At 51.8% G+C, this 114389-nt stretch overlaps 30 protein-coding genes across 30 annotated transcripts; 16 read left to right on the top strand and 14 right to left on the bottom strand.

Annotated features, from left to right (window-relative positions):
• Positions 1-705: 705 nt before the first annotated feature.
• On the bottom strand, positions 706-8421 carry tcsA-0 (Two-component system protein A; the record flags this gene model as incomplete). Its single annotated transcript, XM_066152107.1, has 6 exons — positions 706-1152; positions 1206-5794; positions 5852-5968; positions 6294-6326; positions 7043-8190; positions 8288-8421. The coding sequence occupies 6 exons, from the start codon at positions 8419-8421 to the stop codon at positions 706-708; spliced, it is 6468 nt and encodes a 2155-aa protein (XP_066008549.1).
• A 1706-nt stretch (positions 8422-10127) lies between these two features.
• On the top strand, positions 10128-10838 carry CGGC5_v008991 (uncharacterized protein; the record flags this gene model as incomplete). The annotated part of the gene is made up of 5 exons (XM_066152106.1): positions 10128-10198; positions 10357-10407; positions 10490-10603; positions 10664-10745; positions 10833-10838. The coding sequence occupies 5 exons, from the start codon at positions 10128-10130 to the stop codon at positions 10836-10838; spliced, it is 324 nt and encodes a 107-aa protein (XP_066008547.1).
• Positions 10839-10892: 54 nt separating this feature from the next.
• Positions 10893-12770, bottom strand: CGGC5_v008990 (uncharacterized protein; the record flags this gene model as incomplete). Its single annotated transcript, XM_032020389.1, has 5 exons — positions 10893-11927; positions 11990-12340; positions 12410-12490; positions 12562-12631; positions 12760-12770. The coding sequence occupies 5 exons, from the start codon at positions 12768-12770 to the stop codon at positions 10893-10895; spliced, it is 1548 nt and encodes a 515-aa protein (XP_031882642.1).
• Positions 12771-20991: 8221 nt separating this feature from the next.
• CGGC5_v008989 (putative sugar phosphate/phosphate translocator) lies at positions 20992-22435 on the top strand (the record flags this gene model as incomplete). Its single annotated transcript, XM_032020388.1, has 5 exons — positions 20992-21128; positions 21203-21270; positions 21326-21549; positions 21600-22007; positions 22061-22435. 5 exons carry the CDS (start codon positions 20992-20994, stop codon positions 22433-22435), a joined length of 1212 nt encoding a protein of 403 aa, XP_031882648.1.
• Positions 22436-23550: 1115 nt separating this feature from the next.
• Positions 23551-24326, bottom strand: CGGC5_v008988 (60S ribosomal protein eL27; the record flags this gene model as incomplete). The annotated part of the gene is made up of 3 exons (XM_032020387.1): positions 23551-23558; positions 23657-23993; positions 24264-24326. The coding sequence occupies 3 exons, from the start codon at positions 24324-24326 to the stop codon at positions 23551-23553; spliced, it is 408 nt and encodes a 135-aa protein (XP_031882539.1).
• Positions 24327-25081: 755 nt separating this feature from the next.
• Positions 25082-25876, bottom strand: Ttc36 (Tetratricopeptide repeat protein 36; the record flags this gene model as incomplete). The annotated part of the gene is made up of 1 exon (XM_032020385.1): positions 25082-25876. The coding sequence occupies one exon, from the start codon at positions 25874-25876 to the stop codon at positions 25082-25084; it is 795 nt and encodes a 264-aa protein (XP_031882649.1).
• A 1054-nt stretch (positions 25877-26930) lies between these two features.
• Positions 26931-28187, top strand: CGGC5_v008986 (4-hydroxyphenylpyruvate dioxygenase; the record flags this gene model as incomplete). Its single annotated transcript, XM_032020384.1, has 1 exon — positions 26931-28187. The coding sequence occupies one exon, from the start codon at positions 26931-26933 to the stop codon at positions 28185-28187; it is 1257 nt and encodes a 418-aa protein (XP_031882645.1).
• Positions 28188-28417: 230 nt separating this feature from the next.
• ssl1 (General transcription and DNA repair factor IIH subunit ssl1) lies at positions 28418-29945 on the bottom strand (the record flags this gene model as incomplete). Its single annotated transcript, XM_032020383.1, has 2 exons — positions 28418-29309; positions 29371-29945. The coding sequence occupies 2 exons, from the start codon at positions 29943-29945 to the stop codon at positions 28418-28420; spliced, it is 1467 nt and encodes a 488-aa protein (XP_031882644.1).
• Positions 29946-31325: 1380 nt separating this feature from the next.
• CHS7 (Chitin synthase export chaperone) lies at positions 31326-32510 on the bottom strand (the record flags this gene model as incomplete). Its single annotated transcript, XM_032020382.1, has 5 exons — positions 31326-31874; positions 31931-32024; positions 32100-32281; positions 32354-32389; positions 32481-32510. The coding sequence occupies 5 exons, from the start codon at positions 32508-32510 to the stop codon at positions 31326-31328; spliced, it is 891 nt and encodes a 296-aa protein (XP_031882647.1).
• A 5049-nt stretch (positions 32511-37559) lies between these two features.
• Positions 37560-44395, top strand: CGGC5_v008983 (uncharacterized protein; the record flags this gene model as incomplete). The annotated part of the gene is made up of 2 exons (XM_032020381.1): positions 37560-37657; positions 37771-44395. The coding sequence occupies 2 exons, from the start codon at positions 37560-37562 to the stop codon at positions 44393-44395; spliced, it is 6723 nt and encodes a 2240-aa protein (XP_031882646.1).
• Positions 44396-44815: 420 nt separating this feature from the next.
• Positions 44816-46357, bottom strand: CGGC5_v008982 (Serine--tRNA ligase; the record flags this gene model as incomplete). Its single annotated transcript, XM_032020379.1, has 1 exon — positions 44816-46357. The coding sequence occupies one exon, from the start codon at positions 46355-46357 to the stop codon at positions 44816-44818; it is 1542 nt and encodes a 513-aa protein (XP_031882546.1).
• Positions 46358-46760: 403 nt separating this feature from the next.
• Actr10 (Actin-related protein 10) lies at positions 46761-48574 on the bottom strand (the record flags this gene model as incomplete). Its single annotated transcript, XM_032020378.1, has 2 exons — positions 46761-48078; positions 48138-48574. The coding sequence occupies 2 exons, from the start codon at positions 48572-48574 to the stop codon at positions 46761-46763; spliced, it is 1755 nt and encodes a 584-aa protein (XP_031882547.1).
• A 695-nt stretch (positions 48575-49269) lies between these two features.
• CGGC5_v008980 (Flap endonuclease GEN-like protein 1) lies at positions 49270-51248 on the top strand (the record flags this gene model as incomplete). Its single annotated transcript, XM_066152105.1, has 5 exons — positions 49270-49283; positions 49340-49476; positions 49529-50896; positions 51084-51109; positions 51204-51248. The coding sequence occupies 5 exons, from the start codon at positions 49270-49272 to the stop codon at positions 51246-51248; spliced, it is 1590 nt and encodes a 529-aa protein (XP_066008417.1).
• A 931-nt stretch (positions 51249-52179) lies between these two features.
• CGGC5_v008979 (uncharacterized protein) lies at positions 52180-53742 on the bottom strand (the record flags this gene model as incomplete). The annotated part of the gene is made up of 1 exon (XM_032020376.1): positions 52180-53742. The coding sequence occupies one exon, from the start codon at positions 53740-53742 to the stop codon at positions 52180-52182; it is 1563 nt and encodes a 520-aa protein (XP_031882555.1).
• An 8183-nt stretch (positions 53743-61925) lies between these two features.
• Positions 61926-62819, bottom strand: CGGC5_v008978 (uncharacterized protein; the record flags this gene model as incomplete). The annotated part of the gene is made up of 2 exons (XM_066152104.1): positions 61926-62014; positions 62090-62819. 2 exons carry the CDS (start codon positions 62817-62819, stop codon positions 61926-61928), a joined length of 819 nt encoding a protein of 272 aa, XP_066008533.1.
• A 2195-nt stretch (positions 62820-65014) lies between these two features.
• CGGC5_v008977 (uncharacterized protein) lies at positions 65015-65608 on the bottom strand (the record flags this gene model as incomplete). Its single annotated transcript, XM_066152103.1, has 2 exons — positions 65015-65443; positions 65498-65608. The coding sequence occupies 2 exons, from the start codon at positions 65606-65608 to the stop codon at positions 65015-65017; spliced, it is 540 nt and encodes a 179-aa protein (XP_066008534.1).
• A 1349-nt stretch (positions 65609-66957) lies between these two features.
• On the top strand, positions 66958-69591 carry ksg1 (Serine/threonine-protein kinase ksg1; the record flags this gene model as incomplete). Its single annotated transcript, XM_032020374.2, has 2 exons — positions 66958-69186; positions 69235-69591. The coding sequence occupies 2 exons, from the start codon at positions 66958-66960 to the stop codon at positions 69589-69591; spliced, it is 2586 nt and encodes an 861-aa protein (XP_031882553.2).
• Positions 69592-70337: 746 nt separating this feature from the next.
• Positions 70338-72127, top strand: ssr3 (SWI/SNF and RSC complexes subunit ssr3; the record flags this gene model as incomplete). The annotated part of the gene is made up of 4 exons (XM_032020373.1): positions 70338-70437; positions 70567-70844; positions 70931-71545; positions 71600-72127. 4 exons carry the CDS (start codon positions 70338-70340, stop codon positions 72125-72127), a joined length of 1521 nt encoding a protein of 506 aa, XP_031882550.1.
• A 654-nt stretch (positions 72128-72781) lies between these two features.
• Positions 72782-73514, top strand: CGGC5_v008974 (putative oxidoreductase; the record flags this gene model as incomplete). The annotated part of the gene is made up of 2 exons (XM_032020372.1): positions 72782-72845; positions 72931-73514. The coding sequence occupies 2 exons, from the start codon at positions 72782-72784 to the stop codon at positions 73512-73514; spliced, it is 648 nt and encodes a 215-aa protein (XP_031882551.1).
• Positions 73515-73803: 289 nt separating this feature from the next.
• On the bottom strand, positions 73804-75133 carry hymA (Conidiophore development protein hymA; the record flags this gene model as incomplete). The annotated part of the gene is made up of 4 exons (XM_032020371.1): positions 73804-74289; positions 74367-74848; positions 74902-74959; positions 75029-75133. 4 exons carry the CDS (start codon positions 75131-75133, stop codon positions 73804-73806), a joined length of 1131 nt encoding a protein of 376 aa, XP_031882548.1.
• A 1032-nt stretch (positions 75134-76165) lies between these two features.
• On the top strand, positions 76166-79570 carry CGGC5_v008972 (Isoleucine--tRNA ligase; the record flags this gene model as incomplete). The annotated part of the gene is made up of 3 exons (XM_032020370.1): positions 76166-76240; positions 76345-78400; positions 78462-79570. 3 exons carry the CDS (start codon positions 76166-76168, stop codon positions 79568-79570), a joined length of 3240 nt encoding a protein of 1079 aa, XP_031882549.1.
• Positions 79571-81146: 1576 nt separating this feature from the next.
• On the top strand, positions 81147-83271 carry CGGC5_v008971 (uncharacterized protein; the record flags this gene model as incomplete). Its single annotated transcript, XM_066152102.1, has 3 exons — positions 81147-81243; positions 81334-82985; positions 83191-83271. The coding sequence occupies 3 exons, from the start codon at positions 81147-81149 to the stop codon at positions 83269-83271; spliced, it is 1830 nt and encodes a 609-aa protein (XP_066008535.1).
• Positions 83272-85405: 2134 nt separating this feature from the next.
• Positions 85406-86454, top strand: RAV1-0 (Regulator of V-ATPase in vacuolar membrane protein 1; the record flags this gene model as incomplete). Its single annotated transcript, XM_032020366.1, has 4 exons — positions 85406-85486; positions 85541-85729; positions 85830-86327; positions 86398-86454. The coding sequence occupies 4 exons, from the start codon at positions 85406-85408 to the stop codon at positions 86452-86454; spliced, it is 825 nt and encodes a 274-aa protein (XP_031882661.1).
• A 1556-nt stretch (positions 86455-88010) lies between these two features.
• On the top strand, positions 88011-89812 carry RAV1-1 (Regulator of V-ATPase in vacuolar membrane protein 1; the record flags this gene model as incomplete). The annotated part of the gene is made up of 6 exons (XM_032020365.1): positions 88011-88103; positions 88164-88607; positions 88663-88909; positions 88971-89221; positions 89300-89528; positions 89583-89812. The coding sequence occupies 6 exons, from the start codon at positions 88011-88013 to the stop codon at positions 89810-89812; spliced, it is 1494 nt and encodes a 497-aa protein (XP_031882660.1).
• Positions 89813-90608: 796 nt separating this feature from the next.
• On the top strand, positions 90609-93321 carry CGGC5_v008968 (putative oligopeptide transporter; the record flags this gene model as incomplete). The annotated part of the gene is made up of 8 exons (XM_032020364.1): positions 90609-90971; positions 91083-91204; positions 91271-92435; positions 92490-92498; positions 92564-92709; positions 92788-93002; positions 93069-93181; positions 93247-93321. The coding sequence occupies 8 exons, from the start codon at positions 90609-90611 to the stop codon at positions 93319-93321; spliced, it is 2208 nt and encodes a 735-aa protein (XP_031882659.1).
• Positions 93322-94024: 703 nt separating this feature from the next.
• Positions 94025-95869, top strand: rmt3-1 (Ribosomal protein arginine N-methyltransferase rmt3; the record flags this gene model as incomplete). The annotated part of the gene is made up of 4 exons (XM_032020363.1): positions 94025-94274; positions 94357-94731; positions 94813-94929; positions 94989-95869. 4 exons carry the CDS (start codon positions 94025-94027, stop codon positions 95867-95869), a joined length of 1623 nt encoding a protein of 540 aa, XP_031882658.1.
• Positions 95870-96255: 386 nt separating this feature from the next.
• Positions 96256-97375, bottom strand: CGGC5_v008966 (uncharacterized protein; the record flags this gene model as incomplete). The annotated part of the gene is made up of 5 exons (XM_032020362.2): positions 96256-96387; positions 96450-96560; positions 96619-96768; positions 96821-97271; positions 97326-97375. 5 exons carry the CDS (start codon positions 97373-97375, stop codon positions 96256-96258), a joined length of 894 nt encoding a protein of 297 aa, XP_031882665.2.
• A 283-nt stretch (positions 97376-97658) lies between these two features.
• Positions 97659-99603, bottom strand: USO1 (Intracellular protein transport protein USO1; the record flags this gene model as incomplete). The annotated part of the gene is made up of 3 exons (XM_066152101.1): positions 97659-97677; positions 97725-98560; positions 98623-99603. 3 exons carry the CDS (start codon positions 99601-99603, stop codon positions 97659-97661), a joined length of 1836 nt encoding a protein of 611 aa, XP_066008406.1.
• A 966-nt stretch (positions 99604-100569) lies between these two features.
• On the top strand, positions 100570-103703 carry RAT1 (5'-3' exoribonuclease 2; the record flags this gene model as incomplete). Its single annotated transcript, XM_032020361.1, has 3 exons — positions 100570-100879; positions 100957-103066; positions 103139-103703. The coding sequence occupies 3 exons, from the start codon at positions 100570-100572 to the stop codon at positions 103701-103703; spliced, it is 2985 nt and encodes a 994-aa protein (XP_031882664.1).
• A 1387-nt stretch (positions 103704-105090) lies between these two features.
• Positions 105091-113813, top strand: Nf1 (Neurofibromin; the record flags this gene model as incomplete). Its single annotated transcript, XM_066152100.1, has 18 exons — positions 105091-105144; positions 105258-106751; positions 106830-107179; positions 107242-107356; positions 107415-108863; positions 108933-108950; positions 109042-109201; positions 109266-109555; positions 109616-109903; positions 109964-110335; positions 110398-110484; positions 110618-110790; positions 110838-110923; positions 110991-111049; positions 111115-111514; positions 111601-113440; positions 113495-113747; positions 113799-113813. 18 exons carry the CDS (start codon positions 105091-105093, stop codon positions 113811-113813), a joined length of 7503 nt encoding a protein of 2500 aa, XP_066008405.1.
• Positions 113814-114389: the final 576 nt, after the last annotated feature.

Below are 114389 nucleotides of genomic sequence, written 5' to 3'. Positions count from 1 at the left end.
TGGTGTTTCAGTGGTTGTCTTAGACATTTAATGACAAAAAAAGGTTCCTAGCAGCACAGTGAGTTACATGTCTTGTGTCAGCCTGGTTAGCAAAAGTGCATGGGCTGATTTCAATGGTGGTTGTTGATACACAGGGGAAGGCAACTCTGCACGAGAGGGAATAGACAAGACTAGGCACGACAAGCATGTCATTGTCGCCTGCAATATCCTGTATGAAACAGAACGGTGGAAGCACAGCTGACCACATAGACGGGGCGTGTAGGCGCAGCCTGTCTGCAAAGCATTTGACACAGTATTCCATCAGCAGCATCCTTCTTTGACCAAGTCATAATATGTTCACGGACACGAATAATTTCCGTGTCATTGTGAAAAGGCTGGGTATGGTTTTGAAGAATTCAGTCGTGTTAAGCAATGTGTTGTGCCCCTTGGGGTAGCTGCTAACCATCCCCGAAATGCCCAGCCCCAGACATGAGAAAAAAGAAAACTTCAAAACCGATTGTCTTCCCACCTTATCAGACAGTAATTCCTTGATCTAGAGAACCCAGACATATGACACATTCGGCGCAAGTCGCTACTTGCGCGACCACGACCCACCTTCCCCCTTTCCAAATCTGACGTCTTCACTGTCACAGGGGCGGACTTTCAATGTTCGACTGCTTCTAGCCTGTGGGCAAGAGCAAGCGAGGGTATGGCATCTTCGCATCTCTAGCTAGGAAACGTCTTGTCCCTACTGCCGGACCCCTGTGAGCTGATACTACTGCGGTTGTTGGGGTAGAAAGGTTGATTCTCCGATTTGCCATCTGCATCCATCGAAGACCCAGTACCCTGACGTTGTGGAGGTTTTTTGGTGAGAACAGCTCGTGGTTTCTCGGCCGATGCTGGGTCGATGCTGTTTCGCGTTTTGGTCAGCTTTCGGGACGACCGCTTCTGTGAAGCTGCTTGCGACTGAGTCTCAGATAGTGAGCCTATGTCAATAGTAGATCTGGTGTCTGTCGACGCTTGGCTGGGTGCCGTGCTGCTGCCAGTTGGCCGACTGTATGCCGGATTGTCCCTGATCGGCAGAGAGAAGTTGGTAGCAGCACCGATGAGATCCGCCGTGAAATAAGATGGCGAGGTGGTGTGGTTACGGACTCCGTCCGGAGAAGAGGCATTCTGGGCGATGGTCAACTCGGAAATTCCCCAATATTTGCGGTATTATCGCTTACGGATGCCTGGGGGCTAACGTAGGTATCCAACTTCTTTTTTAGCACTTCAGACCGAACAGGCTTTGCCAGGTAATCGTTCATACCAGCCGCTAGACATTTCTCTCGATCTCCTTGAATAGCTGACGCTGTCATGGCGATAACCAACACTTTGCGCACCACGTCGATGGAATCCTTACGAATCATTTTTGTCGCTTCGTAACCGTCCAGCACCGGCATCTGTACATCCATGAGGACCACGTGGTACGGCCGGCCTTCTCTTGCCTTTTGCCGTAAGCCTTCGACAGCCTTCAGACCGTTCTCAAAGGCGTCTACTGTGGTGTATCCCAGTCTCTGAGCATACTGGATGGCAATCTTCTGATTGATCGGATTGTCCTCAGCAATGCATATCCTGATCTGTTCTTTGGGAATGGCAGTGAGATCCAGGAAAGGGTTGGGAGAGGTCATTCTTCTCTCTGAGACGGGTAAAGCGGAACGCTCCACTGGTGGCGGAGATTTGATCTGTTGTGCGTCTCCGGCAGAGACGTCTGACTTTGCTTTGTCGAACGTAACCGTGAACCAGGCAGTGGTCCCTACATTCTCTTGGCTTTCCAGCTGGATTTTGCCCTTCATCATGGTTTCGATCAAAGATTTGCAGATGCTGAGGCCGAGACCGCTACCGCCGTACTTTCGCGCCGTGCTATTGTCAGCCTGGCTAAATGGCTGGAAGAGTTTGGCAAGTTGCTGCTGGGGAATGCCGATACCGGTGTCTTGCACCCTGAAGGTCAACGTCGCTTTATCCTTAGTCTCAGAATCGACGCGTGCACCAATGGTGATTGAACCATCTTCGGTGAACTTCAGACTGTTCCCTATGAGGTTGCCGAGGACTTGATGCAGTCTGATGGGGTCTCCGTAAATGAGCATCGAAGGTAGGTTGATGTCCTGGATGATCTTGACATTTCTTCGCTGCGTCTTCTGCCTGTTGCTGTAAGAGACGGCGCGAACAACCTCCCGGACCATTTCCTCTGGATTAAAGGCAATGACGTATAGCTTCATCTTGTCGGCCTCCATTCTAGAGAAGTCGAGAATGTCGTTGATGACCGTCAACAGCAAGTCGGCCGATACTCTTATTGAATCAGCCATCTCCTGTTGGTCCTTGTCCAGGTTGCTGTCTCTGAGTAGTTCTGAGTTGCCAATGACGCCGTTGAGTGGTGTCCGTAGCTCGTGAGAAACGTTGGCCAGGAATATTGACTTGGCCTTGGCAGCCTCTTCGGCCAGCTTGACATTTCGCTTGGCTTCAGCCTCGGCATGTTTGGCTTTGGTCTCTGCCTCCAACGCCTTGGCGAGAGCACGCTTCTGAAGTGAAACCATTGAAACGTTTTCTGCTGATACCTTCTCGACCGCCTTCATTGCCAGGGCATTGGAGTAACTAATGCCAATCTGATTGACTAGCAACTGTAGGACGGATACGTTGCGGTCAGTGAAAGAGCCCGGCTCGCCCTCCAAATACAAGACGCCGAGGAGCGGCTTGGAGCCATGACAAATGGGAATAGCAATGATAGCTTTGCTCAATACGTTTCTCTGAAGCCAAGCCTCACTCACGTTGCCAAACCGCTCATCACTAATGATGTCCGGGATGAATACGGCTTCGCGGAAGCGAGTGCAGTACAATATGACGTTCTCCGCAACGAGAGATGTGCCCGCCAGGGGAAGCCCTGGTATGTGCGCCGATGCACCTCTCTCGGGATCGCCACTTGCCGCGAGACACCAGCCTGATTCATCGGAGTCCTGGACCACAATGGCTGCAAGCGTAGCTGAACCGCCGCAAGTTTGCAGGATAACGTCGCACATGGTCTTCAGCAGCTCGTCGACCCGAAGAACTCCTGAAATGACCTGTGACGAGAGCAGAATCGCGTGCAAATCGATCATATCAAGGGCAGGCAGACCTGCCCCAGGCTCGTTGTGTTCATGCATCGAGCCGCGCCATGCCCCTATGCGCTCGCCTTTGATATCGGCGATGGCAGTTTGATTCGCATGCTGCAAAGCATCTTGATTTTCCTCGCCATCGACAGCACGATAGTCGACGCCACTGCTGTCTCCAGCGAAATCAGTCTGGACAGCGGCGTCCGTCGTCCGCGGGTTTCTCGTCGGACTGTGTAATAGAATCGCGTGCTCTTCTTCCAGGCGCTCAGCCACAGCCACAGCACCAAATTGTCGGTAGAAGGCGATGGCATCCCTGAAAGCCGACCGCGCCAGTCTGCGAGCTTTACGCCTGACGAGTGTGCCTGCCATCAGCGTGTTACCCAAAGCCGCCTCAAACAAGTAATTGTGCTCCTCAGCGTTGTCCAAGGATTCCTCGTACAGTTTGACGGCTCCACCATAGTCGCAGGTTAACTCGTCAATCTGCGCTTCCAATATTCTGGACCAAGAGAGGTAGTTGACGTCAGTGTACACTTCCCATTCCTTGATCCTCTTCGTTAGTTCCCGGAGCTTGTATACAGTGTCCTCTGTCTCCTCGATCAAGTCGTTCGGGTCTAACCGAGGGTCATTGAGTCTGCGGAGCATGCGACCGGCGAGGGCAAGACCGTAAAAGAAGATCACCAGCCTACTGTTCCGGGCAGACCATAGGTTTTGAACGCTTTCGTAGCACGCCTGTCCGACCTCAATGGCTCGGTCGTAATGGCCATAGATAAACAGAGGCACGATCTCAATGCTCTCGTACCAGAGGATGGAGCGATTGCCATTTTGGGTGTTGGTTCTTAGCCAAGCCTTGTAGGTTGCGGAATTGTGCTGGTCGTCTGTCATAACATCTAGCGGCTCAGTTGTGCGGGTTTTCCCCTGCAAAGCGCGACAAGCCTGTCGGATTGAGATAAGCAGAGTGCCGCCTCTTGTATCCTGATGCCAGTTTGGAATCTCTTCGCAACCATACTGGCAGAACGCTTCCAGATCAGAGCAGTTCTCGCTCGAAAAGAACTTGAGTTGCGCTGCCAGGCCGAAACTGAGGATGGAAGAGATTCTGTCGCCGGCTGCTGCGGCATACTCTACAGACCCCTCCAAGTGATTTAACGCAACGGCCACCGGTATCTGTACGTGGCCGATGAAGTTTGCGTAGAGCATGTAACCTCTGGCCATTGAAAATGGGTCTCGGTATCGACCAAGCAGTTCGATGCAGACATTGCCCACCTCGACTGCGAAACTGACCATGTTGAACCTAGCGAGAGCAATGATTCCGAGATGCAGAAACGCCATTCCAGACTGCGGGAAGGCGCCATGAGTGAGATGGAGCTCCAGCATAACCAAGGAAAGCTGATAAAACCGAAGATAGTCGCTCCACCATGCCGCGCTGACAGTTTCTGCCAGTACTGCTCCGATAGACGGCAAGCCGGGATCCAGCGATGGTGTTGGGTTCATAAGCTCGGTTTTGTCCATCGTCTGAATCCTGACGGACATTTTCTCGAACTGGTCGTCGCACTTTTCAAACGTCGGATCGTCATCAAATTCGACGTCCAGTGCGCGAAGGCACTCTCTCAATGATGCCAATGCCCCCTTTGCATTTCCGATCTGAGCCAATGTTCTCGATTGCAGGACATAGGCTGGTGCTTTGTCTAAGGGACTTCGAGCACATCTGAAAACTGTCTCGAGCAGGGCATTAGCTGCTCCGTGATTTCCCATGTAAAGATAACACTCGGCGGCGCGAAGATGTAGCTGCATGGTCTCATCGTAAGATACATCCTCGAGCTCGTCGTTCCACGGATCCGGTTGCAACAGCGCTACTGCTGTGCTGTAAAACTTTGATGCTGTTGGCCTGGCGCAATTCTCGACGGCGGCTTGTGCACAGTCAAACAGCAGCTTCCGGTATGGCTCGCGTCGAGGTACTCGCTTTTTAATAATGTCAACAGATTCACAAATATGCGAGGCTGTATTGTCCTTTGCCCTAGGATCTGCGGAGTAGTATTTCAAAAGAGTCTGCGCGATGACGAAGTGCATCTTTCGAGCATTGCACTCCTTGAGCGCTGCTGACGCTTGAATGAATCGATCATGGGCAAACCGGAACCTGTCGTCTGTCTCGCTAGGGACGATAATGTAGGCCTGAACGGCAGCTTGAAGACCGTTGACTGCTTCTTGTTGAGAGTACGATGCGTGATATCGCTCGTTTCCGGGGCCCCGGCATGTGGTTTCATCTTCGTACTGGAATTCCCCGCTCAGAAGTCTGGTGATGAGCTCGAATGAGAAGGATGAGCCAAGCAGTGCAGCCCAGGCAAGTATCGCTCGAGAAGATGGGGGTAACTCATTTAGCCTCCTGGTAATGAAACCTGTGTCAAGTATGTCGTAATCGCTTTCGCCCTGGAAGTGCTCAAAAAGCCTGTCAAGGTCGAAGTGCCAGTTGCTGTCCCTGTAGTCGTACCAAATGCACCTTTTCCGGTAACAAGCGCTTAGCATCTCCCGCATATAAAACGGATTTCCTGCGGTTTTCGACTGTATGACTATGGCCAGCGGCATGACCTCCTCTTTTGGCCTGCAGAGCGTGGTCGAAACGTATTGAATTATCTCCTCCTCGCCTAATGGATTTAGTCGGATGCGAGTAACGACCGGCCCGCCCGACCGAGGAAATTCTGGACGATATTAGAATACTGTGTGCGATGCACGGAAAAGGCGATGTTGAGGCTTACCTTCAGATTCAGGAGGCTGAATGATGGACTGTACTCGCTCGGGGGACAGCTCCTCAGGGCGGTATGTTATGATGACGACCATCTTCATTCGTGCTCCAATGATCTGAGTAATCAACTCTAAGGACTCGTCATCAGCAAAGTGAAGGTCATCCAATACAAAACAAATAAATTTGTGAGACGTGAACATGCGGAGGACATCTAGGAAGGTGTTCATTAAGCGCATAGTCTTTGTTGCTCCACCGGCCCGTAAAAAGTCTTGAGAGGCTTGTGAAGAGATGACGGTAGGCTTCGCCAAGCGGCTGGGTGAGCTTCCCGGGGATGAGCCGCGTCTTTTGAGCCCCGTCCGTATGTTGCGAGTCTGGTTGGAACCTTGAGTGATTGATACAGATAGTGGCAAAGAGTTGTCAAGTGCGCCGATAAGGAAATCGGGCAACCCAAGTACCTTGTGGAGGGTCGGCCACACGGGTCGTACGTACTGCTTCAGAGCTTGATGGAATGGCGTATCTGTGTTTCGTTCTCCGAAGACTTGTTTGAACAATGACGACAACAACTTGAGCAGCGGTCCGAAAGCAGTTCGGCGAGCTGTGTCAAATTTCGCCGTGGCGCAATAACCTCTCCGTCTGGCTTCCGCAAGTACAGATTGATACAGACAGCTCTTGCCAAGCCCGCCGGCACCCTCCACAAGGACAATTTCGCAATGACCGCGTCTCCTGAACTTGGCTGAACCTAGTTGGCGGGACAGACTCGACGATGATGACTCGACAGCACTGTGTCGGTTGCTGTCAGTTGGTGTTCCTATTCCATCAGCAAGGCTCCGGGTCTCGATGGACACGGACTGGTGCCTCTCCCATGGTCTGGTCATGCGCCCAAGAGGGCCAGAATTGGACGATGCGATGGTGTCTCCGGATATTGTCTGAGTATCGGACAAGATTGACGGTACGAAGCTTGCTTTCGACTGTCTTGGGTCTGAGGATGTAGTGTGTGTGAATGATCCGCTTCGTCGCGTGGTGCCTTCTGCCGAGCTTGCACCTTCGCTCGACAGATCTGCGCAGTCTGGAAGCTCGGCGGAGAGTTGAGATCCGTCAGAGAAACGATTATTTGCCGATTTTTGGTTCATAGAATGGCTCTTAGCAACGCGCTCAATCACTTTAATGACCTCTGCTCTTTCCTTTTGACGCCCAATCATCATACTAGGTAGGATGAAGAACGATGATATATCCTTCTCTCCAATCTTCCACTCCTTGAGTGCCAGCCAGTCACCGTCGGTCAAGAACTGCTGCACTTTTAACAAGTCATGTTTCAGGCCGCTTGCCGAGTGATAGCGGTCGGCCACATTCTTCGCTGTACATTTCTGTATGATGCGCCCAATGACGTCTGGTATATCGAGCCGAACCTGGGAAACGTTGGGGATCCGTCGGCCCAGAACGCCTTGTACGATGTCCAAAGGCGTATCCCCCTCAAAAACAGGCTGTTGAGTGAGCAAAGTCCAGAAAACGACACCGAGAGAGTATATATCAGTCCGGCTGTCAGGTTCCGCCGGCATACGTCCGGTCTGCTCGGGGCTGATATAGAGGAGCTTGTTCTTGGCGCCTAGCTCTTTCGATAAGCTTGACCAGGACGTACTCGACAAGCCGCCCTCGAATGACCTCGTGCCCGTACCAAAATTAATCAGTTTGACAGAATTCGTGTCGATATTGAAGTGAAAGGAATCAGGGCGAATCTCTCCGTGGGTGATGACCTGCCCGTAGTGGAGGATTTCAAGACACTGACTTGCGCCAATCGCGAAATCGAGGAATTCTTGTAAGTTGATGGGCTCTTTCAGATGAAGTTTGTCTCTACGATAAGCTTCATATCTGTCATCCACCTTCCTTGCCTTGTAAAAGGCTGGTCCCAGGTCTATCAAATCAAACAAGTAGTTCTGGCCGGGGTGTTGGTAGATTGCAACCACAATGGAACCGCGGTCGCCCGGGTGAGGCGCGAGACGGATGAGATCGAGTGGCTTGACAATGTGGTGGCCATTGGGATCAGCTGTAGCGAATAGGTTTTTGGCGATATGGAACGCCCTCTCTTCACGAAGGACGTGGTATGAGACGCGAGCCACCACGGGCTCTTCTATGTATGATATTTCGGCACCAGTAGCCTGGCTGGCTGGGGGAGAGGTGGCAGAGAAGTCGCTGCTAGCATCGCTGGGTAGACCGGAGTGCAGGCTCGTGGAGCTCGCATGCTCTGAGGGTGAGGGTCGGCCGGACTGGAGTCTCGCGGTTGATCCAGGACTGGAGGCGGGGTGGGATGATGAGGAGGGTTGATAGGGTGACACGAATCTGGTGCCACATACGTGCCTGTGAAGCGCACGTTAGATTAAACGGAGATCGACAGTAGCAGAGAAGCAAGGCTCCGCGCATATTTGGGGTGGGTTGCACAAGCAGGAGGACGCACCAAATGTCATAGGATGTGTGGAAGGGAAGTCTGGACTCATCCCAGGTATAACCAGCAATCTGGCGGAGACGCTCGAACAGACGCGAAGGGGGGTCGAAGTGGTCATCCGACACGATGGCAGTGCCGTCCATCATTGAGGTCAGTCATAGGCGTAAGCCTAGAGCTCGGAGACCTTTTGTGGTGATTCGTGTTGGTGATGGTGATGGCGGGGTGGGAGATCGATTTTTGGAGGAGGCAGTGGGACGGGCAGGCGGGCGGGCGTTGGCGACGAACTCGTGGTCTCGGTGACGGCGGTTGGCGCAAAAGGGCTTGTACGATTTCGGTCGGAGGCGTCAAAAGCGTCAACTAGGCGCGGCAGACCATTTCATGGTTTTACAAAATGCCCAAGGGAGTGTTGTGAGACGGCGGACGTGGTGCAATTATGCAGTGAGTGGTGTTGGCTGTGCGGCGGCGGCGGTGGTGGTGTTGGTCGTTGTCGTCGTCGTGGATTCGTGAGCGACGTTATGGCAAAGGCCCCGCTACAGCCCTACGCCTCTAGGATAGAGATGCGCGCGTGAAACAGACTGGGCGCCGCTTAATTGAAGTATCGCAATCAAGGCGGCGTGGACAACGACGGGCTCCCTAGGAAGAGGCGTGAGGTTGACGCTGCGTCTAGTGATGCGTCGGCGGCGTCGTCGGCGACTAACGGATCGGGAGATGCAGCTGTCGTCGGTGGTTAGGCAGGGGCTGGAAGTGATGGATGGATACCTACCTAAGGTAGGCACCGTGGGTAGGTACGGCAGCTCACCTGGGCTCCCCTTGACCGGACCTAAAGTATCTTACCTACCTTAGGTACCTAGGTAGGTGGAGGTAAGGTACCTGAGGTAAGGTACCCAGGTAAGGTAGGTAGGTAAGCACCTGAGGAATCTTTAGGCATGCATGGAAGTGGTGGTACTCCAGCGGTAGCGGTGCCAGGCTGAATGTCCCGCGGAGAAATGGGCATTACCTTACCGTCCGGGCACCTACGTACCTACCTACCAAAGCTGCTAAGATACCGTTCCTCGGGCAGGTACCTGAGGTTAATAGGCAAGGTAAGTACCTAGGTAGGTGCCCAGGTAGGTAATGGAGGTGCTCAACCCCCTCCCCAAAGACCCCATACCATCTAAGGCCAGGCACATCAGAATCAGGTTTGTAGGTGGGACACAACCGGTGTTTGGCACCTATCAACCAGCTTACAGATACACACTGAGGCATCACTGTGACAGCTTGTTGCCTTGGAAGACGCCCCAAACCCAGGGATACATAGGTGACTTTATTGAGTCAAGGCTGAGGTGACCTTAGGTAGGTAGCTGGAGGTCCAACAGTCAGAACAGTCAAATATGTCAGCATCTTTGCAGACGGGAGACAACACTGGAGTACACACTCAGTCAAGCCGAACAGAGTGACGGCCAGACGAAAGGGCAATGATTGGCAGGCGCGGAGCGACCTGCTCGGGTTGGTTGGCCTGTCTTTTATAGCCCTCCACGGTATGGTCTCTGCCTACAATGGGACAGCTCACCGCGGCTAGCATTGAATCGCTTTGTGTCTTTGTTCCCTCTTTGCTCCCTCTTTGCTCCGGCCAAACCGCCGTCTTCTCGGCCTCCTTCCTTTGACCGCCTGTTTCTGCCAATCCAGCCACGCCCCTAGGGCTCTCAACAGAGTCGTCACGACTCGTCCACAGGTACATCCAAATCGAAATAGCCCTTCGGGAAATATCCGTCCCGCTCAACTCCAGGCCTGAATCGCGACACTGTTGCATTCTCCCCCTTCGGAGAGCAAAACCTCGAGATGGGCATGTCTTTGCCAGAAGTTCGGACCCCAAATGATGTCACTCGCGACCACCTTCATCCTGCCGCCAAAGCCGCACTTCGAAAACCCTGTCCCTCCCGCAAAGTGAAATCGGTCCTGGCTGAAGTGTTGCACTCGCTGCAACAAACCACGCAGACCTTGGACCAAGAAACTCTCCAAAACACCGCCGCCTTCCAACCGTCCCATCCTTAAACTTGGTTTCTCCACGCCCATGGTTGCAACAAAAGACGTGACCGACCAAGGCGCTTCGCCAACGGCGTTAAACTGGTAAATCCAATTTCACTCATTACAAGGTTGGTGAATTATCAGGGAACTAGCACTAGTTAAATCCAGTGTACCTGATAGCTAGCAACTGATGGCTAAAATGCTGTGCAGAGCAGAGCTCCACCGGGACTACAGGACCCGTCATCCAACACCCCTTACCTTATTTCATCCTCTCAGTCGCGAGCACGTGTCAAGTGACATTCGCGAAAATAGATGGTATCAAAAGTACATGTCAAAGATATCTATATTCTATATAGCTTTCCCTTTTGACAGGGCTCGCTGAAGCCCTACGCATACATATGCGCACGATTCATCTACATCGTGGGTATGGCGCAAAACAACCCCCCTCATTCAACAAAACTCCCAGGTATTCTTATATGCTTAGCCAAAGCTCCATCTCCCCTGAGCTTGCCGCCTTTCATTGGTCATGTCCATGCTTTCTAATGCTTCACAGCGATAAGACGAAAATATCAGCCCATTCCTATCTTACGGCTTCTGCCCATACGCCACAGCATTACTTGCTGTGCGAGGGGAGTGCTGTGCCGTTGGCGTTGGAGGCAAAGTTGTACGACTGAGCCAGACGACGCTCCTCGTTGCGGCGAGTGTTGACGAAGTCGGGGTAGTTGAGCGTGAGCTCGACGGCACCGTTCACAATGTTGTCGGCAGCCTCAACACCGAGCATGAACGAATGGTCCTGATTGCCGACCTCGTACCTCCAGCTGCCGAAGCGGCCACGGGAGTAAATGTCCAAGTCCTGAAGCTTAGGAAGGAGGTCCTTGAGGACGCCCTCTCTCTCGAGCGAGGGAGTGGGGTAGCCGTGGTCGAAGCGGCGGTGGTATGTGGAAACGATCTCGTCCTCAGGCTTGATCATATCGGTGTTGAGGAGACCCTGGATGCATTGCTCGAGGATCTTCTCCTGGTCGACAGGTTTCATGGAAGACTCGGAAACCTCCAACATGATGGACCAGTAGGGGCCTTCCTTGGCCTCGGTAGACTCAGCCTTGCTGCCGTTGGCCAAGTAGAGGGTGGGCAGCTTCTTGCTGTCCTCGGGCTGGTTGTACGGAGAGTAGTTGGAGAAGATGGTGGCGCGGTAGAAGGGGCAGTTGTCCTCAGGGAAGTACAGCCAGCACTTGTCGCCAATGCGCTCAGGGCGGGCGCCACGGAGACCGACACCAATGACGTGGGTAGTAGAGTAGAATAGACCCTTGGACAGGCTGACAAGCTCCTGGTTGCCCATCCTCTCAACGAGCTGGTCTACGTTCATGGTAGAGACGAGCTTGTTGTACTTGACAGTGGTGCCATCCTTGAGAGTGACAACCTTGCCCTGAGCGTCAACCTTCTCGACGGAGCCCTTCTCGCCCAGGCGGATCTTGTCCTGAGGCAAAGTGTTTGCAACAGCGATCCAGATACCACCGGTACCGTCGCGAGCGGGGAAGCGGAAGGTGGCGTTAGGACCCCAGTTACCGGCGACCTTGTTGAGGACGACATTCTCGGTGACGAGCTTCAGGTTGGGGGCAGCGACACGCTCTCCGAGCCATTGGCATTGCATCTGGGGCACAGTTTAGTGATCTGACGTGCTTGATACATCCTAGTTTGCTTGAAGCTTCTTACCTTGGTGGTAGGAACAGCCCAAACCTTGTAGTTGTAAGGGCGCATGAAAATATCGGCAACGCCCTCACCGCAGTTGCGGAGAATCCACTCGTCGAAGTCCTTGGGCTTGGTGTTGGCGACGCGGCACTCGAGGGCAGCGTCAATAAGGCCGTTCATGCATTTGACCTGGTCCTCCTTTGGCAACATGGAGATGTTGTTCTGGAAGGGGTAGGGTACCCAAAGGCCCTTGTAACGGACATAGGAGATACGCTGGTGGGTGAACCAGTCATCGTCCTTGGGTAAGGCCTCGTCGATGCAGTCGTCGAAGTACTTGTAGTGGGAGAAAATAACGTGACCACCGACATCGTAGAGCTGGAAAGATTCTGGTCAAAAGGCGTCGGCGCAAGGCTGAGCAAAGCTCGCTGTGTAGGAAGCACTTACGAAGCCCTCGGGGGTCACATCGGTCGAGGCAAGACCGCCAGCCCTATCGGCAGAGTCAACGAGCAGCCATGAGGGGCCGTTCTGCAGGAATCGGTCAATATGCGCATTCGAAGTGACAGGGGTAGGTGTGCAATCTGGCGGTGAGAACTCACGATCTGGTTGAGACGCTTCGCAGCACCAAGACCGGTCGGGCCGGCGCCGATAACCAAGACATCAACGTTACTGCAGAGGGGACGGTCAGCAGGAGTTCTTTCAATTGGAAGTCCCATGCATGCCGCAAGAGAGGCCGTGAGGTTCTGGAACGAGAACCAGCGATTCGGGGGTGCCAGAAAGGCAGAGAAGATACTCACATGTCAGCCATGGTGGGGGTTGTGGAAGTAATGATGATGCTACAACTTGGTTCTAGAAGACGAGAAATGGCGCAGCAAGGCAATGCTCTCGTAGGTCTGGCGATGGCACAGCTCGCGAGATAGCAGCGGAGGGATATTCAAGAGGAATTGAGACTCGGGAGGAGGTGAGGGAGTTGGCAGCAAAGAGAGGAGGAGGAGGGAGGTCGCGCGTGGCATCAGTCGTGGCCGTTGCTGTAGATATGGGTTTCGACTGGTTCGAAAGAAAAGGGGACCGACTGCTGTGATGGAGGGGCCAAAATTATTACTTGGGACAGGGGTAATGGCGGGGCCCCCTGGTCATTGCTTTCGAGGTAGGTGAGGTGTGCTGGAGGTGCGGCAGACCCTTCCACCCTTCCTGTACCGCCGTAGGACGGTCGGGTCGGGAGCCGCAGGAACGGTGAGATGAGGCGTCGTGCTTATGGTGGTGGTGGTGGTGGTGGTCGCCCGCTGACGGATGATAAGATGCCACCATGGCGAACCACCAGGCTGGGCATGGATGTTTGCTACGTTCACTAGTAGACACCTAAGGCAGGCATTCAAGCATCACCACGACACCAGCAACCATCTGTCCATAGAACTGGTGCACCGGCCGCATAGTAACTAAGCATGTTCCATTATAAGGTAACTAAAGATAAGGTGAGGTGTCTAGGCAGACATCGATATGTGGACGGGATGCTTTTATCAGGTGTTCTATCTGGGCAAGGCGAGGTGGTAAGTGATTGTGCGTGTGTCGTGCTAATTAGAGGCATCTTGAAATGTCTTGGCGGTGTCTAATATACCTACTACCTATCTGTCTAGCTGTCTACCTGCCTACCTTACCTACACTTTGGGTAAGGTACTTACCTGAGTACCCAATTGTTTCCAGGGCAGCTTCTCGACTGATTTCGCACGAGCAGCTAGCCAAGTTCCGAAGCGCACAAAGACTAGAAGGTAATAGGGACCAGGGCACATTGCGACTGCCGACTTACCTACCTTACCTACCTTACCTGCCTTGCCTGCATTGCACTGCAATTTGGACTACGACGGGGAATGCAATGGCGAGGCCCGGCAGCAAGCTGTGTACCCACGCCGGCCCCCTTGCGCTGCTTCCGCTTCCGCTTCCGCATCCGCATCCGCCTCCCTTACTTATTATTATCCTCCTCTCTTTCAACCCTGCTCTGCCCTGTCGACAGCCACATGTGCCATGCAGCGGCGGACGAGGGCTGCAATGCGGTTGCAGAAGAAACAACCCAGAGACAGCGGCAATGCAGGTGTGCAAAAACAGCCACAGGTAATGTGTGTGTTTTGCAGTAACGGGGTGCCGACAGATGCCAACCTTAGTAAGGTGAGTGACCTGTGTACACCCACAACAGTGGAGGCCGGAAGCTTGTCCAGCCAGCAACCACAATGACACCACGGTTCCAGCCTCCCAATAGCGGCACTTACACTGTACCTTACCTAGGTAGGCAATGGAACTTGTAGGCCCACCTGTGGTTACAGACTTGCAACTGCGTGTCCGGTTGGTTTGAGGCGGCAAAGTATCCATCCGTGCCTTACCTTAGGTACATAGGTACCTGTGAGATGTCATGTAGGGTGGCTTGAGCAAACGACCTAGATGATACGTGACGTGAGGTGGGAAAAAAGAGAGAGAGGGAGAGAGAGGGGAGGGGAAGGGGGAAAAAAAAAGAAAAAAAAAAAAAAGGGGGGGGGCTACTTAGAAAGACAGGAGAGGGGAAGGGAGAAGGAAAGAAAGAAGGAGAACAAGACAAAAAGAAGTAAAAGGACGAGGGAGAGGAGAAGCACGGGTTGTCAGTAGACCAGACAGACGCTTGGAAACAGAAACACCAGAATCTCTCAGTTGCATATGTGAAAGTCCATGGCGACCGTTCTCACCACGCTCACTCAGTCAACCAAATGTCAATTGTTCAATCCATCATCATACTAGGTCGGCTTTTCGGGTGGGATGAGAACGGGTCCCTCCACTCGAGTGAGCTGCGGTCTGGTCTGGTCTGGTCTGGTCTTTTCCCTCTGGGCCGTCAGGAAACTGGGAACTGGAGATGCCTGTGGAGGCTGCTTGCCCTCGCTTCCCCAAAGACTCGAGGACACGTTCCCAGAATTCCCGGGTTTCCTTGCCCCATGGTCCATAAACCACGTACGCACACACACCCGTCAACCCGTTCCCATTGCACTAGTAGGGGGGCGTGGAACCGAAGATTTCCTGCCTGTCCCCGTCCTCATCCCCGCCTCAGGTCCCGGTCCCAGTCCCAGTCCCGGCCTTCTCCTCCTGCTCCTCATCAATTACCCTCACGGTCCATTGAATCAATGAGATGGCTGGTGGATTCATCATCTACACTCTACTAATATAGAGTAAACAACCTACCTACGCATCCCACGCATCGGGGGAAACAAAACACTCGCCCATACCGCACTGGGTGCCCGGATCACCATTCAATTTCGTTCGTCCATACCTCACTAAATAAGTTGGTGTACATCCAGCCTTCCGGTTTCCGGCGTTGACATGAAGACAAACAGCCCCATGGCCAGTCATCATTATAATTGATGAAGCTCCAATCTGCCCTGATGCGGCATGCCCCGTCGCGTTGCACGCCTGCCCCTTCGTCCCGAACCTGACGTGACCTACCCAGGCAATCATTTTCTGTGACAGACCGCCAAGCCGATGGCATAGGCAGCTGTTGACCGCCTCCTGGACAGCAGAGCCGTTGGCAAGAATTCCTGCACCAACCTCGAGGGAAAGGAAGGTATCAACGCAACCTGTGCAAGGTTCCTTGTCTTGCCGCTGTAAAAGCAAGGGACCCGAGTGGTCCATCCCGTCGACACCCTTGACCCGTCCGCCCTCCATACCCAGCTTGTCATCCAACCATATTCTTTCAATCAACGACTCTGGCTATCGGTGCTCGTTACGGGGCAATGATTTGCTGTTGTAGATCTTGACTGCTCCTGAAGCCATCACCTACTAACTTGACCGCTGTCTCTGCAACTTGGTGCCGACACCGCTTCCCCGTTGACAGCAAGCGGCGTAATTCTCGTCTAAAACATCAAGACATATCATGCCTGTAGCTGTGCAGGAGTGGGTTTGTTGATGTGGCTTGCACCAATATTTTCTCATGTCCCGAGCCGAACCCACTGCCAATTTACACTCACACGTTCTCTCGCCTCCATTTCCTAGTCTGGCAGCTGTTTTCCGGCATATCGCTCAGACTTGGTGGGAGCTACATCGCTGTCATGGTGTTTGCGTGTTTGCGCGTTTGCGTGTGCGTCGGTGCCTGCCTCTGCGTTCAGTGTTCGCCGCTAACGCTGCCGCTGCCGCCAGCGCTCAATACCCTACCTATCTTACCTAAGGTAGGCACCTCACTTAAAGGTAAGGTGCCTTACCTAGGTTAGATACCCGAGACCTTACTGAACCAAGGACTGTTTGGCGCGACCGGTCGAAGGAGGTTTCTCTCGTTTCGGCTGTTGTCCGGGACTTTAGGCAGTCCACGTCAACTTGTCTGTTTGTCTTTTGCGTGCTAGAGAACCATCATGGTGACATGGAGCAACCCGCCGACCTTTCCTCTCTTCAGAGTTTTTTTTCCTTTTTTCTTTCTTGGGCGCACGAGCAAGAGTGGGAGAAAGAGTCATCCATCCACAAAACAAGTTGTAACGACGCTGGAGGACGGGACCCTGCCCAGCGCAATCTCTTAAGATTGAACGCAATCCCACCTTCACTGGCACTCTGCAGCTGACCATCGATCCATGATGCAAACCAAGCTTGATTTGTTCGGTTGTTCAGACCACCAACCCCAGAGTCCAAGATCATCAGTCATGCGTAGCATTGGACGAGTGAACGCCGGCTTTGGTACCGTTTCGGTTTGGCGAGAAGTCGGCCATTCCTCCAGAGTACTGACTGAGTCGAGTACGCGGCCTTTGTTGACTTGAGTCGTCGACGAATTGACAGGACCGAAAGAAGTTACGAATACATATTGACGTTGGCGTCGGGACATCATCGGCCGCCAGTCAGACTGCCGGAGCCAAATGGAACGGCGGGTGCGCCGTTTGTGCTTTCTGTGTGCTTCAGTCTCCCCGTCGCCTCTACCCGCACATTACCCAAGGAAGCCAAGTTCAGAGATCAGAGGTCCGGTATCTTAGATGAGGATGGTAGTTGGAAACTTGGAGCTCCAATCGCCTGCTCGGGACCGGGGGGAGAAGAAAAAAAGAGCCCATGTTCCATCTGCTCATTTTCATCAACCTCGTGCGTCGCCAATCAAGATATGGACAGGGATATCGTTGTCTCCCGCGTTGGTGCAATGTGGTCTGCATCTCGCCTCTCGGCAAGAGATCGTCGCTCGAGAAATTGATTTCGGCCTTTCTTATTTTCTGCTTGCTCGTTGTGCCATGCCTGGGCTTGTCTTGCCGTTCCGTGCCATGCCCATCCCCCCACGAGGGCAAAGGAGAGGGCGAGGGCGAGGGCGAGGTCGAGGACCAGGACGGGCGGTTGAGCTTGTTGGTGAAATGAGCAAGGGTAATTCATTGACAACAGGGGTAGTGCCACTCGGGCCAGATGCCATGGTTTGAGTGTCTGGCAATCTACAAGAAGACAAACTTCCCGCCTTTGTCCTCCGTCAGTCAGATCCTGACCGTTGTCGTCACCGCTGGGTCTCAGTTGGAATGTTGATGGAGTACGCGGTATCCGTAGACCGAGTCAATTTCGACCCATCGGTAGTTGTTACAAACAGACGCCGTCCTGGAGCCCCTGCTGCCTCTTTGCGTTGGTGATTGACATTTGCATCCCAATGCGGGATTGCCCCTGCCGCTAACCTGCGGAGCAGAGTAGCAAATGAGGCTGTGAGGGCCGATCACCAAGATACTAACGAGCCCATCGGCCCGTCAGTGGTGGTGCTGGTGGCAGGTGTTGAGTACTAATGAGAGAAATCAGAGTTGAGTTGAGTAGCCTGCAGTTGGCGAACCTTGGTACGGACATGCAGTACGCAGCGGCAGTCAGTACTCATTACAGAGTACGGATAGGCATGTTTGTGAGCGTGCGTGTCTTCCCCACTGCGGCGAGGAAGTTCTGTCGAATGACGGCCGATTCCCGGAACGAGACAATTGTTCGAGAGGCCAGCCCGGCATCCTTGCAAGGATTAGGGCTCCATCTCATCAAGACTCTGAAACAGACAAACTGGATCTCTCTTGTAGATCGGTCGGGTCGGTTTGACGCGCCGCATGAACCTCGACTTGGTCAGCCACTGATTCAGGACGCATTCCAAACAGCCATTTCTATTAACAGTAGCATCAGCTGAAGAATATGGTGGAGACGTATGCTGACAGAATGCTTGGTGTCGAAGTCGTAACTTGTAAGCCCTTCTGTGGTTGCAAAGGAGGATTGATTGGGTATTATGCAGACTTTCGTCCGATGACCGAGATACAGGTTGACGCTTAAACCTGTCCTTCAGAGGGATACTTAGTCCTTGTACCTGCTACGGTCAATAGAACGCTGGAAGTGCAACCTATTAGTACTATACTCGACAATCGATGTCGATTCAGCAAGATCCGATGATGTTGACGACCGCTGACTTGCATATCTCTCCAAGTCGTGCTCTACAATTTAGAGACGCAGCCAGCGACAGTTGCAAGGCAGGCAATGGATGCAGGCAGCTCCCACTGCAGTGACCCGAATTGCATGCCACGCGCCACGGGTGGGTTTTGGCCCAGTGGTATCCGCACAACGGCATGGCTTGATGCGGCGAGTGTGGCAGCCACGCAAGGCCCGTTCGGAGTAAGGCTGAAGTGAGACCTGGCCGAAGACGGGAGATGGAATGAACCTTTCACGGGCCCGAGAGTCTCGGGCGATGACACTTGGAAAGGGAAGATGGACCCCTACGAATGAAGGCGGCAGCCTCAAAGTACCACTCCCGGGGGCCGTGATCCAAGCGGCCGGTGCGCACGATCTGGTGTCTGCGAGAACCAAGAGGGGTCGTTGAGGCAGTCGAAGGAGCCAGGCGGGTGCGGCGTGCGAGGTCGTTGACGGCATCCCATCTTCGTATTCTTACTTTAAGTAAGGCGGCAGCTGTGCCGGGGGAGGGCCTGAAGCATCGTACACCAACCCTCGTCCCGGCAGCCGTTTCCCGGAACGTCATTGCCAGTATCGACGCGTTCAGCCAGATGCCTCACGGAATCGGTCCGCAAAGGAAGGGTCTCGTCGAAGGAGCTTCAGCATCATAATCAGCACCTCGCATTTGGCGTCGATATCAGGCAGGCAGGACGTCAAGGGTCCCACCCAGTCACGACTCGTGGGAGTCGCTGGCGATCATGAATGCCACTGGGACGGCCTGCCATTGTCTGTCATGAAATTGAAGAATTGCCAGTCACAGGTAAGGTACGGCGAGCCTCAACCTCGGCCGCGAGCATCAGATTAACTCTCCTTGCCGCCACAGCGACTCCCTGTAACCAGTAGGCAAAGCAAGCGCAGGTCTGGAGTTGATTGAGTCCGCACCTTGCGTTAGTCTTGCCACAGCTGCAGCAGCTCGAATGTAGCCAAAATAGGTTCGGAGCAATTACGGGCGAGGGTTTCTTTTCTTCGCTGGCCCTTCTAGCTTATTTTTGTTCGGCCGTTTGCTGGTGATACGGATAGGTAGGTATTTGACGGCCATGGATCTCGATAAGACCTGGCTCGGCCGGGAACGAAACGGGATCTCTGTCAGGCTAGAGAGATTGGGAGAATAGAAAACATTACCAGCCGCACGAGGTGGAAGGCAATTTCTTGGGCCGGGCTCTGTTTGTTTGCCGATGCAGGCATTGTTCAACTATGCCACGTTCACGTCCACAGCCGCGGCGACATGAGGCGAGGCGACGCCGGGGAGAGGCTCCTTTGAGAGGCGAAACCACATGTGCGGGCCGCTGCTACCATCCAGTCATCAAAGACATCTATGCGAAAGGCGCAGAGGGGTCGATGAGCGTCCACGTTGTTCCGACCTTCCAAGTTCCTGTGTTTTATCATGTAAAGTAATATCACGGGGGGTTGACTTAGTGGGACTGTAGATGAAGAGGTGGTGAAATGCCAAGGACCAGAACGTGGGTGGGCGGGCAGAGCTTGATTTGCGGCCCCTATCCAAGATTGGCAGCACTAATATTAGGCCCATTGCAGCCCCTGAGAGGGTGGCGTACCACGGTGGTCCCCTCAGAGTGGCTCACGTACCAGATACATTCGGCCAGCGCTCCGGCTGGCATTACTTGCGACCTGTCGGGGGCTCTCAGGGCCCACTCCGTCAAGTATCGGTGACTGTACATCGATGCAGGTCGGCAGGTGCCTCTACTGGGTCCATTGTCTGTCGCATCCTGGATTGGGCGGGCTTCATCGCGTCAACGTGAACCTCAATTTCCAGAACCAGACCGTGTTCTCTGCCAGAGCAACAGGAGAAGGTCGCCTCTTCCCAGCTATCCCAGAACCTGGTCAATCAGTTCGAGTGCAGGTACCTCACAAGCAGGCAGGAAGGGTAAAGGAAAGATTGTCCCTCTCGTCCCCCTTCCCTTCCCCTCCTCTTCCTGGGTGGTACTTTTTATTTTTATTTTATTTTAATAATTGCCGACACATAGGTAGGTATCTATCTTGCTGCACCTGCACCAACCCCGACTAAGCCTCCCACACACCCCTCCCACTCTCCTCCTTTTCCCCCCTCTCCCCTTCCCGGAGGACAAGGACCAAACACGTAGAGGCGAACCAAGGCGAAGGAAAAAAAAAAAAAAAAAAAAAAAACCTCTTCACCCTCAAGCAGCCTCCTTTTTAAACTCGATCCCTCAGAGTCCCGCACTGCCAAAGCCTTCTCTTCTGGTTCCCTTTTTCGTTTCTTCTCTAGCTACCACCAGTTGCAACCCAAAGCCGTGCTTAGCCAAGGTTTAGTCGCGGCTCAGGCCAGAAACCGGTGTCTGTTACCATTTACCCCTGGGACCCCCGAATTGCATATTGTTAAAGTACCTGTCGCTACCCCACGACACCTTTAACGAGTGCTTGGCCGTCCCGTCCGCTCGCTCGCTCTCGTTTTGCGCGTCCTGTCCTTTTTTTTTGGGGGGGGAGCATCTGAGCTGTATCAAATTGCTCCGCCAACACCAACATCACCGCCCTCACCACCTTCACCACCCTCGACCCTCCATCTTAACCTCAGACGTCCTCCTCATCACCGTGTCCTCTCTCCCACCACACCGCATCACCGTACCGACACAATGGGCGCCGACGAGAAGACGCGCGTCTCGGGCGAGGTCCCTCGTGGAGAAAACGGCTCTATCTTGCCCACGACGAACCCAGACCTCGAGAAGTCCCAGCCTCCCAAGGCTGCCATTCACCCTGCGCTATACGTCATGTAAGAAGAAACCAAATAATTGCTTAGTTCAAAGTAGTGGCCCTTCGCAAAGTTTTGCTGACTTGGAATCCCAGCGTCTGGATCTCTCTGTCCTCCTCCGTTATTCTCTTCAACAAATGGATTCTCGACACCCTCAATTTCCGTAAGCCAGATTCCTCTGACAAGCGATCACCGCCGACAAGGCTAATCGAGCACAGGTTACCCGGTTATCCTGACGACCTACCACTTGACCTTCGCGACCATTATGACCCAGATTCTCGCGCGCTGGACTACTGTTCTCGACGGACGCAAGTCGGTCAAGATGACTGGTCGTGTCTACATGCGGGCCATCGTGCCTATTGGCGTGTTCTTCAGCTTGAGCTTGATCTGTGGCAATCTGACCTACCTGTATCTCTCCGTTGCCTTCATCCAAATGCTCAAAGTAGGAACTCCATGACCCGACATTCAACACCCAACCGCTAACAATCATAGGCCACCACACCCGTCGCCGTTCTGTTGTCTGGATGGGCCCTCGGTGTCTCCCAGCCCAACCTCAAGGTTTTCCTTAACGTCTCCATCATCGTTGTCGGTGTCATTATTGCCTCGATGGGAGAGATTAAGTTCGTTTGGATCGGTGTCATTTACCAGATTGGTGGTGTCATCTTCGAGGCCCTGCGGCTCACCATGGTCCAGCGCCTGCTCAGCTCTGCCGACTTCAAGATGGACCCCCTCGTGTCTGTCTACTACTTCGCTCCCGTCTGTGCTGTCATGAACTTGGCTGTTGCCCTCGTATGGGAAATTCCCAAGGTCAGCATGGAACAGGTCTACAACGTCGGACTCTTCACCTTCTTCCTGAACGGACTCTGTGCCTTCTTGTTGAACGTTTCCGTCGTTTTCTTGGTAAGTGTTTGTGCACAGCAAGGAAACATTCACGTGCTTACCATAGTCAACAGATCGGCAAGACCTCTTCTTTGGTCCTGACCCTCTGCGGTGTTCTCAAGGACGTAATGCTCGTCGTTGCGTCAATGATGATTTGGGGCACGCAGGTTACTGGTTTGCAGTTCTTCGGCTACAGCATCGCCCTTGGAGGCATGGTCTACTACAAGCTCGGCTACGAGCAAATCAAGGGCTACATGGGCGAGGCCGGCCGCCAGTGGGCCGACTTCGGCCAGCGCAAGCCCATCTTGCGCAAGCTTAGCATCATCGTGCTCTCTGCTTTCGTCCTCTTCACGCTGCTTGGGGGCCTGGCACCCACATACGCTCCCGAGTACGACCCCCACAACCTGATCAACGAAGTCAACAGCCATTTCGGCAGCAGCAGGGCATAGGCTACAGGATAGACGCAATCTCCTTGGCCTACCATTTCCTACTTGTAAGCGTAGAGATGTGACGATACCAGATTCTCTTCCGCGACGAAATTACCCTGTTCAGAGTACATATTACGAGCTTCTCTTCATCCTGCGCCCATTGACCCCATTTCTTTTTAATCCGGAGGAGATCGGAACGTTTGTTTGGGAAACTACCCCGTGTACAGCTATAGAGCAAAGGCGCAGAGCGCAGAGGGTCTAGGTTGCATGGGTCGCCTCATGAAGTTCTAATCTGATGTACTCTAGACGGCGAAGGATATAGACATGTACGTACGCAATGATACAAAAACTTGAACCAAAATGTCTAGGGCATCTACATGATGCAGTGTGCATGCCGAGGCGCAATATGCTGGTATGCATTAAGAAGTCCAAGTTGGAGTATTGTAAACCGACTGCTGATTTTCCCCCACTTTTGGTTTGCACTCAAAAGCTCATAGAGTCAATAAAAGTACAAGGTAGAAATAGCCACGACGTTGAAGATGATGATAAGAGATGGTGACGACGACTGCAGAGACGGTAGAGCCACACGAAGTATGTGTGGTTGCTTCAGCACAGTCATGCTGAGGTGGCCTCTTTGAAGGGGTTCGATATTCTACGGCGAATGCTGCTCCGTTAAATATGGCATGGAGCTGTACCCAAAATCCCGTCTTGCACCAAGACTATGCAAGCTTTCGGCGTGCGCATGCCGTGGCTTGCTGCAAACCATTGGAACACACGAGAGGTCGACCTTGAGCTACCGAGACAGTGGGATCGGTTGCCAAGTGTGTGATGAACCCCATTCACGAACGATGAGAGACTGAATTTGGCTTGCTTGAGGTGTTCATTTTCATTGATCGTGGCCGTCTCCCACGGCCGAGGGCTGAATTGTGCCCATCAGTCATCAAAGACCTTTCTATCACTCTCTTCGGTCACAGTAACTCAATCCACACCTTTTGAGGTATCACAGGCAAATGTCTTGATTTCAATGGTTTCTCATTGGGAGCCCTTAAACCGAGGACCTCAGATGCCAATTGATGCTCTTTACAAGCCAGCCCAACTCCCCGACCTGTTGACGATTGCAGAAACGGATTCCCTTTTCAAAATCCTATTGCGAGTTAGCTAGGTGCTCATGCGCATTTGTCACCCTTGAACCGAGGCGATGCCATGCACAATGCCCTTGACGGACGGTAAGGTATCACATACTCAGAGGCGTGAAGAACCATCTGTTCTTGCCGCTCGTGTAACGCTCCTCCAGAACCTTCTTCACCGTCTTCTTGGCGTCCTCACGCTGGGTGACCTCCTTGAAGGTATCGTTGGAGACGACGCCCTTGAGGCCCTCAAGCTCAAGAGTGTAGCGAGTGGGCATCAAGTGGTTGTAGTTGACAAGCTTGACGAAGGGCTTGATCTTGTTGCGCTTCTCCTGGCGGGTCTTGGACATGCGGCGGGTGATCTTGGAAGGGTAGCGCTCGATTCCGGCGACGAGAGCGTGGCCGAAGGGGTGAGCCTTGTTGCCGGAGTCGACAGGCTGGATGATGACGACCTAAAAATAAATCGGACGTCAGTACTGTCTGGTCTCGTATCCACGTTGAACAGCAATTTCTCCCAGTCGAGCGGTATTGGAAATTTCAGCGTCGTCGTCGGGGTCGTCGAATGAGCTTTGATCGATCGCAGTCCTCCTCTTTCGTTTCGTCTTCGCGATGCACATCCCCCACCCAATACCTCCTATCTTCGTCCGGCGACGTGAAATTTCCATCCCCCTCGACAGGAGGGATTGCGTGCGCTGCTCGCAGATATTCGACTGAGTTCGTACCTTCTTGCCGGCGTAGCGGCCGTGGGTGATGATGGCGACTCTGCCGACCTTAAGGAACTTCATGGTGACCTGCGTTGTCGGGGCTTTGGGCGTGCTGAGGTGAGATTGTCGACGGACCGCTTGCCTACGAAATGTTCGTTGTAGCGCGAAATTGAAATTTCGACTGCGACGTGTGGGTGATTTTCGACCTAAAGGCACGTGCTTAATCACGTGACTATCAAGCCTCTTCTTTCAGGCTGTCCCGTTCCACCCCACCCGCCGCGGTCGTGTCCGAGCGTCTGTGCTGTCTCTGTAAGGCAATACCCAGGTAGGTAGGTAGGTACCTGGGCAGGGCGCCTTGGGTCGGCGTTGTTCGCACCAGTTCCCGAGGCTCGATAACGACGACATACTACATTTCTACTCGCACTCTGTCCACCCTAAAGCTCAAGGCGATCCCTTCTTGCACACAATGGCCGCCCCTCCAGCCTACATTATCTCAAAGGTCGCAGACCCCGTCTTCGCACTGGTCATTGGTCTTGGTGCTGCTGCCACGCGAATCAATCGTGAGGAAAAAGAGAAAGGCAGGACGACTCAGGAGACTATCGCCGCTGCCCAGAGGCATGTTATTCCCTATTGCTGAATAAAATAGCTTCGGCCTCTCTTCGTGGACTGGACTGACCCGAGCATGTGTCACACAGGCGACTAAGAACCTCAAAGTTTTCCTCTTGAATCTGGATTTCTGCATATCACGACGAGAGCTCAAGGGAGAAAACGCGATGCACAGCAGTACAACATGGTTCATGGAGACGCGGTCTCTCGCGGTCTATATCTGTGTATCTTTAATCACCGAATGAAGGGCCGTACTCCTTCTTCATCGCCTCTCGGACCATCTGGCCACACAGCTTCGCCGTTGGGTTTGTGCTGACTGCCAAACCTTTGGCTATGTCATTCCCATACCTGCCGCCCAAAGCAAAGTCGCGCGACGCCGCCTCTTCGAATTCAAGTTTGCTCCAGTTACTCTCACGTCTTTCCTCGTCCACTCGCACCTTGAAGCGGGGCACCAGCTTTGCGGTCATGTGGTATATGGCTGCTCGCTGTGTATAGGCAAGAGACAAGGTCTTAGCCGCTTGGGGCGACATGGCGCCGTAAATTGTACGGGGTGTCAGAAGCACGATGGATCTCTCAATGTCTTCCAGGGCGACCTTGGCTTGGAGGCTCATTTCAGCGACGTCAGGATGCTCAACAAGCCGCTGACTGGTTGCAGGCGCCTCTGCCAGTAGCAATGTGTCCCCATAAAGGCGTCGAAGTGCCTGCACACGGTTGTTTCTGGCGCTGGCATAGTTGGGGTACTCGGAGATGAAACCCTCCAGCTTCGATAAGAGGGCCCTGTACTCCTGGACTGGCTCAATCGCCGTCTTTGGTCTCAAGCCAGCCAATTGGAGCTCCAGCTGCTGCATAGACAGGACAATCTCCCTCTCTTTCTGGATGACACGCTCGTAGACGGATGTGTCGGTGATTTGAGGGTCGCGAGGAAGCGACGGATCGAGCAGGATGTTGGCTGAGGGGTGGGATTCAGGATCTTTGATCTTGTCGAGCACATTGACATCGTGCTGGCTCAATCCCACGACCGCCATGGTTTCGGTATTTGTTGAAAGGTAGCTATCAATCCCGAAGTATGCCGTTCGTCTTTCTCTTGGAGGGCTGGCTCAGAATAAGTTGATAACCTGTTATTGGGAGAGGGTTCTCCGAATGGCCGACTGTTTTTGAACCGCGCACTGGAAACACTTGACAATTTGCGCGGCGACTCTAGGAGACTTATCAGACAATGTTGCTGGAGCGGATGCAGCGGGTAACCGAAGCGCGTCTGAACATTCCGCACACCAACGGCTATGGAAGGGTTTCAAAGGAGAAGCGATAAGCAATGCCGTCATTTGTAGTGGGTAACGCGCGCCCGCACGCACACACACATTGTACCATCCCTCGGTTTACCAGAGAGTGACGGAAACACCGGCTGCGATTGCTACAGCTCTGACATCCTTTGTTCTTGGGCAAGGAGGCAAGTACCAGTTGGGATAGCGGGCATAGCCTGGAGCATCCGAAGCATGGTGGGGATCGTCAAGCCGCGCCGCGCCCATGGTCCGGCCAGGGACGGCTTATCTCGGCTCACCACGGCCATCTGCTCGGCCGGCGAGTTTCCGCACGCGATTACATCTCAACACACGGTTCTGTTCAACCCGCCGCCAACCTCTCCTTCCACTTTCGGCACCATCTGCTAAGGATCGAGGCGAGACCAGGATGACGCCCAGCACGAATGTGTGCCGGGTCAGACATTGTATCAGAGGAGACCCGACCCCGAAACTAGCCACTAACAGGCGTCGGATTTGCTGCATTTGGAACCGCCCAGTATGCGCCGTGGAATGCAAGGCAACACAATATCCCGGTGCTTGTGAGCGGAAGTCCGTCCTTGGGATACTGTTTAAGGTTCATCAAATATACCCTGTTTCCAAGTACTTATATGGAAGACGGTGTGCCAGGCACAACCAAATCCATTCCCTTTCGCTCCCTCACGCCGACATCCGTTGCCAACATAGGATCGATTCAGGAGATCTCATCACACGAATCAGCATCCATTCATATTTACACTCGTGACATTAGGTCTCCCCCCCCCCCGAAAACTGCTGAGTGTCAATGTCCCCTTCTGCAATCACAGACTCCCCGCCACAGACCGCCGCCTATCCGGCATCGACTGACCTCGGCGATGGCCTTGCAGTGCAGCATCCGCCGCCCAACTTCCGGGGCTACGACCACGTAACCTGGTGGGTGGGCAATGCGAAGCAGGCTGCTTCTTACTACAATAACCTCTTTGGGTTCAAAACCGTCGCGTATAAGGGACTCGAGACTGGCAGCAGGTACATCTCATCATACGCCATCGCCAACAACGACGTCCGCTTCGTCTTCACATCCCCCGTGAGGTCTTCCGCCCACCTGCCCGAGGATGAGCCCATCTCTGACGCGGAGCGCAAGCTCCTGCGTGAGATTCATGCCCACCTCGAAAAGCATGGCGACGCCGTGAAGGACGTCGCTTTTGAGGTCGACAACGTCGAGGGCGTGTACAACAAAGCTGTCCAGGAAGGCGCTCAGTCGATCCAGCCCCCTATCGTCCTTGCCGACCCTGACCATGGCGATGTGTTGACGGCCGTCATCTGCACCTACGGCGATACCACCCACACCCTTATTTCTAGGGGTAACTACAAGGGACCATTCCTTCCTGGCTTCCGCGCCGCAAAGCCATCGACTTCCTCCATTACCCTACCTGTGGCCCCCTTGGCCCGCATCGACCACTGTGTTGGCAACCAGTCCTGGAATGAAATGGTCACAGCGTGTGCCTTTTATGAGCAATGCCTTTCCTTCCACCGCTTCTGGTCTGTGGACGACTCTCAGATTTGCACAGAATTCTCCGCTTTGAACTCCATCGTAATGTCGTCAGCCAACAACCTCGTCAAAATGCCCATCAACGAGCCGGCTCCCGGCAAGAAGAAATCGCAAATTGAGGAATACGTCGTGTTCAATTCGGGGCCAGGTGTGCAACACATTGCCCTACTTACTCCGAACATCATCGAAACCGTGTCAGCAATGCGTGCCCGCGGTGTAGAGTTCATCGCCGTTCCTTCCACATATTACGATACCATGCGCCATCGACTCAAGACGGAGAAACGTAACTGGGAGCTTAAAGAGGACCTGGCCACCATCGAGGCCCTCAACATTCTCATCGACTACGACGAGCAGGGCTATCTATTGCAATTATTCACCAAGCCGCTGATGGATCGGCCTACTGTCTTCATTGAGATCATTCAGCGCAACCACTTTGAGGGCTTCGGCGCCGGGAACTTCAAAAGTCTGTTCGAAGCAATTGAGCGCGAGCAGGCCGAGCGTGGCAACTTGTAAAGCATGCTGCGTTGGCGCGGAACACCCTGCCTGTCGCAGCACAACAGGGCAGGGGATTATTTCGAGCCGCTAGGACTGAAATCCACAAATAAGGAGGTGGCGGCATTTCTTCATCAGCTAAGCATAGTAGCATAGGCTTATTATTAAATGTTTGCCGGATCGTATCCGTTGCACCTTCATCCGTTCTCTCGTATCCTGTGCCAATCCTCAAGTACTATCGTGATACCTCCTCATGCGTCGACAGCCATTGCCGTCCCGTTTATCTGATGCTCATGTACTCCATTGGTCGCAAGAACATCATCCATCCTCGCTCCACGGGTTCCACTTTGACAGCCGGGGCAATTATGGATAACCTCATGAGCGTATACATCGCAGTCGATGCAGAAGTGGCTGTTGCACACAGTGCAGGCATATCGACCGCTTTCGCTGACCCCTTTTAGCTCAGATGGTGCCACTGGGGTCGGAGCCACTGGCGTTGTTGTAGTCACCCCGTCATTGTCGTTCGCTTTTTCCTTGTCCCTCTTCTTGGAGGCCCTAGGCGGTTCTGGGAAGGCCGTGAGACAGGAGTAGCAGGCCTTGGAACTTCCGGCCTTGGCCCAGGGTACCTCGACCCAGTTTCGAAGTGGGAATAGATGATGGTACGAGCGAGCGAGGTGGGTGGATAAGATGAGTGTCAGGCCGCACGCTGGGCATTCGATGGGTAGACGACACACACGGGTGCTGCAACGAGTGCAGAGGTAGCCTTCACGAGCGGGCTTGTTGTGGCAGGCGCAAATGGCGGTGGCTTCACCCCGAACGAGTGTTCTTGATGGAAAACCCATCATGAGCAAGGATGCAGTGCTCTGCGCAGCGGTGCGGGTGACGGGCGGGGTGGTGGCAGCGAGGAGTAGATCTCTGAAGTGGGCATCGTTCATACAAACACTATACTGAGTGTCATCACCGGAGTTTGTCCGGCTGCAAAGCTCGGCACAGATGGCAACCTGCGCGGCAAGACCGACGACAGAGACGCGGATGCGATCGGTTATAAGAGAAGATATCGTTTCGTGAATGTCAGCAGGATCGGAGGAGAGCAGAGCGCCAAAAACCACGAGCACCTCGCGGGTGCCATGCGAAGGGGCGTGACTATGATTCAGCCAGTCAGTGGATGTTCCAAAACAGAAGAGCGGGAGGAGTTTGCACGTACAAAAGTGCACCGCGACACATCTCAAGGGCGTTCTGTAAGCTGGGGTTGCCTGATGGGTCTTGCCCCTCGAAGGACTTCAGCTTCTCAAGGTGGTCGGTGGGGTTGCCACTCATGTCGCTGATTCTAAGAGCAACACCATCTCGCATCCCAATGATTCCAAGTTGAGAGATAGGGTTCTGCTCGAAGTACTCTTTGACGAAATCTGCCGCGTATGCCCAAGTGACGCGGTAGCGATTGGGTAGCATATCCTTCTCTGTCATGGCGAATGACATGTCCAATACAAGTACCAAATGCCGAATAATTCCTCGCTGGAGCGGCGTCGTATCTTTGAGCAACCTCCTTCTCTTTTCAGCCTCAAGACTTGCACCAACCGCCAGGCTGCCGTCGGCGCCCTCTGTAACTTCCTCCCAGCTGCGCTTGACGTCCTCCCACCGCGCCTTGGAGTGCCCACTCTTGCCTTTCTTGCCACGCGCTTTCCCGGGTTTTCCGCCTGCGCCGTTGCCGTTGGTTACTCGATGATCGTGGAGATCGTCATCGGACATGTCCTCGACGTACTCGCCGTCGGAGTCGGCCATGATAAGTGGCGTCGGTCGGGATCGCTAGACGGAGAGATGCTTGGGTAGTTTCGGGGTGCGTGTGAGCTAGTGGATTTGTATTGGTTATTCTCATAGAGATTTCGGGGTCGATCCTAGCGTTTGTTTGAAAGGCGAGCACGAATGCTGCACTTTTTCGCGAGTTGTCGTTGTTGGATGAAATGAGCAAACAGGGTCGCAAGGCTGTAGCGGAGAAGATCGCAGCCTCGTAGTCTAGTCCCTGCGCTGACCCCAACAGCCAATAAAAGCTGGCCTGGTGCACGACCCTTGCCAGGTTGCTTCACATACCCGAATTCCATTCCATGTTGGCGACCCTCAGCAGAGACGTGATTTAAACCACTAGTGAATTCAGTGTTTTCCTTCGCATCCGTAATCATTCTTCTACTGCTTTGCATCTGCGCCTATTATAGGTCTCTTGTGTTGTCTGCCCACTGCTGCCGGAATTAGGCACGTAATGATTCCTAGGTGCCAATCTTCGTCGACGGGGCTTCCATCTACAAAGTAGATAGTGCAAACGACATCGTCACAAGTCACTCCCGGTCTAACATGGAAAGTGTTCCGACATGCTTCAATATGTCAATTCAATCATTCGACCTCTTATACATTAGTCGCTTCGTCAGGGTATAACTGCGTAAAATATCAAAGGCCATGCGCTGTACAGTAATCGACAGGCGGGGGGGCGTCCGTCATTATGCATCCAAGCAAGACTAGGGGAAACCACTTTTACAACCACCCTACTGCCATCTTCGCACGCAGCTCGAGAAGACGCCGTTCACTACTCTCATGGCAGCGCATCAGGCAGCCGATCTGCCTAGCACCGTGTCCAAACTCCGTCGATGGTTGGGGAATCGAATTAAAAAAAAAAAATATAAAAAACCGCCATGCGTGTCTCATGCCTTCAAATCAAATGATCGTGCGAATAGTCTGCCCTCAATGGTCATTCGTGAAAGAGTGTCTGGAAAAGTGTGCCCAAGAACCCGATGGGTTGTCTCTCCATGATCATGACCGTATCGCGGTCTGATCTTCTGCTGTCGTTTCCCAATAGTTCCTTCGGTGCGTTGTCTCCCGAACTTTGGGAACCACCAACGTGCCTGGTCCCTGCCTCGACGCCAGAGAGCTATGGGTATCTTAGTTGGTAGGCTGAGATGCGGCGGGATTCTGAGGCAATCTTCGAGTCGCAATATCCGTGGTGGGCATTGTCATTGGGGTGAGTGACCGTCGGGTTGCTATGACATCGTTAAGGCCCATCTATGCCGGGCCCCTCTCTCGACACAGTTCGTATTTCCCATTATGAAGATGGCGATGAAGCTCGAGGCCCTCGGCTCCTTCTTGACCTGTCAATGAGTGTCCCTTATCTCTGCTCTAAGGGTATGCGTTTCCGACAGGCATTGGCCAGTCGTCTTCGGTGATGCTGGACCAGAAGATCCACACCGTCGCGACGGCCAAAAGGGTGAAGAGCGTTTCGAAGAGGGCGCCGTCAATCTTGCCCGAAGTGCCGTTGCAGATATGGGAGCTGACAACGTAGTTGAAAATTTGGCCGATGGCGAATAGCAACAAGGCAGCCGTCAGGTAGATCATAGGTCGCATCTCGCCGAGGATGCGAACGACGAGTATGGCCTCAAGAACGAAGAAGGCGACGAGAAAGACGAGAGGTGCCAATTGATACAGAATGTAGAGAGCAATGTGGCGGTTGGGGGGCGACTGATAAGACGAGTCCCAGTATCCGGTCCAGTGGAAACCAGTGTCGAGTGTGATGTATAACGTGCCGCCGAAGAGTATGAAGGCGGAACCAAGGATGAGACCCATAGACAACGGCGTTCCATCGTCGACGATTTGGTAGCCAACAACAGCATTGAGCATTAAGATCCAAGTGGCCGCAATTATCATGCCAATGTGAATGCCAGTGAATGCCTTGGCATGTGTTAGCTTACGCACCTCACCGTAGAAGATTTGGCCGTAACACTTACGATTCGAACATTATCAGCCAGAGGAAAGTCTCCAACGGTGAAAATCTCGCATAGTTGTAGGATACCAAATGCGACCAGGAACAGTTGCATTTCCCTAAGTGGTAAATCAGTACTTTTGGTTGCCAAAACGGAGCACAAGCGCGATGCGCAAACGCTGCTGGAAGCTTACCTCCGGCCGACAGCAGCCTTTTTCCGCTCTGATCGGAAATACAAATAACCAGCCGTGAGGATGGCGATGAAGCAAAGCAAAATAGAGCCTAGGTTGCCCAGCTTGTGACCGCCACTAAGAGGAATTCCTGTCAATTGGCAGCCGCCCCATGGTCCGTCCTGGCTGTGATTGTCGGAAAGCACCTAAACATGTCGTGTCAGACTGTCAACGCACGCCGTGTCAGGGATGGAGGCACAAGCTGTGGTACTACACACATTGCAGACGGGCAGCGTTGAATCCCGGCAAAAGTTCTGTAGAAATGGTCAGCATGAGCGGGAAGTCAGACTGTTCAAAATGCCACCATGCCCGGCAGAAAGCTATCATTCAATGGACGGAACCTACATAGAAGTTGCCGAATTGTGTCGAGCCCATTGTGATGGACGTTTGCGGCTGGGTTCAAAGGCTGAATTGCCAGTGATTTGAACTTTGTTTTCCTTTCGACACAACGGTTCGCCGACCGAGTCGCGTTGCGGTCAAACAGTGGCTTCGATGTTTCGATGAGGCGGCTTTTGGAGCTAGTACTAGGGCTGTGTTGCAAACTTGGTCATGAAGCGTCGGACGAGGTCGAGAACGGCAAATGGTAACGTCGGTCGCGGTGCAGCCCGATCCTCCAGGATTGTATAACAAGATATCTGAGGAATGTTGATTCAGTCTTTGTACTGTTGGGTGGTCGGTGGTGGTAGTGGTGGTTGTGGATTCTTCCTGGTTTCGCAGTCCCGTATTAAATTCTTCACTTCAAGGCGATGCGACGACTTTCCCCCTCTTAACACGACACTCGCGGCGCGCGCTCTCTCTCTCTCTTTCTCCCTCGTTCTGCCTTTTACCAAGCCGTCGATGAAAGTAGAGGGTAAGCAAGAGTCCTGGACGAACCCGATACAACGCAAGGCGGATGGGCGGGGGTGTTGGGTCGATGTTGCGAAGGCGACGGTAAACGCGAAGTAGTGGCGAGTGCACTTCAGTGGTGGTCCAAGACGGACAGGCAGAGGTATGCAAACCGGGTGCAGCAGGCGCAAAGGACGGGACGGAAAAGGCGCAGGAAAGAACAGTAAAAGCGGCCGCAGTGGGCAGCGGGACAATATAAGCCAACCTTGGAACTTGGTAGGGAGTGGAGGCCTTTGGGACACCTGGTCGTGGTACGGGTTCTCTTCCAGTAACAGCGCCGGGATGCTAAGGCAGGAACAGGGACAGGAGCGACTGGCCCAGGGGCCTGCCCTTGCAACCTTCGACGCCCTGCCATGCGACGAGCAATTGACCTCAGCCGTAGAAGATTCACGAGGATGAGAGGGTGAGAGAGACATGGAAAGACGCGGAGGAGGGTGGGCAGGCACGTTGCGACATGGTACGTGTCCCAAGATACAGGGCATGGCGCATCAAACTGGAAAGAGACGAGGGTAATAAAACGGATCCCCCGCCTGATGACGCTAGACCTACTGGCGCTCCCGACGAGCGGCTGCACGCGTCATGATTGGACGATGCATCTTTGGGACGACGGCCTTCCAAGCATGCGAACACGATTGGTGGGGTCTTTCCCAAAAGTGTAATTTGGCGACCCCGGCGACCCTGTAAACCCTGTGTGAAGCTTCTTCTTCTTGCTCTTTTCTTCTTCCCTTTTTTTTTTTTTTTTTTTTTTTTTTCTCCCTCTCTTTTTGGTGCTGTTCTCCTCTTCCTCTTGAACTCATCTCTCTGCTGTCGTCGCGCCCCGTGTCTGTCTCCCGGCAAAACTCAAGGAAATCGTTGATGCGCCGCTAGCCCTGGAAAGTAGTGTGTACTGGATCAGGATACGGATACCGCTCTTCCCTTCTTCCCGTGCTCTTTTTATATCGGTACTGTGTTCTGCCGTCTATCGCTCATCATGGATCTGTGACTGGCGCTGGTAGGGACAACGGTGCAATTAAGGTGCTGCAAAAGACGATGCTCGTCCGATGTTGCTGGATGAATGAGGAGCATACAGCAAGTGGTGGACAACTTCTATGTATCTGAGGTGCAGCTTGAGCGTCATGACGAGACTCTCCCCCCACCACCTCGGAACCAACCTCAGCATTTTAAGAAGTCGCAATGCAATGCGGGTACCGTGTGGTAAGGCAACGCCGAAAACCCCGGGAGCTTGAGTCGACTAGCCTCTCCACTGCCAATTCAACCTCTCGCAAGACCAAATAAGAGCAGGATCAACGGCAATGGCTCAGCAAGGAAAAAGCAATGTGAAGTCGAGGTAACTTGTCCATTATTTCATAGCTTTGTTATGCGCCATGGTCCGTGATTGACAAGCTGGACCTGGTGTTGGACCGTCGGTCACTACGGTGCACTAACACGACAAGTGTAACGCACCATGCAATACCATGCCATCCATACCTTAGCTTCGTTTTGTTACCTTCATTTCCCACTCGTCCACTGATTGTGGCGAGAGACCGACCTTCTGGCCCTGGTTCTCCCTCTGCGCTCCCTCTACATATCTCGACTTGCCGCGACCACGAGCTCGTCCTGGTCTAGCACCTAGTCCCCCCCGGCCTGTACCGGCCCCCAAGACCTCGGCGCCTGTGTCACCACCTAGGTTCATTATGTCCCTGCAATTGTATCACGTCTTCCTCGCTAATTTCGGGCGAGACGAAAACATTGAAGCACCTGGTATCAACCCAATCCGAGTTCTCGAACCTGTCATACTACCTAAGTATATACTGGTAGTCGTGAAGCATAATTGGATCACGTTTTCCGCAAGACAGATGTCCTATGCATCTGGCACCCTGGAGCCTGTGCCTTTGCAATTCGCGACTGCTATGCGGCGTCATTGAATGACACTGACCCTACGACAATGCCAGCTGTTTCCCCCCTTCTTCCAGGAAATCACGCTGCGCAAAGATCCGAGACGATTCGCCCACCTCAGTCAACCGCTCGGCGCGTGTGGCTGCCAACGCCAAGCCGGCGGGCCGACCTATGAACATGCGAGCCTAGCAGCCTAGGTACCTACGCCGTACAGATTGGCACTGGCAGTGGCACAGACTACGGCCCTGCCTGGCAGGCCCTAGGCCCCCTGACAACCGCCGCCAGGTCTGATTCTGGGCGGTAGCCGTCTGGTCCATCTGGTCCATCCCTACCTAGGTATCCGTACCTTACCTAACACACGTACCTGTGTGGTGTTCACCGAACCTTCAGCTCTAGCTTGGATTGCGGCATGGCCAAGCACACTGGGCCGGGCACAACTTGTGGGAATGCGGCCAACGAGCGGCCCTATAATAGCAATGTGAGTTGCAGGTTCAAAGGGATTGAAACAACCAGGGCGACGGGACGAGCGGCTTGATGAAGGTGCCTGCCTTACTGCGAGTTTCGAGACATCACCATAATCAGCCAATTGATCTATTGCAAGTTGTGAACTTGCTATCTGTATTTACACCCATGTGCAAAACCCGTTGCTCCATCCACACAAGAAAGTTCGTACGGGCACCTCACAACCACGGAACCAAGCCGGGACAGCAAGGCCGCTAGCCTTGTTCTTACCCAGCCTCCCGTTTTCGCGGTGTGATGGTTGGCCCTGCAGTTAAGATTTTTCTCGCCTTTATCCAACATGGGCCGGGCTAGGTTGCTCGTCCACCTCAATAAGATCCCACACCGACGGCTGACGGCTGACGGCTGTCATCGTCGTCGTGGCTCGCCTGTCCACCGCCTGCCCACCGCCTGCCCACCGCCTGACAGCCTGCTCCGATCCGAGGACGGACCGCCAAGCTACAACCCACGATAGAGCTAGCGGTGTTCGTAGTCTCAGGTCAGTTCGCTGTCCGATGACCAATGATTCGATTCAAGGGACAGGGGTTCCCCCGTAGTCTCGGCAACAGTCTGGAGCCCTCGTCGTACGCAACTACCATAGTAACCCAATGGCCGAGTCCCCTGTCGTTGCCCTCCCCCTGCCATAGTACGGACCTTGTTTGCCACCAACCAGACAGACTATTGTCTGTTACTCGGGTTAAAGCAACCACCCATTGGCCGCATCGCGTCCCGTTTGTCAATCATATGGTACCTGAGAATGGCATTAACGAGACGATACGGATATGGCGATAAATTGATCCAATTCTACAAGGAGAGTAGGGATACCTTCTCAGTGTAGCATATCAGCCTAGGTACCTAAGTGCATCCAATTTCTAGTCTTACCTTGCGGCTAAGGCACCTCTCGATGGCGAGAATACCTTGCCCATTTGGAGTTGATCTTTCGCCGCGCGTAGCAGTAAGTTATTGATAATTTGAATCTGGAGCGATGGAGGAGGGCGTCATCTTTCGAGGCGACTGCAAGCTCACCCTGCAGTTTTGCAGTTATACGGAAGGTTAAGGCGGCAGCACAACTACTGACCGAACGCTCGCCCAACCACACCGCCACACTCGGCGCCACTCGACGAAGGCTGCCTGCTATGTAATCATCAACAGGCAAGACAGAACGTGGTCATGCGTCTTTCACGATCAAGTTTCTCTTTTTTTCATGGCCTTTGCACCAAATATTGGCCCCGCAATCGTGGGGTCTTAGATACGAAAATAGAGTCTCCAGATCCCTCGCGGCGATCATGAGCATCGCCTAGTATTTAACAGAAACCTGCGCCTCCGTCGAAATGCAGTTGCCAACTGTGCGGGTGGCGCGGACGCTAGGAGCATGAAAGGCTCAAAAAATCAAAGTCACTTTCTTGCTATCAGACTTTGCAATGGGAGAATCTTTCGGCAACACGGCTGCGTCCGTAATACGGTGACAGAGCAATTTGCACCTGTCCCGTCGCACTTTTACCTTATCTTATCAAGTTGGAGTGGCACCTTGCCGAATTGACAGTACATGCACCTAACTAGCGGGCCCGCCTTGCAACAGGCACCGGCCGGGTGTGGTGGGTGCCCAACCAACGAAGCCAAACAGCTCATCCAGCGCTACCTAAGGTAGGTGGGAGTAATGCAGTCCGTTGCCCCGCAACCCGGGTGGGCAAAATAAACGCCTCGATTGCTGGTTGGGGGGCATCGCCACTAACACAACTCACCGCAACAGCCCAACCCACGTCACAATCACTGACAAACATCAAGCCCGGCTCTTGAGACGTGCCCCATATCACAGTCACCACCGACGCGACCTCAGTCCAGATCTCTGGCTGCTTTTGAATTATTTGACTCTGCTTCGCGCCTTGCTTCGCTAATTGCCTTTTTTTCCCTCTCGCGGATGTCACAGGCACCCTTATACTCTGCGAGTAAGACCTATTTGTGTGATTCAGCACGGCAGCAGCACCAGCTGCGCCATTCATCACCATCAGACACACCTAGTCAAACTCGTCATTAGATCCACATCGCACCGGCTTCCTCTCCATCCTCCACACTCATATTCCACGACTTTACGACCTAACGATATTTCCCAATCGCCACACGTCTCTGGATTGAGTTCCAACGACCCAGACCCTGACTTCCAGAATAATGGCTCCCGTCGAGCGTGAAGCTTCGAGGGACTCGGATCGCCACCTGAGACACCAACATTCAATGTCCTCCGATCAGGGCAGAGCTCTGGTTCCCATGTAAGCAACCAAAATACTGGCCTCCGTCACACCACTAAATCGATAACTTCCTCTGCTCTCTCCTGTCATGTGCTGGCCATGTCTGTCATTTGGCGTCGACTGATGAAAACCAGGTGGGATAGCTCAGATCCTGATAGGGCACCGCCGCCCCTGCCTCTCAACCCTCAATCGCCCAGCGTCGGCACTTCTAGGAAAGGAACTTCCAGCGCCATTCAGTCCGCCCATGCTGCTCTCACCGAGAGAGCGCGAGAGAGCGCAATGCTCCCTGCACCGCTGACCAAGCGGAACACCGACGGCTCGCCAGAGCGCTCCCTCATCAGAGGCTCTCAACACAAACGGATGCAGTCCCTTCAACCAGGAAGTGTCCGGGATCTAAGTCTGCTCTTGGAGAGTGGCCAGCAGTCGAATCCTCCATCCCCGACTAAGTCGCCCGAAAGAACCCCGCGGCCCTCGACGCCGGCGGCCAAGCGACGAGATAGCTTCTCTGACACAAGATCGGTGGAGAAAGAAGCCACAACCCCATCCTCGGCCCCAAGCTTGACACCAATCATACGGCCGGCTGTTAAGCGGTCACAGCAGAGCATCTTGGGGGAGAACACGCCGCCTCAGTCTGCAACAATGCTTGCCATCCAGAACATGCCGCTTCACGGCCCCAAGGAGCCCGAGGCTTCCTCCAACGGCTCCACAGCTCTTGTGAAGGCACCACAGTCAGTGGATGCTCTTTCTGGGCAGATCCTTAGCCTCACCAATATTGCTACTGCTCTTCAGAAAGACATGGCCCAGCTAAGCCGGCGAAGTCGTGACAATGCTACGGATCTGTTGAGTCTCAAAGAAGCGACAAAGGCAAGAGATGAAGACATCCGCAAGAGCTTGCGCGAACTCATAAACAATGCCCACGACTCGACGACTAGACCGTCTTCTCGGGACCCCTTCGCCAGCAGCCTCTTCCTCGACACCAAGTCCCATCACACTTCTCCTCCTGCGTCCAAGGCCGGCCGGCCGTTTTCACTTCCGAGGATACCATCACCAAACAGCTTCGCAGCATCAATCGACAGAGACAACTTGAGCACTCCATCGCTGTGCAACTCGGAGTCTCCAGCTTCAATGGCAATATTGGACAAGATCATCAGAGACATGGGCACAAAAGAGGGACACGACCTTCTGCTGGCTCGTCTCACTGACGTAGCAGAAAAGCTTGCCGGCGTTGCTCCAGCTTCCAAGGTGGATGAACTTATTCATCTCGTAAAGGCCAAGTCTGAAGATGTCGTCGTATCCCGAAGCAATGGCGGAAACGGAAATGGAAATGGGAACCGGCCTCGCCCAGCCGGCTTTGATGATGACGGCAACAGCACTGATTTTGACTTTGACCCCGGTTACGCAAGTCAGCTCACTCATAGATCGGAGCGGATATTACACAATGAGCCAACCTCGATGTCCGGTTCAACGCCCAACGGGGCGTCTGACTTGGTGAACGACGAGGTCCTCAGGATCATCCGTACCGTCAAGGATAGTGTTGCTCAAGGAGGTGGCCTCACCGCCGAAGTCAAGGCACTCGTCAGAGAGCTTCGCGGTGAAGTTCTTGGCATGGGACGAGAAATTGGTAGAAGACTGGACGAGGCCAATACACAAGCTGTGTCCACGGAGCCACCAGCAACCAATGAAGAGATGTCAAGGATTGTCCACGACGGCCTTGAACGGATGAGGGAGCATATGGACGAGGTACTCCGGGAGCACCGAAGACAGTCCGCCAATTCAGTCTCCTCCAGAGAAAGCGCAGTCGATTACCAAGAGATTTACAACGCCATGAGAGCGGCTCTGCGCGATTCACAGGCATCACAGCCCAAGGCTCCCGACTTGAGCCGCGAAGACGTCATCGACGCTGTCAGGAATGCCTGGGAGAATTACAAGCCTGAGGTTGAACATCAAGACCTTGGCCTCGGACGGGAAGAGATCCTGGAGTATCTCAAGGAGGGCCTTCAGGACTACGTCAAACTAGATCGGCACCCTGTGGGTGCTTCCAGGGAAGAGGTCTTCCAAGCAGTGGTCGAGGGCCTCAAACACTTTGTTCCACCCCGTGTTGACACCCCGGCTAGTCTTTCACGAGACGAGATTCTCGACGCTGTGCGTGAGTGTCTGGAGGAATTCGAGTTTCCTGTAGCCCCGTCGGCTTTCAACCAGGAACTCACACGTGAAGACATGATCCATGCTGTCAAGGAAGGCCTCAGCGGATACGATCTGCCTACAGCTGGCTCCCTTGTGCCTCATCAAACCAGTAACGATGAGATTGTGTCCAGACTGCAGGATATTCTTGACTATATGCGAGGACAATTCCAAGCTGCATCAGAGGAGGCAAAGGATACCATGGCGGCTGGCAGCCGTGATACTGAGCATCTTCTAGGGGCTACAAAGGACGGCCTGGACAAGCTAAGGACGGACATGCAAGAGTATATGACCCATCTCAGTACCACTACCGCCAATCAAGATGAGATCACGGACACCTTGCTAGGCACCCTGGATTCCTTCAGAGATGAAATGGCTGCCTTGGTTGATCGGGTTTCGAGCGACTCAAGGTCAACCATCGAGAACCACATGGAATCCCTTCGAGACACAGTCAACTCTTCTATGGTGCCTGTCACTCCCCAGATCAACCAGAAGGAGATCATCGAAGCAGTAAGAGACGGCGTGGACAGCGTGCGTGCCGAGCTACGCCGCCCATTCGCTGGTGTGACAGAGATCCTGGACGCTCTACATGACGGCCTAGCGGATTTGCGCATCAGCATCGAAAAGGTCGGAAACCGACCGGCAGATTTGACTGCCAACGACGAAATACTGGACGCTTTGAAATCTGGCCTCGACAGTGTTCGATCGGATATCGACAATCTTCGGGAGCATCAGGGCCAAAATGACAAAGCCTTGATGACGATGAACGATGGCGCGATTGTCCCAGCGATCGCAGATGCACTCAAGCAGGACGACATCAAAAATCTTGAGGTTCTGATTACCCAGCTGGGTGTCAAAGTTGAGGCCATAGAGCCAAACAATACTGAGCCAGTCTCCAAAGAGGATCTCTCGCATATGGAGGACCTTCTGCACTCTTTGCAGGAGTCCGCGTCCAAAGATGACATACTTCGTCTCGAGGACATGCTTCGGCTTGTTCAGGAATCTGTGTCCAAGGATGACTCAACCCGAATCGAGGAAGCCCTGCTTAATGCCCCGGGCTCTGTGCCCAAAGAAGATCTGGCACGTCTCGAGGAGGCCATTCTTGGCATCCAAGAATCAATCAACCAGGAATCGGTCAAGACGAAGAGCAGCGATGCACCTAACCCAGCTAGCGCCGAAGCCGCTTCCAAAGAGGACGTGCAAGCTATCGAAACCATCTTGCGCAATACCAAGGGCCGCCTAGACGACCTCATCGACGGCGAACAAGCAGTACGGAAGGAACATCTCGACAGTCTGGAAAACATCATCCTGGAGACCAGGGAGACAATCAACCTAATAACCACTCAAATGGACGCCCTTTCTCAGAAGGACGACGTTACGAGTGTCGAGTCACTGGTCACGCAAGTCGCTGCGGGCTTCGAAGAGATGAAAGAGAGTGCATCGAAACAGCTGGAAGACCCCGAACGTGTTACCAAGACTGATGTTGACGCTGTTGAGGCGGTTTGTCTTGACATAAAAAATGTTTTTGACCAGATGCTCAAGACGGACCTGGCAGCGCTCGCAACCAAGGAGGACCTGGAAAAGACAGCAACGGCACTGGAGGAGCTTAAAGCACCCGTCGAGAGCCTGAAGGCTCCCCTCAATGAGCTCAAGACACCTTTGCAGGAACTTAAAGTCCCCTTGGAAGAGCTGAAGACACGACTGGACGGGTTGACCGAGTCTCATGCTAAGGGAAGTGAAGAGCGCCAGGCCGAGATCGTCGGTGTTGGTGAGAGAGTCTCAGAGGTCAAAACATTCCTTGAGGAGTTCCAGACTTTGATGAAAAGCAGGCTTGAGGATGGAGTCACCGGAGTTGAGACTCTTGCCAAGCTCATCGAGGGTGTTTCAACCACAGTTAGCCAGAACGCTTCTATCGGACAAGAGCTGAAGGATCTTTCCGACACAATGAAGATGGAATTCGAGGAGTCCAAGGCAGGCGTAGTTGGTGCCAAGTTAGAATCGGATGAGAAGTTCCAGCAGACGACGGAAGCCCTGAGTACCAAGATCGACGAAAGGGTCGCGGAACTGATGACCAAATACGACGAATTCCAGGCAACTCTCGAAGACCGAACGAAGGCGGGAGAAGCTCACGATGCCGACATGGAGGCGGCTGTTCTGGGAACCAAGGCCGTTGCGGAAGACCTCAAATCGCTTGTTGACACGTTGGGTGCGGCCGTGACCGATTCAATGGAGAAGATGGAAGAGGCATCCAAGACTGTATTTGACAGGGTGGAGAATCTCATGGCCAAATCTGACGAGAACCATATGGACGACAAGGCCGAGCATCAACAAACCCGTGATCACCTGAAGCAGGCCATCGACGCTGTTCAAGGTCTCCAGGGACAAGTTGGCGAAGCACAGCCGCAAATCCTTGAGGCTGTCAAGCACGTCCTCGCCATCGTCGGCCAACACTACGATTATGCCAAAGCTTCGGCCACCGATATTCAGCAACGGATTGAGGAAGCGAAACCACCCGAGCACGCGCTTCTGCCACCACCAGAGAAGTACTACGACGATACCGTAGTGCTCGAAAAGCTCGAAAAGTTGGTCGAGCACACTTTGGTCCCGTCCGAAAAGTACGACGATACGCCACTCCAGGAAAAGCTCGACAAGATCGTTGAACATACTCTTATGCCCATCGACAAGTACGATGACACAGTTGCACAAGAGAAGCTCGACAAGCTTGTGAAACATATCTTGACGCCTGTCGAGAAATATGACGACGCGATTGTCCAGGAGAAGCTCGACAAGCTTGTGGAACACGTCTTGACGCCTGTCGAGAAGTATGACGATGCGATTGTTCAGGAGAAGCTTGACAAGCTCGTGGAGCATTCGCTTGTGCCGGTTGAGAAGTATGACGACACAGCCGCCCAGGAGAAACTGGATAAGCTTGTAGAGCATTCCCTCCTACCGGTCGAAAAGTATGATGACGCAGGCGTACATGAGAGACTCGAAAAGCTTGACATTGGCCAGACTGAGAAGATCGACATGCTTCACATGGGCGTCAGTGAAAAGCTTGACAAGCTTGACGTAAGTGTCGGGGAAAGGCTTGACAGTTTCGACGTAGGTGTGGGCGAGAAATTTGACAAGCTCGATACCGGCATGAACGACAAGCTCGACGAGCTTAACACCGGCATAAGTGAACAACTCGGTAAGCTCGATTCAAGCATCAATGAAAACATCGACAAGCTGGACCTAGGTATCAGCGAGAAACTCGGGAAGTTTGACATGAGCATGATTGAGAAGCTCGACAAATGTGATGCTAGTATGGGCGAGAGATTCAACAAGCTCGACGCGGGTGTGAACGACAAACTCGACAGGCTTGTCGAGCACTCTCTCGTCCCTATTGAGAAGTATGACGACAGCCCCGTACACGAAAAGCTCGATAAGCTAGTTGAGCATGTATCAATTCCGGTTGAGAAATACGATGACGCAGCTGTTCATGGAAAGCTTGACGAACTCGTCGACCATAGTCATGCAGCGGAGAAGGCTTTTGCTCAGCTTGACACACTCGAGAAGGTCCACCAACAAGTCCTTCAGACTGCTGCGGACATCTCACTCTTTCTGGCAAACCAGACTAAGAAAATTGCAGAGGAGGACGAGGACAGAAAAAAGACACTGAACGAGGTCAATTTTGCATTGGAGCGCCAGCTAGCCCTCAAGGAGCAGATCCAAGAAAACCTGCTTGACCTCAAGCAGGAAGAGGAGCGGCTCAAAGCATCAGTGCTTAGACTCAGGACTGAGCAAGATGGCTTGATACGGCAAAAGACAAGGCTCACCGCCGACGTGTCGTCTCTCGAGACAGCTCTACATTTGCGCCGGGAAGAGCTCCACGACATGGAGACTCGCGCCGAAGGGTTGGAACGCCGGATTTTGGAGGGAGTCATGGATCATTCCCGCATTCTCCTCATGTCAAAGGCAACCAAGGGACGTGACGCTATGAGCCGGAAACGTGTCCAGACCCAGAAGTCGGGCCAAGACTGTGGCGTCAACGAGAAGATTTCATCACCCACAGTCAATTTGGCTCTCTCTGCCAAGCGGAGTCTGAAGCCGCCAACCCAGACGGGGACCGCGCGTCGCATCCTGTCGCTCAGCCAGATCACAAACAATGTGCCAACAGGAGGTGTTAAGCGCAGTCAGAGTGTCAGGACTGCTGGCGCTGGTGGTAAGGGTCTTCGGAAATCTAGCTGGGCAGGCGGCTTTGCAAAGGGCTATGGAGAGTTGGACAAGGAAAATATGCTGAAGGAGACAGAGGAGGAGAACCTGCCGAGCCCGGCGCCACGTGAAGATGCCATCGTCGTAACAGAAACCATGTTGGGCAGCGACGATACGAGCGATACTGAAACTTTGCGACGAAGCAGCCGTGGTACGACGGTTGTTACGGAAGGCACCGAAAACTCCAGCGGCGATGGCGATTATTCGCATTTCTACGACAATGTCCGAAGCGACCCACAGAGCGATTGGGTGGAGAGCGGCGTGAGCTCAACGCTGGGCGACGAGACGCCAGCAAATGAGGCCACAGGACTCGCGGAACAATGAGAGCACAACCTGATTTCGCTACGGTGTTGCTACGGTCTAATTATGGCGACTATGGAACCTGTGGTCAATTCAATTATCGCATCCTGCGAGGCTTCTGGCACACTGCGTAAGAGATGATAGTCGGCTGCTTGCTTGTCTTGTATTTGTCTTCTGCATCGTGGGGCAAGGATGATCCACCCTGCAGGTAAAGTTTGTTATCGTATTACTAGTGAGATGCGGAAATAGCCATCATCTTTTCTCCTTCCCAGTTTGTGACCATCACTTCTTTTTTTCGGTATGTCAGTGTTTGACCTGAATATGACCCCGCCTGTTGAGCCCGACTATGGCTAGTGATTGAATGAATCTCTGGTGCGATGGTTTTTTTCCCCGATGGAGGGGCAATGTAATGCGAGCTAGCCTAGCCAGCCAACATACGTACGTTCACGACGAGGAGACATTCTCTCGCACAATCTTCTCCTTCCCATCCATCCATGGACGTAGGCAAGCCGGAATAACAACAGACATATCCTTCTCATCCCATCCCACCTCCAAGAGTGCCGCCAACACTCTTGGAATAGCGAGGGCGGTCCCGTTGACGGTCCACGGGAACGTGAGTTTACCGTTGATCTTGGCCCTGGTAGCAAGTCGCCGGGTCTGATAGTCGGTGCATATGCTAGCAGAAGTGACCTCGCCCCAACCGCCATTCAACTCTTGGCGAGATGGGAAAAATGCCTCCATGTCGCATTTCCGAACGGCCGAAGCACCGAGGTCGGCAGTGGGCATTTCGAGGACGCGGCAGTGCAAGCCAAGGGAACCGAGGATCTCCGTCTGAATATCGAGCATTTCCTCAAAAACATCACCCGTTTCGTCGGCGTCCGGGCTTGTCCAGGCAAACATCTCAACCTTTGTGAACTCATGAACACGGTAAAGTCCCTTGGTGTTGGCACCGCGAGCACCGGCCTCGGCTCGGTAGCATCGGGAGACGGCAACCCTCTTCATTGGCAACTCCGAAGCGTCCAGCGTTGTGTCTGATTTCATAGCGGCAAGAGGAATTTCCGAAGTGCCGGCAAGACTGAGCTCCGGCTTGCCCCTTTCTACGTCGTCCTGAGATTGTGCGAGGGCATAGATTTGCTGCTCGCCATTCTGGTCTCGCGGTTGGAACCCGCATGCCGAGGCCATGTGACTGTAGACGATACTCGGCGGTGAGACTTGGCGCCAGCCGTGCTTGGTAGCTACAGCCAAAGCGTACTGAACGAGAGCTTGCTCTAGTTGTGCCGCTTCGTCCAGGAGATAATACCACCCCCATCCTGAGGTGGTGCCGGCGGCGGCAAAGTCAAGTAAGCCGAGTTCCGATCCGATGTGAATGTGAGACCTCCAGACTGTGTCAGACGCACTAGAGGGCTCATTAGGATGGTCATTTATGTAGCTTAGCAACAGCGGTTCATCGCCAACAGGAGTAACCTCGCTGGTGAGGTTTGGAATACCCAGAGCGAGGCTTTCCATTTCTTCGACCAGCTTCGCCTCATTCTGCTCGACTACCGACAAACTTTGCTTCAGCAACCGAGCTTCTTCAAGAAGTTGTCCACGAGACATATCCTTCAAGGTGACGAAGTCGGCATCGTCGCGGACGGAGGCGGGATTGGCGATCTGACGACGGAGGAGATTGGACTTTTCTCGCACGGCCCGGCTGTCTTTCTGAAGAGCCTGCCATTGTGTGAATATTTCGTTGATGCGTGCCGGGCTCTTGCTCTGGACAGCGTAGTTCCGGTCGAGACAATTTTGTTCAAAAAGACTTGGATTTTCCCGGATACGCCTAATGTCGATAATCGGCTTGGGCGCAGTAGGTGGCCGTTTTGTATCGGCGAATGCGCGAGCAAATGTGCGACTAGTGACGATGCCGTTCCTTTGCGCCGGAGACGATGGTCGAGGTGACAGCTTCACGGCCCTGGGCGAGCGATGCGTCAAACTTGGAAAGTTTCTCATGTCGACTGATTGAATTTGGCGTGACTAACAGAGAGTTCTCTACTTCAAGTTGAATTATTTGATGCATCATCCGAGGAAGTGTAAGGTGATGTTTCTCAAATCGGTTATAATGGTATCGATATTATGCATTCCCGCTCCTCGCTTAATGCAATATACGAAAGGTTCTTTCTACGCTGACGGAAACCAGATACTTTTTGTTCTCCCGTCTCTCTTCTCTCGAATGTCCATACTTATTCAAACTCCCATGCTTTGGGGGTATCATTCCTGGGCTACAGCACATGCCTGCATACTTAGAGTCTACATATCGTTAGGTCTGGTATGAAAGGTTTGTTCCGCTGAGACGATTTCGTTCTCCCTTGACAATACATTTCATCAATGTTCTGCTCAACTCTGGAGCTCCGTGTCAGACAGCGCCCCACGCACCCAGCGTCCAGTTTGCTATGCTCCCGCCAGTAGCTCCCCGCATCAAGCCCCCTGGTCCCATGCTTTGCCGCTGTTGAGCCTTGACATCGATTTCGTTAGGCCGCGAAGCACCGTTGACTCCATGTTGTATCCAAAGCTCGCGATCAATGTTTGCCATCGCTGCGACCTTCAGCTGGCATGTCAAACTGGCGCCTCCCCATGGTCCAAGCGACTCTAAAGGTCGAAGTTGGCCTTGTTTGTTTGGATATGTGTTGTCGCGCTTTCTAAGTGAGTCCTCGATGATGTCTGCGGCATCTCGAGGAGCGTTATGTGCCGAGTCTGATTTAGTTTCTGTCAGTCCCTCTTCTAGCACGACCTCTGTTGGGCCACTGGTAGTCTGCCGGTACGTGGCTCTCCGTAGCCGCGAGTTATTCTTGTAGTTTGCCGGTGCCTGGCCTTGGATAGGATCCCATCCGCGCTCTTCAACGAGGTGCAGCAGCTCGTCAAATATTCTGCGTCGTAACCCAATCACTCTGGAACAGCCACCAATGAAAATAATGCGAGACATGCAAACGGCCCGAGCGTCGATAGGCAGCCGCAAGAGATGCTGGTGAATGAGCTGGTGAACCGGTATTTCGTCGTCGTCGAAGCTGCTACGACAGAATTGCGGCGCAAAAAAGGTAGTCTCACACGGATCGGATAGTTGCTGGAATGGCACAGTCAAGGTCACAGATGGACTAATAGACAGAACCGGAATCTCAACGTTTCCCTTCGATTGCTGAGGAACCGTAGGCGATGGTGGTGCCGACTCATCCTGCTCCTCGACAGTGGGCAAACCCTCTCCGTGGTGTTGATGTCGCCTTTGCTCTGCCGCCAACACACGGTCGCTATCTGATTGACGACACCAGACCATACGACGTGCCACTTCTTCACACTCCTCAAAGCTCACTGAGTGTTGGCCATGTTCTTTTTCTTGGCGTATTCTTTGTGATTGGGCAGGATTTTCTGACAAGGCAGCCTGGAGGAGGTTGTGCACTTCATCAACCAGCATCTTGCCTCCGCGGACGGTCCGCGTTGTACGGATCTCGCGATATTCGTACACACTCGTCACTACCGTTTCTGCCCAACCGAGGTCCACAACCAGCGCAGATCGAGCGCCAGCTCCAATGGCAGACGTCACCGCGGTAGACATGAGCGAAACTGTTGGTGCTTGGAAACGGTGGAAGAGAACATCGAGGGCAGCTCCGAGGAGCGGCAGAGGTACAGATGAGGAAAGGACGAGGGCAGTCCTACGAGGTCGCGAATCGATAAGGAGGAACCTGGGTAACACAAGTAAGCAACGAGCCAGAGAAAGCAGCGGGTGGCAGCGGCTTGATACTTGGTCAGGGCTTCTCGAATAGCGCGATCAATCTTGTCTTCGACAAGACCCAGGTCTGTTAATCGCAAATCGTACTGCCAGAGCTGATGATCATTGCCCCAGGCCTTGCCTCTCGGGCGTCGTCTCCAGTCATCTTGGTGGTCCGGGTCCCAGGCACGGTAATCCCCAACCCGGCGTTGCTCTTCTGGTCCGAGTGAGATGATCGCCTTGGGTGTTGGCTCACCCGCAAACCCAAGTCGGATGAATCGAGATCCTAGTTCAATTACGACGATATCTTCCTCGGCTCGTAAGCTAGACGGCGAGCCAAATGTAGACGATACCGTGCGGGACGGCGTATGCGGGCTGAGAGGGCCACCAAGACTGGAGCCGCCACCAGTCTCGGTCCGAATGTTCGAAACGGATCGATGGGCAAGACTTGGGCCTGCACTGGACGACATGTTGTCAGTTCCGACAACGTACTCTTAATGTTGTCGAACGTCAAAAGATATGCGCAACAGAGCGCTTCCTGCCTTGCAGGTACGACTCCAGGCAGTGCGGCGGGCTTAGGTAAGTTGGCGGAGCTGGCACTTCAGCAACACTATGCACCCTGGCACCTCAACGCGCGGGGCCACTGACTGCAAGCCCGGTGGCCCGATGCTTGCACAGTGCACTAGCGCATCCCCGGCCTCGCCAAGTCCCCTCCACCATCGGGTGCAGCCAATGTTAACCCAGCGGAGTGGCACTGTAGCCTGAGTAACCAACCTAGTTGCTGTCTATTTTGCAACAACCCACCTACTAGGTGGAAGACGTCAACGACTACAGTATATCCAGCTTTTCAGAGCGCTCTTGGTATAGCCATTTTCAGTTTCGCAACACATAGGAGGCATTGGATTATCATGCTGTGAAACAGCCCGGAACGAACGCTTCTTCTCCCAACCTCTGTTGATCTGCAGGCAGCGAACTTCTTGAGACGTACCTTGAGTATCACGATACGGACATGTATTGAGTCCTCAACGGCATCGGATTGGTCATTCGCACTCCAATCTTTTTGGGGGCATGATCAGCAGCATTAAACAGTATCCTAGTTCAGGAGCTTGCTGCTTTCATTCAAGGCTCACAATCACCGATCAAAACATTCGACCAGCACATTACCATGGGTATCAAGGGGTGAGAGAACTCATTTGTCATGTTTCTTCTCGACGTGGCTGACATCACTTCCTCAGCATCTACCGTGAGCTTGGCTCAGGTCAGAGAGTCTCCCTGGCCAAGCTGGCAACTGAGCACCTTGAGAGTTCTGGCCGGCCACTGCGCGTCGCCATTGATATTGCTATCTGGCAGTTTCAGACCCAGGCAGCACGAGGTACAGCTGTGTCACAGTGTTTTTTCTAGGTATCATGCTGACTGCCTACCAGGCGGCACCAACCCTGCAATAAGAACTCTGTTTTATCGCCTAGTACGACTCTTGGGTCTTGCGATACATCCCATCTTCGTGTTCGATGGCCCTCACAAGCCTGCCTTCAAACGCAACAAGCGCTCGGGAAAAGGTGGTGGAGTGGCAACGGCGATGGCCAAGAGACTTATCCGACTCTTCGGGTTTCCTGTACACGATGCACCCGGCGAGGCTGAGGCAGAGTGCGCCCTGTTACAACAACAAGGCATTGTCGACGCCGTGCTGAGCGAGGACGTCGACACCATCATGTTTGGATGTACAAGAACACTTCGAAACTGGTCTTCAGAGGGAATCCGCGGTTCCAAGACGCCAACCCACGTCAACTTATACGATGTCGACGTGCTCCTATCTGCTGGCACCGGCCTGGATCGAGAGGGCATGGTTTTGGTCGCTCTGATGAGTGGTGGTGATTACATCCCAGAAGGTGTTCCGGGCTGTGGTGTCAAGCTGGCTTGTGAGGCTGCCAAGGCAGGGTTTGGCAAGTCTTTGTGTCGACTAAAGATTGATGAGCCTGTGCAATTTGAAGAGTGGAGGACCTTCTTGAAGCACCAGCTTCGGACAAATGAGTGTGGCTTCTTCCGGACGAAACACAAGGCGCTGGCCATTCCCGACGAATTCCCAAGCCGACAAGTGCTGCGCCACTACACTCATCCAGTGGTATCGAATGCCGAGACTATCGCTCAGCTGAGGGCGAGAACCCACTGGAACCGCCAAATAGACGTTCAAGGTCTTCGATATTTCGTTGACGAGACGTTCGAATGGGCCAACAAAGCCGGCGCAGTGAAACTGACCAGAGTTCTCTCCCAGAGCCTGCTAGTGCACAAGCTATTGGATCTGCATCTCACTGAGCGCTGCGAGGAGACAACAGACCAGATGGAACGGAACGAGGCGGCCCTCGTCAAACGCATTTCTGGGCGCCGAAATCACCATAGCACCGACGGGATACTTGAACTGAGGGTCTCGCATGTCCCAGCAGACATTGTCGGGCTGGATATGTCAAAGGAGATGGAAGACGAACCTGTTTCGTTTGATCGACACGGGCTAGCACTGAATAGCGACGATGACTTTCACGGTGGTGCGGATGTCGAAATCGACATCACCAGTGAAAAGTCCAAAGCCAGGGCCAATTATGACCCTACTATCGCCGAATCCATCTGGCTGCCGGAATCCCTACTCAAACTCAGCGTTCCCATCACCGTGGAGGATTGGGAAGAGACGCAACGGGCCAAAGAAAAATCTCGTGCCGCAACAAAAGTCAACAAAAATAGGACGGGTAAAGTTGCTGCAAAAGAAGCAGGTGGTCTCGACAAATGGATTCTAGTGACGAAAAGTGCGTCAACAATTACGGCTATGGGGGACGCAGGTAGAATGCTAGAGCCAATACCCAAAGACAGCAACAGCAACACAAACAACAACAGCAACAACAACAGCAGCAACATCCATCCGGGACCACCCACTGCGTTACCTCGAGCTTCTGCCCAAGCTCAAGTGGTGACAGCAGCATCGCTACGCTCAAGCTCTGCGAGAAGTTCGACCAGTCGAAGTAAGCAATCCAGTTCCACCGGGAAAGCGACTGCCGCAGAACCGACCGGGCACAAGAACCCCTGGGCATACGGTGGCTCACAACATATGCCTAGGATTACCAAGTTTCAGCCCTCGGAGCCAGTTCTTCTGTCATCTAGCCCCTTGCACTCGTCGCTTGCGCCTACTTGTGCGCCGCTGACCGGCTCATCGGCTCCAGATATAGTCGATCTGTGCGGTCCCGACGATACTCTGACGTCTAAGCAGCCCAAAATGTCTGCTCGACCCGCAGTCCCCAAAACACAAGTGCCTTGCCAGGTTGAACGGATACGGGCAACGACTTCAGGCCTTCCCCCCCCTCTGCCCCAAAGCAAGAGATCCATAAAGCAGACCAGTATGGATTCCTTCATCACCAGCTCTCCCATGCGACAGCAGGCGTCGAGGGACACGTTTGCATCGCTCATTGATGATGAGAGAACTAGCCCAGAACTTGGTATGGGTGACAGGGAGACCAATGAGCCTTCGTTGGTTATTTGCAAAACTGCCAGCCCAGATGCATTGTCACAAACCACCCTAGATTCGAAAGTATGGCCTGTCGACGAAAGGCCAAACACGTCTCAATCTAAACCGATGCGTCGATACAAGACGGTGCCTCGTAAAAGTGCGGTCGGGTTCTTCAAAGAGGTTGACATAAGTGACGAGGAAAAAGAGGACAGGGCATGTGGACTGGCGAAGCGCTCGGTAACGAAGTCATCGAGGCAACGTAGTGTATCTATCATAGATCTCACTGGAGACGACTAACAATACCTCACACTGAGGCATGCTGATCATTTTGCGATACATATACATATATTATGGAGAAGTCTAGTGACTTGTCTAGAAGGCTCCAAATTTATCTCGTCGCACACAAGGTCGTCGTTGGGTATCCAAGGTTACATCCGTCCATACTAACAAATCATTTCAGTAGTGTCGTATATCATCAGTCAGAGAACCGACTAAGGCCTCTTCGTCTTGTCTGCGAATTGCAGATGGGTATCTTATGTCGACGCTTCGAGCCGCTCTTCCTTTCCCCGTCCTCCTCCTTCCTCTACCTCAGTACTCAACGTGCCATGGAAGATCATGATCCCCGACGGTGGTGCAGGTGAGGTAACCAATCCCATCAGCTGTTCTCCCACTGCTAATGTCCAACTCGAGGCCACTTCCCATCAAGGGTCGTACAATATCATGAGCCATCATCTTGAGTTCATCAATCCGCTTCTCAAAACGTCGAAGATTGTCGCGGCTGTACAGCTCAGGCGTCAACTTAAGGAACCGTTTGCACTCGTCATGACCAAGATAGGACGACGATGACGACCCAAGTATTCGATACGTGCGACCAACATTTGCCAGTGGAGGCACCGAATTTGGAAGGGCAAGTTGCTGGGGCTCGACCCCACGGCCATCCCGGGAGTCTTTGAATATCGATGGACTGGTATTGTCGGCCAGCCACTGCCGAAACAAACTGACGGCGAGCCAATCTAAGTACGACGTGCTAGGTGTAACACGCTCACCCCTGGCTGTCAAGAGACTGATTCTGAATAAGCGGCCCTCGATACGGCTGACGATTTCCGCGAGCTCATCCACCTTATCTTCGATGATGTCGAGGACAATATCTGGAAGCGCAGCCCGCAAACTGCGTTCTCCTGCTGGCCATTGCCCAACTACGTGTATCATAGCCTCTTGAAAGATTACCTTGCTACGTGCGAGATAGCCCAAGCGGAGATAGGATATGGGATACTTGGCGATTTGCTTCCAAAGCCTCGACTGGAACTGCAGCAAGTGATGATCAACTCTGGGGCCGACTACGGCCAGCGCGTCATACTGATCCGCCAAAGTGAGGAGCGACTTGCATTGCACGTAGGCGTCGGCGATATTGATCCCGTCCAAAGCCGGAGGATAATTGTAAAAGATGCGAAAGAGGTTGTCGTAGTCTCTGAGCAGGTCTTCATCAGCTTGAGACAGCGATTGGGCTGAATTCGAACCGGGGATCAAGCTCAGATTGGCCACGGAGCGAAAAAAGGGTTGACCTTGACCGGAGGAGGATTGCGAATGGTCCGAGGTCCTGCTGCGTGTGGCGGGTAAAGGCAGGTGGCGATTCTGAGCGACACCACAGCCGAAGAGAGATTCAGGCCCAGACCCAGCAACGTCGGACCGATCTTCGTCCTTTTGCACCAACATTGGTATATCCCCATCGCCGGTCCCCGGATCCAGCTCGTAGCGCCATCGTTTCCGAACACCGGCTGGCGTAGTCAGGGCTCGATAGGTGGTGGTAGCAGAAGCAGAGTCGGAGCCGTCACTTATGCGACCGAGTTCAAGTGAAGCGGCATCCGAAACGGGCTTGGACCACTCAAGACTTGTACTCGCCTCGAAGAAGCCGGAACATCGGGTGAGAGTATGGCGATGCAGTAGATAGCGATTCTGGTGGCCGCAAACTTTGACTATGATCTCGACGTCGCCCGAGTTGCTAAATGTAGGAAATTCATTTTGAGGAATGCTGGTAGAGACGCCGACATGTGACCTGTTGTATCGCTTCGCGCGCGAAAGGGAGGGACGCGAAACGACCGAGGAAGGCCCTCGCAAGGTCAAGGACGTCGAAGAGTCGGGCTGCGAGACCATGAAGACGTCGCGAAACCGGAGCTGGATGTTCGAGCGACGGAAGAGGACCTACGGCGGCCTGAACATGGGGGGTGAGTCGATTGCGAATTTGACCGCCGCTGTCGATGGACAGTCACGGAGGATTGAAGACGGCGTGACGAAGGGTTGCGCAGGGGGGGGGGGGGGGGTCCTGTGACAGGCTGTCGTCGTCGTTCTTGTTGTTGTTGTTGTTGTTGTTGTTTTGTATGGGACCCAGGAGCTGGGGTGTCTGTCGGTCGCACGACCCTGAACACTTTGGACCACTTTGGGATGTGGTGCAAAGGCGGCACTGATCAGCCACGCGGTGGCACGCGGGGGGAGCAGTCAAAGAAGTAATCGATCAGAGGGCTAATGACGAAGACAGACGAAAAAGTAGAAATATGACAGGTAAGTCGAAGAAGGAGTAGGGGACGGGGCGGGGCGGATGGGACTTGTTGGTGTCGGGCGCGGACGAAAATTGGGAGCAGCGATCATCAGCAGTAGTGACGCGAAAACCTGCCAGACTGACAATGACGGTCGGTGTTTTGAAAGATGAGAAGAAGAGACGATGCGATAGTACGCTTAAGCAGATGTGAGGTTGGTTCGGATGGCAGTTGGAGGTTGAGGTAACAAGCAGAGATGAACCCAGAAGAAGAGTCCAATTCTCCCAGCCTCGACAACCCAACATAAGACACAGGCGAGTTCTATATGGGATGACTGGGCAGGGCACACCTGTTCGGAACGAATGGCAAAGACCCCGCGATGAGGAGAGAGGGCCGAGGCTTGGAGGCAAAAGAGAGCGTAGAGTCGACTCACCCACAGGCCAAGCAAAAACACCATGCATATGGGCAATTAGAGCGCCCGGAACACGGAGCAGCGGGACTGGACGTATGTCAACAGCAAACGTGACGTGACCCTAGGTAGCTCAATGTAGCAAGATGGGCACAACGAACACGCATGGATCAGCCATAACTTGTAAGACACTCCCTGGCCACCCTTCCAACGTCACGAAACCCTTTGCCTTGCTTGGATCAAAGAATGCCTTGGTGAACGGACGTGCAAGAGCACGAAGCGTCAGCAAGAGATTGAATGGCCATCACGCTGCTACTGGTTGGTGATGTATGCATCTCTAGCTTGTCACCTCTGGCTTCAAGGCAACATGCAGGGGCCGTTGACATTCCTAGGTAGGCACATTGGCAAGGCGTACTCCGCCAAAGGCACCTCACCTCCAGTACATAGTGTCCCCTCACGCTCTGCTATCCGTTCCATGTTTCGTTGCAACTTTCCGGCGGCTGAGATGAGGCGGCCCTGATTGACTACTTACATAATACACTTTAGGTCACGAAATCCGCGCTTCCTAGTGTGCCTATAGATCCCACCCTGCCCGAGAACAGTGAGGCGGATGACCTGGATAGTGCCGCTCCAACTACCTACGCAGGACCACCCCCCTGACAACATCGGCCCTTCAGCGTGTTCTGCTAACGACCTGCTAGGTGCCTATGGCCCCTAAGGCTACTATGCGGGCTCTTCACATTGTGTGTATTAAATTAGGAAGCTATACTCTTTATTCCTCTCTTAGTTTTTTTATTTATTGCTACTTTATAATAAATATAATAAATACTATAAATGCTTAGATATTAAAGATTAAGGCTAAGTGACTACTTAAGAATAAGTAATAAAAGATGAGAAAAAAGAAATTATTTATAATGTATTTTAATTATTATAATATAATATTAATAGTAGAGTAGCTTATTAAGTTATTATAATATATTAGTTAATAACGTTTAGCTAATATTTTAAAGTAGTATTCTTTTATATAGGTAACTTTAAGATAAGCTTACTCTTAGAGATTAGAAAAAATATAATATAAATTAAGTATGTTAACACAGGTATAAGCGTATTCAGGGGCGTGGTATATACGCCTATATAGTATAGGGTTATAGGTGGGCTTATGTTATGATGAAATGTAATAATCCTAAGCATTTATAGGCATTTAATCGCATCGAGAATAATTAAGGAATTGATGCATTGTGATTACTCTTATTGTTGTTGGCAGGTTGCATCCTCTAGTAGGGAAAAGTGAGGCAAAAGATAATCTGAAACGTAACCTACTAAACTGCTAATTACATAAGGTGCTTACGTAACTATACGTATTACATAATCAATATTATAGTTATAAGTTGTAATAAATAGAGTATTTTTATATAAGGTTTTATACCTTAAATGTTATTAGTTTATTTTATATAGAATATTAAAGTAAGTTAAGCGTTGTTATTATTCTTATATTATTATTATTATTATAAAAGAATGTTATATGTTAACAAAAAGTATTAGAGAACGTTTTATAAATTAAAAACTTATTTATAAAACTTATAAGTTTATATAAAGTTTTTAAATATTTTTAAGTTATATAAATATCTTTAATATTTTTTATAACTTTTAGAAACTTATTATTATAGAATAACCAAGTTATATATAGTTTAAAGTTTTATAGGTTTTATTTTTATTAATAAAAACAATAAGCTTAATAAAGTTTATAGTAATATCTTTACTATATAATAAAACTTTTATATATATAAGTTATATTTTATAGTTCTTAAAACTTATAAACTTAAGAAATTAGACTTTAAGATTAATTATTAATACTTTAATAAGATATAATATATAGTTATAAACTTTATAAAAGATAAATAATAATAAAGTTATGTATTAAAAAGCTATTATATATAATATAATAGTTCTTAAAGTAATATTATAATAGTTATGGACTTAAAAAGTTAAAATTTGCAAAGGGTTGGTAGGAGCAATGTTGCAACTCGTACTTCCTTTCTCAAATGAGAATCCTCAGATGAGGAAGGAAGGTTTCTTGTTCATCTCAGCTACATCTACATGCCGTTTTATCTTCGACCCTGATATCCTATCCCTTGATATCCTATCCCTTGATGTCTTACTCAGTGCCGAACATAGCCGAGAGCATCCCATGTGACAGACCTAGCCTGTTACAAAATTTAATTAATAAAAAGAGTAGTTTTTATTCTTTCTCTTTAATTAATATCTTTTTTAGTTAAACTTCTATTTAACTAAAGAGATATATATCCTATATAGTAAATTAGTTAAGAAGAAGTTTATTATACTATAAGTAGTTATAACTTATCAATATAAATATAAATATATTTAGAAATATAATATATATAACTTACCTATACAGTATAAAGTTATAAATAAGCTTATATTATAATAAAAAATAATAATTTTAAGTATTTATAAGTATTTAATTATATAGATAATAATAAGGGAAGTAATATATTATAATAATTCCTATTATTATAGTTAGTAAGTTATATCCTCTAATAAAGAAAAATAAAAGGAAAGATAACTTAAAACATAACTTATTAAACTACTAATTATATAAGGTATTTATATAACTATATTAGCAGTCTAGTTAACCTATATAAATAGGTATTATAGTTCACTTTATACTTTTTTTTATAATATTAAAACTTAATAGCAGCACTTTAACTTATACCTAATCTTAATAAAGTAAATAAATAAATCTTAGTATAACTAGTTATTAACGCTTAGCTTAACTTATCCTTAGTAGAAGAGGATAGGTAGGTAAGTAAGTAGGTAGTAGAGTAGTAAAACATACTAATAAGAGCGTTATTTATAATATCATAAGAATATTGTTTATAATATAGCTAGAGCTTAGTAATAGCTTAAACTTATACTTAAAGGTGTAAACTTAATAGTATAACTCTTTACTATTATAGCTAAAAGGGTTCTTATAGCTAGCTATAGTATAAAAACTTAACTATTTAATTAAGACCTTAAGCTTATTCCTTATATCCTCTTATATATATAATAACTATAATATCCTTCTCCTCTATTATACTTACGTATAAGTTAAATAAAACTACGCTAAATAACTTAATATATAAGACTAAAGTTAATAAAATTAAGGGCTTTTAAATATAGTAACTTTCTCTATATTAATAAGAAAACTCTATTTAAATTTATCCTAAATTACCTATTTAAGATAGCTAATAAAGATAATATACTAAAGTTATATAGCCTTAAGGTTAATATAGAGATAGTTAAAGCTATCAATAGTAATTTTAATATATATAACTACCTTATAGACTTCCTTAAAATAGCTAAAGTAGCTTAAAAGCTTAGTAAGTTAAAAAAGGTAAATCTAATATTAAAAGTATAGCTAATAGCAGTAAAGCTATTAAAACTATATAGTAAGGTAGAAGATATTATCTACTATAGCATAGATATCTAAATAGTAGAGGAAACTTAAATAGAAAGTAGGTGTAAATTAAATATAATATAAAAGGTAGGTATAGCTTAGAGGAATAAAGATAGAAGCAGCTAGAGGAAGATAGTTAACTTAGCTTATTATAATAATTGAAGTTAGAGGAGTGTAGAGGTAAAAAGGATATCTAAGTCTGAAAGTTATATAACCTAAAGGTTGTTAGTAGAAAGTGAGGGGACTAGTTTAGCTTTTGCAGTTAATATTAGTTAAATTTCATAATATAAAGCTAGCAGCCCTACTTATATAGCTATATATATTATATCACTAATATTATAGTTAACGTGGTTCACCACTCCGCGGGCCACCCCACTCCGCGGGCCACTTTTCACCACCCTTCATCCTGTCGGCTTAGTATCTCTATGAAAACGCATTTAAATTTACTCGGTCAACTCGGATTCTGAAGAAGTAGACATGTCCTCTGCTTCCGGACAGGTTCTCGCATTATGTCCACTTTTGCGACAGATACTACATAACCGCAAAGTCCTTCTGCGACGTTTTGATGACCCCTCCTCCGGACCTTTATCACAGGCTTCCTCCTCAACAACACCCTTTTCCACCAAAAGCTGAGAAGCCTCTTGTCCAGTAAGAGGTCTTGAATCCTGTAATCGGGTTCTTTTGGCTCTCCGACGTTTCGAAAGTATCTCATTGGCCTCCCGAAGTGCTTTAACCTCTCCAGTCAAAAGTATCAACTGGTGATTAATAGCCACTGTTGCTTTTGCAAGTTGATCAACAGAGGTTAAAATCGGTGTCGGTGAGCTTCCATGATGTCTAACAATTCGATTCTTAATAAGAGTGGACTGTTCTATGGCTTCAGTGGCGGTCCTTGGTGTTTGAGATGTCCAAAGGCGAGGTAGCTGATTGGGGGTCTCTGGGGGTGATGGTGTCCGTAACCTGATATCCAGCTTGGAAATCACTGCTTCTGGATCAAGAGGAACTAGACCAGACCCTCGGAAACCACGCTTGACATTTTGTTCCGTGAAAACAGCTTGGTATGCCAATTTAAAAGCAGGAAAGAAATCATCCTTCGTGATGTGTGTAATGTTGGCTCGCGCAAGAAACGAAATCTCGGCACCATATGCCTTTTTCAACGGACTAAAAACTCCGACATCGAGTGGCTGGGTAAGATGTGAAGAATGAGCAGGTAGACAGAGTGGAATAATGTTGTTTGCCTTGCAGTATTCGTCAAATTCGGCGTTGATGTGACTTTCGTGACCATCAAGCACCAACATCCGAAATAGGCCCTTTTGACGCGTTTTTGTACAGCGATTGAAATGCTGAAGCCATTCGAGACCAGTATCATGGTCGGTCCAGCCATTTGGAGTTGTCTTGACCACCCAGTTGGACGGGACGTGGCCACCAGAGTACCAAGCAGCAAGGTGAAATCGTCCTGCAACACACAGAAAAGGCGGCACCACGTAACCATCTGCTGCGATGCTGCAAATCGCTGTCGCCCATTCTCGATTGCCAGGCTGAATAGCCTTTGCTTTTCCAACACGTTCTGATCGTGTAACTACCATTTGGGCGCGAATCATACCCATCATAAAGCCAGTTTCGTCAAAGTTATAAAAGTCGCCGTCTTGGATACTGTATTTGGCACGCATGTTGATAATAAGTTGGAACCACGCGTTCAACACGTTTGGATCTTCTTGTAAGGCCCTTTGATAATCATAGACGCGAGTAAAACGCGTCTGGAGCTCTGATCGTCGTTTAATAAACCGATCTGTCCAATTCTTCCCGACGCGTCGCGAGTTGCGCTTCGCGGTTAGAAGATTGGCCATATCTTCCACATCGCATCTCCGGGGCGAGAATCCTCTGGAATCCAGATCAAGTATGTACTGGACAATGGCTTCCTCTTCGTCTAATGTCAAAGTTGGTGATCCGTTGGTCTTGTCGCTTCTAGTAGTCCGACCGGTCATTCTGTACTGCAGTGTCGATCGAGGCACGTCAAACTGCGAGGCAAGGCGTCTGATACTCAATTGAGGGTTCGTTCGCTTCGCCTCCATCGCAAGAATGATTCGGGACTCGAGAACGTGCACCGGCATGATCGTTGCGTGGAAAATGCAGTCGCAAAGTCGATGTCATGGTTTTGGTGAAAAGTGGCCCGCGGAGTGGGGTGGCCCGCGGAGTGGTGAACCACGTTATAGCTTATAATAAATAGAGTATTTTTATATAAGGTTTTATACCTTAAATTTTATTAGTTTATTTTATATAAATTATTAAAATAATTTAAGTGTTATTATTATTCTTATATTATTATTATTATTATAAAAGAATATTATATATTAATAATAAATACTTTATAATATATTTAGGTTTTTAAACTAATTAAAAATAAAAAAAGAGTTCTTATAATTAGAGTTTAAATATATAAAGTTTCTATACTATTTTTTTAATTAGTAGAGAGTATACTTGTTAGTATTTCTAAGATAATAAGATTATATTTATATATAAAGTAAATTCTACTATAGTCTTTTTTATAATAAGCTATATTATAACTATAAACTTAACTTAATAGTTAAAATTAAACTAATATATAAGCTGATTACGTATATATTACTATATTATATTGTATTAGCTTATTAATATATTGTTTAATAAAATATTAGCTAAAGTAAAGTTCTTATAATGTTTATGTAATATAGCAATATATATTTAATAAGCTTATATATTAAATAAATATTTAAGTATTAATCTAATTCCAATTATAAAAACCTCCTTTTCTTTTTTTAATTAATTTAAAATATACTATATACATAAGGTCTTTAGAATATAAATATATATATATAATATTAAAGTACTAATAAATAGTAACTAGTTGTAGTATAATAATATATATTATACTACTTATTTCATTATATATTATATAATATAGCTTAAGCTTTCTTTTTATTAAAGGTTTCTTAATAGCATATTACTTAGTATTAAGTATTAATAAAGCATACAAAGGCTTTAAACTCTTTAGTATAAAGTTAATAAAAAGAGAATACCTTTATACCACTTCTTAAAATTTATATAACCTAATAATTAAAACTATTATAATAAAAAAGAGTTTACTTTTTTTTAAAACCTCTATATTCCCTAATACTAAGTATAGTATCTCTATATTTACACCTTAAGCTATATCTATTAGGGTTGCTAAGTCCTTTTCTATTTCTATACCTTGTTATATATTATACCTCAGCTTCAGACGAGCCCAGCTTCATTCATGCACTGCCCATACTCACTATCTTCCTTGGCAATGGTGCTTAATTCGAGTCACGGTGTGTTACCCGGGGTGTTAGTCCACATTACTCGCTCCGAGACAATCTTGGGCAAATGCCCGTTCAGTACTCCATATTGCCCATGCCTCCTTATGGTACGACTAACAAGTCTGAACTCAAACTCCACGCCACGAGCGTCGAGGGCAGTCCAGCGTTGGTGTCGTGTGTCTCGCGCAAGTCAAGCACCTCTCAGCTGGACGGGCATCATCATCATCGCCATCAGGTCAAAACGCTGCACACGTCAATCGGATTTGTAGTCGAGTGTAGTAAGATAATAATCAATTGCGACCGGGGTTGGCCACGGATTCATAGCCCGCCGATGAGCAAGGTCAAGTGCAACAAAGAAACTAATTTGACTGATACGCCAGAACCAGTCTTTCTACATTGTCAGAATGAAACGCCTGGACTCAGTTCCTCCTCTACTGTATGGAGCAACAGAGTCTTGACGGGTGCGTGCAAGCGCCCTACCATCGAACCCAATCCCATCAAGCAAGCCCATACGCAAGAATAATGATGATGCGCCCCCCCTCCCCAAAGCCTGCCATTATCATGTTGTGATCCCAGGTAACAAACAAATGAACCGCGCTGTACTGCACAATGATTGCGCTTTAGCACATCTCCATTTGGATGTCTGCCTCTGCTGCAAGCGTGGTGGAGGGTGATTCGCTAGCTGGGGACTCAGTCGCCGCGAGAGTCTCTGGGCCGTCGAATGCGGGAGGTGAGCACTTCAAGTTTCTTAGTGCACCCTCGGCGTCTGCACTGACAAACCGACCTTGTCGAAGATCCTCGGAAAAGAGAAAAAAGCCCTCGACGGCTTCCACTAGATATGATTGTAGCCCTTTGCTTTCGAGTCGAATGACAGCCGACGAGACTGGGTAATGGTTCTCAATGTAACGGGCCCATCCACGAGCAGCAGCCTGGATGTGCTGATCTTCGCTAATGCGTCTCCAGCCAACGCCGAGATGCAAGGTAAAGTGGTCGACTATGGGCTGAGAAGCTTGTTGCAAGGGAAGAGATCCTGCTGTTGATGCAGGAACTGGTTGGCTGGCCGCGCCGAAACCATGCACGTTGTTCTGCGTGAGTCGTTGAGATTTATTGCTGCGCAGAGAAGGGCGCTGTTGTTGTTCGTGCAGACGCGTGATGGCTTCCCTGGCCTTACGAGCCTCGTCTTCCGCCGCCCTCTCTTCGACCCAGGTGCCTGACTGACTGCTTGCGTCGGCGACGTAGCTTCCCTTCTTGATGAGCACCATGCCTGGGCCGTACTCCCACTCATCCTCAGCCTCTTTGTGTTCGGCGTGAGGCTCGGGCTCGTCTGTAATAAGGTTGGGGGCGGCCTCATCGCGAGAGCGTTTGCGACCTGCGACCTTGAGGTTTCCGGAGGGTACCGCCGCCGGGTGAGCGCAGCGTTGTAAGGCGACAGATTGATCGAAAGAGGCTGCCGGGGAAGCGTAAGACTCCATGCTGAAGCTGGCTCGATGGGCGGGCTGCGGTGGTAGGGCCATGACTGGCGAGGCAGTTGAGAAGGATCGGCCGAAAGATGACATTGCTACGTTGTTAGACCTGTGGAAGGTAAGTTCAATTGTCTGTTTTAGATAGCTCTTCTACGCATCAAGACAGGTTAGTAGTTGCAAGATGACACCCCAGAAATGGGTTGCAGCTGGCGGCGATAGCGGATGGGCGTGAATGATATGGTGCTGTGGTGCAGGGCCACAAGGTACTTGGCGGATGGTCGAAGGAGTCCGAGGCGAAAGAAGGCCGAGATGAGACAGGACCGTTCGAGATCGGAGCGATAAGTAGCAGCTCGCAATGGTAGGTTGGTGGTAAGAGGTGGTTTGAAAAGACGGCAGCAACCTGACGGTGATAGTGTAAGGCAGAATAGAATGGCCGTTTGGTGATGGGCTCAATGACGGTAGCAGATAAAGCAGGGTTGACCAAGCTAGCGTATGGGGTACATCAGTGAGTAGAGAGGGAAGAACTTAGGTTGCAAGAGCGACGCTGTCAGAAAGAGACGATGGGAGACGAGACGAGACTCAACACCAGATGGGTGGATGAATTTGTAGTGGCTGGGAAAGGGGTGAAAGGTAGAGGTTGAGGTAGAGGTTGAGGTAAAGCCGAGGGTGTAGGGAGGTAGGTGTAGACAGAGCTATCCTTTTGTATTTTGCAGTATGGCCAGGCCAATTGACAGACGGAAAGAAAACGCGAGGACAGGACAAGACGAACAGAGACTGAACAGGGCCGGCAAAAAAAAAGGTTGGAGTGCGGTAGACAAGGGAACGTCGCCTTGACAGTCTTTACACCCCAGCTCCCCGTCGCGAGTCGCATTGTCGCAGCTCTCGCGCTGGCGCTGGCGCAGCCGCTGCGGAGAGACATGGAGGAGAGAGTCCTCGCTCTTGTGAGAAGGCGAGCCACAGCGGAGTAGGGTGGGTACGTATCGTTTGCCACGACTTGAGACGCAAGGATCTTGGTTGCGGATCGCTGCCACTCGCAGCAGAAACCATCTCCGGGACCCCGTGTGAACTTGTCCCTGCTGAATGACTACCTTGTGTGTCACCAGGACTACTGGCATACTGCGGTAGCGAGACCATCATCCGATGTTCTCTCTCTTTCTATATGCTAGCGCCTGTCAGCGTTGTAACGTGCGATATCTGAGCTGTCCCGAATGTAGGTACATATCCGCCGCGAATGAGCTTCCACCTTGCAGTCCACTGGACGTGTACGTACCGCGTATGTACCACAGTACGGCCTCTTGCTGTGGCTCCTTGCGCTCGGGTCCATGTTGATTTCTACCTTTGGGCCTTTGCCAAATCGGGCAGGCTGGTGACCGCAGTTGCTACAGCTGCAGCCGTCGTGTCGTGCCTTGTCCAGTACGGATACTGGCCGGCCATTTGCTGGCCGGCGACCTGGATAACTGGGGAATTAACTGCATTACGCCCAAACACTTGCATGCAAAACCCACACCCGCAGAGCAAACAACCCGGTCGCGAATAGCTAGTCAGATCATACGAGCAAATCGGCATACTGGTATCTGTTGCGGTACGGACGATGGAGAAGCGGGCTTGCTGACTTTAGGGCGGATGACGTCTGGATAACAGTTATGCAACCCCCTACCGCGTTATCCGTACATGAATGCACATCTTATGTATACATAGGTCCTCGGTACTGTCTAGGCACACAACCTGCACGCGATCACCTCCCAAAGCCTACGCAGTGTACTGACTCTTCTCCTCGCACCTTGTTGCCTCAGGCACCAGTTGCCAGAAGCACTCTCACAATGCTTACAGCTGTCACGTGATCCTGATCACTGGACGGGCGTCCGGAAAGCGGGAGACTCCCCCGTGCCGTCAGAGTCACCTGGTTGTCGCTCAGGCTACCAACAATCCGATTCCGTTGCCGCACACCCACTCTACTACCGGCTCTTGAGCCACACCTGTTGGAAAATCAAAGTATCGGAATCACCCTTCCAGAAATGTACACTCTCTTCTAGCAAATCGACGTATTCACTCTTGTCAACTACTCTTGTATTAATGAGCCTGATAGACTGAGTCGGCAGTCTTCTTCTATCAGGGTCACCGCGTGGGACTCCCCATTCGTCACCTTCCCGCCACCGACAATATAATGCTTCCAAACCGTAGTCGAGCACGATATGGGCATGTGTAATCACCCGCCAAGCCAGAGACAGGTCAGTACGTCTGTTGATTCACCCTCTGCGTTGTCCTGCCCAGTGCCAGCGCGTTGCGGCATCATACGGTGCCAGTTCCCCAGGGTTCTCCATACCGCCGTAAAGCCTAACAAGTCCTGGAATGCCCGTGTCGGATGGACTGGCCGCCCTCGCACGACGTCGATGGCGACCCAGCGCGGTAGTAGCTGGCCCCTGGAACAAATATCTTCCGCTTGGTGCCGTACATGATTCATGCAGCCGACTCTGGTGCCGAGCTTCCGGAAGGTGACGAGCCTGGGACTGGATCATCGCAGTGACCGAATCGTTATATACAATGAGCCTAGGGCTTCCATGAACGTCTCTATGCCCCCCAAAGCCCATGCGCATTGTGACTGGAGATGAATGTGAAGCGTAGACACGACTTGGCTCCCTAGGGCCGACCCCGCGTAAGGCCGCAGGTTGCGGTTGCTGCTGATAGTGTCAGCCTCACTTAGAAGTCGAGCATTACAATGGTGATCAGACACTCATGGATTGTACAAGAGATGACGAAGCTTGACCCATTGAAGGAAATGGCACAGACGGTCGAGGCATCGTGTTCAACGAGTTCGATGGCCCGTCGCAAGCGCTTGCCATGTTGGAATGCCAACCACTGCGAGGGCTGCTCTCGACGCCCTCAGTCCTTGACAGAGGATCAAAGCCTTGGCCGTTTGCGCCGTCTATGTCGTCGCTAGTGTCTTCTACCAGAACTTCTGGCGAAGCTGTTCCAGTCGGAATCGATGAATATAACAATCTAGGCAAGTCCATGCAGTTAGAGTACAGGGTTGAATATTGAGGTTGCCGTAGTGGCACAGAAAGGGCTCCTAGATCATGTCTAGCTAGAGGATGAAGCTGCTGCTGGGCTTTCGATCGCCGGTGCAGATCGTTCACCTCGCATAGCGTCAGGCGGATGACAGTTGGTTCGAGGCGCAACATTTCGGCGTAGGTGATGACGAAATGGTGTGCTTGTTTTGTACACATTTGAGCGGTCAACCTTGGAAAGCAAGTGTTGCACATGAGTGCGGTGTCCTGGGCGAGAAGGCTCATGCTGCTCGTGAAGAAAGCACGAGGCTCTCTATTGCGGGGAGATCGCACGTATTCACTGCGCCTTCCCTTACGCACTGCTGTTCGATTTCTTCCAGGTTAGCTTCGCCCACGTTGGATGACGCAAGGAACCAAATCCCCTTCTCTTATTCGTTGCTGGTTGTCATCTTACAAACTAGAAATTTGTCATGTTGGTGGCATCTTGACCTGGCCCTCAATGGTTGGGATTGAAACGAAGTACTGTATCCGTATGCTGGGTGAAGTGCTCATAGGTTCTTCCACATTGCCCTGCCTGCTTTGCCTTGCTTGTCCTGGGCTTGCGCCAGTGCACACATTTGGGGGGCTTCTTCTCCCAGCAACCCAGGTCACTTCCGACGGGACAGGTTAGGTGCCTGTTTTCCGACAGGCACCACGCGCGGGTCGTCTAAGGTGAGGTGCCTGTAGGTACCTTACCTTCCTTACCCAACCTACCTAGGTAGTAAGGCAATGGAAGGTCAGGTGCTCTTGGGAGGTGCCTACCTTACCTTACCTTGCGAACCACTTAAACATACCTCAGGCATAGTACCTATCTACCTACCTTCCTGGCGGCGTTCTAATTGTCTGACACGACCGACCGACCGACCGACCGACCGCAGAACAGACCCGAATCAGATGTGGTCGATTGCCCTCCCGACCAACCACCAACGACCACTTCTCTCCTATCCCGTTTAATCGTGCCGCGCCGCGTACCTTCCAAACCTGACTTCATCTCGGCCATTGCACGAGGCAATCGGCGGAGCCATTCGTTACTCCTGCTTTCTCCTTCATCGTTTCTCTACCTGTACTGCCTCCGCCCATCCTCTCCTTTCCCATTCCTGACACCCTCCCTTCCCGCCGTCTGCCCACACACACACACACGAACCATGAATGGGGACCTCAGTCTGTCGAGGGCCCTCGGAGGATTACGAATAGCCAATCCAGACGATTCGTCTCCGAACAACCTGTCAGATGGAGGCGCCCTGTCTCCAACCGTTGACCAACCCGATGCTCATTCAGCACCCTCCACTGCCTGGCATGGCACGAAACAACAACCCATCGCCTCGCATGCTTCGATCCCGATCTCAGATAGCCTTCTGTCCCCCGTATCCCACATTCAGTCTCCCGAACAACTCGGCGCTGCCCCGGATGCTATGCCCGCACACGCCGAATCGCACCGAACGAGCCCTAGCGCTGCCATGCGAGCTGGAGTCTACCGTCAACCTGTATCGTCATACCCAGACCCCGAGAGAGCCCCAGGCAGCTCGGCATCCCCAACTGGCCGCCCAATGTCCGGCGTGTACGCGCATCCTCCCACCGCGTCTGAGGATGGACGCTTGTTGCAGCACCAAACTGCGTCACAGAACGAACGATCACGATCTTCCGTGTATGGCCTTCTAGCAAGACAGGATTCTGGTAACGGCCCTGGCTACCCATCATCAATACCTACAAGAGAGCCAAGCCACAGGTCTACAAACCCTCGCCAATCTCAACTGCCTCCTGGTTCTGGACCACTGCCGCCGAGGAGGAGCTCCAAAGGCATGGGGGGTGGATACGTCTCAGCGACTACAGCTTCTCAGCCTTCACGAGATCCGTACGGCCCCGACATGCCACTCCCTACCAGCAGCGAGGAATGGAAAGACCGCGGTGCTGCCATTGGCGTCAGGAGAGAGACGGACGCGAATGGGAAGACAGTCATTCGACACGTCAAAAAAGGAGTTAGGGACTTCAGTTTTGGTCGAGTGCTCGGCGAAGGCTCGTACAGTACGGTCTATTTAGCCACTGATCGACAGACGCTCAAAGAGTATGCCATCAAAGTTCTGGAAAAGAAGCATATCATCAAGGAAAAGAAGATCAAGTATGTCAACATCGAGAAGAACACCCTGAACCGCCTCACGGAACACCCAGGCATTGTGCGCCTTTACTACACATTTCAAGACGAAGCATCACTGTACTATGTCCTCGATCTCTGCAACGGTGGCGAGCTCCTCGGTGTTCTCAAAAAGACGGGCACATTCGATGTGGAGTGCACACGTTTTTACGGTGCGCAGATATTGGATGCAATTGACTACATGCACTCAAGAGGGGTTATTCACCGAGACTTGAAGCCCGAAAACGTTCTCTTGGATGACCACATGCATGTCAAGATCACCGATTTTGGGACAGCCAAACTGCTAAAGGATCCCAGAGAGTCACAGATCGCAGGTGAGGGAGCAAGGGGTCTTCCTGAAAGCAGCCGTGGCGACATCGAGGATGATGGCCGGGCAGCATCGTTCGTAGGAACCGCCGAGTATGTGAGCCCTGAACTTTTGACGAGCAAAAATGCTTGCAAGGCGAGCGATCTCTGGGCTTTCGGATGCATAGTATACCAGCTGCTGGCCGGCAGGCCACCGTTCAAGGCGGGCACGGAATACCTCACATTCCAGAAGATTGTTAATCTCGAGTACGATTTCCCCAGTGGATTTCCCCCGGCAGCACGGGACTTGGTGGAAAGGTGCTTGGTGCTTGACCCAGCCCGGCGTCTTACAGTGGAGCATATCAAGAACCACGAATTCTTTGACGGTCAACAGTTCGGCAAGGGACTGTGGAGAACCAAAGCTCCGCGACTGCGACCTTATAACCCCGCGCCACAGGAACCGAATTTGATTCAGCTTAATGGTGCGGCCGGCAGTCCGAATCCTGTTGCCCCTCCTAGAACATCACAGCCGCCGGCTCAGAGCTCTACTGCGAATAGTGGTTGTCGTCCAGCCAGGATTATAACCGAGCTACCTCCTCCAACTCAGCTGGATATCGAATGGTCCCCTATCTTGACACGGAACAATGAGAGAATTCTCAAGTTGGGCGACTTGATGGTCGTGTCAAGCCCACTGCCCAATGGGGGTCATGGCAAAGGAGGTGAGCATGATGGACACAAGAAGCTGTCGAGGTTTTTCGGCGGCAGCACAACGAAGAAGAGACAAAGATTAGTCATGGTCACATCAAGTGGTCGAATACTGCTGGCTCCGGCTGGCGGGGACGAGAAGCGTGCAAAGCAGGAGATATCGCTCTTGTCGCCCGAAAGCTCATGGAGAACCCAACTTGACGTCAAAGGGCAAACAGTTTGGTGCGTCGATGCGGTAAGTATTCTAGGCAAAAAGTATCGCCGCTCATCTAAATTTCGACAGGGCGGCGTCCATTACACGTTTGAGGAGCCGAAGGGCAGCACCAGCTCCCCCGACAATGGTTCTACAGCCGAGGACTGGATCGAGTCATTGGAAAGAGCCAGGGAGTTGGCGGTTTCTCAAAACCTTGTTGGTAGCTATGCTGGTGACAATGGTTTTGCGGACATGTCGTCAGCAGTATCGAGTCCGGCAAGTACGCTGGGTGGACGAGGAGCATACCCCGATAGCTTCAGCGTCAGCGACCGATCCGGCCGAAACCATCTGAGCAAAAGTCAAGCGAGCTTGGAAGACTCTTCTTCGACCAAACGAAACCGATTCAGCAAGCGGCAATCTAAAAATGGGCTAGGGGCACAATTTTGATGCCTGAGGGTATGATAAGGGCCTTCACAGGAGGGAGATGTGGTGCCCTTAACGAGGTGCATGCAGAGGAGGCCCAAGACTTCTTAATGATGAGAGTGGGATTGGAAGTAAGCATTCTGTAGCGTGGCGTCCCGTCGGCTATGCACTCTTGGACGACTTGGCCTATTATATAAGGGTTTTTGCGATTTCCTTCGCGGGCGGAAGCATTCATGAACAAGGGAGGTTGTCTTCTTATAGGGAGTTTAGGAGGTTTTCATAGGAATCATTGAGCAAGGCCAAATCAAGCCCTAAGGGACGGCGAGTCCAAATGATGTATGCTTTCGATCCTGATCACGTTTTCATGGCATTATAATGAATCTAGAAGATCAATGTGTCTCTGAAACGCCTTTGGATCTTTGACATGCATTGTGGAAGAGAGTGGGATATCATCTCGCATGTCCTGTGATGCTATCGGTAGTCTGCTCCCATTTCTGCGAATCAAATGCGCCGAACCCTTCAGGTGGATCTGCCCCATGGCCCATTTTAATGGACCAATCAACATAGGCAGCACTTTCATCCTGCGCTTGTGCCGCTCAGCCATTTGCCTTTGCACACGCGCCCTGAAGCAACAAACGACGCGACCTCTTGCCCAGCTTGGTACATCGTCACGGTCATCATTTCTGAATCCAATAACTCGGGTTTCTTGTTGGGGGTTTCCCACCGTGTTTTTGAACTCCCAGCGCGCGTCGAAAATCTTCACTGTCGAAATGCAGCCTCAATACCGGCAGTATGCTGCCCATGCTGGTGCACCGCAAGTTCCCCAGCGGGCTCCACATACCGCCCCAAATCAACGGAGAGGCGGCATCGGTACGCCCGTCCCTTCCTTTAGTTCCTTCTGTTGAGAAGGACTTCCACCTGCCTTACGTCCCGAATCGTGCCCTTCCCCTCCCCCCCCGTGTTGCAACAAGCTCCAGTTGGCTGACACGCATTCTCAAGGGCCGATCATGCCTCCAGGACATCACCAACAAGCAGCCATCAACCAGGCGACTATAGCGCAACACCATGGCCCGGGTCAGGCCCTTACGAGCGAGCTAGCAAAACGTCGCAGTCGAAAGCCTACCGATAAAACGTTGCCAGACGGCGTCGAGGACTGCATCACAGATTCTGAGGTCGCCCAGAGATACAAGGAATTGCGCGACTTCGAGCGCCGCCTCGATGCGACTATGACACGCAAACGCCTTGACATCGTCGAGGCTGTTGGTCGCAATGCAAAGGTCAGTCGTCTAGCATAATGATTTCTTCGATGTCTATACCCGCGATTTTATTGCCCACTTCCGTTGCTAAATTTGGCGATCCCTAGCGGCATAAAACCCTGCGAGTCTGGATTAGCAACACCGTCGAAGACCAGGCATGGCAAGGCAGCGGACTTAGCGTCGACAGCTTCGATTTCACACCAAGTGCTGAGCCTTCCTATCGCGTCAAGATTGAAGCTCGTTTGCTTGACGATGACCAGGACGAATCTGTTGAGGATGTTGCCCAGAACGAAGATCGAATGGACGAGGATGACGCTCCCAGCTCAAGACGTCAAAGCTCAGCCCCGGTGCCGCAGAAGTGTCGATTCTCGCGCTTCTTTAAGGCTCTCAACGTTGAGTTTGATCGAAGCCGCTCACGAGCGGCATCCGATCAGACTGTTGAATGGAAGAGGCAGTCTGCACAGAATGCTACGAACATCTCAGACTTCGACGAGTTTACCTTCAAAAGGAGTGGGGACGAGAACATGAACATCACTGTCAATTTGCATCGCTTGGAGGACCCAGAACGATACCTTCTAAGCCCCGAGCTGGCTGAAGTTGTGGATATGACCGAGGCGTCCAGACAAGAGGTTGTTCTAGCTGTGTGGGAGTATATCAAGATGATGGGCTTGCAAGAAGACGAGGAGAAACGTAACTTTCGCTGCGATGACCTCCTAAGAAAAGTAACGCAGCTGATTCCTCTATTGTCTTCTCTCTCCGCTGACTTATTCGCCCAGATTATCAATGGCAATGACGTGGGCATGATTCCAAACCTGAACGACTACATCCAGCCTCACCTACGACCTCTTCCCCCAATTAGTCTACCGTACACGGTTCGAGTGGATGAGACGTTCCATCAGGATCCTCAGCCCACGGTTTATGACGTACGGGTTGCTATTGAGGAACCCCTTCGATCCAAGCTGGTGCCTTTTGTGGCTAATCCAGCCTATGCCAGTGCTCTGAAGAATGTGGCTACTTTGGATGAGCAGTTGGCGACACTGGTCTCGGCGATTGCCAGCTCGAAGGCGAAACACTCGTTTTTCACATCCATGAGCCAAGATCCAGCAAACTTTGTGAGAAACTGGATCAGCTCCCAGAAACGAGATTTGGAGGTAATCATGGGGGAGGCGACAAGAGGAGGCGGAGAAGATGCAACCGGCGACGACTGGCGGCGGGGCGGAAAGGAAAGTGTATGGACCTCCTCGAACGCGCGAGAGAGTGTTAGTGTGATGCTGGCGAAGCAGCCGACTCAGGCCTCTCGCTGATGCTGCCGAACATTGCGCCGCGTGGGTACCCATCAGTTAAAGGTGATGAGTGGTTTTCTGTTTTGCTTTTTCTTTTCTAGTAGGCATGGATCGGGGGAAAGACGCGTATTAAGGGTCAGGCTCTCATTAATGTGCTATCAGCTGGATCTTGAAGCTCCTCAATCCCGATACATCGTTGTTGGGGGCCGATTATTGACGCTGACGCCCACAGAGGGTTTTCGGTTCGTGAAGTAAAGCTGATTGGCTCTGTTTATGTGCCTCGGCAGTCTGTGATGGCTGATGGCGGCGATAATGATGCTAAACTCCGTAGCCTTCCCCGCAAACGGGATGGGGACGGTGGCGGTGAGGGCGTGCGATTCCATCTACCTGTTCTGCGTTTCCAGAAACCTACCTACTCCGTGTGTATGCCGACGTCTTGATTTGTGAGCGTACCCAAGACACAGAGCAGAAAGCTGACCGAAAGATTGTTTTATGATGGCGTCCGTCTTTGCCTCCTCGAATACTGCAGTTATTACGGGTGGCGCCTCAGGCATTGGCCTGGCAATTGCCCAAAGATGTCTCGACCGACATATGACAGTGATCATAGTTGACCGTGATATAAGGCTTCTCGATGAGGCTAAATCCACACTGAGGGGCTCAGTGAAACTATTCGAGATGGACGTCAGCATCTTGCAGGACTGGGAGAGGTTGAAGATTGAAGTCAACAGCATCCTTGGTGGTCAGTTCTTTTCTTCTCACTCACCGCTCACCCTTTCGAGACACGCCACTGCGCGACAATGCCACTGGAGCTGACCTCTTTAAAGGCCGAATCGACTTGTTAGTTCTCAACGCTGGCATTGGCGGCAAATCAAGCTGGCAGGATCTAGACAGCTTCCATCGCATCATCGACACAAACCTGTACGGTATTGTTAACGGCATCAACACCCTTTTGCCTTTGGTGGGCAATGGACAATCTTCCCAGTCGGCCGTGGTCATTACAGGCTCAAAGCAAGGCATCACGAATCCACCAGGAAACCCGGCATATAATGCCAGCAAGGCGGCTGTCAAGTCCGTCGCCGAACATTTGTCATTTGATCTTAGAAACACCGCTACGACAGCGCACCTCCTCGTGCCAGGTTGGACTTTCACTGGCCTCGCCGGTGCTGGCTCCGGCAGAGAAAAGCCAGCCGCCGCCTGGAGTCCTGAGCAAGTAGCTGAGTATTTGGAACAGAAAATGGAGTTGGGCTTATTTTATATTATTTGCCCGGACAATGAGGTGACGGAAGACCTGGATCGTAAGAGGATGCTTTGGGGCGTTGGGGACATCGTCCATGGCCGGCCTCCGTTGAGCAGGTGGCGTGAGGAATATAAGGAAAAGGCACAACAGTGGATCATCAAGGATACGTAGATCGAGGTTGCCGTGGAAAAGACGATCGGCATGGAGACTTTCCAATCCATCCGGGGTCACAATATCGGCATGCCGAAATTGAGGATCAGCTTGCTGGACAACGCGATCCTTGAGGAACTGTCCTACCATGAACGCCAGACGCGAATGCACATTCAATCGATGTCGCTATGAAAGCTTGAGCTTCTGAGACCTCCGGTTCAATTATATCCGAAACCCCTTTCAGCGACATGTTCAAATTGGGATTGTCACTTCCCGCATAGTTTTTTCCTTTTCCTCTGATTCGAACCAGTCAAGTGCCGCCAGACATGCCATGCCTCTGAGGCGGCACTGGGCTTGGCGGCATATTCCTGATCTGCTTGATGAGGAACTCCCTTTCATCAATGAACTGTTCATCGTCGGTCCGGTCTTCCAGAAAGTGGGACAAGAATGTGAGTAGCTTTTCCCTATTCATAAGCAGTATCTTCTGGACCGCAATTGACTTATGAGGGTTGGCAACAAAGACCTTGAAGACGTGGAAGCCCTCATACTGGACCATCTTGCGGTCGTCTCTCAATAGGTTCATGCAAATCTTCAGATGCTCTCCGCGATCAACGTAGGCGGTCATAACGCTATAGTTTGAGCGGTCCAGCAAGATCTCGCCGAGTAATTTGATGGACTGTCGCTTGGTGACATAACTGTTGGATTGTACAAGTATGTTATTGTACTTGTCGAAGAAGAGGTCGAAGTTGACCGACAAGTACCTCGGGACAAGCTCCTTGTGTTTCGTGAGAAGTTCCTAAAGATAGAGCAGAAGGTCAGAAATCGTACCCGCAGCTCAAGGTTTGCTGTAGCAAGAGGGTCGGGTCGCCTTACTCTAAACGTGGTGAAGGCATCCGCAGCGACTTCGAAAGAGCTCTTGTCGATCCAGTCAAAAAACCTCCAAAAGACGCCGTCGCCGCTTTGACGGCGATCTCGGTCAATCAAATTGATACCTTTATTGCTAGATCCAGATTCTTCATTGTCATCGTACAAGATTATGGCGGCTGCAGCTTCTGATTTGAGGACTTCTCGGAGAACGGAACCGGCAGGCGTTGCGCTCTCCTTGTGCTCGTACCCTCGACAAAGTTCCAGCAAAACTTGCGGGCGATTGTTGACAACGTAGGACAGAGCGAGGGGGTCGCTCTTAGGCGAGGCGGTGGGTGGGCGGAAACGGAAGACGTAGGAGAAGATAACCTGGGTATCTTTGCGGGATTCGAACGGTAAGCGCCAGAGATTTACGGCAAGTAAGTAGAGGAGATCCTCCTCAATCAAGCCAGTAACGAGTTGATATATCTGTTCGGGGCTGCTATCAGCCTCTGATTCGACATTAGTTGCCATGGTCCAAGGTAGACGAGGTATGGAGACCAACCTTGAGTACCTTGCAAAATGAACTTCATCTGGTTCAGGACTCTGGCAAGCTCTTCGGCCTGACGAGAGGATAGGTCAGTACTTTGATGGTCCAGAGGGGATGCGCGGCAACTATAATGAGGGCTGACCTTTACAGAGCCATTTGGTCCTTCCAGCTTCGTCACATGGTCCCTGGCTTGTTTGGGCAGGTCCACGGCCGGCCTCGTTCTGGCCCTGCCAAATAGGAAGGACATGGCGGACGAGAATGGAGAGAACCGGGTATATTTTGCGGGACTCGCAGTTTTTATGGGTGGTTTTGAGGTATTTTATCGGGTCTGAATCGAGTGTGCGGAATGGGCTGGACTTTTAGGTACGCTTCAGTGTCGTTGACGAAGATTGCAGGAGAGATGAGCTGAATACCAGTCGGAAGAGGGCTGTTGATGTTGATTGTAGGAAATTCCCTGGCAACGGGATAAACGACACGGTTGCACGGGGGCGAGGGAATCGCGAACCGTCGAGGATAGTATCGCGGGGAGGGGATTGGCGAAAATGAGCGTGGCGGCAGGTCGACGTTGGGTTGTTTATGTTGATGATCAGGCCTTGCCAGCCGGAGAAGGCGTTGCTTGGTGACCTGGTATCGAAGGCGCCTATCCGTTTATCTGGGCACCTACCGTGCTCGTGCTACCTTGCCAGCAGTGTGCGGCATCATCTGCACTAGGTAGGCTGCTAGCTGGGGCACATGGCACCTAAGTATACTAGGTACCTCCCTACTACGTAAGGCACCTTGCGCAGGCTTAGGTAAGACACCCCTTCGACTCGGGAGACAGAAAATTACGGGCCCAGGCAGGCCCAAAGTACCAACCATCAGCGACGGTATCTACCTAGGCACCTAGGTACCTTAATTAGGCCGGGAAGGAGGGGAAGGTCCTATTTGGAAAACTGGCTGCCCCGCGCTCGACTGAAATCATTCGGAAAAAATTACCCCACTGACTCACATCGCCCACCAAAAAAGACCCCTCCAAATCAGCGTGCATTGAGAGCCACAACCTCTCCTCGACAAGCCGTCGGTCTTGACTCACCCGCAAAGACTCCTCTGCCGCTGCCTTGCCTGCTTACAACCACAACGGTTTCTACAAGATACGGGCTTGGGCTTCATTTCTCTTTCTTGTGACAAGCCATCGAATCGGACCCTCGCTGGCCATCCTTGGCGCGCAACTCTCGTGTTTGCATCCCTCACAACCACGCTGCGCACTAGTTGCGTTCCGCACCGCTTCGATTCCGCCAACATGTCTATCGACTTTCCCAAGGAAGAGGTCGAGATCATCAAGAAATGGCGCGAGATCAAGGCATTTGAGCGTCAGGTAAGCCTTGATTTGTTCATCTCTGAGAGTTGTCTCGCTTTCCAGAAAACTATAAGCGCCGCACTATTCCCTTCACCTACTAACATCTCAATTCTGCTTCATAGCTCGAATTGACCCAGGGAAAACCTCTCTACACATTCTACGATGGCCCTCCCTTTGCCACTGGTCTGCCTCACTACGGTCATCTGTTGGCCTCCACCATCAAAGACATCATCCCGAGATACTGGTCAATGAAGGGCTTCCATGTCGAAAGACGCTTCGGCTGGGATACCCACGGCCTGCCCATTGAGCACGAAATTGACAAGAAGCTGGGAATTTCCGGAAAGGCCGCTGTCATGAAGCTTGGTCTGAAAAACTACAATGCTGAATGCAGATCTATCGTCATGCGTTACAGTCAGGAATGGCGGCACACCATCGAGAGACTCGGACGCTGGATTGATTTCGACAACGACTATAAGACCATGGACCCCACCTTCATGGAGTCGGAGTGGTGGGTGTTCAAGCAATTATTCGATAAGGGAGCTGTCTACCAAGGTCATCGTGTCATGCCCTACTCTACCGCTCTCACCACAGCTCTGAGCAACTTCGAGGCCAACCAGAACTATCAAGATGTCACTGATCCTGCCGTTGTCGTCTCCTTTCCTCTCCGCGATGACCCTGAGACTCATCTCCTGGCATGGACAACCACACCTTGGACACTGCCGTCACATCTTGGTCTTGCTACCCACCCTGAATTTGAGTACATCAAAATCCAGGACGAGAAATCCGGCAAGAAATACATCATTCTCGAGAAGCTCTTAAATACTTTGTATAAGGACCCCAAGAAAGCCAAGTACAAGGTTCTCGAGAAGATCAGAGGCAAGGAAATGCTTGGCTGGCAGTATGAGCCCCCTTTCAACTACTTCTACGAAGAGTACAAGGACGTCGCCTTCAGGGTCTTGAACGCCGAATACGTTACTGACGACAGCGGTACTGGTATCGTTCACCAGGCCCCGGCTTTTGGTGAGGACGATTACAACGTTGCCCTCGCTGCTGGTATCATCACTGAAAACAGACCGCCGCCAGACCCTATTGACGACAAGGGTCACTTCGGCCCGCGAATTTCTGATTTTGCAGGAATGCATGTCAAGGAGGCCGATAAACACATCATCAAGTACTTAAAGGGTACTGGAAGACTTGTCGTCGATTCTTCTCTCAAGCACTCGTATCCCATGTGCTACCGTTCCGACACCCCTCTCATCTACCGAGCTGTACCTTCATGGTTCGTTCGCATTCCAGAAATTATTCCACAGATGCTTGAAAACATCAAAGGATCCCACTGGGTCCCCTCTTTTGTGAAGGAACGCCGGTTCGCCAGCTGGATTGAAAACGCCCGCGACTGGAACGTGTCGAGAAACCGGTACTGGGGCACTCCCATTCCCTTGTGGGTAAGCGACGACATGGAGGAGCGCGTCTGTATTGGCAGCGTGCAAGAATTGAAGGAGCTGAGTGGCTACGATGGGGACCTGTCGGATCTCCATCGTGACAACATTGACCACATCACCATCCCCAGTAAAATGGGCAAGGGACAGTTGAGGCGCGTGGAGGAAGTCTTCGATTGTTGGTTCGAATCTGGCAGCATGCCTTACGCCAGCCAACATTATCCCTTCGAGAATGTCGACAAGTTCAACGCATCTTTCCCTGGTGATTTCATTGCGGAGGGCCTGGATCAGACAAGAGGCTGGTTCTACACTCTCCTGGTTCTCGGCACACATCTTTTTGGAAAGATCCCCTTCCAAAACTGCGTTGTCAACGGCATCGTTCTCGCTGAGGATGGCAAGAAGATGTCGAAGCGTCTCAAGAACTATCCAGCACCAGACCTGGTCATGGACAAGTACGGATCGGATGCTCTTCGCCTTTATCTGATCAACTCGCCAGTCGTCCGCGCCGAGCCCTTGCGCTTCAAGGAGTCCGGGGTCAAGGAGATTGTGCAGAAAGTGTTGTTGCCGCTCTGGAACAGCTACAAATTTTTTGAGGGGCAAGTGTCCTTGCTCAAGAAGGTCGAGGGCGTTGACTATGTCTGGAGTCCAGAGACGCAGTCAAGCAATGACAATGTGATGGACCGGTGGATCTTGGCCAGTTGTCAGAGTCTGCTCCAATTTGTTAACGACGAGATGAAGGGTATGTTCAATCCATACATCCGAAGCTGTTAAACTTCACTGACACTTTGACTTACATGTAGCGTACCGCTTGTATACCGTTGTCCCTCGACTTCTTGGCCTCATTGACAACACGACCAACTGGTACATCAAGCTCAACAGAAGACGTCTCAAGGGTGAGAATGGAGTGGAAGACACCAAGCATGCCCTCAACACCCTATTTGAAGTACTTTTCACGCTTTGCCGAGGTCTTGCCCCTTTCACACCCTTTATCACCGATACCATCTACCAAAAGCTGAGGCCGTACATTCCCGGAGAGGCGGACGCAGAGGACCCGCGTAGCATTCACTTTCTGCCATTCCCGGATGTGCGTCAGGAACTTTTCGACGAGGAGGTCGAGCGCAGAGTGGGCAGAATGCAGAGAGTCATTGATTTGGTCCGTGTCTCTCGTGAGAGGAGAGCCATTGGTCTGAAAACGCCCCTGAAGACACTTGTTGTTATTCACCGCGATCCCCAATACCTTAAGGACTTGGAGTCTCTCTCATCCTACATTAAGGAAGAGATGAACGTGAGAGATCTGGTTCTTTCTTCTGACGAGGCCAAATACAACGTTCAATACAGCGTGACGGCGGACTGGCCTGTTCTAGGTAAGAAGCTCAAGAAGGATATGGCGCGGGTGAAGAAGGCGCTGCCGACTCTCAGCAGCGATGCTGTCAAAGAGTACTCGGAGAAGAAGGAGATCCTGGTCGACGGAATTCGTCTGGAGGACGGCGATCTTGTAGTGAGGCGTGGTCTGAGGGAGGGTGAGGCTTCCAAGAACCTGGAGACGAACTCAGACAACGATGTACTCACGATCCTGGATGCCGAGCTCTACGTGGAACTCGCGCACGAGGGAATCGCTCGAGAGATCATCAATCGCGTTCAGCGCCTCCGGAAGAAGGCACAACTGCAGCCAACCGATGATATCAAGATGGAGTACAAGATTATCAGCGACCCCGATAAGATTGGACTCGAGGAGGTATTCCAGACGCAAGGCAAGACTATTGAGAAGGCGCTGCGCAGACCCATGGACAAGCATGAAGTCACGCAGGTGGAGGGTGAGACCTCTGGCGTGGGGCGAAAAGGAGTTATTGCGGAGGAGGAGCAGGAGGTGCAGCATGCGACCTTCCTGCTCCGCTTGCTTGAGTTGTGAAGTTGCGATGGCTGAAGGCGTGGAGATAGCCATGGGGTAAAAAGCGCTGGGCGGAAGACACATGCGCAGGCAAACAAGCGCCTTGGCCTTATAAGACCAGAATAGAAAGGTGCAACATCAAATTGAGACTTTTACAGAATATTACATTCGTAAGGGTAGTGTCGATGACTATCTAGCTGTACGAGCCGCAGCCTGCAACTCGGCATGTGTTAGTGATGTGATTTGAGCCACCGTAACTAGCTGTGGGTTGGTAGCGATGTACAATATAACAGTCTTTCAATCTGAGGAATTCCTTGACACACTTGTCCTTATGCACGGAATTGTAGTCGGCGACAATGCATTTGCCGTACAGCGTGGTCTGCTCACGTCAGCATCAAGGCTTTATTTAGGGATGAGGTAAGTAGAGATGTGGGCTGTCTACGATGGAGCGGGGAACCGACCTCGGCAGAGCATTGCGATACGGCAGAAGCAAACTTCTGGATGGGCCGCGGACGAGTCATAGTGATAGTGCCTTGGCGCGACGTGGATTCGCAGAAGGAATGTTCAATTTCCAGGTGCAGGTGCAGGTGCAGGTGCAGGTGTGCAAGATGGAGGAAAGAAAAGGCTGCGAAAAGCTTTGAAAGACTCAACAACTGATTACGAACAGGTACCTTAGGCAGTTATTGATTAGCTAAGGCAGCGAGGGAAGCCAACAAAATGGCCAATTAGGTACGAAGCCGTCGCGACCTCATTGGTTTGCAGCCCGGTCGATGCTACACCACCTACCTTACCTTGTGCCTACGATACCTTACGGTCTACATGTACCTCACCTACTTGAGGTAGGTAGAGTGCCTAGGTTCCCAGGTACCTACACTCCGAGAGGGCCCCATAGCACGGACCCAGACCTAAGGTAGGTACCTAACGTAGGTTGAGTGGTATTGTACCATGCAACCGTTGCTGTCTAAGGCACACCACAAGACCGCGGTTGCTGGGCGTGGTCCTCGAAATCAACACACAAGAAGCGGAGGAAAGACGGGAGGTTGGGCAGTTCAACCTCTTCCCTGATCTTCTTTTCCCTCTGTCCTCCCAGAGTCCCTCCCAGACGTTGTTCACTTTAGGACAGCGCGTCGCTTATAGTGTCCAGGGATACCTTGCGTTTTGTCCGAGCTTCGCTAGTGCCGCCTTTACCGCCGACGCGCGCGATAGACAAAGCTGTCAGGCTTTACCATTGTACCTGGCCATTGTATTTGCAACTTTTCGCGACGCGCTGCGTTCGCTGCCGTACATTATCCTCCTTCGCCCACGGAAGTCGGTCGAGCTCTTTCGATACTCCTCGTTTCTTCCTCCGTGGATATCGCTGCGGCCAAATGTATTCGGTGTTCATTGCACGCGGTCCTTCGCCTTTTGCCCATGAAATTTGACGATACCCCCGGTTTTCGACAGCCCGCGACGATTGCGATCGCGACCGGAATCGTACCCATCAACACCAAGCACGCCCGCACGATCACAAGCAACAACTCCTCCTGCTCTCCCACCGCTGCCGCTACTGTCGCCACTCCTGCCATCTTATTATGCTACCGGAACGGCATCGATTCACATGCCGTCACTGCCGCATCGCCCAGCGCTGGCTCCCCGTGACGGCATATCCAGCTTTGCGTCAATTCAAAGCTCCGACTCTTACTACAGTAACGAAGGTGAGGAAAACCGGGACTTCCTTCCACATTCACAGCCTCTATAGACGAAATGAGAGCCATCGAATGGCTTTGCGACTGACGCAAAATCAGAAATTGCCATCCTCCACGATGTCGTCACGGCTGCCCAGGATAATCTCGATCTCCTCCCCGAGGGTGAGAGGTTGGCGACGAACGCTCTGTTTCAGGCATACGACGCCGTTCTCCCAAAATACGGTATCGACCCCGAGGAGGACCATCACATCTCGCGCTTGGTCTTCCGAGTCGGCGGCGAGCGCGGCGACGGTTCACTTTTGGATAAACTTCGCAATGTTTTGGCGAGGATGGGTATTGAGCTGGAGTTCGACAGTCGCAGCGAAGGTTCGAGACCGCTTTCAGACCCAGGCGATGAACGAGACCATGAATTCCCGTTGCAACCGTCACCTCCTCACTCCAATAGCGAACATAACTTTGCTACCACGGACGATAGCTCTTCGGAGCATATACAGCCACCACAGCAGGGGCGCTTCAGGCCGATCACTGCCCCAGACGAGGCAATCCGCAATGGCGACTGCGCAAACCTCCAAAGGCTGATGCCCATACTTCCAAGGCCAAATCACCTGGCCCCTGATCTCTCCGAACGCTTAAAGCACTCATCCCAAAGTCACTCGCCATCCACAGCTGCGGGTACGGAGCCGAGTCACCAGAGCCCACGGTCAGTGACTGGCTCCAATGAGCACCGTGGAGCTAGCGACACCACTATTCAACCCGTTGAGACTGTTGCCCACGATGCGGGAAAGAACGTCAGCATCGCTGCTTCCCGTCCTGTCCGACCCAAGTCTGTTAGGACAGTCAATTGGCTTCTGCCAGAGGACGTTAGAGCCAGGCCTATTGTTGATGGGCACGAAATTTTACGGGCGGAGCAAAACATCCATTACGAACCGTTTCCAGCGCAAGGCGAACAGCGTCCACTAAGAAAAGACCAGCCACAATTCTCTCCTGGCCAAATCATGTCTCATGGCCAGTACCCTCAACACGAGCAGCCCCAGCAATACTTGCCCCAGCAGGGCAATCTACACCAGCAACAATCTGTAGCCCAGAACGACATACATAACCTCCAACATCAACAGTCCCAACATTACGCTCTACCCCAGCAATCCAATGCGCCTCAAAGCCCGCAGCAGCAACAACAGCAACAGCAACAGCAGCAACAACAACAACAACAACAACAAAAACAACAGCAGCAGCAACCGCAACGGCGACAGCTGGTGTACATTGACGAAACCCCCAGAAATGAGGTCAGCGGTCGTCAGCCAAATATTTCGACAGTCGTCCAGCACGAGACCAGCAAGCGGCCCAGCATCGACACAAAGGTTCTTGGGCAGGAGTCGTCTAAGATCGAACGACATCAAGTACTGCAACAGCAGCAGCAGGAAGTAGCGCCAGTTCCACAAAAGGAACCTTCTGGTGACAACGTCCTACTTACTAGGCAAGCCACACCTCCCGATGAGGGATTGGAAGATGACCTAGCGATGGAAGCACGATACGCCTGGCTGGAAAAACGAGCGGCTCGAGCGGCTTGTTACCTGCAGATTCTCAGAGGAATATCACATTGGGAGACCTACGCAACCGAGAAGCGTGAAAGAACCGCCGTAGCCAGACGGCATATTTTGCGCATGCGCCACTTTGACCCCTGGGAGTTGGTGACAGCAGACGCCAAGCTCAAGGGGCGTCGTATCTTTACTTCCCGCTTGCTGACTCTTTGGGTGAGGTGGGCTGACGACGGTGTTGTCATGGAGCAGCGGGCTGTAACACTATCTGCACGCCGCATAGCTGGAAGAATTCTGGCCGCCTGGTCTGGTTCATGTTCAACGGTCACGAGGTTGTTGGTTCGGCCCCAAATACAGGCTCTCTGTCTCCAACAATGGGGATTGTCTTGCTCAGCCTTGCGCGTGATTTCTGCACACACAGAAGAACACAGGACCAGAATTCGGTGGTCTCTTGCCTTCAATTCCTGGCACCAACAGATGCGATGTCACCAAGACGGCGTAGCAACTCATCGGCGCCTCAGTGTCGTCCGGAACTCCTTAGACCATTGGCAACTAGAGACAAGGGTCGAGATCTTTCGTGCAAAGATGGGGTTCAATCTGGTACGCGATACCATATGCAGATGGCACAACGCATGTCGACTACCGCCACACCGAGTTGCACCTGGGTGTAGCGGCCACAGAAGGCATAACAAGGACCAAGCCGATCCTAAGCTGCCACAGACACCCCATGGCATGCATTCCCCTCTGGCCAATTCTCATAGATTGCTCAAGACAAAGGTTTTAGACATCTGGCATCGGCAAGCATTGGACATGGTTCGGTTTAGTAAGAGATCGCGAACCTCTGCTAAACGTCAAGCGGCACGACACGTGGTCGGTACCTGGCAAGCTGGCATTCTGCATGGCTCAAATCTCTATACATGGACCCAGCGTGGTTATTTTTTCGCCAGCGTCAACGCAGTGGTGAAAACCTGGCGCTCAAAGGGGGCCTGGAGATCTCAAACGCGAAGGTCTTACGCACGATGCAGGCAACATGTTAAGGCCACCTCAACGAAGGAAAATCTGAGTCGCTGGAAGTCATTGGCTCGAGTGCATCGCAACCTTGGCTGGGAAGCGATTAAGCACCACAGCATGGAGCAGCGGGATCGTGCTGTTGGTTTCTTGGACGTTTGGTATAAGGACAGCAGCCGCGATCGGGGTGCTTCCAGGCTCCTTACAGCCGCATGGCTCGGCGAGTGGCATATCATTTCGCAAGACCATGCAAGCGTGCACGGTCGCTCGAAGGAAGTCTGGCAGGAGACCTTAAAAATGCGATACTGGGGTCAGTGGCAGTCTACGGTACTTCAACTAAAGAGCAGGGAATATGTTGCCACAGATGTCAGAGAAAGGAACAAGAAGCAGCTCGTTCGTCGTCTTCTTCACCATTGGAAAGGAGATGAAGACATAACCAGGTCACAACATTTGAGCGCGATGAGAGCAAGCCTTGGGAGCTCACGGAAGGGCACTGGACTCGGCATGAGTCGCCAGTCTTTCCAGCTATCAAGGACAGTACACGAGCGGCCGGGGACAGGGCTGTTCAGAGCCTCGAAACGCCAAGAAATGGGCCCTACGGTTGAAGAGGAGGAGGATCAAGATGGGGGAGGTTCAGCCGACGCGGACGGAGTCGTTGTGAGCACACCAACACGTTGGACAGGGATGGCATCCTCGGTGCAGTTACCATCCATGACACCATTTGCTCCTTTGCCAACGCCGTTCGAACGTGAGCTTCGAGAGCGGTACAACAGGAGTGTGCCACCAGCCCAGGCTAGTCAGTTGAGCAGGCTCTCTTTCGCACAGGCCCAGAGGCTTTCCACAGCCGACATGAGTATGCGACGGGCAAATGGCGGTCGGCCTGGGGCGCTGGGTCAAGTAGATTAAAGAGGGTTGGAACTCAGGCTACGTAATATGGCTTCTGGTGGATATTGACGTCGTGTGTTGTCTTGGAAAAATGTTAACTAGTAGACCCGACTGATTTGAGTAAAGACGTATGATCTGGGCTAACGTGCATTGTACCACCTGGGACGCGCAAATATCGACATTGCATGTCACGGCAGGCCGTCAAAAAAGAATAATAATAGAAGGGGGAATAGGAGGCAAGTTAAAACGCATACTTTCCGACTCTGGAAAATCCGCGACAAAAGCACTCGCCCTCGTTGACAGGCATTGGCCAACCGTGGCTCAGATGGTCATTCTCCAACCTGGCGTCATTATCCAACGTTATCTTATCGCTGCAAGCTTCCCCGAGACCCGTCACCACATATAGCTACGTACCTTGCCTCTCCCTGCCTTGCCTTCCCTTACTTTGCCTTACCTTGGTGCCGACCTATTCGAGGTCGTACCCCTCCGTGCCCTCTAAAGATCGCTATCTCATTTGTTCCCGACAGAGCTCCTAAAAGACTGTCCTGTCCTTCTTTGCATGAACCTTACGCGTCTCAGAACCCATTCAAAACGCGCCGTATCCAGTGTCTTTCATCTACGACCTCTGCCATCGCCCGCCCCAACATTTCTCTGCGCCTTGCCGATCAAGTTTCCGTCGGCGACGGGCAACGACCGCGATCTGCTTACCCGAGCAATGCTGCTGCGAGTCTCGGGCTAGTAGGATGAGAGCAGTCCTCCCAGGCAGGCCCAAATCTGGGGTCTACGCTCTTGCGACGGGCTTCTGGGACTCGAGGCACTTCAACGTGAGCCATTGGCGCCCTCGCTTACTCCTATTTCGCTGATATGCGTCCCTGTAGGTCTACATCACGGGCAGCGCGTTCACCATCCTGTGCGATCCAGGCACCATTGTCCAAACCGTCTACGACGAAGACCCAGCTCATCTGCAAGCCGTTGCATTCGACGAGTGGTCTGGAAAGATCGCAACTTGCACCGATTCCGTCATCAGAGTTTACAAGCCATTTGGACAGTCAGAGGACGCTTTAAAGGTAGTTCTCCGATCCAGCCCTGGACTAGCTTGCTCTGGCTCTGCAGACTGTGCTCTGTAGTTTGAAGCGGCCCATCGCTAATCCTATGTGTCTGCGATAGTGGGGACTCCAGTCTTCGTTCCTTATACCCGACCTTCGAGATGCTATCGACAATACCATTTTGAGCTGGGGCACATCCGAAGAGCTCCTCGTAGCTCATTCTGTCCTTTGCATGTATTCGACGGCCGACGAGCCAAACAGCATATGGACGAAAACCCTTCCGAGCCCCTCCAAGCTTGCAGAAATATCCTACGATTCGGCGTACATCGCCTCGGTTGGCTTTCACGACCGCCTCGTCAAGGTGTGGCGCCGTCTCACGTACGGCGCTGAAGACGTGCGCTTCGACTTGGCCTACCTGCGACACCCAGATATTGTGACAAGTATCCGATGGCGAAAACCTTATCATATCGAACAAACTGTCCAAAATGTGCTTTATACTGCATGTGTCGACAACAAGATTCGCATTTGGACGGGGTCCGACCCCCATGCCCCCCAGCAACTGAATCTGTGGGGGACCATTGATCTGGCTTCGGCATTCCGGGAGCAGAGTCTCAGGACCGTGAGCCCCCCTACAACATTTCTGGCCTTCATCATCGACGGCAGGGACGTATCCGCTGCTACGGAGCTAGCTGTACAACGCCACCCGATTCAGCACGGAGAACAAGATAACGCTCTTGAGCACCTGATTTCCCTTGCAAATAAGAGCCCTGAGCTATGTGTCGCCTTCAACGGTGCTGGGGAAACGGCTGTCTTTGTATTAGAAGACGTAGGGTCTAAATCCAGCAAGTCCACGGCCGCGAACTTATCTCGATTCAAGCCGCAAGACCTCGAATTTATGTGCAGCCAGCACGTTGTGGTACAAAGTTATTGTGACCGGCGGACTGGGCGACTACGTATCTTGTTTCACGACTTTGAGGGCCAAATACATGTTTACGAATCTGACTTGGTGGACTTCCTCAGCCCGGCCGCCGACCAGAATTGCCTTTCTCGGCAATGTATGTGGTCTGGGCACTCGGCTCCTATCAAGAAGATGGTCCGAAATTTTAGCGGGCGAGCAGTGGTTTCCAGGACAGCGGAAGGGGAAAGCATCGTCTGGACTCATAACGGCAACACCAAATCAGGATTATCGCGACAGAGTGTCATTCCAGGTAGTGGACATATTCACCGCATATGTGTTCTCCGAAAAGGCCGCTTTGTCATTTTTCTGGAGCATAACACCATAAATCTCTGGGATTGCCGGTTGCCAAAGGCCATGTTGTTGGCACGTCAGTCCTATGAGATTGCTGGCAAGCCTCTGTGTTTGGTGATACTGCCTAGGCAGCCACACGAGGAGTACGCAGTAGCCCATATTGCAACTGTCACCTCGGAACAGCAGGGTCTCGTTTGGAAGGTCAATCTCCCGCAGTATTCACGCCGAGGGTCCGAAACTTGTGTCAACGGGCGCGATGAAGGTTCGATACAGGAGTACTGCAGGTTTCAACTTGACAATATCGAAGGTCTTGCCTACGTCTTGCCTGTTGACCCGGCAGGCTCTGCACCTGTTACATCCGGCTTTCTTGACGTCTTTGCTAAGGATATTGCTATTTCGTACACGCATTCTGGGCGGGTTGATTTCTGGACAGCCCGTGTCGATTATACAGAGGACAGGGTTGGATGGCTTTCAACGTGTTCAGCCGAAACGGGACTTTCGGAGCCAGCATTGGTGAGCGGCAGTACACTCAAGAAAGCGGCACTTGTCGATTCAACCAGGTCCCAGCTATCCATTTGGGACATCGGAGCTGCTCGACTCGAATTCACACAAAACTACGGAACTAACAACATAATTCAGGACCTTGACTGGACATCCACTCCAGACTCACAGTCAATACTGGCGGTGGGCTTCCAGTCCAAGGTTGTTCTATTATGTCAGATGCGTTTTGACTATCTCAATAAAGGACCGGCGTGGGCTGCTGTGCGAGAGATCAGCATTCGAGAGCTCACTCCCCATCCCATAGGCGATTCGACCTGGCTTGGTGATGGGCATCTTGTTATCGGTTCTGGCAACCAGATGTTTGTTCACGGAAGAGAATATGATCTTTCTGGCTCGTTGGTAAAGAGCTTACAGCTTCCCCATAGAAAGAATGGCGTATGGGATTTATTTGAAGCTGTTCAACGATTTAATGGTCCACTGCCAATCTTCCACCCACAGTTTCTGAGTCAGAGCATTCTTGCAGGAAAGAGTATAGCGGTGCGAAAAGTGCTTATGTCTTTGTACAAGACACTCAAGTTTCACGTCGCAGATGAACCCATCGACGACTACCTTGGACTCGATCCATCTGAGTTTTACCAGGACGAGGTACCAACCTTCCTTTAGCCAAAAGGCATCTCATTGAGCGCTGACTGAAGAAAATGGCAGGCATCAGCAATGCATGCGTCCGGATCGCAAATTAGTTCTCACTTTGATTACCAGGCAGCTGCGGATGAAGAGGACGAAAACTTCACTGAAGACGTTGCTTATGCAATCAACGAGCGGTTGACCAAGGTCGATATTGAACAGCTCTCTGGGCATGAGCAGATCCAATTGGCAGACATTGTCGAGTGTGCCGGGCTCGTTGAGAAACAACGTAGATCTTTGGATGAAAATGGCGCTCGCTTTATGCTCTTCTTCCGCCAACATGCCCTACGGAAAGGGCGGACGAGCGAAATCCAGATGTCCTGGAGAGAGATCAACTGGGCCTATCATTCCACGAGCCAGGACATTCTCGTTGACTTTGTCACGAAACAGTGTCACAGCGGCATTCGCTGGGAAGACGCGAAAGAAAGCGGCATGTTCATGTGGCTGGGTGACCGCAATGCGTTGGTAAGAACACTAATCAGGTGATGCGTGACCACCCCCGAAGCTGATTGAGTTACAGCGAGCGCAGTTTGAAAATGTTGCTCGAAACGAATACACCAAAAGTGACGCGAAAAACCCGGTCGATTGCAGTCTGTATTACTTGGCTTTAAAGAAGAAAACGGTGCTCCAGGGTCTGTGGCGCATGGCATACGGAAATCGTGAACAGGCTACGACTCAGCGCTTCCTCGCGAACAATTTTGATGATCCAGTGTGGCGAACAAAAGCCCTCAAGAACGCATATGCTCTGCTCAGCAAGCGTCGGTTCGGTGAGTACTTGCGTGTGCACATTTGCAGCCGCTCACGACTTGCTGACGTTTGGCCCAACAGAGTACGCGGCCGCATTTTTCCTCCTGGCGGATCATCTTCAGGACGCCGTCAATGTTTGTCTTAATCAGTTGCGGGATCTCCAGCGTGCAGTTGCCATTGCAAGGGTTTACGAAGGAGATCAGGGACCGGTTCTAAGAAAGCTATTGGAAGAAGAGGTGCTTGCTCTGGCGGCCAGGGAAGGCAATCGTTGGCTCGCCTCTTGGACTTTCTGGATGTTAAATCGCAAAGACATGGCTGTAAGGGCCTTGATTGTGAGTTATTGCTTCCTCCCAACAGCTAGCCCCGGCGTGTCTGATCGATTACTAACCACGTCTGGATCCTTGGCACAGTCACCCGTTTATACCTTGATCGAAACACCATGTACCCCTGACATGCAATCGAAGTTGTTCCTCACAGACGACCCGGCTCTAGTGGTTTTGTATGCCCAGCTGCGACAAAAGACGCTGCAGACGCTTCGCGGGGCCTCCAAGGTCACTCCTCGCGTAGAATGGGAGTTTGTGCTACATAGTGCGAAGCTTTACGACCGAATGGGCTGCGACCTACTCGGCCTAGATCTCGGTATGATTGAATGCAACATTGACATGCGGATACGAGAAACTAACAAAATGGCAGTCCGTAATTGGGAGTTCTTGAAATCCGCCATAAGCAAAACGAACGGGTTGGGCGGCGAAATCAATCCGCTGAAGCTATTGCGTCGCCGTAGTTCATTGGTCGTTGCAGATCTCCCAATGTCGACCCTTCATGTGGAGATGAGATCTGGCGTGAACAGGAGCAAGGATTCAGCGCCGACAGTCTTCCAAGAGCCGGACTCAAGCTCACTGCTTGATAGCTTCGGTTTCTAATTGTCGGCGTGCGAACACGGGCCACGTGGTATAAAGGGGGGATCCGCCGGGCTCCATGAACCAGGAGGGCGAGGCATTCACATAGCGAAAATCGAGTTGTAGATTCATCGTTCTAGCATCTACAACGCGTGCAATATTAGAAACGAACGCATGCCGCGTCAGGCTGTCGTTAAAGCAGCCTTGACCAACTCCGATCACTTGCTTGGTAGACGAGGGACCAATCATGAAGATTACTAAGCCACACAGCAAGAGCCCGCACGTCACTTTACCGAGTTCCGGGCCGGACTAGCGTGGTGGGCGGGCATAATCTTAATGTAAGGATGGGCCTTCAACACGTCGCGACGTGCTTCAATTCTGACCAAGCACGGACAAACTTGGGAGTTTGGATCAAAAGATAAGCGATCCATTGCGGATACGAATCCGGATTACCCATGCCGTTTCGAGGATCTCTCCTGCACGGGCAAGGGTTGCGACCGTACTTTATCTTACTTGATTGACTTCACCACAGAACAGTACGGAGTCATATCTGCCCGCTTTGGACTTCATTACCCCTTCCTCTGGCTCTTCCGTAGTCGCCGTTTGCAAGCAACCTGCCACCACCTCATGCATGATTTCGCCGCTGAGGGAGCGCTTCAGACGCCGGGTTGGTTAGCAAATTGACATCGCCATCATCATACCCTTCAGCCACGTCGACGATACCCTCGTACCGAGGCACTTACGTGGTTTTCATCGGCTCCCATCAGTTCTCCGCACCATAGGCTGTCTTTCTATCCACCAAGGAAAAGTGACGGCTACCATGGCTCCAAATCGGGGTTATCACGATGGCCAACTTGTTGTTGACGCGACACCCGCTGGCGGCAACAGCGGCGGAGACTCTTTCAAGCAAAGTCCGACCATACAGGGCCGCAGTTTTACGATCCGTGGCGTTGTGGTCGGTCTGCTCGTCGGCCTGGTCATCTGCTTCTCAAATATGTACTTTGGATTGCAGACGGGCTGGGTGAGCACCATGACCATGCCCGCCAGCCTGATGGGGTTTGGCATTTTCAAGGCGCTCGCGCGTCACTTGAAGTTTCCATTTAGCCCTGTCGAGAACGTCCTTGTTCAGACTGTTGCGGGGAGTATGGCCATTATGCCTCTCGGATGTGGCTTCGTCGGTGTTGTATGTCTTCCCGTCATCATAAGCAAAGGAAAGCTTTCGCCATCTTGCAATAGGTCAAGTCATCTATTGCAATGGTTTAGCACAAGTAGACACGGCTGAACATGAATGCAGATCCCCGCCATGAACTACCTTCTCACGACCGATGAGCAAGGGCCACTCGATATCAGCTTATGGAAGTTGATCCTATGGTCCCTAGGTCTATGTTACTTCGGTGTCGTTTTCGCCGTTCCTCTGTGAGACAGCCCCAATGATTCCTTCCACCTTCGGGTTGTACTCGCTTTCTTTTTAACACTCGTTAGACGTCGGCAGGTCATCATACGCGAAAGGCTGCGCTTTCCGAGTGGCTTCAGCACAGCCGTACTCATTGGCGTGCTACACGGACAGACACGTATCTCAAATTCAGGCGGGTCGGAAGACACTGTAGCTGGTGGGTTCGCGAGTCTAGTGCCGGGCCCTGACGAGGCGACTGTCATGGACAACAGTCGCACCGCTACAGGCGCAGATGCCGAACATGGCCGCATCGCAGGGTCGGAACCTGATGTTCATCAGGACTGGGCCGGGAACATGAGGTTGCTGCTGATTTGCTTCGGAGTCTCGGGTCTCTATACGCTTTGCTCTTACTTCCTACCCAGCCTGCGCAACATTCCCGTCTTTGGGACCGAAGCCGCCAGCATCTGGCTGTGGACACTGAATCCGAGCCCTGCTTACATAGGGCAAGGAATCATTATGGGACCCGAGACCACCCTGCATATGCTTCTGGGTGCAGCAGTGGGGTGGGGTATTCTTTCACCTCTGGCCAAATACAATGGATGGGCACCTGGCTCGATTGATGACTGGGAGACTGGAAGTAAAGGCTGGATCGTATGGGTCTCGTTGGCTATTATGCTTGCTGATGCCATCGTGAGCCTTGGTCATACTGCCTTTCGGCCACTCTGCCATCGGTTGAGTATTTTGACTGGCAATACGTTTTCGCAACGAGTATTGCGCATCTGGCGGAAGCTTGTCCGGTCCCAGGACCAATCTAGGCAAGGTTACTCGGCTTTGAGAACCGAAGAGGAGACAGAAGCAACCAGCACGTCGCGTCTTCTGCCTGACCAAGGACCAAACACGATGGTGCGTCGCAGAGCTTCGGTTTTGCCTGACAACTATACGGAGGAAGACGATGCAGACGCACCACCTGAGCAACAGATTAGCAATCGTCTGGTCTCGGTGGGGCTTGTTCTATCTGTTCTTCTTTGCATCATGACGATCCATATTGTCTTTGGCGATCTTGTCCCGCTTTATGCGACCATTGTTGCTGTTCTCATGGCCCTTCTGCTCAGCATTATGGGCGTGAGAGCACTGGGTGAGACGGACTTAAATCCTGTGTCGGGAATCAGTAAATTGGCGCAGTTGTTCTTTGCCCTTATAATACCACAGTCGCATAAGTCTAGTGTATTGATCAACCTTGTGGCGGGTGCAGTGGTAAGTATGCCATCGAGATGAAGTAAAGCAACGCTAACCATGATGCTCACGCAGTCCGAAGCAGTACGTCGAGTGTGGTTGAAACGCAACCCTAACATCTCTAAGTGTACATCTAACTCGATTTCCAGGGTGCTCTACAAGCCGGGGACCTCATGCAGGACTTGAAGACAGGCCATCTTCTCGGTGCCGCACCTAATGCTCAGTTTTGGGGGCAGGTTATTGGCGCAACGGCTGGTGCTGTCGTGAGCGCTCTTGTCTACCAATTATACGCGGCGTGAGTGTGTCTATATTCCTTGGCCCCCTTTCTACACCGTCTGGGCAGACATGGAAGGCTAATAATTGACTGATACAGGGTCTATGCAATTCCTGGTGATCTGTTCCAGGTCCCGACGGGCTACGTCTGGATCTTCACCGCCAGACTCGTTACCGGGAAAGGTCTGCCACCGAATGCCAGGGAATGGGCATTTGCCTTTGCCATTATTTTTGCTATCACGACTATGATAAGGACAACGGCGACTGGCAAAGTATGGCGGTCTTTTATACCGGGCGGAATCGCAGTGGCTGTGGGTAAGTTTAACCAGGGGTTGATTGAAAAGAACGTAGAGGCGAAAATGGATTCTGACAGATGCACAGGAATGTACAACGTTCCATCCTTCACACTGGCACGGACGGTCGGCGGCTTGCTCAGCTGGTATTGGATCTCGCGGCGAGGGCAGTCCAGCACACCATTGATTGTGCTTGCGTCAGTGCGTAGTAGTCGTGCGCAGTGTGGTGGTTTTGATTCTCGGCTGACGTTGTGTGCTTACTGCAGGGCTTCATTCTAGGAGAGGGCTTCCTGAGCATTGTCAATCTTGTGCTGCAGAGCCTTAGTGTACCGCATTACTAGGTAGGTAGGTCTTCGGTGTGGTTCGGGTCAAGTGGAGGAGGAGACGACAGTAGAGGCGGACAAGAGGCGAGTGGTTTGAAGAAGAGGCAAGGGCAGGTGCGTTAGGTTTGAATGGCACCCCCGTTCCAGGCTGAAACAAAAGGAAGCCTACATAAAGTTGGGAAGGCAATTTATTGGGATATGTTGTTTATCGTGTACCTAACTAATAATTACTTGGGCAGGGTACCTAGTTGAAATTGTTAGGGTCACCCTGTCACGACTCACCTATTTTCGTATTTCATGTGCCTGGCTGGCATGGAATTTTGCAAACTTGCGCCCGAAGAACAACCGGCGTTAAACTGGACTGAACGGGATGGGACCGGAACGGGACAACCAAACGGCAGCCGGTGGCTGGATAGGTAGGTCCAGTTTGACGGAACCAGCGCACAAAAAGTGACTCCAACTCCTACGCATGGTAGGCACGGTGGCACGTTGGCTGCAGCTTCCCTGTTACTGCATTGGCATCCGTAGGCAGGCCCATCCAAGCCTGCCCCAATGAGGCCCACACATTCGGCGTGGACGACGGAAAATATTCACCAGTCACTTTCAACTCAGTCAGTGTTCACTTTGCAACGATCATCGACCGAAGACAAAATTCGACAACCAGGACTGAGGACGTATATTTAAAACACACCCAAGCAAACTACCCTGCTTGGCTTTCACCATGGCGAATGACAAGCTCGACAAGAAGGATCTTCCCGAGTCGGACATTTCATCGGATGAGTCTGACTGGGAAGATGCCGAGCCTGAGGAGGAAGAGACCGTGGACTTCATCTCTTTGCTGGACGACTCCGTTTTTCCCAGTCTCGATTCCATGTTGCAGCATTGCCGCGAAAAGCACAACTTCGATTTCCTTGAAGTCCGTCATCGGCTCGGCCTCGACTTCCTCGGCACCGTAAGGCTCGTCAACTTCGGTGAGTTTCTAGACAACTACGTTCACAGCGCTCACCTCGTGGACATCGGTGGCGTCTTCCTAAACTGACATCGCCGCCGCAGTCCGCCAAAGCACTCACGATGGTGCTCGTCTGCCCGAAATTATTTCTGCCGAGCACATCTCTGATGATCGCTTCTTCAAGCCCGTCATCGAGGATGACGCTCTGATCATGGCACTAACTGAGCTAGACCTTGGCTCTGATTCTCAAAGTGTTCTTCAAGAGGAATTGCAGTCGAAGTCAAGCCGAGAAGCTCAACTTGAGGACGATCTGGAGAAAGTCAAGGCACAGTTCGCCAGCTACCGCTTGGCCGTCGAACAAACGTTGGATCAGCGTTGGGGAGAAGATGTTCCAAACAGGAGCCATCGGGACCGTTCGGTCGACAAGGAGGCCCGCAAGGACGAGTCCCAGTACTACTGGGAATCATATGCTAGCAATGGTAAGTTCGTAGACATCGAAAGCCTCGCAGAATTTTGTCCTGCGAGGTATGCTTTCAACCAGTTCATTAACACCAATATAGATATTCATGAAACCATGCTCAAGGATACCATTCGGACAGATGCATATCGCGATTTTGTCTACGACAACAAGCATCTGTTTGCGGGAAAGACTGTGCTCGATATTGGTTGCGGAACCGGTAAGCTGTGGACCTAGGTCGCTCTTTGCTCTCAAAATCTAATGCCCAACCAACAATAGGTATTTTGAGCATGTTTTGCGCCAAGGCTGGTGCAGCCAAGGTCTTTGCGGTTGATAAATCGGACATCATTGACAAGGCCCGAGAGAATGTGTTCCACAACGGACTCACTGATCAAATCACTTGCATACGGGGAAGGATCGAGGAAATCGACCTTCCGGTGGATCAGGTGGACATCATCATCAGTGAATGGATGGGATACTGTCTCCTTTATGAAGCCATGCTGCCTAGCGTTCTCTGGGCCAGAGACCGTTACCTCAAGCCTGACGGTCTGCTTGTCCCTAGCGTCTCGACCATCTGGGCTGCTCCCGTGTCGGACCCCGAGTATGTCACAGATTTCATCACCTTCTGGGACGACGTCTACGGCTTTGACATGAAGTCTATGAAGACTGGCATCTACGACGAGGCGCGCATCGAAGTCATGCCCGAAAGCTGTGTTTGCGGCTCTGCAACGCAGATCGCATTCCAGGATTTGCACAGCATCAAAACCGAGGAGCTCGATTTTGAGGCCCCGTGGAAGTCCACCTTGTCGAGGGACATTCCTTCACTCGACGGGTTCTTGGTTTGGTTTGATATCTTCTTTACTACTTCTCGGAAGGACACTGTTCCGGCGAGCCTGCATGTCAAGCCTGGCGAGTCCAGTGGAACCCGCCCCGGCGAGATCGCGTTTACCACTGGCCCCTTCGGCCCCGCCACCCACTGGAAGCAGGGTTTCCTGATGAGCAAATCTCTGGAAGACAACATCGAAGTTAAAGCCGGGACTGATGTCTCGGGCCGCATCGTCTTCAAGGCACCCGAAAACAACCCACGCGCCCTAACCATCGGCAACACATGGACTGTGTCTGGCCAAGGAGAGAAAAAGCAACTGTGGAAGTTGCGGTAGAGGTGTTTCTCGGTTCCGGGATCATTTCGATTTGGCAGGTTGTAGGACATTGAGACCAAGTGGTTACCGTGGGCGGCGTTGGGTTTCACAAGAAGGATTTTGCTGGAATACTAAATGACGTCAAGGCGTATACCCAGCGGCGTTCACGCCTATCAAAAAGTGGACGTTGGGTATGCGCGTATCTCGGTGTCGAATCACAGTGGAGTAGCAGTGGGCTTATTCATGCCAAATAGACTAGGTAGACACGCACAAGCGAACAACACCAGTCTCGCCTTCTGTGACGGACAACTATGTAGACTCGAATATGATACCGAACATTGCCCCAAGACGGTGGAAATCTGCTCATCCCTTAGTAATGGCGGCGCTTTCGACGATACAGCATGCAACTATGTCTTGGTGCCGTTCGCGTCTTCACTTTTGGCGTCGTCCTCGTCATCTTCCTCTTCATCATCTTCATCACTATCCTCTTGCTCTTCTTCTCCGTCGGAGACAGCCTCGCCGAGTGCTTTGAGTTGAGCCTGATGAAATACGAAACAAGAATCATTAGCAAGTGGCCTAGTTCTGTAACCGGAGAACAAACCTTGTACTTGGCAACTTTGTCTTCCAAATCGCCAAACACCATGAGCAGGTCGTCAAGCTCGTTTTGTGTTGCCTGCTTGTCTTCCTCGGCCTTTCGAACAGCCGCCTCTTTCTGGAGCAGGCTCCATCAGTAAATGTGTCTAGACGCGCATACCATGAATAGAACCAACCTGAATGGCCTTCTCCCGAGTCTCCCTGAGCTCACTCTCTAGCTGCTTTCCGCGGCTTTCGGCTTTTTTGATGAGGCCCTCTTGCTCTTGTAGTTTCCTAGTGGAATCATCGCAGAGTGCCTGCATCTCTTGCGTTTTGGTCTTCTTGGCCTAGCATAGGTAAGTCGTAGTCGGGATAACGGACTAGCATTAAGAGTCTTACCTTCATAAGGTCAACCTCTAGTCGACTGATAGTGGCCTTGAGATCAGCCATATCGGCCTCAGCTCGGTGCCGAACGCGTTCGGCATCGTTTTCCGCCGTCTTCCTTGCATGTTCTAATTGTTTGTGATGCTCTTCACTTTGAGCAGCCACCTGAGCCTTAACCTCCTTCTGTATCCGATCCATCTCCTCTTTTTGTCTTTGATCAATCGCCTTGTGCTCTTCATCAAGAGTTGCGATCCGGCGGTCCGTCTTAACTTGGATCTCTGCCATCTGTTTCTTGTGCTCCCTTTCTAGAGCAGAGACGCGGCCTTCTGCCTGGTTTTGAACATCCGCTAATTGCCTTTTGTGTTCCTTTTCCAGTGCTGCGACTTGAGATTCAATCTGCCGCCGGGCCTGGTCCATCTGCTTTTGGTGTTCTTCTTGTAAGGCCGTGATTTTGTCCTGCAGAGTCCTAGACTTGGGTATCAGTGCCTTCCTCTCCCATCGATTACGGGATAGAGCTTACCGAAGCTCCGCATCATGCTGCCGCTGCAACCCTTCATTCAGTTGCTTCATTCTTGCCAGCTCCAAAGCAGAGCTTTCTCGAGTTCGCCGATGGTCTGCCTGTTCTTGGCCAATCTGCCGGCCGACAGTTTCGATGCTTACCTGTGCTTCCTGCAATGCCTGGTCCTTCTCAGCCAACTGGCTTCGAAGGGAATCAACAAGTTCGCGCGAAACACCCTTCTGCACGCCATTAGAAACAACAGATATCTCCAACCCAGGATCTCGGTCCATGCCACGCAAGATACGGCTGTAGTTGTCTTTGAAAAACTCGACAAAAGTAGCATCGAAATAGACATCAGGCAGCTTGCCGGACCCTGAATTGCTCAGCTTCTGCGGGATGACTTCGAAGTCTCTGACTAACGGATTGCTTCTCAGCTTGGACAGCTTGTCGATATACCGTTCGCGTCCCATTCGGGACACCAAGATGGAGTGAAAGTCTGTGCGCGGAATGGGAGAGTCTTTAGTCGAGAACTCGTACAGCACGCCGAGAAGCATGGCGCAGAGCCCTTGAACGATCTCGCCTGAAGGATACGGATGATTGATTGCTTGAATGATGCTTTGGGTGTTGCTTCCTTCTCCAAGAAAGTCATTGACGGCGTCCAAGTCTTCAAAGAGCCAACCAAGCAACAACATTAGATATCCAATCACCACGCGACTGTCTCCCTCTCGATTCAGACCAGATATCAGGTGTGCGGCGACGATTTGAATGCTTGTGACGACTTCTTCGCCACTTTCTGCGTCGCCCTCTGTAACGGCCATAGCTAGGCTCTTAGCTTCCGGGTTGTCAAAGACAAGGTGGAACATAATGGTTGCAGCAAACCAGCTGCGGTAGGGGTTAGTGATATCGGCGTTTGGAGACGGCCGCAGAAGTACTGTGAGTACGTTGGCTGTCTCGTCCGCGCCTGTTTTGTGACCTTCTATAGCCCTTCTGAGAAAATGCAGACGGATGTCTGCATGACTGTAGAAGTAAGCCTTGAGGCAGTCGGACGCCGCCAGGCGCAAGTCGAATGCCTCGGTATCTTCGACACCGAGTGCCAAATCCAGAAGACCGTCTATCACGTAAACCTGAAAGGCGCTGTTTGCTTGGCTAACTTCGACTGGGGTGTGTGAATCGAGAGGTGAAGGAACTTGGAGCTGAGCGAAGCCTTCTTGTAGACTGGCGTTGCCTTTGATGATATCGGCGCAGGTTTCGAGAGCCTGCAGGCACAAGATATTTAACACGACGGCATCAATGACGTAGCTGACGGGAAACGACCAACCTCTGCTTTGATTGGAAGCTGGGCTACGCGGCTAAACGCAAGTTGGAGAGCATGATACAGCAGGCCATGCTGCCAGAAAGCAAGCTGGTTTTGCGCTGTTCCCACAGCCCCAGGGACTAGGAATAGGCGCACCACAGCTAAAAGGGCATATATATTCCGATTGCGTTGGTTTTGTGCCCATGCGGCAATCTCGGCCTCCTCCCGCTGGGCCTTTCCCGCACCCTCCAGCAAGACGGCCAACCGGCGAATTCCACCAGACTCGCGGAACAGAGACTGGTTGGATGGGTTTCTCCTGAGCAGGTTGGCAACGAGAATCAGACAGTCCTCCACAACACGGTCACCTTCGGACAAGGAGCCTTCGGATATGATAATGTTGAATAGGCGGTCAAATGCATTCTCGAAGGCGACGAGTTTTTGGATGTCAGTCGATGAAGGTGTCAAATAGGTGAGAAGGGTGATAGCTTCGTTCCTGACGGCTTCGCGGGAGTCGTCCAATACAGCCACCAGACGAGATATGCCTAATGGAGCCGTGAAGACGCACTCCTCAGTCCGCTCTGTCCGGGCAGACAGGATGGCAGCTAGGAGTTGCAAGGAGTAGAGTCGGGAGTAAAATTCGCTGGAGTCTAGGAAGTCGAGTAGCAGGGTAATGTTCTCCTGACGCATGGTAAATTCGTCAGCGAGCCAAAGCGCAATTTCCTCCGAGGCCTCTGGGCTGTCTTCGTTGGGGCTGAAAAGCATTAGCAAGGTCTCGAGGACCACCTTGACGGTATCAACATCTTCGGCATCCTTGCTCAAGCTGCCTATGAGACTGCGCAGAGCTCCGGAGGCAACAGAAGCGGGGAAGTCTTTGGCAAAGCTGCGCAGGCCAAGTATTGCAGCGCGACGATCTTCGAGCAAGGTTGCGGAGCTGAGACGGCCACTCAAGACGGTGATGGTCTCGCCGACCGACTGCTTTGCCGGTGCAGTGGAGATGGAAAACATGCTGTCCCTTCAAACTCCAGCCATTGAAGGTTTGCAGCGAGCCCACTGACGACAGGAAAATTGTGCAGAAGATGGCAATAGCAATGGAAGTGGCAATGAGAAGCCAAGTTGGAGTAATCTCAAGTCATAAAAACATCCTCAGTTGAGAAGCTTGAAGCTGCCGTATCGTGTTACCCAGATTAATTGAGTGACTAAAACGCAAGGTGTACTTTCGCATCGAACCAGGGTGACCACCGTTTGTGCAGGTATCGAGGCTTCTTTGCATTTAGAGCGAATATTTCACAGTAGCGAGTACATAGCCTTCACCTGTGCCCTTCAAGGCACCTACCTTGTTGAGGTAGGTAGGTCCCTACTACGCTACTTAGGTACCTATCTACTTGAGTCTTAGGCCTCCTATCTTATCGCAGTAAGTTAGTGCACGGCCAACTCCACCTAGCGCAAGTAGTGGATACTGCAGATGGCAATGCAGAACTTTGGAATCCCGATTTTTGGGACTTTCGCAGTTTGTCCGTCAGCATCCCTAGGTCGCCTCTGTTTATGTCGACGAGCTCCAAACAGTGTCGAGCAGATCACGTCCCTGTCTCCGCCTTGAGATCGCGGATTCCAGTTGCGCTCAGCTTGCTTGCTTTCGTGTTCTAACGCGCGTACGCGTTGAGGCGCCTCGCAGTCCGTCGCGTTGCCAACTTGACAGTCGCTCCATCTTCATTCAGCGCTTGGAGGGAAGCGCATCGCCGAGTTCAAACGCACCCATCACCGCAATCAGGACTTGTCGCATTGGTCGGCAAGCTACCTTTTCACCCAAGCTTGAGAGAAGCCTGGCTGAACCGGCTTTCCCTTGGTCTAGACTTCTGATTCCTTGCTTCGCCATTGGGACACACAAGAAATCTTTTCAGCTCCATTCGCTCTTCAAGCACCACCAATTTGTTTATCCCGCGTGCAAAGCGTCACTGCTTGACCCAAGACAAGATGGGTATCCCGGCCGCTTTCCGATGGCTTTCCAACAAGTATCCAAAGATCATTTCGCCGGTGATCGAGGAGCAGCCTGTGAAGATGGATGATGGATCTGAAATCCCGGTTGACACCACCGGCCCCAATCCAAACGGCGAGGAACTAGACAATCTCTATCTCGACATGAACGGCATCGTGCATCCTTGTTCTCATCCTGAGGATCGCCCAGCTCCCAAGGACGAAGAGGAGATGATGCTCGAGGTATTCAGGTACACAGACCGTGTTGTCAATATGGTTCGGCCGCGAAAGCTTCTAATGATTGCTGTTGGTAAGTCCTGCCTCCCTTTTCCGCGTTGCGTCCATTGCGAGTCTCTTGCAACAATATCACTGACCTCTACTGGCTAGACGGAGTGGCTCCTCGTGCCAAGATGAACCAACAGCGCTCGCGACGTTTCCGATCCGCTCAAGACGCTCAGCAGAAGGAGGAGGACAAAGAAGAGGTCATGAAGCTCCTAAAACAGCAAAATGGCGGCGTTATCCCAGAAGAGACACTTGAGAGTATGACCAAGAAGGCATTTGATTCCAACTCCATCACACCTGGGACCCCTTTCATGGACATACTCGCTGCGAGCCTCAGATATTGGTGCGCATACAAGCTCAGCACGGACCCGGCCTGGGCTAGGCTCAAAATTATCATCTCAGATGCCACAGTACCCGGTGAGGGGGAGCACAAAATCATGTCGTTTGTTCGGTCTCAGCGTATCTCGCCGGACTATGACCCAAACACGCGCCATGTCATCTACGGTCTTGATGCCGATCTGATTATGCTGGGTCTCGCAACTCACGAGCCTCATTTCCGAGTCTTGCGAGAGGATGTCTTCTTTCAAGACAGCAAGCCGAGGGTATGTAGGATTTGCGGGCAGAAGGGTCACGAGGCTCGAAATTGCCGCGGCGAGGCCAAGGAGAAAGTTGGCGAGTTCGATGAACAAGAAAAGGCGCCAGCACTGAAACCCTTCATCTGGCTGCATGTCTCAATTTTACGCGAGTACCTGGCTGTTGAGCTCAATGTTCCTGGCCTGCCTTTCCGTTTTGATCTGGAGAGAGCTCTTGACGACTGGGTTTTCATGTGTTGTTTCGTGGGCAACGATTTCTTGCCTCACTTGCCTGCACTGGAGATTCGCGAGAACGGTATCGACACTCTGACAGCGATCTGGAAAGACAACCTCCCTCATATGGGTGGCTACGTCACTAAAGACGGACACGTTGATCTTGCTCGGGCGCAATTAATCCTCAACGGACTTGCAAAGCAAGAGGACGGCATCTTCAAAAGGAGGAAGGAACAAGAAGATCGCAGGGAGGCCAACGCCAAACGTCGCAAACTTCAAGAAGAGCGTAACCAACCAAGGAACGCTCGGCCAAAGCAGGTTGACAACGCTGCTGCAGGCTTACCCCTATTCCCTGCTGCAGGGGGTCCTAATGGGATCACTCACGACATGGTCGTTGGTCGATCATCGAACATGAATGCTAACTCCGCCAACAAGAGTGCAGCAAGCGCCATAAGGGATCAGATCAAGGGCATGATGTCCAAGGCCGAACCTATACCAGAAGGCGATGCAAGTCAAGCTGCAAAGGTCGATGCCCCAAGCGCTTCGACGGACGCGAAGTCGATTCTTGGCAAGCGCAAGGCTGATGGTGAACCTGATCAGCTTTCGACTCCTACCCCTGCGGCGGGGATAAGCACACCATCTGCGGCCGAAGAGGCGGCAATGGACCATGTGAGGATGTGGGAGGAGGGCTACGCGGACAGATACTATGAACAGAAGTTCCATGTTGACCGCAAGGACATTGAGTTCCGACATCAGGTTGCCAGAGCGTATGTTGAAGGTCTGTCTTGGGTCCTGCTCTACTACTTTCAAGGCTGTCCATCATGGGAGTGGTACTACCCTTACCACTATGCCCCCTTCGCGGCAGACTTTGTGGAACTGGACAAGATGGAAATCGCGTTCGAGAAAGGGCGAATTTCCAGACCTTTTGAGCAGTTGATGAGTGTGCTGCCTGCGGCATCTCGCCACGCTCTACCTGAGGTCTTCCACGATCTCATGTTGAACGAGGACAGCGAGGTCATTGACTTCTACCCTACTGACTTCGAGATTGACTTGAATGGCAAAAAGATGGCTTGGCAGGGAGTGGCATTGTTGCCATTTATTGAGATGCCCAGGTTACTTGCTGCCGTAGAGAAGAAGTACCCTCTTCTTAGTGCCGCAGACCGGGCCAGAAATGGAGTGGGCAGGGATGTCTTGCTGCTTTCGGATGCTCATCACGATCTGTACGATGAGATCACCACCAACTTTTACTCCAAGAAGCAAGGAGAACCAACATTGAAGCTTAACCCGCGTACGAGCGACGGGTTGTCTGGCAAGATTGAGAAGATTCCGGACTACCTACCCCACGGCGAACTAGTATATCCTCTGGAGCGCGGCGGCATGCCCAATCTTGATTACGACAGGTCCCTGAGGTACGTTGGTCACAACGAAACTAGCCACATATGGCTTCCGTATCCTGCACAGCAAGCTAATACATTTTACAGCGTCTGGTATTCCTTCCCGGCGAGCTCGCACCCTCACAAGTCTATGTTGCTGCGTGGCGTTAAGTTGCCTACAGCAGCTCTCGACCGCAATGACATCGAGACGCTCAAGAGCAAATCATCTCGGTCAGGACGGAGCTACGGTGGTGCGCCACTGGGGCATAATGGCCACAACCGTGGAGGGCGCAGAGATCAGTTCAGTTACGCCCCAAGCGGCGGAAACGGACGGCATTCGGGCAATGGCAACTACATGCAACACGGGTATGGCCCCCCTGGACCACCGCAGGGCCAGTCATGGCAGCCTCCACCACCAGGTCACCCGGGCTTCGGGATGGGACTACCGCCCCCGCCCCCGCCAGCTTTCCACAACTCGAATGGATCCTCTCGCGGCGGGGGATATGGACAGTATCAAAGCTACGGACCTCCGCCCATCCAAAGCCAGTATGCGAATCACAATGACGGAGGTCGTCGTGGTGGGCGCGGCGGGTATCAGGGTGGGGGGCACAGAGGTGGTCGCGGCGGCGGCGGCTTTGGTGGGGGTTACGGCGGCGGACGCAACCACAGGTAGTTGAAGTCCCATGCAATTGTAGCTATGCTGGGGTGTGTCGACGGAAGCGTTCGTGTGAAAGTAGAAGAAAACGGATGACGAAAAGGGATGAGGAGCCGCCACTGCCGAAGTCATGCCATATGTTAGATAGTATGAGCTCCAGTAAACATGCAGAGTTGCACAAGAGTTAGGCTTCAATGTGATGATATGTTTGGACGTAAGATCATATCTAGAATGAATATCAAGGTTGACGACGGATGTGTGGCAGGTTGCTGCTATGGTGCTACCTCGGCGGAGGGCGACTTGGTCCGCAATTGACTCTGCTGTTGGAAGGCACCGGCGCCGGCGATTGGGTAGTGCTAAAGACAACGTACCTACTTGGCGAAAACTGAAGACAAATTCCTACTCTGAGGTTTGGGAGAGAAGGGATCTAAAGCAGGCAGCTGATGGGACTGTTCACTCCAAGTTGGTGATGCCTTTGTGGGGGCCACTGCCAATTTTCGTACGAAGTTCTCAAGTATGCCCAAAGAGGATTAGACCGTGTACCTCTGGCGATAGCCATGTAGCTAGTGTGTTGCTCTCAGCCTCATTGTCGGCTAGAGGTGATGTTCCTCTCCTCTACAGGAGTAGGCCGAGTTTCTGTTATTACCCCTCCACGATCTGAAATCCTACCTCATACAGGCACACAACTGCTATCAACACCTGTCTCACACCACGGGCTAAAGAGCGGTCGTGCTGTTCCCTACCTTATGCAACGCGTTGCGCGATTCGAATCGCACTGTTACAGTGTACCCACCTTGCGCTGCAATCCACTTTAGCCAATGCCCCCGCACTCGCTGGTTGTCTCCCTACTCCGTAGGCAACATAAGGTACCTAGGTAGGTTAAGCACATACAGTGTACCTGAGGTAAGGCAGATACGCTGTCAAACCCCTGCCTCGGCTGACTAGCACCTCACTACCGGTAAGGTCTTCGAGTCTACCTCTATCTTACGGATACCTACCTCGCAGCCCATCGGTCAGGTAAGGTGCCCAGGTCACGAAAAGCACAGTCCTGCATCCTAAACCTCAGTTTGTCCGCCACAACGTCACGGCTGAGGTAGCATCCATATCTGAATACCGACTTGCGTGCCCATATTCTTGTCCTCAGCATCACCACCGTCGCCGTCAGTAACGCACCGACCGCACGCCACACTATCGAATTTCAATTGGCCTTTGCCATCCTCGCTCCTCTTGTTGGGCGTCGATATTTTTGAAACCCAGCTCTCGTAGCGCCCCGCAACCGTCTTACTTCCACACTCCGAGGTTCAAGATTGAATTGGCTTGTCTTCAGTCAAGCCGGACGAAGGAAGGGAAACTAAACCGGCGCAGGCGCGTGCGGTCATGAACCCGACTGCCTCGACTAGCAGAAATGAACGGCGATGCTGGTCTCGTCAGGTGCCTGGTTGACAGACTTGCTACCAGGGTGAGTTGTTATCGCTGTGAAGATGCGATTCGGCCGTCCATCTTGGGTCGACTTGCCTCGCCTCCTTCTCGAGTTCGCGTGACTGACCTTATATGGTGTTTGCGCCTCCACAGCTCCCTCACAGGACAGGAACCCACGGCCAAGAACTTCAACAAGACGACATCGTCATCATCACAAGGTCCACACTTGTTAAGATTAGCACTACCGCTGCTGCCTCTGTGCTGGACTCCCTCGTCGCCCTCCTCGAAGATATAATTCGAAACTACAAAGGGCTTCCTCCGCCTACTCATCCTCCTCACGTCCTCCTCTCCGAGATATACATACTAGCCTTGGCTGCCGACTGCTGTACCGCCCACTGGGATCATGTCAAGTCGCAGCAACGTCAGCCTGCCGTTGATTCGGGGACGCGTCGCAACTCTCCTACACAAGCTCCTGAGCCCTTGGACGAAGCTCTCGTTACCCGCATCTTTGAGTTGCTCAAGTGGCTCGTGGAACCTATACCTGAAGGATTCGCCCTCCCATCATCCACTATTTTAGACGATGAAACGAGACAAACCGCCAACCCAGTATTCAGCCCTCCAAGCGGCATCGCTTCGCCGCTGCTTGTTGGAACCTACAGCTCTGAAGACGAATCTCTATCCACTTCTCATCTGGCGATCATGGAGCCTTGCATCAGAGTCATTGTCGAATACGTTACCGCCTCCACTTGGTCAAGCTCTTTTGACTACTTCAGAAACGTGGTGTACACGGTTCGTACTGCCGCCGTTGTGCAAGCGGCACCGGGGCAATCTGCTACTGCCCCAGATGACGACAAGGCGGCTCTGTCCGTTCTCAAGATTCTGTCCTTCTTTTGGGTGGATGCACAGAAGCTGGGACTCATCATCCAGGAGATTTGCTCCAGCTTCCTCCATTTTCGGAAGACGTTCCAGAACACTGTCGCTGTGGTGGCACCCCTTCTCATCACGCGCTGGTTAGAACGGTATCCCCATGAGTTTGTGCAGCAACATACACTACATAAACGTCTCGACGGCGGCGCTGACACACTTTTCGACATGACACAGACTGTTGTAGATAATGGACGGAAAAAAGGAGTGCTTTATCCGCTCCAGACCACCCTACTGTTTCTTCTGCCAGACGTTTTTGAAGTGGCTAGCAACCTGCGAGATGCGAAGAGCGGGAGCATGGCCAAGAAGGTCGGGTTTCTGGACGGCTTGCGGAAAGCATTGAGGAACAAAAACGAACAGGCGGCATACTCTCTCGTCTCTTTGCTCAGAGCTGCTCGACACTTCGTTGCTGAGGACGACGCTGCGCTCGTCAGCTACGCCATGGATGTACAAGACGAGGTCAGAGAGGCAGTTTTTCGTCGTGGTAGCAACGATGCCTCTCTTCTTGACCAGGACCTAATGACAGCGGCATTTGTTAGTTTAGCACAACTGAGTCCGGACAGTTGTGTTGATTCTCTCCAATCATATCTAAGCCCTTCTTCGCCACAAGCCTTCAAGACCGCCGTGGTGCAGGGCTGCCGATACTTTGCGCGCCAAGCCGAGTCGTATAGGTACGAGCAGATATTCGCGGTGGCGGGGCCGTATATGCGAGCTCAGCTGAAGGTATGCAACTCCGGGTGTCCATTCCCACATTTCTGCTCCCGTAAGACGTCTTAAGGACCCGACTTAACCGGATCGCAGGCCGTAGCGGACTTACCGACAGAAACCACTGCCACTGTACTTGCCATGCCCCGGCGTGATTCAAACCTTCACTCCTCCACGAACATGGCGTGCGACGTGCTCAAGTTTCTTGATGCGTCCCCACACTCGCTTTTCAACGCAGATGGATCCGGCGAGCCAGGTGCGGGTGCTGCAGAGGAAGATGCCTTCTTGTCCTTCCTATCGTGCGTTGTGTCTGTAAATTCAACTGTTCGCAGACTCGCTACTGGTGTTGCGAAGCGCCTCCTCTCTGACAGCACCATTCTTGACACAATTAAATCTCGCAGCAGATTGAAATCCCTAGGTCTTAGGCGTGAATTTTGGAGACGATGGTAAGGCGTGCATTTCTGTTCCCGTTTGAGTGACCATATCCAGGCTAAGTTGCGCCGAATAGCTCTCTTGTTCTTCTCAATATGTGTAACCAAGTCACATCTGACGGTGATGGACCTGAGGTTAAGGCGATTCACGAATTTCTTGAAGCACGCAAATTTCTACTCGCTTCTCTCAGTGTAAGTAACGCAATGATCATTCCAAATCGCGAGACTAACACGCCGTTTGTCTATGCAGGAACTTGCGGAGTTGCCCGATGACGTGCCTGAAGTAGAAGCCGCGTCTTCTAGACTCGAGACGACCTTGCTTGTATCTCTGTGTTCCGCAGACGTTGACACCTGCCAAACTGTGACTTCATGCATCGGTATTTTCTACGAAGAGAACAATCTTGCTGGCGTCTCTTCGGACGCTGCGAAGATATTTGCCACATTACTCCGAAACGGCGAGGTGTATGGGGAGATCGCGTCACGAGCCTTCCGCTTCACTGGACTGGTTGCCTTTCAGAAGAGAGTTCGCGGACTGCTCCGACGACTGCAATACCCAACCAGCGGTATCCTTTCAGCATGGGAGTATGGCTTCGAAAGGTGGCTTCTTCTCTCCAGGGAGGTGTCCATGGCCGCGCTTGATGCGGTTGACGAACGGACTTTGACGGAATGGCGCAATTACTCCGGCTTCTTGGCATCGCTCGGGGGAATTTGTACTGCAAACCAAGCAATCATCATGGAAGAGCCAGCCATCAGTGGTCTAAGGTGGATCGATAGGCTGCCATCCGAAAACCACGAGGAACCTCTGCTTGGTCGATATCTCAAGTTGAGCATTCAACTACTCGGCTGTGCGAGCGTCAGGATTAGGGAGGCTACAAGGGAAGTCTTGTCCAGCGAAGTCTCGTCCACACTCTATCAGTCTCTGTTCAGAGCACTAGAATCTGAACTCGAGGTCCTGTTCACCGGCGCACTGGCTCCGAGCGACAAAGCCCAAGATGTTGAGATCATCTTCGCTGAGCAGGCCATATCGCTTTTGAAAGCTTTGGTGGAGCGTCTTGAGAGCCCTTCAGACCTTGGTGCAGCCTCCTCCATTCACCTAGGAGCGCTCGCTCTCAACTTTGCCAAATTCTTAGACGGCGTCAATGACAGTACCAACACCTTGCGCGTCAAGATCAAGGTGTGCCAGTTGTGCGAGGCTGTCACTAAGAGGAAGGAGCATTTAAATCTGAGAGACGACGTGCGCATCCGGAACCAGCTTCTTGAGTACATTTTTGGCTGGATTGCTCGGCCCCGCTCCCCGCGACTTGACTCAACAGCTAGCACAGGCGGCCGCCTAGATGAGATGGTGAGGGTGCAGAAAGACCTTGATAGAGCTTCTCTCAGGTCACTAGCTGAGCTTACCTTTCGTCTTCCACTTCAACCTGGGGAGGGTCAAACCGACGCCGGCATGAGTGAGCTCAAGTCACAAATGTTTCACACCTACTTCAATCGGTTCCTATCATTGCTCAACCACGAATCTCCCGAGAGTGGGAGGAGCGACCATCCGGCTGGAATTGCAAGCCGAGACGAGGGCACCCCGACTTCAGAACTTGCCATCACCATTCTCTCGAACCTGCTGAGTGCGAATATCGATGTTGGTCTGAAACACTCTCTGAATATTGGTTATCACGACAACGTCGAAATCCGGACGGCTTTTGTTAAGGTCTTGTACAACATACTCATACAAGGGACGGAGTTCAGTAACCTGACTGACGCTGCTGTGAGCGAGAAGTACGATGAGTTGCTAGAGGTGTGTGAATCCAGTTGACTCCATCAAATCTCATACCCTCCCCTCTTTCAGAAAGAAAACCTTCACCAGTGCTGTCTAACACCTGTCTTAGTTATTAACCAAGGACATGACGCTTGTTGCCGCTATGAGTGCCGTGTGTCCAAGCAGTGAAGTCGACGAATTAACTGTATCTTTACTCACCATTTTCGAGCATCGGGGCCTTAGCTTTGAGTTGTTGGAGGTTCTCATCAAGCAGGAAATCGAGGAAACAGGTAAGACTGCGGATGTTGACTGCATCATGTGGGGTGTGAGGCTGACCGTACACCTTTGGGCAAGATAACGAATCCGAGATCCTTAGGCGAACCTGTGTCGCCACGAAGATGCTGTCCGTCTACGCGAAGTGGAAGGGACAGCCATATCTCAAGGCAACGCTGCAAAAGGTCGTAGAGAGATTGATGCTTACATCAAAGGATCTAGATCTCGAGCTGGATCCTGCCAGGGTCAGCTCCACAGATGAGTTGCAGAAGAACGCCCTCCAGCTACGGATTGTGGCTAAAGTATTCATCGATGATATCTGCGCATCCTCGACGAGCATGCCAGCGTCGTTCCGCAAAATTTGTAACATCGTATGTGCGCCAAGCTGCGCTGAATCTTCCAATTTCCAACGTCTGACACGAGGTTACCAGATATCCACTGCTGTGCTGCCGAGGTTTCAGGAGGCCAAGTACACCGCCGTTGGGGCTTTTGTCTTCCTTCGCTTCTTTTGCCCAGCAATTGTTGCCCCTGAGGTTGAGGGCCTAGTGACAACGACGCCCTCTAAGGAGATGCGCCGAGGCCTGCTCCTGATTGCCAAGGTCATTCAAAATCTGGCGAACAACGTCCTTTTTGGGGCGAAAGAGCCTTACATGTTTCCTCTGAATGACTTTCTCACGCAAAACATCTATCGAGTTACTACCTTCCTTCGCGAGATATCTGTAGGTGACCCAAATTGTCCTGCGCGGTCTCTAGCTGTTCCCGCTAACTACTCATTACAGGTGGCTCCAGAGACGATCGACAGTCCGCCAAGCATCGAGTCGTTTGATTTCGGTTCCTGTGTTGCCCTCCATAGATTCCTCTACGATCACTGGGACCATATGCGGCAGAGGCTCGTCACCCAGGAACGCAAAGATTATGTGCGATCGCCAGCCGAGGTATCTAGAGGAAGGTCGCCGGTTCTTGAGCCTTTGCGCCACCTCATCACGAACCTTGGACCCCCACCACTCGCTGTCACCTGGAACAGGCCTCAAATTTCTACGAATACTCCACCATCATACTCCCGCTTCCAGAACTTCATGCTTCGGAACGCATTCCGAAGTACTGAATCTTTTGTGACTGCTAGAGCCGTCTACGATGGAGGCGAGAGCAAGGTGTGTCATCCTTCAGGTGCATCTGTTAATTCGCCCGTCAACTAATAGGCTCGCCCACACAGGATTCCCTCTCCATTATTTGCGTCATACTGCGACACATTGATGCAGAGAGCATTGACTATGACACGCTGTTGTACTGCTATCTCAAGGTACGTTGCGGTGAATCATTCGCCTCGCCGATTCTTGCAATGCTAGCTCCAACAGCGTTGGCACTGATCATTTCTATTCATCTCGAGATGTGCAAGTTACTCGTTCTCGATTCTTGTGACTGACTGCCGACAGATTGCAAGCCGCCTCTGGCACAAGCCTTTCGGGCTGCTCATCGATGCCACATGCTACAACGGCCAGAACGAACCACAAGATGAGCTCTTCAAGAAGCTTGAGCTTCTCACACCTGTCGAGCTGTCGAGAAATCTCGTTAGGATATATGTTTACAACATGAACAGCGCATTCAGGTATGAGCATTGCCAAGACACTGGATGTCACTACTGACACACGACAGGAAATGCTTCCGAAGGCTCCTTCGGGTGTCCGCCAAGAGCGACACCAGCGTTTTTAATCCGAAGAATGTCGATTACCACCTAATCGGTAGTCTGCAGGACCTCCAGGCTCATTTTCACTTGAGTCAACTTCACCTCCCCAAAGAAACAATCAGCGTCGTCACCGACACACGTTATGTGTTTCAACCAATTACCCGACTTTCCAAGACTAAGGGTAAGATTGAAGTTGTCATCAAAGTTGGCAGCCAGTTCGTACAAGTGACAACCACAAAAAAACAGGAGGTCTTTCCTGGCTATAGGTTGAGCACGACCGTCAATGACATATTTCGTCTCGGTGAGGTGGAAGAGGCGCCGACTTCAATCCAGACAGAAGATGACTCTGCGTTTGGCCTACGCGCTGATAACGGAAAGATCGTCATGTACTTTACCAGCCCCAAGAAGGCGGACGTATTGCAGACGATTCGCGGCGCAAAGGCCAAGTATGGCAAGGATACGAGAGCTCACAAGGCCTATGAACGGCTTATCCGCCCGCAGGACGTTCCCGGGACTCTACTTAACCTGGCACTTACCAACCTGTCAAGTTCCGATCACGTGCTCAGGCTCTCTTCTTACAACCTGCTCGGGGCCCTGTGCAAGGCATTCAAGTTCAGCGCTGCATCAAATTTGATGTGTACAAAGGGTAAGAATATCAATATGCTGTGATGCACGACTAAATCCCCAGGGCTACTTCAGTTCGCTTGAAACACTGCTAACCATTGTGTATAGACGTTTCCGTACCAATGGATCCTTCACATTTCATCATCAAAATCAGCAGGCAACTGGCGATGTCTGAGCCTCAGCTGACGTTCGATTTCTTGACTGAGTTCTTCGTCGGCTGGGAGACATTTGCTGAGGAGCAGAAGCCTCTCAGTCTTGCCTATATGTCACCATGGCTTCCAGGCCTTCGCACAGCCGTGCTTGCCAATGAAGCTGACGCGGAGAAAGGCAAAGAGAAGGTCGCGGTTCTTTTCCGAAAGCTGATAGACGTGGCCATGACCGATCATTCATTGACCTATACGCTGGAGCAAGTCGTATGGCCCGCCATTTACCAAGACGAGACGGTCCTGGATATTTTCCTTGAAGAACTCATGCGGTCAGCTTTGAGTTTCAGCTACTCCGAGGAGCCCATGGAGGCTCTTTCTTCTATAGTGTCGGGCATGGGCAGCATCACACTACGTGGGAAGGTCATTTCCCGGTTGCGAAAAGCACTGAACCGATCTTCCCTCCGACCGACTAGGTACTTGCCTGACAACGCCGTCTGGGCAGAGATTTGTGTGCTTCTACACTTCTGCCTGTCCTTGTCGTTTGATAATGGTGTGCAATCTCAGCTTTATCTACCGGAGATCTTTCACATTGTCACCATACTGGCAAACACTGGCGCTCCAGAAGTGCGTCTCTTGGTTCACAGACTTCTTGTCAACACAGTTCATGCGGCGTGTACGTCGTTCAATCTGGACGACACCCGTTTCAATAAGCTCAGGGGAAGCTTGGATTTCCTAAGCGAACCAAGAAGCGAAATATTCGCAGCACCACCTCCGTTCCTGCGCGATGGTGCTTCCATGTCGACTACTCAAGACTCAGGCCCGTCGCTGGCTGCGACTGAGAACCTGGCTGCGTTGCTCTTCGAGGTCTGCTCTGTGGCTGCCCCATCAGTGGACATATCCAATGCCTGGAGGTCGCGCTGGATGAGCCTCGTGGCCAGCACGGCCTTTCAGAACAACCCAGCAATACAACCCCGCGCGTTCGCTGTCATGGGCTGTCTGGCACGTGAGGAGGTGGACGACGACCTACTCTACCAAGTTCTCGTCGCACTGCGCAACAGCGTAGGTCGTCTAGGAGATGACACCAACAGTGACATGCTCATTTCCATTGTCACCTCTTTATCCAAGATGATGGCAAAGTTGCCTTCTGCCTCGCGTTACGGATTACAACTCTTCTGGCTTGCCATTTCACTGTTACGATTGGTTCCTCCAGCTCTTTTCAACTGCACGGCCCAGTTTCTTGAGGCTGTTATGACCAACATTAGCACAGTCGGGGACTTGCGAGGAGACAAGATGGGGTCGCTTCTTCTCCAAGGTCGTGTGCAGTTAGAGGACGCTGCTCTATCTCTGGACGAAGCTTACGGCATTCACTTCACGCACGAAAATTTTCATTTTGCCGTGTGCGCCTGTCTGGCACGCGGCCTCGCCGACACCACTACCAAAACCAACGCGATGCGAGTGCTATCCGCATTCCTCGATATGGCCGGCAACTCCACAGATGAGGCAGGAAGACCATCGGACATCATTTCACGTTCGCCCTACATGGCGCTTATCCTAGCGCGAACTGTTGGAAGTGAAGAGCTGAAAGACAGCCTGTGGCTGGCGGGTATCAATCCTTCCGTGCTGGGTGATGTAACGAACACACGCAGATACGAGGATTTGAGTGGCATGAAGGACAAAGATCTTCTGTTGAACACCGCGATTGAGTTGATCGATTTTCAGTACCTAGAAGACGCACTGCAGAACCGGACTCTCCGTTGGCTGACTGAGCTTGCGTCAGCAAGGCCGGCCGTCATCATGCATCTGTATGTTCCCCTACCCCTTCCGTGTGACTGGGCATTATAGCTGAACCGAAGTAGCTGCGGGCCTATCGTCCCCATTCTTGACGAGGTTTTGCTGCATTGTCAGAACTCTGCAACACTAGAGTCAGCTCAGGCACTCCTCCACGCTTTGACTTCAAATCCAAAATTCAGCTCCGCGCTAGAATCAACTGCTGTTCTTAACGAGATCCTTGAGGATATGGGTTTTAGTGGACTGTGGCGATCCTGTTCTTTCAATTTCAGCCAGGATCAAGATCGCAAATGCTTTATGCTGACTGAGAAGCTGATAGAGGTAAGTTACCTAAAGGTTTATTAAGAAGTTTTTTTGCTAATAGTATTTTAGCTTATTATTGTTTAACTTATTTTGGAATTAGGAAAGTATTTTTAAGGGAATTGATAGAGAGGCATGACGAATTGATACAGAGGCATGACTCTTACAGCGGCATGACTTTTACGTACTCCCATTGGCCCAAAAACTATTGTTAGTGCACTTGAATTCTGCCACCAGCCACCAAAGTACCACCCATCAAATCTCAGCCCACTTTGCAATTTTTTCTGTTGTGGTAATTGACGCATCACAACGAGACCTAGTAATCCGACGAGTCAATCCTATCCATACTAGATCCAACAATGTCGTCCCCTATTCCTGTTCCCGATTTACTATCTCAGCCTAGGCGTAATCCACTACGCCGAGCTAGGAGCCACAGTTCAGCGGATCAATCACCCCCCCAGAAACGCCAATGCCGCACATCAAGGTCGCCTTCGTCATCCAGCAGTGCCCCAAGCGTCAGCCAGTATTATGGCCATGGAGATGATGAGGCACTCCGCAACATCTTCGCAACTACAACAGACCCTCAGCTATTCCGTACACTTCCACGACCCCAAGGAACCTTTGGGCTATACGAAACAGAGTGGGAGATGTACAACACCCATG

The sequence above is a fragment of the Colletotrichum fructicola genome, assembly GCF_000319635.2.
Source record: "Colletotrichum fructicola Nara gc5 chromosome Unknown KSG_Nara_v1_contig05, whole genome shotgun sequence".
In the NCBI taxonomy this organism is placed as follows: Eukaryota; Fungi; Ascomycota; class Sordariomycetes; order Glomerellales; family Glomerellaceae; genus Colletotrichum; species Colletotrichum fructicola.
Note: the sequence above shows the minus strand (reverse complement) of the source record. Positions and strands in the feature narration are given on the sequence as shown.